Raw genomic sequence first — 125,143 nt, forward strand, 5'->3', positions numbered from 1 at the left:
ACCATCTCTGACTGCATCACATCCGGTTTCTGACTCCCTGACAGCCAAACAGGAGCAAGAATAGTGGAATATGATCTGATCTTGACTTTCACAGTGCATGCTCATAGCTGGGAAAAGGAAATGGAGCTCCGCAACACCAGGCAGCTTTAAAAAGCGTATCTTTATCCACATTAAAAAATTAAAAATAGAATAATGCTTGAAATGCTGTATTTTGTGTACTAAACATAAACATGAACTTACTGTACCAGAAGCCTTAATAAATAAATGATTTATGCTTTCAAAGTTGGCCACAGGACGTCATCATCTTGTAACTATTTTAAACCATCTTTGCAAGACCATTCACAAGCTCATTGTGGTCTACGCTGCTGTTGGGAGGATAAGCTTAGGGATCGTAAAAAATTATCAAAACAGCACAAATCAAATAATATCTGCCATAGAAGCCAATACAGCAAGACTGGTTAATAATCAGAATATGCAGACTGCACTGGGTCTGTGGATACAAATCTCTACACAGTTGCCGTCTACTCTGTAAGGAAACAAATAAAGCTGCTCGAGTTCTGGGAAGTAAGGTGGATGGGCCTCCCCCCTGCTGTTTGAAAGTATGATTGTTTCCCCGATATACATTTTTAATTAACCCTCTATGCCACAGAAATGCCACAGAACGTAGATTCTACTTTCTGCAGAATTCCCCCCCCCGGAAGCGAAGGAGTGGCTTGTATAAAATTTTGTTTCCCATACTTTTTTTTATCCAATGGAACATTGGATAACTGCCAATAGAGGGCGCTTTAAAATGTACCTATATTTCTCTAGTCGGCCCTCCTGTCAGTGCAGACGTATGGGTTATGTCTTGATCATCTCTGGAGGCAGGACAAAGATTGATGACTCATGACCCCTCCTTCCTCATATATGTGCTGGCTCCACCTCACTTCCTCAGTTCTTTTGTCCTGCCTCGGAGGTGAAGGACAGATTTTTTTATTTTATTTTTTTTATTTTATTCTTTTATCATTATTATTTCTTTCAATGCAGCACTGAGGGTACGCAGAGCTACCCGGATTACTGGAGAGCACTCTAGGCTGCAAATTAGCTAATAGGCACGCTGAGCTGTCTAGGCTATACCTGGCATACATTGCTAATGGGCACGCGGAGCTGCCCAGGGCTATACCTACTAAAAGGCTAATGGATACGCTGAGCTATCCAGGCTATACCTTGAAAAACATATCACTGCCGAACACGCAGAGCTGTTCATTGGGCAGAGCTATAGGACAGATAGAGCTGTTCATTACACAGCTAATGGTGCACGCAACACTATGGGGCACACAGAGCTGCTCAATTGTTAACTGTACTGAGAACACAGAGCTGCTGCGTACCGTGTATAGATGGAACGGGAGACGCATGTCATGGCAAGTAGTGGTAGTGCAAACGCTACCAGTTCCCCTCCATTACCAGGCCACGCCGGGTGTATCTCACAGGGCGCGGCGGACCGACGTCATCAATGTGCGCGGTCGGCACGCCTACTGTACACTTCGCGCCAAACTAGACACGCACAGTACTAAAGGCGCAGCGTGGGTGCGCACTGACGTCATTGGCGCGACACAGGAGCAGAGCGCGAGCAGCTTCATGTACTCATCACAAGCTGCGCATACAAGTTACATCCAGCGGATTCCTCACACGCTTTACCACAGCTAAGGAAAGCACAGGTACATCATTGTACACAGTGATTATACTAATAATGGAGAGGGCAGATTCACTTACAGAATTGAGAGCGGAGATACAGTCAGTAAAGAAGGGCAAGAAGACAGAAAGATTGCCTAAATGTAGAACATGCAAACATTCCCTCTAAGGCCACAGACTCACTGGAACCACCAGTCTTATCTCCCAGACCAAACCAACAGTCAGAGGAGGAACTGTTGATTCCAAATACTTCTCCTACTGGACATATTACCACTGACTCTGTACCACCAATAATGGGTACCCCAATTACATTAGCTACCCCATCTACATCGCAGGCAATGCCAGCCACCACACAGGGTGGGGTCTCTATGCCATGGGCTCAAACCCCAGCGCCTCAACCACAACCCCCAGCGCCACAACAATTTGGAGAATTTCTCCAATGGATTATGCACTCAGTGCAACCAACCACAACCAACCACATCAAGTGACCGCAAAAGACGCAAAAATCCAGTACACATTTCAGACTCTTCTGAATCTGAGGAAGGGTTAGTTTCAGACTCGGATGAGGAAAAACACCCTGAGTTCACATCTGATAGATCTGACCATTCAGAGGCCAAATCAGATACTGACTCTGAGGAAGAGAAGCAATCCTTGCTAGACCCAGACATGTCTAAGAAGTTACTACGTCAAATGTTACAGACATTAGAAATTAAGGATGAATCCATTCCTCTATCAAAGGCAGATAGGCTTCTAGGGGGTCATAGGAAAAGTAAGTTAGCCTTTCCAGTATTTAAATCAGCAACTCAAGCGATTGAAGCAGAGTGGAACCAGCCGGAAAGACGCATTGCACTCACTCAGAGATTTTTTAAAACTTTCCCAGTTCCAGAGGAACATGAAAAGAAGTGGGATAAACCTCCTAAGGTTGATTCCGCAGTAGCTCGCCTTTCTAAACACACAGCCTTACCAGCGGAAGAGGCCGCTTTTAAGGACCCACTAGACCGCCGCATGGAGTCAACACTGAAGAGAGCGTCTGTACAGGCAGCAGCTGCATTACGGCCAGCAGTGGCATCAGCAGGACTAGCCCGCACGGCTAGACATTGGGCCCTCGAATTGGCTCGCCAACCACCTTCCTCACAACAACAGCTCCAGTCAGAAGTGGATAGATTGGCTATGGCATTAGGTTTTCTAGCAGAAGCTTCCATTGAAATGGTTAAACTGGCGGCAAAGGCAACTACCAATGCTATAGTTGCACGACGTGCTCTATGGCTTCGTCACTGGACTGGTGACACAGCCTCAAAACTTCGACTATTGTCTCTTAGATATACAGGCGAGTCCTTATTCGGCCCTGATTTAAAACAAATCATAGCGGAAGTGACAGGGGGCAAGAGTACCTTCTTACCAACGGGAAAAAGACAGAGATTTGAGAATCCCAACAGGTTCTCCGGCAAGAGAGGTTGGAACCAGCAATCCAGACCTTTTCGTCCCTTTCGCTCCAGCTACAGGTCATCCCCGAATGATCAGAGTAACAAACGCAGCAGGCCCATCTGGCACCAACAGAACCGAAACACAAAGAAACCAGCTACATCCAAACCTGGCTCTGCCTGACTCCAGGCAGACAATACAAGCTGTGGGGGGCAGGCTGCAAAGATATTTGGGCGAATGGGAGACACATGTAACGGACGATTGGGTGCTCACCATCATTCAGCAAGGTTACAGAATACCTTTTTCCTCCCGCCTGCCTTCTCACAGGTTCATACCTACCACAACAGCCCCACACAGACAACTACATCTACAAGAAGCAGTTCACCAATTACTCAGCATGGAGGTCATCGTAGAAGTTCCATCTCACCACAAGTTCAAGGGTTTTTACTCGAACCTTTTCCTGGTCAAAAAGAAAGAAGGAACATTCAGACCCGTTCTCAATCTAAAACCATTGAATCTCATGGTACCCAACAAAAGGTTCAAGATGGAATCCGTAAGGTCTGTCATAGCAGCCATGGAACCCAATGCATACATGACTTCCATAGACTTGCAGGATGCCTACCTGCATATACCCATACACCCAATGTCCCAACGCTATCTTCGATTTGCAATTCAAGACAAGCATTACCAGTTTGTGGCATTGCCCTTTGGACTTTGTACTGTGCCACGCATTTTTACCAAGGTTCTCACCCCAGTAGTGGCCTACCTCAGGTCTCTAGGAATCCGGGTAATACCCTACTTAGACGATCTGCTCATTACCGCCCCCTCAGAAGGCCAGGCAACCAAAGCCACGACCACCTGCATACAAGTACTGAACCAGCATGGTTGGATTATCAACACACACAAGAGCAGTCTCATACCCAGCCAGACAATTCTGTTCTTGGGACTTCTTTTCAATTCAGTCACCAAGAAAGTGTATTTACCCCAGGAGAAGATCAACAAATTGATATCCGCGACACAGTCATTTCTCACAATGACAACAATCTCAGCAGGGGCATACCTACACCTTCTAGGGCTTATGGTTTCGTCCTTGGAGGCCATCCCCTTTGCCAGGTTTCACATGAGACCTCTACAACACAACTTCCTCTCCTACTGGAACAAGAACCACAGGGATCTTCAACAAACTATATCGCTGGAGGTCGCAACCAGGGACAGTCTGGCCTGGTGGACCCATCCACTGAACCTCTCAAAGGGCCGGGACTGGTCCTTACCCCAGTGGGAGATCATAACTACCGACGCGAGTCTCAGGGGTTGGGGAGCAGTGTACAAGTCACACACCCTTCAAGGGACTTGGTCACCTCAAGAGAGTTGCCTCCCCATCAATGTGCTCGAACTGTGGGCTATCGTGCTAGCACTGGAAGGATGGACTTCGCTCCTTCATTCCCTACCAGTCCGGATTCAATCCGACAACGCCACGGCTGTGGCGTATGTCAACAAACAGGGAGGCACACGCAGCAAATTAGCAATGAGGGAGGTGTCACGCATTCTCACTTGGGCAGAGAACACTGTACCAACAATTTCGGCAGTTTTCATTCAGGGAGTTCAAAATTGGGAAGCAGACTACCTGAGCAGAACAACAATCGATCAGGGGGAATGGTCTCTCAACAACGAGATTTTCCACTCTCTCACTCTAAGATGGGGAACTCCAGAGGTGGACATGTTAGCCTCAAAACACAATCACAAAGTCCCAACGTACTGTGCCAGGACATGGGACCCAGGGGCAACCTTTGTGGACGCTCTAGTGACGACTTGGAGCTTCAAACTCATCTATGCATTCCCCCCACTACCTCTGCTGCCACGAATCTTACGGAAGATCAAACACAACAAGGCAACAGTGATACTGATTGCACCAGATTGGCCCAACAGAGTGTGGTACTCAGATCTTGTACAATTGTCAGCGGCAAGACCATGGCGACTGCCTCTACTCCAGACTTGCTCACGCAGGGCCTATATCTCATCCCAACGTCGCAATGCTCCATTTAACGGCTTGGCTGTTGAAACCCAATGGTGGACACAACATGGATTCTCACGGGAGGCAATTGACATACTTCTCAGAGCACGCCGACCGTCTACCTCCAGAATCTACCACCGGGTTTGGAAGATTTTCATGACTTGGTGCAACCAACGTCACCTTCAATGGGATCAAGTGCCCACACAGGCGATCATTGACTTTCTTACTGACGGGTTCCGCAAGGGGCTCGCTCTCCGGACACTCAAAACTCAAGTTTCAGCTTTGTCTGCACTTACTCATACTCGCTGGGCTGATGACAGCACTGTTATCCAATTCTTCAGGGGGTTATCAGGGTTCGGCCTCCCATTAAAGACCCAACACCTTCGTGGGATCTTCCTCTGGTGTTATCTGCATTGCTAGATCCACCATTTGAACCGCTGTCTACGTGTGATCTCAAGTGGCTCTCCCTCAAGGTAGCCTTTCTGATAGCTATTACCTCTGCTAAGAGGGTGTCTGAGATAGCAGCACTATCTTGTAAGGAGCCTTGGTTGGTTCTCCATGAAGACAAGGTTGTCCTTCGGACTTTACCAGACTTTTTGCCCAAGGTGGTCTCTCAATTTCATTTGAGTAATGACATCATCCTTCCATCCTTTTGTCCACGACCAGCGAACCATAAGGAGAGTCGTCTCCACCGTCTGGATGTTGTGAGAGCCGTTCGTATCTACTTGAAACGATCGCAGTCAATTCGAAGTTCTGACAGCCTGCTTATTTCATATTCCGGGAAGACTAAAGGACAGTCGGTCTCTAAGAGGACCATTGCTAGGTGGCTGGTGGACACCATCAATACGTCTTATGATTCCAAGCAGAAGACCAGACCGTTTTCGGTAAAGGCCCACTCTACCAGAGCTCAAAGTACCTCATGGGCTCTGCAGAACATGGCAACACCAGAGCAGATATGCACAGCTGCCACATGGGCATCTCCAAACACTTTTGTTCAGTTTTACAAGTTAAATGTTTTCGCTTCTCAGACGGCCGCGTTTGGCCGGAAAGTTCTACAAGCTGTCGCAACTACGACTCCATGGTGATCTCTGCTCTATGGACAGGCAAATTCAGCACTACCCACCCATTTGAGGGACAGCTTTTGGACGTCCCATACGTCTGCACTGACAGGAGGGCCGACTAGAGAAAAGGGGGTTTTGTACTCACCGGAAAACCCTTTTCTAGTAGGCCCGAACTGTCAGTGCAGTAAGTCCCACCCAGGCTGATTGTAGTATGGGTACAGGGACCTCTTTGTCGCTATCCTTTCATTTCTATCTGTTGTCTCTTGGCTTCTTTCTAACCTCTCTGTCTCCACTGTCTGAGCTTTACAAACGAACTGAGGAAGTGAGGTGGAGCCAGCACATATATGAGGAAGGAGGGGTCATGAGTCATCAATCTTTGTCCTGCCTCCAGAGATGATCAAGACATAACCCATACGTCTGCACTGACAGTTCGGGCCTACTAGAAAAGGGTTTTCCGGTGAGTACAAAACCCCCTTATTTGGAAATTCTCAATACTGTTTTCTTATGCCTATGATTAAGAGCGGAAGCACCCAAAACGCATCAGGCGAAGTATGCTGCATGTTTTTTTAATGTGGATAAAGATACACATTTTTAAAGCTGTCCGTTGTTGCGGAGCTCCATTTCTTTTTCCCTTATTCTATGCAACGTGGGAAGCCAAGGGACTTCTGCACTTAGTGAATGCATTCTCGGACCCTGCCAGTTGAACCACATAATTTAGTGGTGAGTCAGGGGTGTAACTATAGAGGAAGCAGACCCTGCGCCTGCAGGGGGGCCCAGGAGGTATAGGGGCCCCACAAGGCCCTAATTCATATACAGTTTCAATAAATATTGGTAAAACAAGTCAACTGCTAAAAATTTTGGGGGCCTGAAAAATAATTTGCTGTGGGGCCCAGTAATATCTAGTTACGCCACTGGTCAGAGTGATTGCTATATTTGCTTTCTATCATGAATCATGCTCATTGCTGGCAATTCCTGCAGAGCTGTGGAGTCGGAAGCAATTTTGGGTAGCTGGAGTCTGAATCGCCAAAAATGTACCGACAATGATTTAAGAGTTTATATGAAGGAGGATATGGCAGAATAATGGCAGAAGCAATTCTATTTCTAAGAACAATACATTAGTTAATTTTGGATTGTATTTAACAGCTATTCTACAGCTATATGACAGGATCAATATACAGTATATATATATACTTGTTTTAGATTTTCCAATTGTTTTTGGTTTATGTAGTTCAACTTTGATTTTGGTTTACAATTATCAAACAATTATATTTTTGAGCTTTGGCAGTGATAATGTTGTGTACTTGACTTCTTCCAATCAACATAGAAAATGCATTGGTATATTAATCCTTTGCCTGCTAAGCACGTATGCCATACGTGCTGGCAGGCAAATGCTCTGTCTGTTAAGAACATACTACGTACGTTCCTCAGCAGCTGAGCTGTTCTCAATGCATTGTCGGCTTCTGTCGCCTCCTCAGAGAGTGTGGAGGAATGACAGCCCCCTGGACAACGAGGCTGGGGGGCTGTCATGTCGGAACAGCAACGCAATCATCGCAGGGCCAAGTACCAGATGCGATTGCAACGCTAGTCTGCTACTCCCCCATGCCTCCTCCTATTTGAAGAGCCGTCCATATACCGTCTTACATATACTTTCATTATATTTATACACTTAGACAAACATTTTAGTAAAGATTACTATTTTTTATTTTGTACACTTCTCATTTTGCACACTTATTACATATATGTAGACACACCTGTAGACAACTTTTAGAAGTGCACAAACATGTATACACAAAAACTCACAGACATGTCTTTTTTTTTTACTTATTCGTTGTACTGTTACTGCATTCTTTTGTTTTGTTTTTTTACCTAAAAACTGTTTATTTTGGCAGCGTGACTATTGCATTTTTATCCCTGCATTATTATGTTTCTTATGTAGTGGCAAGTAGAAATTGTATATACAATTTGGATTCAGGGAAATGTGTACTTTCTGAAAATATATGGTTTTCTGGGGTGAATGTTCTTTTACTGTATCTACCTGCCCCCCAATACTATGTAAATGTGTTGATTTTGCAGTACCTGAAATGACAGACCATATGGGGGTCTTTGTTTTGGGGCCCCCTATATGCCACGTGCTTAGGTACACCTATAGCTATTGAGCATAAAACTGTTCAGAGGATCCTAGGCTTTCAAATTTAGGGTGATGTGTCTTGATACCTAAAAGTATGTGGGAAATACGATGCTGCAGGGTGGAAATTTTGAGGTGATTTTTGGAAATGTCACCAAAATTGCCAAATTTAGGAAAGTTTTTTGACTTGGTGCTTTGGAGTAGAAAGACATACATACCCAATTTGGATTTGGGGGAATGTGTACTTTCTGAACATATATGGTTTTCGGTGGTGAACATACTTTTTTCTGCCTTTACCCCCCCCCCAAACAATGTAAATGTGTTGATTTTGCAGTACTTGAAACGACAGACCATATGGGAGGTCTTCATTTTGGGGCTCCTATATGCCACGTGCTTAGGTAAACCTATGCATATTTGGCATAAAACTGCTCAGAGGACCACAGGCTTTCATATTTGGGGAGATTTGTCATGATACCTAAAAGTATGTGGGAAATACAATGCTGCAGGGTGGAAGTTTTGAGGTGATTTTTGGAAATGTCACTAAAATTGCCAGATTTAGGAAAGGTTTGCGGTTTGGTGCTTTTGAGTAGAAAGACATGCATACCCAATTTGGATTTTTCAAAAAATTCACCAATTTCTGTAAAAAATAACTTTAGGAAAGAATTGCAACTTGGTAGTTTGCTGTACTTAGATATATGTACCCGTTTTTTGATTTGCTCTTTCTAATAATGGGTAGTTTTCTAGGGAAAACCTACTGTTTAGTGGAGTGTTTGGCCTTGAAATCAGAAGTATGCCGTTTTGTGGAACGGTGCTTTGAAAATTTAGTAGTAAAAGTGAGAAATCTCCATAAAACTATATATATTTGGTATTGGCGCGTTCAGGAGACATAGAACTTCTCGTACATAAAATAAATTATATTTCTGATATATATGATTGTACTACGTGAAACATGATTTTTTTAAATTTTATTAGACAATTAGAAGCCTATATCCTTTTTTACAGAAGTGGAATTACACCAAAATTCTAGCAAATTTTGAAAGCTCCTGGGTAAAATAAAATACCCCACCAGGAAAAGCCCAAGTGAAAGAGTACAAAATGTCTAAAAACTGCTTCGCCGTCTATTAACCCCATCTTAACACCCCGTATCGAGCACTCAGCCACCACTCCCATACAACAACCGTCTATATAGCTTTCTACAAACCCCCACAGCTCGCTGTACCCCACCACACCAGCTCTTCGCAGCCCCCCATACAGCACTCAGCATCACCATTCACTGCGCTGCAGCCCCGTGAATCTCTTTCTGTTTAATAACACTACTGCGCAGAAACAAGACAGGCAGGCGCTCCCGCTTCTAGTTTTAATATACACCACGTGATGATGACGCCACGTATCACGTGCGACTGACGTCACCGGAGAACGAATCGCCGCTACGAAGCAGCCGCAATTATCAACTGAGATCGGTGTTTATTTGGGGCCTTGAGGGAAGATGAAGCAGAACTCGAATGTTCCGGCATTTCTCAGCAAGCTTTGGACTTTAGTGGAGGATTCTGACACAAACGAGTTCATTACTTGGAGTCAGGTACCAAAACTCCATCTTATAGCTGCAATTGCCAGTTCAGAGAGCATGCACATGGCGCGGCTACCATCTTGGCACAGGATAGCATAGGTTGGAGCGCTAGTTCTCTCAGCTTGCAGAGAGCACGAGTCCAGCGCTAGTGCAAATTAATGACGGACTTCCTCTGAGAATATTACTTTCTATAACATACTAAAAGTTAATTTAAATGTGAATTATCCCTTTAACAGCACGGCTGTATAGGTTTCGATAGATTATCAACTGTGATGTTGGGGTTATGTTAGGGTCTGAGTTGAAGACTTTCACTAGACGTGTGTGTAAGGAGATCATAGTAAAATTGTGGGCATGGTCACAGTCCATAGTAATATTAATTGCTTCTGTAATGATCCTATCTCTGGTTATATAATAGGAACAATGTTTCTGGTACTTAGAAGATACAACCTGGTTGTTCCATTCTGGTGGTCTGCTGGCTGGCCTGGATAATGCTGGGTAATGGGAAATGTGCAAAATGATCTGATCACAATGCAACACTGTAGCAGCATATTTCATTTAAATGGTGTGTATAGACTGAATATTTTCTGCTTGAAAGTATATTACAATGGTAACAAGAAACTTTTTTTTTTATTTTTTTAACAAGTCACTGCAATATGGCTTTCTCCTACATTGCTGTGTCTACCTTTGGCCCATAGGTTCATTCGTTTCCTCTGGGTTTCCAGAGTGATGAGAATGGTGAGAGCAGTCTGATGGCTGTGGCGGTTAGAAGCACATTTATTTTGACACAGCTTGTTTGACACCAATGGATATGGAGATAACTGTGTGCTTACTGGTACAGAGTTCTTGTTGATGCAGTTCAACTCACATAACCATACACAGCCAAAATTTACACCATAAGTTTGGCAGCAAAGTTGCACCCAAAATGATGGAGAGCTGTTTTATTTTGCAGATTTATTGCCTGGTGGCAGGCAGGTGGTCAAAAGAAATAGCTTGTCAACCGCAACTTAGAGAGTTGTGCAACATATGCAAGCTCATAAAGAAACATATGGAAGTTATCTTGTATTTACATTTTTTTTAAAAAAATATTTATGAGCAGTTGAATAATTACATTTTTTTTTGTTTGTTACTAGGGTTATCCTTTGGGTACATTTTGAACAGACTTGATATCTTATGGGGGCTTACTCAGATTTGGGCATAGCCAAAATGTTACATTTTAGTATAGGGAAAACTTGGAGGTTATGGTATTTTTGTCGGTGCTGGGTGCTGGCAATTACGCATTTGCCAGCTGTTGAAAAAGGGGTTAAGGTGATTAAATGTAGATTTTTTTTTTTCTTTCCAGAATGGACAGAGCTTTTTGGTTCTTGACGAGCAGCGGTTTGCTAAAGAGATTCTACCAAAGTATTTCAAGCACAACAACATGGCTAGCTTTGTAAGACAATTAAACATGTGTAAGTATTTATGGTTAATGTTATTAATGTTATTGACTCTAAAATGCAATCCATTTTACAGAGGGGTTTCCTTTTATTTATCAAATTGATGTACTTACCCTAAAAGGGATTGGGTTGCCTCAGTGTAGCTCCGTCTCAGTGTATTGATAGCACCATAGCCATGTGTTGTGCATGTATATATGTGGAGTGTGAAGATTCCTGCCTTCTCTGTATGTTTGTATGGATTACAATATACACCGTTATGTTTTTCAAGACTGTATTCATTTTTGTACATTTTAAGATGGTTTCCGTAAAGTGGTACATATAGACTCTGGCATTGTTAAGCAAGAGCGGGATGGACCAGTGGAATTTCAACACCCATTCTTTGTCCAAGGGCAGGATGAATTATTGGAAAATATAAAGAGGAAGGTAAGTGTCTTTCTAAAATATAAAAAATAAAAAGGGGGCATTTACTTTTATTGGCCTACATTACTTATTTGTAAGACTATTAAGTTATATTCTTTCTTTCTTTTTTTTTTTTTAATAAAAAAACTTTTTGGCACCATACTTACATTGTTTTGCATTTAAACTACACTAAATTAGAAGGCTTACTATGGCTGAAACAAAACCAGCCAATAAAACGCAAAAACATTATGAAAAACGTTTGGGAATAGGCACAAACTAACATGTAAAAAAAAATTAAAATAAACTAGACACACAGAAACAAAAACTTCCAAGGAGCCAGTGCCACCACCAAACAAATACAGTTGTACACCTTTCCTGGAGAGACCCAACCACTATGAGTGCAGCCATGACTCTCCGCAATGAAAGCCAGAAATTAAGGGATATATTTTTTTGCTAGGCACCCACCTCTGACCATAGTTATGCACTTGCACTTTAGAGTCAACATGCAGTGCATAGACTAATGAATATATGGTTGGCCTTGGTAACACACCTGAAAAGCTGGCCTGCTAACTTGCACCACAGTCAAATACAACAATGCTAGCGTGATTGAAAGGTCTTTTATCAAAAATATCCCTTTATTAAGGATTTTCTTGTCTGTTAAGCTGGCATACCATTATTGCTACACCATTGAACCCAAATTCATATTAGGCTTTGCTCTCATGTAGTCATAGAAATAACCTCCATATTATTGTTATTATTATTATTAACATGTAAAGTAAATGTGATTATACAACTAAATCACATGAATTATATACATAGAACATATGGAGTTGCAAATATCACAATCAGTACCGGTACAAAAGGTGAGGAAGGCCCTATGCAGAAAGAGCATACACTCTTAAGGGAAGGGAGTAATACAAATGGTGTGGGAGTGGGAAAGATCGAATTAAGTGGGTGATAAATGTGGTTCTGTATGTGGTGTTGCATTTGGTAGTTAAGCAGAATTAGGATAGTCTTCTCGAAAGAAGTTGGGAAAGGTTGGGAGAAAGTCGGACAGACAGTGGGAGAGAGTTCCTGAGGAGGGGTGCAGCCCTTGCAAAGTCTTGAATGCGAGCATGTGAGGAGGTTAATGAGAGAAGAGTTTAGTAGCAGGTCAGAAGAGGAGCGTAGTAAGCAGTTGGGTGAGTATATAGAGATGAGTTCAGAGATGTAGGGTGGGGCAGAGTTATGAAGTGCTTTGAATATCCGGGTCATTAATTTGAGTTTGATTCTGAAAGGTAGCGGATTGCAGGGATTGACAGAATTATTACATCTGGAACTCCTAGTACTGGCACGTTAGTGACATGAGTGAGTAACACTCATATGAGAATAACACACACACACTGAACTAAGCACTAATGTTAACCAATTATGTGTGTGTTTTATTTTAAATTAGCTGTTTGTATGCACAAATTTTCTTCAGCAAATGCCTGTTTTACTGTGCATTTGTTTCAAACCATAGCACATTTTTTTGTCAACCTGAATTATTATAATTGCTACTAAATATTAAATTATTTGACATTTTTTAACAATGAATATTTTGTTTATATTATATTGGAAAATTGGGAGGCTAATTAGGTATTGAGTTATTGTTTCATTCTTCAATTCTTCTATATTCTTTCTATGTCCAGGTGTCCTCAACAAGACCAGAAGAAGGCAAAGTGTGCCAGGAAGATATATCGACAATTTTAAGCAATGCTGCAAAGGTCCAAGTCCAACAAGAAACTATTGATTTGCGATTGTTTACATTAAAAAGGTGACTAGCTTGGGGACAGGTTGTTGGGGTGGGTATTGCTAACAGCACATTTCTTAGAAGTTGTTTATTTTGCATAGCTTCTCATTTCTATTTGTGCACTTGAAATTTCCCAATGCAGTCTTCTTCATACATTCTTTGGCCCCATCACTGCAAGTATTCAAAGGCGTAAGTCCAATCTATTCAGATGTGTCCAGTTGCAGTAATACTGTAAAAATGCTGTGATAGACACTCAAATGGAAAATCTTTGCTGCATAGCATTTAAACTTACCAATACTTGTATGTTCCCATTTCTTTTAGGGACAACGAAGCTTTGTGGAGAGAAATATCTGACTTGCGTAACAAACATGTCCAGCAGCAACAAGTTATTCGAAAGGTAGATATATATATATTTGTACAGTACATTAGCATTCTAGATATACTGTGAAATATATCCATATTATTTTTGCACAGTGATGTTACACACTGGCAATGATAAGAAATGGCAATTTTAAGTGTTTGAGCTTTCTGCATAATTGATCCAATATCACCTGGAGCATGGCAAGTATGTTTTCTTGATGCCTGCTTTTTGCCCTACATTAGAATCATTGTAGGGCTTCCCTAAACTTTGGGAGGGATTTTTTCTTTTTTTAATTAACATTGAAACTGCTTATCGGTCAGTGCCCTCTTGGGTCCCCTATATCTCCTAGGCCCCCAGCACCCACACAGTCTATGTCCTCTCTACTTCTCCTGTGCTTACCTTTTAGGGGGCAGTTCCTCTTGTTCAGGGGCCACTTCTCAAGGTCATAGGGTCCTCCAACATCTGTGATGTTATTTTGGCTCAGCTGGTGCCCCTTTTCTCTGGCCTCTCCGGGGGACACAGGAGACCAGTGGGGTTAAGCTCCATCCTCCGGAGGCAGGACACTTGATTGAATAATAAAAAAAGGGGGCGTGCCTGGATGTTCTGGCTTTACCCCATAGTACTTCCCTCTTCAACTCAGTTTTTCAAGGGTCCTGTCCACAGGAGGTTGGACCTTAGGTCTCTAGGAGACCCATCTAAAGGAATTCATCGGTCAGTGGTTAGCACTGACACCAGGGGATAGACAGGAAACAGGAATACCTGCCTTCTAATTGTTAATCCCCGACGCTGGAATAAAGGCACCCAGGGTCAACACTCCCCTTAGGGGGACAGACCACCCAGACTTCTACCTGCCCACTGTTGGTCTAGGCATTCTGGCCTGGGAAATCAGGAAGGATGTGAGTATAGCCTTTCAATATTAGGCTCTTATCTCTAAAGCAGCTGGGTGGTTTCCCCATGGCACACCGCTGCTATGTGGCCCGTGTTAGTGGGCTCATCTCCATTGTAGCACAAATCGCTTGTTAATGATGTCACGGCGCATCCTTGGTTCTCCGGCGGGCTAGAATCTCAAGCCCTGTCCTTATTGGCGTGAAGGATAATTTATGCACACAAGGGTAGACGCACTTCCTTACGTCACCCAAGCTATTTAGGCTGTCCATTTGGCGCCACTCTGAGCAAACGGCAAGGAGACACACACAGTCCCTGCTCTGCTCACTAAACTGAAACTGTTTTCAGGAGGCAACAGGAGACCAGCGAAGACACAGTGCATCTTCCTCTCAGCAGGAACTCCCCATTAATTGTGGAAGGTAGTACAGGGGCGTATTTCCCAAAGGGGGGGGGGGTGAGCCCAATAACACAGGCACAGGTGACTCATTTTACATGCGCCAAATGCAATACCAAACTACCAATTGGTAGAAATGACTCCATCTGGCGCTCCTCAACTGGGGAAGAAGGGCAACGGGCACATAATGCCACAGAAGGGACTTCACAGGAACCTGGGGCAAGTGGTTCCTCTGATTCTGGGTCACCTCAGTCGGCTCTCCAGCTGTCCCAATCACTAGCTTCTCTACAAAATATGCCTTCAATAGCTGATACCATTGCTGGCACTATTGCTAATTCTATTGAAAAGGCCCATGTCTAAGATTTATGAGCTTCCAACAGAGAAACGCAAGCGCACTCTATCCTATCTAAGCGCGATGATACACCACCTTGCACCTCTATTTCTCCAGATATATCGGTTAAGTCAGGATCCGAGGGGGAAGTGTTCTCTTCTAATGCTCATTCTGAAGACGACGATGAAGAGGAGGACAATGCCAGGGAAAAAGATACCTTCCACGACATTGACAGCATAAGAAAAGCCGTCATATAAGTGTTAAAACTTGACAATAAATCAGATTCCTCTACTCATCACAAGGGTCTTTTTTAAAAGACAAAAAAAATCAGCAACTTGCTTCCATTCGCATGATCAGTTTACAGCAGTAATCCAAGACGAGTGGAATACACCAGAAAGAAAGTTCCAAGCATCACACAGATTTTCTCCTATCCCTTCCCTAAGGAGTTAGTGGACTGTCCCACCGCTAGTCGATGCACCGGTGTCACGTCTATCCAAAACATATTTACCCACTCCAATATGGGACTTAGCCTCTAAATGCAAATAAACAATACCAGATAACCGAGGCCATACATATGATGTTAAAAAGCAATATTTATTATCACCATGCCAAAATTACTAAAACCATTTAAAATAAGCAGCGCTGCTTGGGGGTAAGAATCCCATTATCCCTATCAAGTTACTATTAGATACAATGCAGTGAGAGAGGCTGCGTGCACGCTGTGAATGGAGGCCTCCAATTGTTTCAGTTGTAACAAACTTTTAATCAGGTAATCAAATGTTCATCAGAAATGAAAAGCGATACATCATCGCATCTGTAGTATAAATCGCCAATAGAGTACTCAGTTTAGTGGAGGAAGAGATGATTGATCCAGTAAAATTAATAGGTGGTTTAATGTATAACGGTATGTGAGGGCGGAGCCGGTGTGGGGTTAAACATTTATTGCCCAGAATAGTTTAGGCTATATGATAGAAAAATGAAGCGCTGAAAAGGAGGGAATCGCTTATGTGTATCCAATGGGCATCCAGATCCCAATACTTTGGTGTTATAGCAATCGCTATGCTGTCATAATCGTCCAACCACACTGCAGCAGACCGCTGATCAAAAGACAGAAAAATTACTGACCGTAGTGGATTACCTCCTACACCGAATGCTCAACGCTCCATACTCACATCCGAAGTTCACAATCACTTGTTCCTCTATTGCGCATTGTCCTCAAGAGGAGAGAAGGGAAGCGGGATTTCAAAGTTCCCCTTGCAGCGCTGTGCCCCCTTGCCGTCCCATATTGGAGTGGGTAAATATGTCAATGTAAAGTAAATGTGGACACCTCTCTAATGCAGGCTACTAATTAGCCATTACCGATTGCATGCACCTTGCTTGGGTTAAATGGATACTTGTCTATCCAAAACAACCACTCTACCAGTCACGGATGCTGCCGCCTTCAAGGATCCAACCGACAAAAGGTTGGAAGGATTCCTAAAAGCAATTTTCTCTGCCACAGGTTTGGCCTTAAGCCCATCACTTGCATCAGCTTGGATGAGCAGAGCTATAGAAGCATGGATCACCTCACTCCTTATGGGACTGCAAGAGGGCACACCCCTGACAGAACTCATAGACACTGCCGTTGCATTGCAGAATCCAACGCCTTCTTATGCGAAGCAGTCCTCGATACGGCGCAGCTCATAGCACGTACTTCCGCACTGGCGTTGTCTGCACGCCGGACATTATGGCTTAAGAACTGGTCAGCCGACATCAGTTCTAAAAGATTACCCTTCAAAGGTCTTCGCTTATTTGGGGAAGTATTGGGAAAAATTATTTCTCAAGCCACTGGGGGTAAGTACCTTCCTGCCTCAGTCTAAGTCTAGTTCCTATACAGTGCCACAAAGGGGTCGGTTTTTTCATGGCCAGAGCAACAGACCAACAAAAACTTCTAACACTCCATTCAGATCTTCCGCTCCAAGCAGTCGGACAAAACTTGCTCAGGATGGAGATCCAACAAGCCCCAGGGCAAGGTCACCCATGACAAGCCTTCGTCAGCATGACGGGGCACCTCCTCCGGGGTTGCAGGAGCACATATGTCTGGGTGGAAGAAATAATCGCAGAAGGCTACCATTTGGACTTCACCTCCTCTCACCCCAGGAGATTCTTCATGTTAAAAGTCCCGTCCAGTCACAGCAGGGCAGAGGCATTCAGGAAATGTGTCAGATCCCTTCGGGACCTAGGAGTTATTCAACCAGTCCCTCAGACCATCAGGTCAATGCGATTCAAGATGGAAACCTTGCGCTCCGTGATCAGGGGTATGGAACCGGGACAACTATTGATGTCCTTGGACATCAAGGACACCTATCTCCATGTCCCAATCTGGCCTCCCCACCACCGGTACCTGCGTTTTGCCTTCAGCACTTCCAGTTTGTGGCACTTCCATTCGGATTGACCTCAGCCCCCGCACAGGGCACCTGGACTCAGGACGAGTCAAAGCTGGCAATAAGTGTTCTCGAACGAAGGGCAATTCGTCAGGCGTTGCACCATTGGGTGATCCCACTTCAAAACCGGCCAGTCAAGGTGCAGTGCGACAATGCCACGGCAGTGGCCTACATAAATTGGCAGGGAGGCACACAAAGCCTGGGTGCGCTCACAGAGACACAATTGATCATTCAGTGGGTGGAACAGCACTCTGTGCTACTGTCGGTCATTCACATTCCAGGAGTTTCCCACGTACAGGCAGACTTCCTCACCCGTCACCAACTAGATCCAGGAGAATGGGAATTGCATCACAAAGTTTTTCAAGAACTGGTACAAATATGCGGACAACCACAGATCAATCTCATGGCGTCCAGAGGCAACCGCAAGGTTCCAAGTTCTTTGCACGCTGTCGAAACCCGCTGGCAGATGGAATTGAGGCGATGACACAAACATGGAATTTCAGACTAGCATATGTCTTCCCTCCGCTTCCCATGCTCCCAAGAGTACTCAAGAAGATCAGGCACTCACACCTGTGATTGTCATAGCACCGTTTTGGCCCCGAAGAACTTGTTTTCACGATCTCCTAGAACTGTCAGTGGCCCCGGTGATTCCTCTGCCACACAGACCAGATCTGTTATGTCAAGGACCAATCAGCCACCACAGCCCGGACATGTACAATTTGAGGGTCTGGCGGTTGAAGAATCCATCTGGAGATGGAAAGGGTTTTCTGAAGAAGTCATAGCAACACTATTACAAGCCAGAAAACCAGTATCGTCCAAGGCCTATCATAGAGTATGGAAGACATACTGGAATTGGTGTCAAGAGAACGGTCTCCAATTTAAAAAATTGGCCTTATCTCTTCTGTTTCAGCGCAGATTAGCACTGGAGGATTTGGTAAAAACCTTTTTACAGGGGATGGCCCACATAGCACCTCCACGACAAACACCAATGGCCGCATGGGATCTCAACCTGGCTCTCGATGCTCTCCTCGACCCTCCATTTGAACCGTTGGGTTCAGTTGAGCCTTTGTGGATGACCTGGAAAGTAGGTTTTCTTCTTGCCATATCATCGGCTCGCAGGGTCTCCAAGCTAGGAGCTCTCTGTGACACTCATCTCCTGAATTTTCACAAGGACAAAGTAGTCTTCGTACCAATTGGAAATTTCTGCCCAAGGTTGTTTCATCTCAACCAGGACATAGTAGTTCCATCCTTATGTCCAGAGCCCAAGAATCCTAAGGAAAAATGACTACACGGCCTTGATGTGGTCCGGGCATTAAAAATCTACCTGTCAGGGGGGCGTGGCATGGCAGCCTAAGAGAGCAGACGTGTGCAGCTAGAGCTCCGTTCGTACCTCATTCTGATTTTACCCTGACGTCCTGCCTGGGCCGATTGTCGACTGTTATATTGTTGGCACTGCTCTCCTGTACCACCAGATCTGATGGGAGGCAAAAGTGGCCCGCGCAACAAGTCCGAAATTGCCCAAAAACTCAGTGCGTACGCTAGAGAGCAAAAGCAAGATGGCGGCGAGGAACCGCCGCGGCCTACCACGCCTAAGGAGCAACCGCAAGCCTCACAGCACCCTGCACCAGACCTGCCGCTTAATCAGGTACTCACGGCAATAGCGGAATGCCAAGCGACCCTGATGGCCACTTTTACCAGCAAAATAGATGAGTTGCGCACGGAATTCTCCATCCTGCGTCAAGACACGCAAAACATCAGAGAGCGCACGGCGGAGGCTGAATCCCGCATCAGTATTCTGGAAGACTCCTGTGCCCCATTGCGGGAGGAGGTCTCGCTACTCCATACCCAGATTAAGCAGGCTGTCGCACACATGGAGGATCTAGAGAACCGACACAGGCGCAACAATGTGAGGGTGGTGGGCCTTCCGGAAGGAGTCGAGGGCCAGGATCCTGAGGCCTTCTTTACAGACTGGTTGAAACAGCACTTGGGTGAGTCCACCTTCTCCTCCTTTTTGGTGGTTGAAAGAGCCCACAGAGTCCCAACTAAGCCGGCACCACCGGGGGCCCCCCCGCGCCCATTCCTGGCCAAATTATTGAATTATAAGGATCGTGATGCGGCCTTGTCGGCGGCAAGGCGCATGGGGGACATACAATTCCAAGGCAAAAAAGTCTCACTTTACCCTGACTTTTCTACTGGGATACAGAAAAAGAGGGCCACATTTGTCGGTGCCAAGAAGCGACTCAGAGATAATAATGTTCCCTATGCAATGCTCTACCCTGCCAAGTTACGGGTGCAGGCGGATGGGAAAAGCCATTTTTTCACTGAGCCCCAAGAAGTGAACGCCTGGATGGACGGGAACGGCTTGAAATAGGGGTGCCACCTTCTCATCTGTTTTGCAGCAGTAAGTTTGGCATCTAACCTGATTGGAATGGGGTATCCTGCTCCCTGTGTACCCCTCACAGTGCCATTCGATTGCCTTTACTCATCTGGCTTTGGTTTTGTTCGGCCCGGGAGGATCTCTTGAAGGAGCCAGGACATGTCTGTTCCCATAGGGAAGGTTTGACCTGCCGATAAGGTTTATATTGTAGGGAATATATCTTGTTAAAGTTAAGGGTAGTATCTCTATTTTGATGATACCGGGTGGGAGTTTGATGTATATGGGATGTTTAGTTAAGTTGTTTTACTATGTCTCTTTATTGAATGTAATTGCCATTTGTACTATTACTGCCATAGCTTCCACAGATAGGTGTCTTGTGAGGAGGATTGTCCTTTCCTTGGTGACTGAGACCTGGGTCCGCCTCTGCCCCCTGTCCCTTCCCACTAGGTTCCCTGGGGTTAACCTCTCCTCCAAATTAGCATGGAAGGGCGCCTTACGCTAACTTCATGGAATGTGAGGGGTCTCAATGACAGAATAAAGAGGACGGTTATACTTAAATATCTGAAAGATCATAAAACTGACATAGCCCTCTTGCAAGAGACCCACCTCACGGGTAGCAAAATTATGTCCCTTAAGAAGCCATGGGTAGCCCAACACTATCATGCTCACTTCTCCCCCTATTCGTCCGGCGTGGCAATTCTGATACGAAAGGGCGTCCCGTTCACATTTGAGGCAGTGCAGTCTGACCGGAAGGGCCGCTATCTTATCCTACACTGTATCCTAGCGTACTGCCCAATTACTATTGTCTGTATTTATAATCCACCTCCATTTGACATAGATCTCCTCCATCACATTGCGGCCAAGACGCAGAGCCCTGACCCCAGATCTATCATTCTTGCGGGCGACTTTAACGCAGTCCCTGATACACGGCTGGATTGCCACCCTCCTGACAAAAGACGGGCCTCTGGGCTTCAGGCGTGGTCTGATGCTTTGGGTCTGACAGACCTATGGCGGTGGAAGCACCCTAGAGACATACAATACTCATGTTATACCCCGGCTATGTCCCGGATTGATCTCATTTACTCCTCTGCTGATCTTCTGAGTAGGGTCGTTGGGGTAGATTTCCTCCCACGACCCTGCTCAGACCACTCGCCCATACAGCTTACGCTTCAGCTGGGCCGCCACCCCTCGCAGAGCCATTGGAGATTGGGGGGGCGCTGGGTGACTACTCCAGACCTACAGACAGAATTCCCCACGCACCACGCTGACTTTTGGCATCATAACACAACTGAATGTGACTCTAACATAACATGGGATGCATACAAAGCATACACTAGAGGTGCATTCATATCTATGATCAAGTCCTACCGGACTAGGAATAGGCATAATATAGGATTAGCGGAGAAGGATTTAGCCCAGGCAGAACATGCTCATGCAAACAGTCCCACACCTGATACCCAAACTCTCTTAGACTCGGCCCAACGTAACCTTAAACTGCTACTTGTGGATGCCACCAAACGATACCTCACTAACAGTGCGCACCAGATGTATGCACATAGAGATGCCAATGCACGACACATAGCCTTCCTGACTAAAGAACTGCGCCCGTCTACCGCCATACCACACTTAACCAAGGCGGATGGCTCGGATATTACTGATCCGTCTGCGATAACGGCTCTACTAGCAGAATATTATACTCATCTGTACTCCTCCAGACTCAATAAAACGGAGACAGAGATCAGACGGTACTTACACCCAGTTACTTTACCCACTTTAGATATTGACCAACGTATGGCCCTTAATGCTGACTTCACTCTGGAGGAAATTGAGGAGGTCGTCACCTCATTTCCTAATATGATATAATGAGTATAATATTCTGCTATGAATGCCCCTGGCCCTGATGGATTGCCCGCAGAATGGTACAAAACCCATGTTAAACTGTTGGCCCCTAGGCTATTGGAACTATTCCAATCAGCTTCACGATCCAAAACTCTCCCTCTCTCCTTCTACCAGGCAACAATTTCTCTGATTCTTAAACAGGATAAGGACCCGTCCCAATGTAGCTCTTATAGGCCCATTTCACTTCTTAATGTGGATGCGAAAATACTCACTAAATTGCTAGCTAACCGCCTTCAGCGGGTAATTACTCACCTTATACATCCAGATCAAGCCGGATTCATCCCCAATAGATCCACCTATACTAATGTTAGACGCCTCTACCACAATCTGTCCATTGCACATGACAACTCCACCACGCGGGCGATAGCCTCTCTGGACACGGAAAAGGCTTTCGATACGGTGGAATGGGCGTATCTTTTGGAGGTGTTAGCTAAGTTTGGTTTGGGTACTAACTTTATCTCCTGGGTGAAAATAATTTATGCAGCTCCACAGGCTTCGGTGCTGGCTAACGGGCTACTATCCACACCCTTCCGTCTTTCCCGTGGCACCAGACAGGGGTGCCCCCTGTCCCCCTTATTGTTTGCAATCGCAGTTGAACCCCTAGCTGCCATGATTAGAGACGACCCCCGGGTAGTGGGGCTCCGAGTGGGCAATAGAGAGGAGAAGATATCCCTTTATGCAGACGACACCTTGATCTATCTCGCAGATACCAATCACTCCCTTGACAATGTCTTACAATTGGTGAAGCAGTTTGGTGAGTACTCTGGTTTACGGGTTAACTGGAATAAGTCCAGCATCTTTCCCATAGACCCTAACCCGTGCCCCCGAATCGACCTGCCCCTGAAATGGGTTGCCGAAATGAAGTATCTTGGGGTGACTATCTCCCGCGACTTGTCTAGCTATACTAGATTAAACTTGCTACCTATCTTTGGGACCCTCAAAGCCAAAATCCCTATATGGGCGAAACTGCCCCTGTCCTTGGTGGGTCGGGTGAATCTCATTAAAATGTTATGTCTGCCTAAATTGCTTTATGTGTTAGCTAATGCCCCAACCTATGTACCTCTCTGCTGGTTCAATGACATTGACAAGCTGCTTCATAAACTCCTATGGCCTAACTCCAAACCGAGAATGGCACGGGCAATTATGCAGGCACCGTGGAACCAAGGTGGTTTGGCATTACCTAATTTTCGGAACTATTATCTAGCGGCTCAGCTTTCCAATTTGCATCAATGGTGGCACCCCAGTCTGGACAATCGTGCGTTGACTCTGGAAATGCACATTATGGGCTCTGACGATGGCTTGCAAACTCTTCCCTTTTCCGTGCCCCGCTCCGGGCAGGGATTACCTGTCACGACCCTATCCACTTTCAAATGCTGGCAGATTGTGTCGAAGAAGGCCTATATACAAACCAATAAGTGGTCTCCAGCGATGCCACTGTGGCACAACAGTCTCCTGGGCCAATTCCGCCTGATTCCTGACCCGAGCATATGGGCGAATAAAGGAGTTACTGAACTTCGCCATATTCTTACTGGGGAGACACTCAAGGCATTTGACCATCTCAAGAGGGACTTCGACTTGCCGAATCAATATTTATTTCGGTATTTGCAACTGAAACACGCATTCTCAGCACAATTCCCTGGCAACACAGTGCACCTTAGAGAGCCTCGAATAGAGAAACTTCTCAAATCGGTAGGCCTCCGTCATTTGACTTCTAACCTCTATGGAGGGCTTATGGACCTGATGCCTGATCCACTGGCCAAAGCTAAATCTCAATGGGCGCAGGACTTGGGAGAAATTCCACAGGAAGCCTGGGCAGATATTCTCAGTCAAGTGAGAGACATCTCAATACCCGCCAGAGACAGGCTTATTCAAATAAAATTTCTTAACCGGATCTACTACACTCCTGTGCGACTGGCTAGGATCTTTCCAACTGCAACGGACACTTGCTTCAGAGGCTGCTCAGAGGAGGGTACTTACTATCACATGTTTTGGCAATGCCCCCTGATACGGTCTTACTGGAAGGATATCTGGGACTTTTTGCATATCCACTTGGGCCTCCCACATGTTGCCACACCGACACTAAGCCTCTTGGGTCTCACGGAGGACCTACCCTTGAATACTAGGAACAGACTTCTGCTCCTCCAACTTTTATTCTTTGCCAAGAAACTCATTCTCCTTCATTGGAAAGACACTCAGGCCCCCCGGATCGGAGAATGGAAGCAGCTTGTCAATTCTGATTTGCCACATATAAAAGCAGTATATGTCTCTAGACACTGCCCGACTAAATTTGACCTGATATGGGGCACATGGTTGGCGCTAGATAACTTGGTACTTACTTAATCTAGAGAGTTGTGCAGGGGGGGCTCGTGGCTGAACTGACAGTCTATTGTTTGGTGATATGTTGGGTTCTAAAGAGTTGCGGGCATTGTTCTATTGCATAAGGGATCATACCTCCTCTTTACCAAGGACGGACACCGTTTGGGCGAGTTCCTCTTTAGTTGTACTGTGGAAGTGTTAACTTAATATGGCAATTTTATTTTATGTTATTTTGTGGGTGTATTTTCTTTTTTGTATGTGAATAAATTTCATGTGCTTGTTTGTTGAAAATAAACAGAATTTGCAAAAAAAAAAAAAAAATCTACCTGTCAAGATCCAAGGCAACTCGCAAGTCAGATTGCCTCCTCATCATTCCAGCCGGTCCACGAGTGGGACAACTGGCTTCCAAAGCCACAATTGCCAGATGGATACGAGAATGCATCCGCAGAGCTTATGTCGCCAAGGGAAAGTCCCCCCCCCCCCCATTTGGTGTTCGGGCTCACTCCACCAGAACATTTGGGGCATCTTGGGCCTGGCGCAATTCTGCCTCGGCTGAGCAGATCTGCAGAGCGGCTACATGGTCATCAGTCCATACGTTCACAAAATTCAATAGAATTGACACTTTTACCTCCTCAGAGGCAGCCTTTGGTCGCAATGTATTGCACGCCGTTGTGCAAGACTAAAGGCATCACAATCCAGTCTTATTCACCCACCCTTCTGTTATTGGGGCTGCTTTGTTAAGTCCCCACTGGTCTCCTGTGTCCCCCCGGAGATGCCAGAGAAAATAGGATTTATATACCTACCAGTACAGTTTCTCTGTAGTCGACAGGGGGACACAGGACTTCCCACCTGTGTAAATAAGTTAATTGTTGAAATAGTGTTTCTGTTTTATCTCTCTCTCTATGTACGGTTACTTGGTACCAACTGAGTTGAAAAGGGAAGTACTAGGGGTAAAGCCAGAACATCCAGGCACGCCCCTTTTTTTTACTATTCAATCAAGTGTCTTGCCTCCGGAGGATGGAGCTTAACCTCACTGGTGTCCTGTGTCCCCCCCCCCCCTGTCGACTACAGAGAAACGAGATTTACCGGTAGGTATATAAATCCTATTATCTTTACCCACTCCCATTATTTTCCTAACTAGGGGACCCTTACAGGATCTACCTTTCAGAGAATGGCACCTCTGTGGCAAAGGAGACCATGCCATCATTGGTCGGCTATTTTATCTGCATTTTACCTGCATGTCAGGTCAGATATTCTAATTGTCTGTCTTCCTTGTTTTGGACCTTCTGACCTTGGTTAGTCTTCTCAGGTGAACCAAAATCAGGAACTAGTAGGGTTAGGTAGATGAATTTCTGAATGTCCAGATACCTTCTCTGTTACTGCTGTAGAACATGTTGTGACTCGTGCTTCTATTGAAATTCTGTATGGCCCATAACCGTATAAGGGTGTGTGCCTAATGGTAGTCCCTGCTGGTCTGTTTGAATTATGTCTCTGCCCTCTGTAGCTCCATATCTCAATGTGGAAATCATGTTGGCACCATTTCAGCATGGTTAGTACTAACCAAGAAGAGAACTGTCTTCTGGACCTTTAGGGCTCAAGGGGCATGGTCTCCTCGGGAGTCCGTATTCATAAACGTAGGGCAGGGCACCCTCCTTTTCATACTCCAGGCTGTAATTGAAATCACTGCCTGGTTGCTAGGGTAAACTAGTCCCTAATAACCAAATAGTTACTAAAAATTCCAAACAGCAGAGCTGATTAAAAAAACTACAGTAAATAAAATGACCAATTGCAGATTGACTTAGAACATCATTGTCTGCATCATACTTAAAGAAAAAGACTTTAAATGTAAGATCTGGTGTTTTTTTTCAAAATTCTCTCTCTCTCCACTTCCTTTTGGAACAGGTCCGGTGGGCTATGTGTTATTTTTCTTGGGTGCAACTGGCACGATCTTCTTTCTGCAGATGAGCCACATCTGCTGAGAGAAGGACTGGGTGTGCAGACATGGGTGGTGCAGTTGGTGATTTAATTCTGGTTCCCAAGTCTATTTTTATCATAATTGTAAATACATTTTGAATAAAAATTGAGAAAATGGAAAAAAAAAACTTTTTAAAGCAGTCATTCTTTTATGGGGCAGTTGGCTATAACCAACAATACATTTATTTATTGAGGTCTAGCTACCATGATAATTTTCAGTAAAATGTTGTATCTAAATACAGATTTGAGATACTGTAGCTCCCTGCATCCTAAGATATAGTGTTTCTGCACATCAGTATTAAGTTCTGCAATCCTACAGCAACTGTACTGTTTGTTCTGTAACTACCTACATCCTATGACAGTGTCGCTGCACATTGATATTGAGTTGGAGAAGTTGGTATTGATGTGTAGAAACACTATATTGTTGGATGCAAGAAGTTGCATAGATAAACCTACTGAATGCCAGTAGTATGGATTGTAGCAGTATGAATGTAATATAATTTATGTGAAGAATACAGTACTATGGTACAGAATTTCATTAGTTATTCTTTTTCAGATTGTGCAGTTTATTGTGACTCTGGTGCAGAAAAACAGATTAGTCAGTCTAAAGAGAAAACAGTAAGTATAATAATTATACATTACAGATTTTAAAAAAAAATCTGAATATTGGTAAAATTATTGAAAACTGCTCACGATTTCTTTTCAAACAGGCCATTACTTTTGAACACAAATAACTCTCCAAAATCCACGCGCCTACAGACGATGGTTAAGGAGACAGTGGAAGATAATCATCATGTAAGTTTAGAATAAGTATGAGGTTCTCCAGTTTGGGTGTTAGATTTGCAAAGCCAACTTTCACTTTTATGTTGTTACTCCGGTGAGCCTCCTTTAGCCTTGAGCCTTTTTTGTTCCTTCCTGCAGTCTCCTCTTGCCTTTTGCGTTCTCCCACCTCCGCACTGGTACAATTATTTTAATTTTTTTCTGGGGGTCGGGTTATTTGGAACTTGCACACGTTCCTTAATTTCTTGTTTGCACCACCATGTATTTCTTGTTGCCTTTTTTCTTGGTATGCACCATGTATGGTCAAGTTTGATTTGGGCTGCAAATATGACACTAGGGCCCATTTACTGTCAGAATTGCTGAATTGCAAAAGTGCACTTTCATATAACAACCAGTAAGCAATTAGCTTTAAACAGTCTACCATTAATTAGAAAATGAAAGCAAAGATAATAGTACGGCACACACAGGGAGCATAGGGCAGGCATAGTACGGCACACACAGGGAGCATAGGGCAGGCATAGTACGGCACACACAGGGAGCATTGGGCAGGCATAGTACGGCACACACAGGGAGCATTGGGCAGGCATAGTACGGCGCACACAGGGAGCATAGGGCAGGCATAGTACGGCCCACACAGGGAGCATAGGGCAGGCATAGTACGGCCCACACAGGGAGCATAGGGCAGGCATAGTACGGCACACACAGGGAGCATAGGGCAGGCACACACACAGGGAGCATAGGGCAGGCATAGTACGGCACACACAGGGAGCATAAGGCAGGCATAGTACGGCACACACAGGGAGCATAGGGCAGGCATAGTACGGCACACACAGGGAGCATAGGGCAGGCATAGTACGCACACACAGGGAGCATAGGGCAGGCATAGTACGGCACACACAGGGAGCATAGGGCAGGCATAGTACGGCACACACAGGGAGCATAGGGCAGGCATAGTACGGCACACACAGGGAGCATAGGGCAGGCATAGTACGGCACACACAGGGAGCATAGGGCAGGCATAGTACGGCACACACAGGGAGCATAGGGCAGGCATAGTACGGCACACACAGGGAGCATAGGGCAGGCATAGTACGGCACACACAGGGAGCATAGGGCAGGCATAGTACGGCACACACAAGGAGCATAGGGCAGGCATAGTACGGCACACACAGGGAGCATAGGGTAGACCAAGTATGGCACACACAGGGAGCATACAGAAGGCAGAATACAGCAGGAGACCGGGACACCCATCAGGGTCACTCTAAAATGTACTACATACAGTGACACAATGCTGGTGCCCCTCCAGCAGTTTGTATGAGGTGTAAACAGGTGAACAATGTGGGCATTTTCAGTCTGGGTATGAGGTAGAAATAGTACAGGGCAATAGGGGTGTGAACAATGCAGGGTGGATTACATGTGTGAACAATGCAGGATCTTCGTCTGAATTTGATAGAAATTTGGAAAGTGTTCTTACGCTCTGCCTTTGATTAATTTAGGCGTAATCCTCATCTGGATTACTGCTATCCCGAGTCAATCTATAAACAGTGGTTGAGGAAAGCACTCCAAAAGCAAGACTGCTGTGATCAAGTTTTTACTGCAGGACTATGTAAATTATGTAGTCCATCATTAAAAACTTGATCACAGCAGTCTTGCTCTCTGAGTGCTCTCCTCAACCGCTGTTTATAGTCTGAATTTGATATACAGCACAGCCAAGGGCTTTGCACATCTGTTTTCCTGATTTTGTATTCAGATTTTGTTTTAAAGGGCACCTATCACAGCCAAAATCAAACACATATTAACAATCTGACCAGCACAAGCTGAACACGTTTAATCAAACTACATATATAGTTTTTTGAAAAAATTGCAGGTTATAAAAAAAATCCCTTACTTTGTTAAATGGGTTCTTTCACTGAGGGAGGCCATACTGTGACTATAACAGAGACTCTAATATGCAAATTTCAGGAGCATGCTCAGATTGTAACACTGCTTTGAGTATTCTACCCAGAATGCCTTGTTTTAGTAAACTCCTCCACTAGAAGTATCAGGAGATTTCCCTATCTTGTCGCCTGCTGGTAAAGTCATTATGCAAATGAAGGACACACACTAACTTCCAGCAGGTGGCAGTACTACTGAACAGCAGCTAACACACAGGTTTGGCTGATTTGAAAATAGCTTAGAAGGGTTGATAAGCAAGCAAGGAATTTCAACTGAGCATGTGCGAGATTTCAGAGCTACAGTTGGCTGGGAAGATATAGGTAGGAGGAGCCAGTGAAATCCTAGATGGCTGCCTCAGCTAGAACTGCAGGGGAGATAGGGGAGATCTTGCAGAAGGAATAGTGAGCTGATCATTTACATTATACAAACAATTCTAACTGTTTTAAAAATCTGATTTCTTGAACTTTCACATAGTGTATTTACTTAGTAAATTATTTTGGTCATGATTGGTGCCTTTTAAGTTTAAAGGGATCCTGTCATCGGAAAACGTTTTTTTTTGGGTTTTTTTTTCAAAACGCATCAGTTAATAGTGCCACTCCAGCAGAATTCTGCACTGAAATCCATTTCTCAAAAGAGCAAACTGATTTTTTTTTTATATTCAATTTTGAAGTCTGACATGGGGCTAGACATTTTTTCAATTTCCCAGCTGCCCCATGTCATGTGACTTGTGCCTGCACTTTAGGAGAGAGATGCTTTCTGGCAGGCTGCTGTTTTTCCTTCTCAATGTAACTGAATGTGTCTCCGTGAGACATGGGTTTTTACTATTGTGTGTTGTGTTATCTGGTTACCTTCCCATTGTTCTTTTGTTTGGCTGCTGGGGGGGAGGGGGAAGGGAGGGGGTGATATCACTCCAACTTGCAGTACAGCAGTAAAGAGTGATTGAAGTTTATCAGAGCACAAGTCACATGACTTGGGGCAGCTGGGAAATTGACAATATGTCTAGCCCCATGTCAGATTTCAAAATTGAATATAAAAAAATCTGTTTGCTCTTTTGAGAAATGGATTTCAGTGCAGAATTCTGCTGGAGCAGCACTATTAACTGATTCTTTTTGGAATTTTTTTTTTCCCATGACAGTATCCCTTTAACTTTAAAATGTATTTGTAGGTTTCCCTTAGGAGTGAAGGCTTAAAAAGAGGGGAGCTTCCAGAAGACATTGTCATATATGACATAACTGATAACATGGAATTTGAGGAGGAGGAGGTAAAGCAACAGGAAGCAGGAGCTCATGCTGTTTGTGAAAGTTCTGGTGAAAGCACCTCGAATGCGGTGGCGTAAGTGTTTGTTTTTGTGTTTTTTTCCCTATATGTTTGGAGATATGAATTGTTTATTGGTGTTCTTCCTCAATGTAACTTGTTTTTTCCTAATGCAAACCACTGCGTGCTTCAGTGAATTTCATATTGCTAAACCCTGCTGGAATCAGCCAGTTAGATTTGGTAAATTCTGTCTGTTTCTTGGCATATGTGTATTGTTTGAAGAAAATGAAAATTCTTAGGTTTAGAATATCACATTGTTAAATATGTAAACAGTTTTTTTTAAGCATTTGCTACAGTTGAGTGAATTTTTCTAATTGTGACAGTATTTCTTCCAGCCTCTAGACCGTAGTGTTTTCCTGTATGAAAACATACTTTCTTTGTGCAGTGGTATTTTAAATTTGTTTTTCTATATATCATGAATTTAAATAGCTAGTATTTCCACTCTTTTAGTGAGAGGCTTTCACCAGAAATTGTAATAGTGGAAGATGATAGTGATTATGAAGACGCTCCAGTTGTGCAAGGAAAAAAAAATGCTGAGACTGGTCTTCGTAGCCCTGCTGGTGAGAACACGTCTGTTCCTCTGATGTCAAGTGCCCTACAGCTCAACAGCCAGTCTTCTTTTAATCTAGAGGATCCAGTTACAATGATGGATTCCATTCTTAATGAAAGTGGCGTTATTTCTCAAAACCTCAACCTTCTTGGAAAGTAAGTTCTGAGCCCTCTCAAATATTATATCATGCTTTTTAGTGTTACCCTTATGTTATGCATTAATTCACTGAATCAAGAGCAGAGCTAAAATCGAACTGAAGACCTGAGCAGCTTCTAAGTGTAAAGGGACTTTTTTTTATTCAATGTGAACCAACTTGGATGTACTAAATAGCCAAATATTGGACACATGTCTATCTGTACATCTCATTCCAAACGATGTTGGGCTTCTCTTTGATGCTAAAACTGCCTTAACTCTCTATTATTCTAAATGTTGGAACATTGTATGTAGCATTTAAATCTATTCATACATAGGTTATTGGGCACTGATGTTAGACAAGCAGACCTGAATCACATTGGTATTCTTATTCATCCCACAGATGTAAAGTTGTTATCCTGCTGAAGCAGAAAAGAGACTCCAAAAACTATTTCTACAAATTAGGAAGATTGGAATATTCAAGAATGTCATTGTTTTATGTGTTTGTCATGATCAGTGTGGCTTGAATAGCCATGCACAGTAATTAAGATGTATTCACATACTTTTAATCGTAAAATATGCTTTAGTGATATGCAGGTATACTGGCAGATTCAGTAGATTAGTGGCCTACATATCATATGCTTTGTAAAGTAGCTCATACGGTAGTATCCTAAACAAATAATTCCTGTGTTCAAGTCAATATAAACACAGAAAGTGTAATACAGTTGCAACATTTGCACCAGGTCTGTTAAACATAGCAACAAGGTGGATGGGTTTTCAAACAGGTAATAAGTAAACGCTACCTGCTGTTGATATTGGCTACTAGGCCTAGTGTGTGACTTTTACGAACCCTATAGGGTTGTCCTCCAAATGCATCACATTTAGTTAGCTTAAAGGGATTCTGTAATTTTTATGGTGTACTTTTTACATTGCAAATAATTCACCTTTAAAATGTTATACTTGGAACAACAGATGTACTATTGTTGTGGAGGCAGCCATCTCCGTGTATTGTGCTCAATTTTGAGCTTTCAAAAGGAGCCAGCACTTCACAATAGAACTACTCTAGGGCAGCTATTGTTTCTCCCCTTCTCTATTTACTGTCAATATGACCCAAGCCATGTAAAGGCAAAACAGTTTCTCCATCTTGGGTGCTATTCCCATGTCTTCCACTAGGAGCATATTTAGTAATGCAAATGATGTCTGAATTTGTTTTGTTCTCTACAATGCTAAAATCTACTCTATTCTTCAAGAAACTTTTTGGAAGGGTAAAGGGATCTGGGGTCAGATATTATTACCTGTGTTTTTTAAGCTTTTATTTTGAAACATTTAAACATTAACAAAACCAATAGAAAACATAGAAAAGGAAGAGAGAGAGTTGAGTGAAGAGGGGAGGTGAGGTACAAGTTGCCATACCTGTTATATGAGTTTAGATGTACTCAAACAGTTTGAGCATTTAGCCAGGTACCCCATATGGCTTCAAATTTTCCTAGGCAGCCTCTAGCCAGATAGGTCAGTTTCTGGTTTGAGAGAGAAGCCTGTCCTTGTATTTTAATGTATTTGTGGTGCCAATATTCTGCCCCTCACTGTATAATGTATTTCTGAAATGTAATTATTGTTCATAGATGTTAATGTACAATTATTTACTAGTGCATACTGTGTGTATATATCTTTATCACCTTTACTGTACAAGCTAATTGATCTTTTCAAAAACAGATTTCAATGCAGGATTCTTCTGGGGCAGCACTATTAACTGATGTATGAGAGGAAAAAACATTTTCCTGTGACAGAATTTCTTTAATGCATTTCATGCTACTGCTTGCTACTAATGCAGTTGTCATGATGTGACGACCTGTATTGGCATTTCTATTAAGAGTTCACAGAATTGCAGCTTTTATATGCGACCAGGGCCTCTCCTGCAATGAGGCAAGGTGAGAATCTTGCCTCGGGTGGCATGGAGCGGCCAGTTACCAGGGGCAGCAAAAATCCACCTCTGGTGACTTTAAAGCCGAATTCCCATTTTTAAAAAAAGATTTTCGAGTGTAGCAGCCCCTGAAACACCCCTGTACTTTTTTTTTTTTTTTTTTTAGAGTGCTCCTTTCTGGGTTTAAATATACATTGATCTCTGAATGGTGGTAAGAAGTGTAAGAGAGTGATACATTGGAGCTTCAAACAACCTGACTTTTGAGTTATTCAGCCACTTGAATGCTCCTTGCACTTCTTTGGGCTGCTGCTCCTCCTACCTAGCTCATTGCTGCCCAAATCCAGGCTAATGCTGGGCACCAACTTGGCGAGTGTTGAGGAGGCCATCATTTTTGGCATTTATGGAACAATGGACTGACAAATCAATAGCTAACCCAGCTGAAATTAAATATTTCATAGTATCACAGCTTTAATCACCTTTCTTTTCCACAGTGTAGTACGGCAAACAATAACGTGACCAGTTTTACAGTTAGTAAGCATCTAGAAAGTTCAGCCAGAATATATGTTAATATGTTTGGGGAAAAAAAAAAAAACCTGTGAAAATAATCATCTTGCTTTCCATTTTAGAGTTGAGCTGATGGATTACTTAGACAGCATTGATTGCACGTTGGATGATTTCAAAGCTTTACTGTCTGGGCGTCAATTCAGCATAGACCGAGATCTGCTGGTAGATGTATGAAACTTTTAATTACTGTAAATCTCTTTAGTATTCCACATGTACGTTTGTTTCTTTATGTATGGCCTTCCTGGACATTTTAAGAGAGAATTTTCACAGACAGTGCTCTGTTTGTTTGCTTATAATATCCTTCTCTCCCACTTCCCATATTTATTCATTTTATAATTGGATTATTTTGTTAAACTTGATAATGAGTTTATAGTGAAAATTCACATTATTAGATTTGCATTTGAGTGTAATTATATTTATTTATGGTTTTTAAACTAGTTACATTCGTAATCCATAGTCTATATTTATTTTTTATTTTACAAATATGGGACCTCTTATCCAGAAAGTTCCAAATTACAGGAATGCCATCTCCCATAGATACTTATTTCGCTGAATATTTTTTTTCTTTGTAATGATAAAACCATTCTTGTACTTAATGGTAACAAAGCTGCAGAAATACATGTTGGTGACAAAACGGTAACATCCTGACACACACAGACACACAGTAAAGAGTTGGGGGCATTTAGCAAAGGTAACCACGTAGGCTGAGGGGAGCAGCGAGGGGGTCTGTAGGGGATTTTAGTAGAAAGGGTTTGTTTCTCCTTTAAGGTGGCAGAGATGCAACAATTGATGTGGTCCTTGCCCCAGGGCCAAACAGCCAGATTAGTCCAATATCGGAGGAAATATCCGATTCTTTGATGACCTTGCCAAATAGTTGTAATGTATGTCTACCTTTATAAACATAATCTTTTCCTCCATTGCTTAAAACAGATGTATTTTCTTTGCAAAGGTGTGTGTGTGTGTGTATAGATATATATATATATATATATATATATTTTTTTAAATATATATATATATATATATATATATATATATATATATATATATATATAAATATTTTTTTTTTTTTTTTTTTTAAAGCTGGAAAGTAAAGGCATTGAATCTCTGAAGAGCTGTGGTGTTGTCCCAGGACCTGCAAATTCCAGTGGGGATAACCATAAATCTGGTAAGTGTACAATATTTTCCCTCATTGAGGCAGTCTTAAATTTTGCCTTGTATAAATATTTTTACTGGCTGTATATATGGGTGTTGCATATATACCCAGGAATGTAGAACCCCATGTTTTGCCACCCAGGTATTCCCCTGTAACCGTTAAAATAAACAAACTAGTGAAGTCTTGAGTGTCCTACATCTTGGAGCACATTTGTCCAAATGTCTTAGTCTTACTTTTACTTGCTTATATTTCCAAAATTGCAGTTCATAAATATTATTGATGCTAACACCTCACTGCAGCTCCACTATCTTTTCCAAGCATGATACAAACACTGCAATACACTGCATAGTACCCTGACACAGTTATTTGGTCTGGTAATGGCTTTTGGAGCAAAGCCCATTTGTCCATAAGAATACAAAATATCTTTGACAGAGCTTACACAAAGTAACAACTCTGCTTATGATGAAGGAATTCCAGGATTGCCATTTCTCACTTTTTCCTTTTAAATTCTATTATGTCCTGAAGAAGAGGTCTACCTTGGAAATTTTTATATGTGTAAAAACACTTTTGTTGCTGTATATTCACAGATCATCAGCTTGTGCAATACACTTCATTTCCACTTCTGGCTCTTTTTGACGGGGACAGTGGAAATTTAACAACAGACACACCACCAGACAAACCACTTGAAGACCAGCTTCTGGAATCCAACTTGGACTCTCCACCACAAAGCAAATTAATGCGTCTTGAACCACTGTCGGAAGCAGAGGCCAGTGAGGCTACCCTTTTCTATTTATGTGAACTGGCACCAGCCCCTCTGGACAATGATATGCCACTGCTGGATTAAATGTTTGGGATCTGTGAACTGTGTATATATTCATCAAAATGATGAACTATTTATTTAAAGTATCATTATGGTACTGTATTTTGTTTTATGTTTTTCTGCAATTTTGTTACAGTGGTAATTGACGGTTACGCCTATCAAAAAAGAACAAAGTTTGTGGCTTCAGATGGTTTGGCCATTCAAGCTTATTTTAAGTTTGCTTCTATTAGAAATAGGCTAGAGTCTAAGGTTTGTTGTTTTACAGGGCAGCTTGTAATTATGCAGGAATAGCAAATCTGATTATGTGCACTTGTAGCCTGCACCTTTTATGTATTACACCTGCTACAAATGTCATGACAAGATGTTTTTTTGTTTAGTTCACTGTGGCATATGAAAAGGGACTTTGTCTGTTGAATCTAATTGCTGTTAGAATGAAACACCTGTATAATTGCAGAAGCATGAATGCAGCTCCTGACTAGTCAATTTGTGGATTAGGCAGTTACTAGTTTTCTTCCCATGGCGAGGAGCTGGATGCCTCTTACGTTGTGGACTCAGAATCAACCCCCACTTACCTGTGAGATTTTTTTGGAGCCCCTTTCTTCTGGTACCAAGAGGCAGCACACCAGTGCTATAGCGAGGGCTATGCATAATATTTTGTGCCCCAAAGGATAACAATGTAGTTAAGCAGGGCATACATGGGAAGATTCACTTGTTTGGTGAGGCCACCAACACTGTTGCATTTGTGTTTTTAAAAATATATTGGAGTTCTCTGGCCATTCAGATTTTAATGAAAATACAACTAGAAGCATTAAGTGCCTGTCTTGTTTTTTAGTGTTACATATTGCTCAATAGTTTTTCCTCTGTTGGTTATTTGGAGGGACCAATGAGGGTTACAGCCTAGTAATACATTGGGTCCTTTTAAAACCCATTGATGCACTACTGACAGATGTTGGTCATATTATGGCATTGTTATATACCAATAAAAAAATCTGTCCAGCATTATGCAGTTTAAAATGTGTGTGCAAGTGTATTATTATATTATGTGAACTTTTCAAATTATGATTTCCAATCTCCCACCCTTGACAAAAAGTATATTGTTTAAATGATATCTTTGAAGATGTATAACTTTACCAGCTAGTGCTGAAAATTTTAAGTTATTTGGAACCCTATTATCCAGAAAGCTACAAATTATGGAAAGGTCCTCTCCCATAGACTCCATTTTATTCAGTCCAAATTGAATCCAAGTAGACTAGAAGGTATGAAGATCCAAATTACGGAAAGATACATTATCCGGAAAACACCAGGTACTAACTAGTGGAGAGAATGGGCTTTCTCTTGCCTAATTGGGGGACACAGGCACCATGGGGATGAAGATCCTGCAGCTGGAGAATGAACACTAACTTGTTAACTTCTCCTCCTGCTCTGGGCTTCATCCCCTGCCTCCTCCTGTTACTTCCAGTTTCATTAGTGTCCTCAGAAGGAGAAGACACAGAAAAGTTGTGGCTGGAGCAGGTGATCAAGGACTCCGGCCAGATCATGCCACATTAAGGGCCACTGATCCAATTCAAGAGCCCTTCCAGCTGACTGATTCTTATCTGCCCAACAGCCTTCCCGCTCTACGGAGGACTGCAGGCTTGCTCACATATCCCCCTGCGCTGGATTCCCGCTCTACGGAGGCTGCACCAGTTGTATACACCATAATATGGTGCTATACGTATGTGTTTATATATAGGTTTATATACGCTGTATGTGAAAATATATTATAGACAAATATTCTTCTTTCAGGGTGGCACATATACACCAGGAGGGCATGTCAGCTGGCTACATATGGTGAGTAGACCCTCATCCTACTACCCCTCTGATAGTAACAAAAATCCTTGCCCCTCAGGGAATGGGTTAATATTTTATGGCTGTGCGCAGGGTTAACTTGTCTGATAGCACTATGTGTAGCTCAGGGGGTTTGTGTAGGAAGCGCTCCTACATGAGACTCGACAGCGAGATCGTGGTGGTGCATTTGGTCTCCGTCGCACATTTCCCCTGGGCTCTTCTATACACGCTATCGGACAAGCAGCACACGATCCTCCCTTCGCACTAGACCCCAACAGCACAATTCAGCCGGCGCGACCTGCGCATGTGACTGGAACATATTACACAGGCAAGTCAACCTTCTCTTATGACTGCTAACCTGGTGTTTCGTGGAAGTTATTGTGGGTGCTTATGAGAAAGGGGAATTTCATTATATTCCCATCTCTTCTTCCCCCCTTCCCATCTATTCTTTTCTCACACAGAGCACATCTTACACAAGCCAAAGATCTGCCTGTCAGCCCTACCAAGGCTATCCCCTGCCTCCCCCATCTCTTAAAGAGATAGTAAAAAAAAAAAATTAAACTAATTTTATTCAGGAGCATTATGGCAGACAAAACTGAAGAGCCCAGGATACCCAAATCCTCGGCTCAAACACGGAAGACCAACCAGGTCTCTTATTTGGCATGTACTGAGTGTAAGGCCAAATTTCACTCAGCTTCGGCTGAGTCTGTGTGTGTGGACTGTAGCCCCAAGAACCCACCCTCTTCTAGCACTACTGAATCAGATTTAGTTAAGGCCTTGTCCCTCTCACTCGCTGGCATTCAAAATTTGGCCCGCATTCCCGAGACTTTAGATAAGGTCCTTGAACACCTATCTCAACCAATTGCGACTGATTGTACACCCTCAGATTCCAAATGGCCTACAACCTCCCCTCCTGACTTCTCTAGGGATCATATGCCCCGTTCTGATGAGGAAGGACAACTACAGTCAGAGGAAGAGTCTGATCAGGAACTAGATCCTGAATAAGATATACCCAGAACACAAAGGGAGGTGGAGGGCCTCATACAAGCGGTACTTTCTGCCTTAACACTGAAGATACTGTTTCTGCTGTTGAACCCGCCAAGAATATCTTTAAGACAAAAGAAGAGCTTGTCCATATTTCCAGCTTATGAGCAACTAGTAGAGATAATCAAGTCACAATGGAAGTCTCCTGACCACAGGGTTCAGATTTCCCGTAGTTTTTCTCAGACTTACCCTTTTCCACAAGAGTGCACGGAGCTATGGGCGATCACCTCTGTTGGTGGACCCCCTGTTTCCAGACTGTCTAGGAATACCACCATTCCTGTAGCTGATGCTGCAGTGTTTAAAGATCCCATCGATAATCGTCTGGAAGGTTTCTGCAAGTCTACCTTTACAGCGGCGGGAACAGCTTTTCGACCAATTTCACCATTGCCTGGGTAGCTAAGGCCATGGAAGTTTGGGTTGAACAAGCGGCTCAGTCGATAGGATCCGAAGACCCGGTTACAGACAATCTTCTTTCCCAGATTGCAGACGCCACATCCTACATCTGCGATGCAGCCAAGATGGTGGCCCAAGCCTCGGCTCAATCAATTGCCACCCGTCGTTTCCTCTGGCTGAAGACTTGGTCGGCGGACCTGACTTCAAAAAGATCCGTGGTCAGCCTCCCCTTCCAAGGAAAGCTCCTCTTCGGAGCAGAATTAGACAAGATAATATATCAGGCTACAGGCGGCAAGAGTACCCTGCTCCCTCAGACCAGAAACAGGAGAACCCAGTTTAAGAGAAGGCCATTCTTTCGGCCCTTTCGTCAGGGCCAAAGGAACAAGAATCAAAGGAGAAGACCAATTCCACTTTCCGCTCCCGTTTTCAGAACAAACAACGACCCAGCGGCATGTCCTCACGCGGCTCATCCAAGCCCTCTCAAGACAAACCCAGCACGGCATGAAGGGGTGCCCACCCCCGAAGAGATTCCTGTAGGCGTCCGCCTTCGATCCTTTCGGGAGGTGTGGACGGACAAAGTAAGGGACCGGTGGGTTCTACAGGTCTTATCACAAGGTCTCCTCATAGAGTTCACTCAACCCTCCCTCCCCACAGATTTTTCGTATCCTGTCTTCCCGTGCACGCTTCCAAAAGGGCAAAATTCCTTTCTGTCATTCAAGATCTCGCTACTGCAGGAACAATCCAACCAGTTCCAACTGCCTTCAGAGGGAAGGGCTATTATTCCAATCTGTTCACCGTCCCCAAGAAAGACGGCTCCTTAAAACCAGTTCTCTACCGCAAGTCCCTCAATCCATTCGTCAGACACTCACTTCAAGATGGAGTCCATTCAATCAGTTCTAAACTCCATGGAGGAGAATGAATTCATGACAGTAATAGATGTCAAGGATGCATACCTCCACATTCCCATCCACCCATCCCATCACAAGTTACTCAGATTTTTTGTAGACGGACAACATGGCAGTTAGTCGCTCTACCTTTCGGACTATCATCAGTCCCTCGCACCTTCACCAAGGTGACAGTGGCAACATTGGAAGTTTTACGCATTACAGGGATTGTGGTCACCCCCTATTTGGACTATCTTCTCAAAGGGTCCGTCGGCAGAAGTCGCCCACAGACACACGGCCCTTGTCCTCGACCCTAACGGACTTCGGCTGGCTGATCAACTACAACAAGTCCCATCTGGTTCCCTCGCAGTCGGTAGACTATCTAGGCCTCATCCTAGACATCAGGAAGGGGAGCGCCTTTCTTCCAAAAGAGACACGCTCCACCCTATGAGCGAGGATTCTATCCCTACAGACTTCATCCAGCATCCCACTTCGGAGTGCCATGCAAACTTAGGGACAATGGTGGTGGTATCCTTCCCAGCCATCTCATACGCACAGTTCCATACAAGGCACTTGCAACAAGCCATACTTGTCATCAGAGACAGGATCGAGAAGACCTGGAGTGACTCATAGTCCTACCAGAACTAGTCAAACACTCTCTGCTTTGGTGGTTACACCCGCACCGAACTTCTCGGGGGGAAAACCCTTTCCAAGTTATCAATGGACGGTCCTCACGACAGACGCCAGCCTTTCCGGGTGGGGAGGTGTACCGGGCCAGAAAACGGTTCAGGACCTCTGGGACTCGGAAGAAACATCGCTATCCATCAATCTCCTCGAGCCTAGAGCAATCAGATACTCTCTAGAACGGTTCACCCCATACCTCGGGGACCGTGCGGTTCGAATTCAGTCGGACAATGTCACCGCAGTGGCGTACGTAAATCACCAAGGGGGCACCAGAAGCCCCGCTGCTCTGAAGGAAGCAAGCTCCATCCTACAGTGGGCAGAGCTCCACGTGCCGGAGATCCCATTCACATACCAGGGGTAGACAACTGGATAGCCGACTACCTCAGCAGAGAGACCTTAGACCATGGAGAGTGGAGCTTACATCCCGAAGTCTTCCACTTAATTGTAGAAAGGTGTGGTCTGCCAGAGGTCGACCTCATGGCGTCTCGGGTCAATCTCAAGGTTCACAGCTTTGTGACCCACTACCGCTCGGGGTGGACGCATTGATCATTCCATGGACTTTCAACAAGGTTTACATATTCCCTCCGCTGGCCTTACTTCCCAAGGTAATCAAAACGATAAAGTGAGAGAGAACTCTAACCATTCTAGTGGCTCCATATTGGCCACGGAGAGCGTGGTTCGCAGAAGTTGTGGAGATGGCAAGGGAGGATCCGCTTCCTCTTCCACAGAGAGAAGATCTTCTCACACAAGGTCCAATTGCCTACCCGAATTCACATCAGTGGGTTTAAAACGGCTTGGCTCTTGAGACCCTGGTGCTGAAAAGAACGGCTGGTGTGAGGCCAGAGGCGCTAACCCGCAGAGGGCGGATGAGAAAGAGGTCTTATCTTTTCTGCAGGGAGGCTTTGTCTAAAGGATTGGCTTTGAGCTCTCTGAGGGTTCAGATTTCGGCCCTCTCCGTCCTTTATCAAAAGAAGTTGGCTTTGAAGACTAATGTTAGGACTTTCCTACAGGGAGCCATCTGACTTGTTCCTCCCAACAGATCTCCAGTGCCACCTTGGGATCTCTATTTGGTCCTGTTTGTGCTTCAGGAAGACCCATATGAGCCGTTAGACAAGACTCCTCTACCTTCACTCGCCGAAAAAGGTGGTTTTTCTACTGGCCATCACTTCGGCCTGCAGAGTATCTGATTTAGCTGCATTGTCGTGTAAGTCTCCATTCACCATCTTTCACAAGGATAAGGTGGTTTTTTTACGCCCCACTCCGGAATTCCTATCCAAGGTAGTTTCTGAATATCACCTGAATCAGGATTTGGTAGTCCCATCTCTGTGTCCTGAGCCTAGGAATCCCTCTGAGAGTAAGTTGCACACCCTGGATGTAGTACGAGCACTCAGAATTTATGTGGATTGTACCAAGGGTATCAGATGAGTGGATGCTCTCCTTCTCATTCCCAATGGCTCTAAGGCAGGATACAAGGCTTCTAAGGCTGCCAGTGCCAAGTGGATCCGTTCCACGATCATCAGAGTTTATGCAGTACGGGGTAGAAGACCTCCACTGAGAGTCACAGCTCGTTCTACTAGATCCGTCAGTACCTCATGGGCTCGACATCACGCATCGGTTGAACAGATATGCAGAGTGGCCACTTGGGCGTCTCATCATACCTTCACGTGATTCTACAGATTACACGCACAGGCTTTGGCCTTTGGGAGGAAGGTGTTACAGACTGTTATTACTGAGCACTGAGAGTGGGAGACAGTGTCCCGCCCTCTGGGATTGCTTTGGGACATCCCCATGGTGCCTGTGTCCCCCAATTAGGCAAGAGAGAGAGGTTTTGTACTTACCGTTAAATCTTTTTCTCTTGTCCTATATTGGGGGACACAGGCCTTCCCTCCCTGTTTCGACACTGATTTCATTATGTAAATAGTTTTTTGATTCAAATTTTTTCATTATATTAACATTTATGAGGGGTTTCTTTCGTTCCTCTTCGGTTTTGGGTTGCTATGCTCCTTCGGTAGAAACTGGAAGTAACAGGAGGAGGCAGGGGATGAAGCCCAGAGCAGGAGGAGGAGTCACAAGTTAACAAGTTAGTGTCCATTCTCCAGCTGCAGGATCTTCATCCCCATGGTGCCTGTGTCCCCCAATATAGGACAAGAGAAAAAGATTTAACGGTAAGTACAAAAATCCTTTTTGATATCTTGAAAACGTGTTCCTTTCCAAACTCTTTGTTTGAAAACAGTGTCACTTTCATCAAGGAAAGCATTATGTCAGAAAATATTAAATATGCTACCCTCCAAATGCTAGATAAGACAGTGTATGATAGTAAAAAAGTAGGAAATTACTGGCTCAATTTCATTACAAATTACTTCCTAACACATTGACACGACAGAAAACGTCAAGGGCATTTGGAGGACATAGTTTAAATGGTCTCAACTATCGAAATGTTTTTAAATGAATAATATGCCCTTTTTTAATCTTGGGGATCACTTTTTTTTTTGTTCCTATCATCTATTCTATCTTGCTTTTTCACCTTCTTTCCATTTCATACTTTATCTGTGGCACTCAATAAATCACATGGTGAAGAAAGCAATAGACCACACTGACCGTTTTTGTGATTTTAGTTTAAATGCACATACAGTTTTGACTGCTGCCGCGCACCAAAGAGGAACATCAATAGTATGCCCCTCTCTTGTCACGTCTCAAACTTACACAATTACAAACCCCACGGTTGATGCACATGGATCTGCTTATATGAGAATTTTGGAGTGGAGGTCCATCTGTCACTGTTTTGAAGCATGGAGCGGTCTTTAACATTTGATCGCCTAAAATTTTGTAAGATACTTAATTCGGTCCTGCAGTAACAAATGAGAAGCCTGAAATGTATCTCCATCTGGGAGTAAACTGAATACTTAGTGGGAGATTACGTGGTGTAAGAAACGGCAAAATAATTTCGCCAGGCATAGCAGTGTAATTTTTTTTACATGCTTTTTCTTTGAGCAGCTTCCACTGTAGTTTGTCATAAAATATCACACCTTGATAAGTTTGCCTTTCATTTTACACTGTTTTTCTGGCGGATTTTGTTTTACACAGCATAATAATAGGCTCATATAAGTAATACGGACACTAAGAAACAACTATTCAAAATATTAATATACACCAAAATTTACATGTAGGTCATGTTGAACGTTTTTAGTGTATAGGTCTGGATTTGTTAGTAATTGTTACTCCTCAACCTTTCAGTTAGAATTTCTAACACTAACTGACTACTGCTGCACACCTCATAGTGGAACATGGGGATCAGTTAGGAAATGTAACCTGGTACAAACCTTTGTCAACATTTTAAATGTTGTAACCTTCAAAAAGGTTTCATTTACAGTGTCGGTATCTCTAAGTAGAGGAGGCATTTGGTGTTGATTGGCACAAAACGATATTTGGGTTTGTAAGTGCACTACAAGCACTACTTTGGATAATAAGAAATAGAAAAGATGACATTTATTAAAATCAAAATGAATTGCTCATTATAGCAAAAAATGACAAGTTGTAACATAGGTGTTAAACGTAGACTGCCTGCACTTTATTTTGTGAGAACTAGTGAATGCACTTGCACTGTGTGTATTTCTGTTTATATCTGCATGGACTATAATGTGATGGTACAAATAACTTAAAGGGATACTGTCATGGGAAAACATGTTTTTTTTCCCCAAAATGCATCAGTTAATAATGCTGCTCTAGCAGACTTCTGCATCTGCAATTGAATATAAAAAAAAAATCTGTTTGCACTTTTGAAAAATGGATTTCAGTGCAGAATTCTGCTGGAGCAGCACTATTAACTGATGCATTTTGAAAAAAACATGTTTTCCCATGACAGTATCCCTTTAAATACATGATTACAAGTCAGTAAATCAAATATAAATTTTTTCTTTCTTTCCCCATTTTCATGCTTCAAGCGCTAGTTTATCTTCGATTGCATTGATGTGAGTTTTCTGGAGAACTACCACCTTAGGAGAAAAGAATTGTTTGTGGGACTCGAAGTTTTATTAGGCCTTAATTCTAAAATTTCATTAGTTTTAAACCAAGGAATTATTTAAGGCAACAAAACCACAAACTCTGTGGTCTGGTTGCAAAATATGGAAATTAGATCTTAAATCTATGATAGATAAAGCCTGTATATCAACCTGTAGGCACTACACTATGTGGTACGAAGTATATAAATTGTATAATTTTACATTGTATTAACATCATTGACAAGGCCAAGAGAAATGCAATATTACCCTAGAGAGAACAATGCTGCAGTGTTAAGTTTGTGTTGTAGAGTCTAACAAAGCCTGAAATGCAATGCAGAAAAAGATAATAGGTCACTTTTTGAGAGCCATAAGCACTGTGGTAACATACCTATCAATCTATCACTGTGCAGTGCATTCAGTACTGACTTTGTTGAAGTGAAGCAGCAAAAGAAAATATTTTTAAAGATATTTAAATCTTAGCTGGGCAATAAAAAAGGCAAAAAGCTGAGGATTTGTTTTAATTATGTTTAATAAGATACCACCTTAATAGACAGGTTCACAAAGGCAAGTCAAAACAAGTTCTCTCTTAACTATGTTAAGAAGTTACTAAATAGATGACAATACAACTATTTACCTCACAATAATCCAAAGGTTACACAAAAGGTTAAATTGAATAATTATACTTCTCAACCTTTCAGTTAGAATTTCCAACACTGACTACTGCTGCACAAACTACTAAATTGGCATAGTCATATAAGTTCAAAAAGCCGCAACAAGGTCCATTAACACCGAAAAGGGAAATCATTTGTATGAATACCTTGTAGTTTTACAAAGTGTGTTTGCTCCAGATTTTTTAACTATAGTTTAATTGTATAAGCTGCTGTTTAGCCATGGTGACTGGCACTCAATTAAAATAGATCTTTAATATAATGTCACAAGAAGTGGCAGTAAAAACACCCCTATTACTTCTCCACACAGTAATCCTATGGGAAACACACAACCTTTCGTGAACAAACGTCCGACTATCCTAACAGCTTTCATAGGAAGGGTAACAAGTTGACGAGCATTTTGATTGCTGTTCTTGTGTATTACCTTAGGGGCCAAAATTTTAATTTCAGGTCTCTGATAAGCCGCGTAGGATCATTCAGTGATTACAGGTTTGTATTGTTCAAATGGCATTCATGGCTCTTTGAACAGGACAGAAATTATTCCTGCATAAAATTGGACCGTTGCTGCAAAGAAATGCTGTACACAGAGCTATGGCATTTTCACTTTCTGGTATTACTGGTCATATCAGGCACCTTTAATACTACCGACTTTGATCTAGCTTGTTGGCTGTAAGTCTGTCCAACCATATGCCTGACAAGAGGCCTTCAACTCTATGGCAGAATGCATATTTACATGCTCCAACTATGAGGGGCACCAGATTTACTTTGTTTTTTCTGACCATTTGGACTGTCAAATCCTTGTTTTCATGCTGCTAGGAAATTTGTCAAAATAATTTTACATTTTTCAAGGGATGAGAATAAAAGTAATTAAGCTACTGGAAATTGAAGTGTGCATCAGTGAACCAAAAAAGTATACTATAAATTACTCATTTCATTTAGCAAAAAAAAAAACAACAAGAAAAAGTAACTAATGTGCAAAATGCATGAAGTAATAAAACTGCTTTCTATTAAACATTTCAAAAGCAAAAAAAAAAACAAGTAACCTCAACTCCTGTATACTCATTTGATAGGCTGCTACAACATTCTCAATTGAAGCCTATGAAGTGCAGTTCTAATTAACTAGTCTCACAGTTCATATACCATAACATGCTTTTGGGAGAAATGTTAAGATGTAACATGCAGAAAAGGCAAATACTGTACAGCCTGGCACATTTACACTGAATAAAACAACACACAGTTTCAACCAGACTAATCAAATTCACGATTGGTTAACACCAGTGGGGCAACCAATGTCCAGACGTAAAGCACAATACACACCCAGCTGGAGGAGATCTTCACCCAAACAGAAGGCCATTTACTGGTCATCATTTCATAGGATGAGTCAGGACTAGGAGGGGAAAAAATGTCATTACAAAAGATTGCTTACATTGCTCTCAGGAAGGAATACTGAACAACAATTAATGAAAAGCATTAAAACAAGTTATCATTTAGTTATTCCAACTAAAGTTTAGTGTTCATTCCAGTATGTACCTGTTAACTAGTGTATTTTTCTCTTTTTCCCTCCCCAACAGAGATAGAAATCTGTGCTGATACTTCTGTAAGGTTTAGCATTGTAACTGCTTTATTTTTGCCAGTACATTTGTGCTCTAAAATGTGTTTTTGGTCAGTGCTGCATTTTCTAGCAATAATACAAGTGCAAGGGAAGGGATTAAGCATATTAATGCTATTTAAGGACTCCAGTCCTTAAAGGGATACGGTCCTGTGAAAATTTTTTTTTTTCAAAATGAATCAGTTAATAGTGCTACTCCAGCAGAATTCTGCACTGAAATCCATTTCTCAAAGAGCAAACAGATTTTTTATTTTCAATTTTGAAATCTGACATGGGGCTAGACATATTGTCAATTTCCCAGCTGCCCCAAGTCATGTGACTTGTGCTCTGATAAACTTCAATCACTCTTTACTGCTGTACTGCAAGTTGGAGTGATATCACCCCCCTCCCTTTCCCCCCCAGCAGCCAAACAAAAGAACAATGGGAAGGAAACCAGATAACAGCTCCCTAACACAAGATAACAGCTGCCTGGCAGATCTAAGAACTACACTCAATAGTAAAAACCCATGTCTCACTGAGACACATTCAGTTACATTGAGAAGCAAAAACAGCAGCCTGCTAGAAAGCATTTCTCTCCTAAAGTGCAGGCACAAGTCACATGACATGGTGGAGTAGCACTATTAACTGATACGTTTTGAAAAAAAACATGTTTTCCGATGACAGGATCCCTTTAAGAGGGATATAAATGAGCTGGAGAGAGTGCAGAGACGTGCAACTAAACTGGTTGGAGGGATGGAAGACTTAAATTATGAGGGGAGACTGTCAAAGTTGGGGTTGTTTTCTCTGGAAAAAAGGCACTTGCGAGGGGACATGATTACACTTTACAAGTACATTAGAGAACATTATAGACAAATATAAGGGGACCTTTTTACCCATAAAGAGGATTACCGTACCAGAGGCCACTCCTTCAGACTAGAAGAAAAGAACTTTCATTTGAAGCAACGTAGGGGGTTCTTCACAGTGAGGTCAGTGAGGTTGTGGAATGCACTGCCGGGTAATGTGATGGCTGATTTTGTTAATGCCTTTAAGAAGTGGCTTGGATGATTTTTTGGATAGACATAATATCAAAGGCTATTGTGATACTAAATTATATAGTTAGTATGGGTATGGGTATATATAATTTATCTGAGTAGGGAGGGATGTGTGCATGGATGCTTTGTCTTTTTTCAACCCAATTTAACTATGTAACTATATTTAGAGGCATTTTGTCGTCACTAGAGGTCATGTTTACAGAGGTCAAACTCATCTAGTTTCAAAATCAAGAATTTGATACTTCCCCTTAAACATGAGGAGAGGGGTTCTTATAAAAAAAACAAAAGGAATGCAAAATATGAGGCAATCACATTATGAACGTAGTTTATTGAGATGAATCAGCTGCTACCCTTATCTTGTAACATGGTGCACATATTTAAAACATTTAACCTGCTTTCCAACAGATGACATAAAAAGAGCAGCACTGCTATCTTGGGAATAAATCTTATAAAACACCTACCTGTACCAGTTGGTGAGAGTCATCATGATATAAAGTGATGCCAGAAAAAGCATGAAGTGAAAGAAGGAATAGCTGTAAGTAACTCCATCCCTTTCATTATCCACTGCTCGGTGTGCATTATCAGAATCATCCATAGAACCCTCACTCCTTCCACCATCTTCAATTAGGGTTGATTCATCACTGGTCAGAGTGAGTTTGTTGACTTGGCTGTTGTTGGAAGTCCGAATGCTGGAGACATACAGGGAGATTAAATGATAAAACACACTGACAGAAAAAACAAGTAGTCCTTGAACAAGAAATTATAAAGTTTATTTTTAAAATCCAGCTATTAACTAAAACTCATTAACGGAGTGACATTAAAAAACTTAAGTCTGTTTTGTAAAAAGTCAAAAGCAAAAAAGTATACAAATGCATGCTTTACTTTTTATTGAAGACATAAAAAAATAGCAAAACCATATGGAGGTACTTATATCAATGTTTAAAGGAGTTACTTGGTCACTGTTAAAAAATGAGACATGTAGCATAAAACAAAAATAGAAATATTGTACTTGTAGGCAATAATAAATAATATATGGTGCTGGTTTCACTTTGTCTAAAAATTCATATCTTTAAAAATGGGCCGTTTATTGGAGCTTCCTATAGATCTAAGGCCACTGTCTGTGTGTCTTATAAGGTGTGGGTATGTCTTTATGGTCCCTGCCAGAAGCACTGTAAGAGAGTGCCCTGCAGTTACACAAAACAGGCTTCAGTTGCCTTTCAGGTCAACCTAGCTGCTGATTGGTTCATTTGCGGAGTGCATTAATACATTAACCCAAAACATGAATTTTTTAAGCACATTCCATCTATATTTGCGAATATAATGCACTGGCACATTCTTGTTTTTCACACAATATGGGGCACATTTACTAAGCTCGAGTGAAGGATTCGAATATAAAATACTTCGAATTTCAAAGTATTTTTTTGGCTACTTCGACCATAGAATAGGCTACTACGACCTTCGACTTCGATTCGAACAAAAAATCGTTAGACTATTTGATAGTCGAAGTACTGTCTCTTTAAAAAAAAACTTTTTACATACTTCGGCAGTTTAAACCTACCGAGGAACAATGTTAGCCTATGGGGACCTTCCCCATCACTTTTCTAAGCTTTTTTTGATCGAAGAAAAATACTTTGATCGATTAAAATCGTTCGATTCAAAGGATTTTATCGTTCGAATGATTTTTATTTCGAGCGATCAAAGTATTTGCGCTAAATCCTTCGCATTCGATATTCGAAGGATTTAACTTCGAGGGTCGAATTTGAGGGTTAATTAACCCTCGATAAATGTGCCCCTATGTGTCTATTAAGGTATTAGAAATGAAGAGTTACCAAGATTCTTATAATATCACTTATAGTAATACTAATCACTTTTAGCAGTGATTGTATTCAATTTATCATGCATGTAAAGTGAAACTTACTCCTTACCTTGAATACAGAACACACAACAAAAACAGCACAAGTCCTACGATGCCCTGAGCATCCCACCATTGCACAACCTTAACCTGCCCTGGAGTGCTTGTGGAATTGTAACCAATTATACTCAGCAAGCTGGGGTTGCATTTTCTGTCTGCAAGATATAGGGAAAACAACAGTTTATACAGCAGCTATGAAATGAAGATTTTTGTACAAATCAGTCTACCATTAAATTAAACACTTTAGGGATATGACGCACACTAATAACTGCTGAAAAAGGTAACATGTTTGCCTATGGATGTTAAATTGTATTTTCTAGCTCTTCAAAGTTTCTTCTCTTAAACGAGGTTCATGCATTGCCTCTCTCTTTCAGAAAACAAGACATAATGTACCAATACAAAATCATTAGCGATTCACACAGTTTCTGATTGCTTGCCTAGAATAAGCATTTCATTTCAGCAGCCTTTTGTAAATACCTGGTTCATTAGTCATTGCTGACCACGTTAGATACATGGTGTATACAGTTATCACTGAAGACTGCAGTAAACCAGACCTGGGCTGAGATTCCTTTAAAACAACACAACACAGAATTTCTCAAGTAAGGTTATAAGGATATAACAAGAAGAAGATAATGTGAGTTTGTTCTTGAGTAAGGTACAGATGAAAACAAGTATACATGTTTATGCTGATATCACACTAATACCATAAAAAGGGGGGGGGGGAATTGACATACCTGGATTTTAGGCAGAACAGACATTATTGAAACTCCAATGCACAGCAGCATATTTACACTGATGAAAGCCTTGTTTTCTGCACAACCTTCAGGGTAGGTATAATAAACATATAAAAGGACTATAGCCACCAGTGACAGAACATAGTTAAGCCCTGTGGCAGAGAGTAGAGCTGTGAAGGAGGAAATATAGAAAAAAAATACCAGTTTAAACAATGCAGTTTTTTTAAGTTTACCTGCAACATTTTTATGTTATGCATTTATTGGTGCATTAGTATTCATCTGTACACTGAGAAATAAGTAACAGTGGGTCTATTTTTCAACCACAAGATTACAGTAAAATGGGGCAATTCATGCATTCTGGATTAAGTAAGAAAACTACTCTGAGAACAAAGCCGTAATATACATACCTACATACCAGCACCTTGAGTTCCCTTCTTCCATTTTTTCCACCCAGGATTCATTCCAAGAATGGGCAAAATCAATAAGCAACACCAGTTGGATGAGGATGAAGCAGAAAGCACCACCCATGCCCACATAGAACCAAACTGTGTAAAAGAAAGAAATCAAAATGGATAATTAAAAAAAAATTCTTAGTGCTAAAGGTTTTTGGAACTGCAGTGTGAATGTATGTGAACTGCAGATGCACACCTGCCATAGTGTAGGTTGCCTTTGAGAATAAAGCAAAGGTCTACTTTACTTGGCCCTCAATCTAAAAGATGCAGGACTAACATTATTCTGAAAGATTTTCTTTATTGAGCATTTTCCATAACTTTTTTAGAGACTAGAGACAAAGAAGAAGAGAAGCTAGAAAAAGAAGAAGAAGAGAGATGGGTTCACCATTTCAGGACTAACATTATTAGTTAAAAATTATCACTGCACCCTCTTTTATAGTATACCTTTATATAAAACATGTAAGAAAAAGGGTTTCTAGTGAAATGAATATGAAAGAAAACATGACTCAATGAATTGAAGGAGGCAGTATCTTACGTTTCTCACCTGTTGTGAAGGGGCCTTCAGGAATAAAAAATGCTCCAACAGTGATTCCAACTGCTGCCGCAAATTTAAAGAACCAGAATCTGAGAAAAGCAAATTATAACAATTTTATAACTTTTATCAAGTACCAACTATTCACTAGAGAATATATGTATCGAATAGCCAGTGCCTTCACATATTTAGACTTTAGACCAGTTCTCTCATTTCAGTGAATAATAATACATCTTACACTAAAATTTAGTTTTCTGTGATATTTTTTTCACACCACAGAAAGTCAATTAATTTAATGTAGCTTTTATTTTCTAGAAGATCTTTAAATAAAATAGATACTGTCAGTACACAGCATCACAATATTCACTGTTAAAAACCTATTTCCAAATATTAAAGGGGTGGTTCAGCTTTCAGTATGTTATAGAATGCCTTATTTCTAAAAACATTGCAACTGCTTTTCATAATTTATTATTTAATAGTTGTTGAATTATTTCCCTTTGTCTTCTGACTTTTTGCAGCTTTCAAATGGAGGTCACTGACCCCAGCAGTCACTGTGAGGCTATAACTTTTATTTTATTAAGGCTATAATGTTATTTTTATTGCTTATCTTTTTAGAAGCCCTCTCTATTTATATTCCCACTACATGGTTGCTAGGAAAAATAAGGCCCTAGAAACCAGCTGATGAAATACCAAATTTGAGAATGCTGAATAAAAAGCGAAATAACTACAAAAATAAAACATGGAACCTCCTTTCTTCTAATCTCTGTGGACACCCTTGTGTCTGCTGGAAGGACCTACTGGTAAATAAAGTATTAAGAGAGTCTATTATATGGTCCCCTTCTATATTTATACATAGTTATATTTCCCCCTTAAGCGCCTGTTATCAAGCATAAACAACCCTTAAGCTGGCCATAGAAGCTCAGATATAATCGTACAAAAAGAAGTTTTGTACAATATTCGGACCTTCTGTGGCGTAATCATCCCAACAATTACGTACCATGGTGATCTGTTGTTTAGTCGATAGGAGAAGTTAGAAAATTTCTGTTCGCTAACAGATATATCTTTGCATGTATTGCCTATCTGATGATATCCATGGGTGACTGTTACTACTATTTCCAGGACATAACTTTTGTACAATTGCGGTTTGTCAATTAATGGCCAGAACATTGTCAGATTTGTTATTTTTCCTATTTAATCTTACATTTTAAATCTGAATAGTTAATTTAGATTGTGGCATTGGAATGAACAATGGGATCTGAACTTTCATTGTACTAGGAATAAAATCTCAACATCTATTGGCCAGTCTTTCTTTATAACTCAAGACTTTTCATATACTTTACCAGCTTTGTTGCCCCTCTATCGGCTCTTTCAAATTCAACAACATCCCATTTAAGCACTGGAGACCAAAACTGCATGCCGCATTCTAAATTGGACCTTGCAGTGGTTTGTTTAGGGGAATATTGACCCTGTCATCCCGCAAATCTATGGCTGCTGACTGACATTGCTTTCTACAGCCAAGTTTATTTTCTATAACATTCACAAAAACACGGACAGGCGGGAGGAAATTATGTGCCACCCCAACCCTCCTGCACTACAATTATTGTAGTGCATTTCGGCACCAAAATCTACTTCCTGTGCCTATGCCCAGGCTGACGCAATAGCTCCCGGTGCAGTCACAGAAGACTGAATCTTGCACTGCACATAAATGAAGGCTGAGACTCAGCCCTTTGCACCCCTTCTCAGATCCTGGATTAAATTAACTAGGCCACATAGTTTTGTATAATCTAAACTGATACATTACTTACAATACCCACATCTAAATCATTACAAGTTAAATAAAAGTGGACCCAATACAGAACCATGTGGGACCCCACTAAGAACCTCCTCCAAGTAAAGAATATACCATTGGCAACCACCCTCTGCACACAATTTTGTAGCCATTTTTCTATCAAAGCATAACCAATAACAAAAGTTCAGAAAGCAGTTTGTGGGGCACCTTTATTAAATGTGAAATCCACTGCAACCCCACTATTCTAACCGCTTACCTCATCATAAAAAGCAATCAAGTTTGTCTGACATGACCTATCCATCATAAACCCATGCTGATTACTGCTCATAATGTCATCTCCAGAACATAAATTTGAATGCATTTCCTTAACTACAAATAATTTGCCCAACACAGATGTCAACGTTATGGGCCTATATCTGCCCTTTTGAGACTGTAATTCCTTTTTTAAATATTGGAATTTCATCCAATTTAAAGGTACCACACCAGATGAACACGATTCAGAGAAATAAAGGCCTGGCTAAAACTGAACTAAGTTCCTAACAGATGGTGTATTCCATGTAGCTAGCACTAGTGCCTTGTGCACATTAATTTTGAATAAACCTTTATGTACTATATGCTCTGTCAACCATTGACTTGAATGAACTGAGCCATCTGTGCCCCTATTGGGTGGATCTTGAAATTCTGATTCTTCTGTTGCATACACTAAAAAAAGAACTGATTTAGAACATTCACCTTTTCGGTATCCATTATAATCAATATTCTGGTAAAAAGTTATTACTAAAGTCACTATTGTGATTTGGTATGTATCACCAACCATCTCTGCAAGTGTCTTACCCATTATGCAAAGAAGCACGGGGATCCTGGCTGCTCTTCACTTTTATCATAAGTAAGGAAAAAAGTAGAAAAAACATGGCCATTCCAAAGCAAACCCGGTACACAGCCTTGTAGCCAACAAGCACATCACAGTTAACGTGACCGCTAATTCCTGGTATTGAGGAACCCATCCCATCATCACAAAAGCCAGGTATCTGTAACAGAAATTCAGTCAAGCAAATCAGCGGAGAAGTTAAATGTATCTACTTGCTGGCACAAAAAACATTATCATTGCTTTCAAAAAAAGAATACAGGACAACTACGAAACATGTATTCAATGATTCATTGTGAGCATATTTGTATTCATACTTAGGAACAAAACTGTAGTTGATGCAGGAGTCGTAAATCCTGCCAACATTAAACTAGAATTTATTGACAACTAATTAACCAAGCTTTTTAAGATGTACCTTTTTGTAAAAAGTAAAAACCATCCACAGCTCAAATAACTACTGGGAGAAGGGAGAAACATGGCGTGCCACTTGACATTATGGGTCAAATGTACTGAGGTTTTTTTTTTTTTAATTTAAACGATCAAAAAATAAATTAATTTTTACTCCCAGTGAATTCAAATTTCTTCTAACCTTCTTTAGTTGTTCCTCCATTCCTGGTATCAGCATCACACATGCAACTGCCACTCCAATAAGCAAAAAGAAGGCATAGATGAGCCGGGTAACTGTTGAGTTGTTTCCACTGGGACAGCATCGGCACAGCAGGCATGGGGCACTTCCACAAAGACATGGAATCTAGAGAAAAAAGTTCACAGTTAAGTGGATACTTTGATGCAGTGAGCACTGCTCTGCAGCTACAAAAAAAACGACACATAAGATTAAAGGGGAAGTATACATCTAAGCACGGTATGAACCACCTGCTGTTTGAACTTGTTGGTATTTGAACAATAAAAATTATATAAGATATTAACTGATCAACGTTAACTTGAACTAATACAGGGAGGGAAGGCCTGTGTCCCCCAATGTAGGACAAGAGAAAAGGATTTAACGGTAAGTACAAAAATCTATTTTTCTCTTGCCTAGATTGGGTGATACAGGCACCATGGGGACGTCCCAAAGCTACCCATGAGGGTGGGACTTTCTACCCCTTGTTTTCCGGGAATAACCGCCTGCAACACTTTCCTGCCGAAGCTCACTTCGGCTGAGGAGAATGTATGCACCTTGTAGAATTTGGAAAAGGTGTGTGTGGATGACCACACTGCAGCCCTACAGACCTGTTCTGCTGAAGCCTGGTGGCGAACCGCCCAAGAAGTGCTGAGCGAAGAAGAAGAATGAGCTGAACCCGGAAGGGTGTGGCATTACCTCGTACCTCATAGGCCTTCAAGATTGTTGACTTAATCCATCTTGCATTGGTGGCCTTAGATGCCTTAAGGCTTTTCCGTGGTCCTTCTGGTAAGACAAAGAGGTTGCCTAGCTTCCTTCTACTCTTGGTAGCCCTGGTGTATGTTCTGAGAGAACGAACCACATCTACGTTATGTAACTGTTCCAAATTTGTCTTTGGTTCAGGACAAGATGAAGGAACCACCAGGTCCTGGTTAAGATGGAACTCTGACACCACCTTCGGAAGAAAATCCAGAGTAGGTCTCAACACCGCCTTGTCCTTGTGAAAAATCAAAAATGGTGGACGACAAGATAGAGCTGCTAGTTCTGAAACTCGTCTAGCCGAAGTGATGGCTAATAGAAAACTACCTTAAGAGTCAGCAGAGGTAATGGAATTGAATCCAATGGCTCGAACGGTTGCTCCTGCAATATGGAAAGTACCATATTGAGATCCCAGGGAGGGATTGTATGACGTATGGAGGTATCATCCTCAATGCTCCCTGGAGGAAGGTCTTGATGTTGGGCAGCATTGCAAGCTGCTGCTGAAAAAGGATAGATAAGGCTGAAACCTGAACATTCAGTGAGCTGAGTGACAGCCCTTTTTTCTAAACCCTCCTGAAGGAATAACAATAGGCTACTTTCGTCCCAAGACTATGGATCTTTGGCTTTAGATTTTCACCTGGATATGAATGTCCTCCATACCATGTGGTAGATGCATGCGGAGACGGGCTTTCTGGCCCTTAGTAAGGTCGGTATGGCCTTTTTCGGAACTCCTGATCTGGCTAGGATTATGGCTTCAAGTGTCATGCCGTTAAAGCCAGCCATGGTGAACTCGGGTGGAGGATCAGTCCCTGAGATAACAGATCTATTCTGTCTGGAAGGTGTAAAGGTGTATCCGCTGATAAACTTCAGGGATATGAACTGCGGAGATAGCTGGTACTGTGTTTTACACCCACAGAAGAATTTGATGTGCCTCTGCGAGGGCCGCTTGACTCCTTGTGCCTCCTTGGTGGTTGATGTAAGCTACCGCTGTCACATTGTCTGACTGTATTCTTACAGGTAGATCTTTGAAGTCTGGATCCAAAGTTTCAAAAGAAAACCAGCGCTCACAGCACGAGGTCAGGTTCATGGAGAAAATAAACTTTGGATCCTTGCTTTGAGTCTGAGGGAGAACAGACACACAATATACCGGCAGAAGAAGTGGACAACCAGAATCCTTGAGATCTTGAAGTCTGCCTGACCATTGGAGCAATTACAGGTAGATTGCTCTTAATTCCAGGATGTTGATGGGGAGTAGTTCTTTCTGTGACCAATGTCCCTGTACTGTTTGGTCTCACAATACTTCTCCCCAACCTTGTAGACTGGCATCTGTTGTGATGACTGTCCACTGGTGATTGGGGAAGGGTTTTCCTGACTGATGTGGTGTTGGTCAAAGCCACCAATTGATAGTTCCTCCTCTGGTGTTGGAGTAACAGTCTCTGTAAGGCTCTGGTGTGGAGCTGCGCATATGGAATTGCAGGATGACACTATAGTCCCCAGCACACTCATGGCAATCGTAAAGGTACCTGATCCACTTTCTGCAGAGCTGACAGGAGCCCCTGCATTGAGGTAATCTTGGATTGGGGGAAGGAAGGCTCTTCCCAATGAAGAATTTAGATCAAGCCCTAAATATTCTGTACTCTGAGAAGGTATGAATCGAGATTTTTGGAAGTTTATCTGCCAGCCTAACAGCATTAGTGTCTGGAGAAGAGTTGCGGCCAGTGCCATGGAACGGGCCTTTACCAGTTGGTCGTCCAGGTATGGTATGACACTGACTCCCTGCAGTCGCAGGTCCTCTAGAGCCGCAGCCATGACCTTTGTGAATACCCTTGAAACAGAGGATAGTCTGAAGGGGAGTGCCAGGAATTGTCAATGTTCTCCTGCCACTGAAAAGCGAAGGAACCGGTGGTGGTCGGGATGTATGAGGACATGCAGGTATGCATCTATGATGTCGATCACCGCCATGAAATCCTCTAAGTCCAGGGACATTAGGACTGACTGGATGGATTCCATCTTGAAGTGGTGCTTCTTTACATGGTCGTTTAGTGCCTTTAGGTCTAGCACCGGGCGAAAAGATCCATCCTTTTTGGGTACTATAAACAGGTTTAAGTAGAAACCGAAGCCCCTTTCCCTTTGAGGGACCGCCATTACTTCCGCAGAGGCGGTCAGGGCGTGTGGAACCCCTTGGAACGCTGAGTGCCTGGGTTCTCCGCTAGGGAGCCTTGAGATGGAAAATCACCTCGGAGGTAGCTGAGTGAATTCTATGAGATAGATATGATCTGTAGGACCCAGGGGTCCAGTACTCTCTGCCGTCACACCTCCCGAAAGTGAATTAAGCATCCGCCTAAGGGTAAGCTTTCGGGGGTGGGCACCTCCTCATGCGGAGGCTGTTTTGTCCTGTGCGGGCTTAGGTGCTGCTCTGCTTCCTGACCAAGAAGTGCTCTGCCTTGACTGGAATCTGGGGCGGGTTGGAGCTTGTTGTTTTTCGTGTTGACCTCTGGCTCTGATTTTGGCGAAAGGGACGAAAAAATGGTTGCCTTTTGAAGGTAGTCCTCTTGGGTCTGTTTTGCAGAAGTAAAGTGCTCTTGCCTCCTGTAGCTTGAGAATTTACCTTCTCTGTTCAGCGCCAAAAAGTTGTTTTCCGACAATGGGAGACCAAGTAGAGACCACTTCAAGGTAAGATCTGTTGACCAGTTCTTTAGCCAAAGGAAACATCTGGCTGCAATGAATTATGCCGAAGCCCTTGAGACGAGCTTAGCCGCGTCCAGGACTGCTACGCAAATATTTATGTTTGTGTCCGCTATCGGAGCTAGAAAGAGGTCTGTGGAGGGGTCTTCTGAGCCATGAGTTGGGCCACCTGTTCCACCCAAACCTCCATTGACCTGGATACCCATGGGGTGGCAAAAATAGGTCAGAGAGTTGTAAAAATCGACTTGCAGAAACCCTCAAGACGTTTGTCGATAGGATCGTTAAAGGAATGGTGGTTGTCTTTTACAATCTCGAGACCGGTCGGTCCACTGCTGGGGGTGAAGACCAAGGTCTATACAGTAAAAAGATAAGTATGAGTAAAGCGCTTGGAAAATTGGACTCTATGGTCTGGCGTTTTCCATTGTGCTTTAACAATGTCATCCAGCTGTTCATAGGCTGGAAAGACACAAGAAGGCTTCTTTTGCCTCCTGAAAATGTTTTTGGTTGGCTCTGCTAAAGGTGGGGTGTTCCTGAATAAGGCTCTCGACCTCTCATTGTGATCTAGAGGTATCCTGATCCTATTCATCTGCGGATGGGATCTGTCCCTCTTCCCGATGCCTCTTCCTGTTCATCAGGCAAAACAGGGGGGGAAAGGGGAGGTCGCTTTGTGGCCGACTGCTGAGCGACCGGTCTGTGAGGCTGTGTAGATAGGTGCTGTAGGACCTTATCTAGAGTCTCTGGAATTCTGGCTAGGTTTTGTAGACCCGCTAGAGATAGAGCGCACACCAATTCAGAATCCGAGCTCGTTTGATTAGCCGTAGCTGTCGCAGAGCTGGCTGGTAGGGCTGTGTGGGATTGTAATTGAGCAGTGACTGCTGCAGTCTTACAGGCTTCACATATTGGCTCAGCCGAAACACTAGCAAATTTAAGTCTGCAAGTAGCCTATGCCAAATACTAAATTGCATTGGTGGTACATGCAGTTGCCTGCTTGGGAAGGGACTGGTCATCTGCCCTGCCCGTCATGGCTATACTATGTATAGTGCCACCCAGTAAGTAAAGATATTGGGGAATATTAGGAGGGTCCAGAGGAGTGAACCGCCTCTCCCTTAGATTACGATCTGTGGAGACAGAGGGAAGTAGTGAAAAACCCCACAGTAGGTCCCATAGAGAGAGGGAAGTGTTAATCCCCTAGAGAAAGAGTAAGGGAAGCGTAACTACCTATTCACCAAGGTAGGAAGGAATGGTGCCTTGTTCTTCTCTGTGAGAGACAGTGGGGCTCATTTATCAACACTGGGCAAATTTGCCCATGGGCAGTTAGCTATAGCAACCAATCAGTGATTACTTTTTAAAGCCAGCTGCAAGTAGAACAATGAATGCAGCTATTTGATTGGTTACTGCCCATGGGCAAATTTGCCCTGTGTTGATAAATGACCCCCAGTGAGGCTAGAAACGCTCAGTACTGGAGAGAGATGCGGATCCAAAATGGCCGTCAGAGAGGTTTCCCGGGCTTTGGTATAGTACCTTAGTAAGATGACGCCCGTGAGGTGCGTGTGCAGTCACACATGCAAAATGAAATAGGCGCATCGCCAGATAGTGGCGCAAAAGGTCGCTGGGGATGGGACTGAGAACCTGTGAGGAAGGTAAAAATGCAGTTACAGGCACAAGAGGGAGACAGATAGAAGAAGCTGTGTCCTATGTCCCCCTGTAGGGAATTCTCCATCAGAGAATAGAAGTGAAACTAATGTGCCTAGGGAAATCTTTGTCAGAGAATAGCAGTGAAAGTGAAACTAAATGCCTTTCTGCAGAGCTGACAGGCAGCATGTAATGGGGGGAGGGAGGAGGGAATTGACTTACCTCTTGTGCCAGCCAGGAATGCTCAATAAAAGGTATACCCTCCGTTGTGGCTACTGGTGCAGCCTCCGGAGAGCGGGAACCAGGTGCCCAGGGTAGTGTGGGGGGGAGCTCCCCAGCCTGCAGCCTCCGTAGAGCGGGAAGGCTATAGAGCATCTTCAGATCAGACGTCCTTGGCTGGAGGGGTTCTGGAAGAGAAACACTGACCCCCAGTAGTGGCATGATACTTAAATCTGTACCATTGCTCCCAGCCACGAAGCGTCCATCGTCCTTCTGAGGACACTAAAAGAAAACTGAGGATTGAGGAGGTAGGCGGGGAAGAAGCCCAGAGCAGGAGTTGGAGGAGCCACTTTAACCTTTTAGTGTCCTTTCTCCAAGCAACAGGATCTTCATCCCATGGTGCCTGTCCCCCAATCTAGGCAAGAGAAAATCCAAATAGTCCTCCATTGTAAAATACATTCAGTAAACACCTTCTTAAAGGGCAACCACAGTACCAGCTGTAATTCTCATGGGCAGTGGCCCTATGCAGATTAAGTGAATGATGTGTATTACTCTGTAGACACTTTTAGAATTCCAATTAAAAATATTCATGTCATCATTATGTCAAAATCTACTTGCCATCATTAGATGACAAGAATGAACCAGGTGCTTTATACATGACTCGGAAAATACACATTTCTCTGTGCAAGCAAATATAGTTAATAAATATAGTTAATAAATATAGTTAGTAAATTGGTAACTGAATATTATTACTCTTGCATAAATTAAAGTTAAAAACCATCTTTATTACATATCCATTAAAATCTACACTAACCCAATACAATTAGCTTTAAGTCAGCTGTGCCCAATGCATCATTACATAAATAATTGTGTTTTGATGCAAGTCAGGCGCAAGAAGCACCTTGCATTTCCAGAAAAAATGTTACACTTACTACTATAACTTTGGAACAGTTGCAGTAGTAAATGATCTCCAAAATTACCTTTTTGCACCTTTTTCTGAGGGAAGTTTACAGGCAATAATGTGCATTTACAATGAGCAGGCCAGCAGTACTTGACTAAAACAAATTTAATTTCTGTGATATGCAGCCAAGCCCCATATACAGAAAACTGCACATCTGATCTTTACTACCACATGACTGCTGCGCGATTCAGTGACCTCTTGTAAGTTATTACATTTTCATTATTTAATTTCAGTAACAAAATAAATACTACACTGGATATTGCAGTCATGGGAAATATAATTTGTTTAGCAGAGGAGACAGTAAAAATGACTAACCCAACTAACACACTAACAATGTCTAAGTATAATGTTCAACAGTTAAGCTCCCCATAGACGCGACGATTCTTCTTGCCGAACGTTCAATTTTAGGGAAGCCCGACCAATCCTTCGAAATTATCGTGCGGTTAGTGGGATTCGAACGATCGTACATCTTACGATTTTTCGGCTGACATCTGTCAGGAAATTGATCGGCCAGGTCAAAAAATCTTTGTCGGTCCCAGTGCAATCTATCTATGTTTGTAGGGCCAAGCAGGCAGCTCCCCTTTGTTTTCCTGGCAAATTGGTCTTTTTAGTTGATGGTAAATTGGTACGATCGTCCTGAGAAGATCGTGGTCTCACGATCAGGATCTGATCTTTTAAAAATCTCAACGTCTATGGCCAGCTTAAGTGTGATCGGTATGATACTAAAAAGTTAAAGTTCAGCCTGTAAAAGATTACAGGCAAGAGAAACAGATCTGTTTGTTTTGTAGCCAAACAGATGTATTATATGATGCCTGTGCCACCAAATACTATATATCTGATAATGCTTGACAGAGATTTCAAACGTTATGAGTATGACAAAAGAAAAAAAAAGAAAAAAAAGCTAAAAAACGCATGTCATTCAGATATTTTGCAATAAATCTAGAATCCCCTGCACATGCTTCACAAAAGGTCAGTAAACGAAAGAACAATCAGCAAATTATTTGGGTGTGAAAACAGAGGCTGTAACAAGTCTACTATGACAAAGTGTCATTGCTGCAGGAAACCGAAGCATTCAAATGGAACCTAACTAGGAGCAAATGATCCTAACAAAAATAATGTAAACCTTTCAAAAACCCGTTCCCAGAAAGCCCAGCGGTCCCATACTAAAACAATTGTGGGTTAACACCACCCATATTGTCCCATGTAACTGTGATGTGGCTATCATGATCACGTACTATAGGAAATGATCTATTTTCCCCCAGAAAGCATAGAGCATTCATTACCCAACTAGCCGCAGTGCAGAGTCCCAAGACGCCTCCCATGTTGCTCTCTTGATGCGGTCTAATAAAAATTCTCTTTTGCTTGTTTACAAAACAGACAGCTGACTTGGGTGGGGACAACTGGAATCGTCACTTCCAGTATTATGTAGCAATGGCAGTGAGCTGCATGTCACATGTAACAGGAAATAAAGAAAGGAAGGAAGGAGGTTAGGGTTTACGGTGGCCATGTTAGGACATCCTCAGGAGAACTCGCTCTCTGGCATGAGATCTCCACTGGCTAAGAATGCAGCGTCTGCGAGATTGGAACATGATACATAGGCAGGACGGAGGAGTGACTACAGCTTTTTGTGATGTGTGAGTGCAATCGCTGCTGAGACTGCATTCTGTTGCCGGTGGTGGAAACCTCATGCCAGTGATTTCTCCTGAGGATGTCCTAACATGGCCACCGTAAACCCTAACCTTCCTTTCTTTACCACCTTTAACACGTGATGTGCAGCTCACTGCCATTGCTTCATAATATCGGAAGTGACGACTCCCGTTGTTCCTCCCAAGTCAGCTGTTTTGTAAACAAGCAAAAGAGAAAGCCTCCATTTTAATTACACAGCATCAAGAGCAACATGGGGGGCGTCTTGGGACTCTGCACTGCAGCTAGTTGGGTAATGAATGCTGAGTGCTTTCTGGGGATTAGAGATCATTTCCTACAGTATGTGATCATGATAGCCACATCACAGTTAAATGTGACCATATGGGTGGCGTTAACCCACAATTGTTTTAGTATTGGATCGCTGGGCTTTCTGGGGACAGGTTATTGAAAAGTTTACACTATTTTTGTTAGGATCATTTGCTTCTAGTTAGGTTCCATTTCAACACTTATTCATAGGTTTCCTGCAGCAATGACACTTTGTCATAGGCATATTACAGCCTCTGATTAAACACCCAAATAATTTGCTGATTGTTCTTTCGTTTACTGACCTTTTGTGAAGCATGTGCAGGGGATTCTAGATTTATTGCAAAATATCTGAATGACAAATCAGATCATTGGTTTTTATGTAGACTATCACTTTAATTGTGAGAAACCTATAATGTATTAACTATATTTGCTTGCACAGAGAAATGTGTATAAAGCACCTCACCTGCTTCTTACTTGTCATCTAATGATGGCAAGAAGATTTTGACATAATGATGACATGAAGATTTGCCATGCATAAAATTCTAAAAGTGTCTACAGAGTAATACACATCATTCACTTAATCTGCATAGGGCCACTGCCCATGAGAATTACAGCTGGGACTGTGGTTGCCCTTTAAGAAGGTGTTTACTGAATATATTTTACAATGGAGGACATTTTGGATTTTTTTAAGATCACATCACCCTAAAATTACTGATAGCTCTGTTATAGTCTGTTCGTATAACCAACATTTGTAGCTAGCTGATCATGATAGCCAGAGTTGTAGCATACCATTAGTTTGATCCAACCAAGTAAGAGCAGTACAATGGGAAAAATATTTTTTAGCATTTTTTCTAGTTAACTATATCTGTTTAACTTGAGTTCAGTAAATACAAAATAAAAGGCAAAATAAAAATAACAAATATGTATTTTGTTTTTTTTAAGAAAAAAGCCAAAATATTTTTTCTGGTATAAACTTCTATTTAATTTGCTCAGGTTGAAAAAAATATATAGATGTATACTTCCCCTTTAATCCTGTCATTTCGTTGTAGCTGCAGAACAGTGCTCACTGCATCACAGTATCCACTTAACTGTCAACTTTTCCCCCCAGATTCCATGTCTTTGTGGAAGTGCCCCATGCCTGCTTTGCGGATGCTGCCCCAGTGGAAACAACTCAACAGTTACCCGGCTCATCTATGCCTTCTTTTTGCTTATTGGAGTGGCAGTTGCATGTGTGATGCTGATACCTGGAATGGAGGAGCAACTAAAGAAGGTTAGAAAAAAATTTGAATTCACTGGGAGTAAACATTTAATTTCTTTTTGATTGTTTGAATTCATAAAGTTCTCACTCCTTTTGTCCCAGAATGTCAAGTGGCATGCCATGTTTCTCCCTTAATTTGTTACAGTTTCACTGTGACCCAGTAGTTATTTGAGCTGTGGATGGTTTGTACTTTTTAGAAAAATGTACTTAAAAAGTTTGGATAATTAGTTGTCAATAAATTTTAGTTTAATGTGAGCAGGGTTTACCAAGTATGAATACAAATATGCTCACAATGAATCAATGAATACATGTTTCGTAGTTGTCCTGTTTTCTTTTTTTTAAAAGCAATAATAAGGTTTTTTGTGCCAGTAAGTAGATGCATTTAACTTCTCCACTGATTTGCTTGCCTGAATTTCTGTTACAGATACCTGGCTTTTGTGATGATGGGATGGGTTCCTCAATACCAGGAATTAGTGGTCACGTTAACTGTGATGTGCTTGTTGGCTACAAGGCTGTGTACAGAGTTTGCTTTGGAATGGCCATGTTTTTTCTTCTCTTTTCATTACTCATGATAAAAGTGAAGAGCAGCCAGGATCCCCGTGCTTCTGTGCATAATGGGTAAGACACTTGCAGAGATGGTAGGTGATACATACCAAATCACAATAGTGACTTTAGTAATAACTTTTTTTTTATCATAAAATGTATTATAATTGATACCGAAAAGGTGAGTGTACTAAATCAGTCCTTTTTTTAGTGTATGCAATAAAAGTCAGAATTTCAAGACCCACTCAATAGGGGCACAGATGGCTCAGTTCAATCAAGTCAAAGGTTGACCGAGCATATAGTACATAAAGGTTTATTCAAAATTGATGTTCACAAGGCACTAGTGCTAGATGAAATACACCATCTGTTAGGACTTTAGTTCAGTTTTAGCCAGGCGTTTAATTCTTTCAAATTTTCTCTAACATGTGTTAGTCTGGTGGGCTACCTTTGATTTGGATGAAATTCCAATATTTAAAAAGGAATTACAGTTTCAAAAGGGCAGTTATATGCCCATAACTTTGACATCTGTGTTATTTGTAGTTAAGGGATCACATTCAAAATAATGTTCTGGAGATGACATTAGCAGTAATCAGTATGGCTTTATGAAGGATAGGTCATGTCAGACAAACTTGATCGCTTTTTATGATGAAGTAAGTAAGAGGTTGGACAGTGGGTTTGCAGTGATTTTGATTTTGCCAAAGCATTTGATACAGTTCCCCACAAACTGCTTTCTAAACTTTTGGTCTTGGTTATGCTGTGATAGAAAACTGGCTACAAAATTGTTTGCAGAGGGTGTATTCTCTACTTGAGTAGGGTTCTTAGTTGGGTCCCACATGGTTCTGTATTGGGTCTACTTTTATTCAACTGGTAATGACTTACAGGTGGGTACTCTAAGTAATGTATCAGTGTAGCTGACACAAAACTACATGGCCCAGTTAATTTAATCCAGCATCTGGGAAGAGGTGCGTAGGGCTGATTCTCAGCCTTCATTTATATGCAGTGCAAGATTCAGTGACTGCACCGGGAGCTATTGCGTCAACCTGGTTATAGGCACAAGGAGTAGATTTTGGTGCCGAAATGCATACTCGCGTGTCACAGCTGAAATACGCTCCATGTGCCTGCACCCGGGCCTGTTTGGTATTGGCCTCAGTGTTCTCCCCAGGCTGTTTTGGCTGGGTGAGTTGCGGAGCCATTTTCCCCTGCTACCTGGCTCCTCCCACCCCCGCACCATGCCCACAAGCGTGCAGCATTGAATATTTTGCTGCTGAAGCCAATAGGATTGTGCAATGTGTTTGCTGAAGCACACAGTCCTATAGAGGCATTTGTACAATACAATTATTGTAGTGCAGGAGGGTTGGGATGGCACATAATTTCCTCCCGCCTGTCCGTTTTTTGGAGAACGTTCTTGTGAATGTTATAGTAAATAAACTTGGCTGTGGAAAGCAATGTCAGCAGCTTCAAGGGCAAAGCTGTCTTAAAAGAGCCATAGATCTGCGGGAGGACAGGATCAATATTCCCTCTAACAAACCACTGCAAGGCCCAGTCTAGAATGTGGCATGCAGTTTTGGTCTCCAGTGTTTAAATGGGATGTTGTTAAGTTAGAAAGAGCCCATAGAGGGGCAACAAAGCTAGTAAAGGATAAGAAAAGTCTGAGTTATAAAGAAAGACTGGCCACGTAAAGCTGGCCATAGATGTTCAGATTTTATTCCTTGTACAATAAAAGTTCGGATCCCACTTGTTCATTCCAATGCAACAATCTAAAACTAACCTTTCAGATTTAAAATGTAAGATTAAAAGGGAAAAAATAACAGACAATGCTCTGGCCATTAACTGACAAACCGCAAACGTACAAAAGTTATGTCCTGGAAATAGTTACAACAGCCACCCATGGATATCAGCAGATAGGCAATAAATGCAAAGATATTACTGTTGGCGGACAGAAATTTTCTAACTTCTCCTATCGACTAAATGACTGATCACCATGGTACAGTACATAATTTTTGGGACGATTATTTCTAAGGTCCGAATATTATACGAAACTTCCTTTTGTACAATTATATCTGAGTGTCTGTGGCCAGCTTAAGGGTTGTTTTTGCTTGATAACAGGTACTTAAGGGGAAATATAACTATGTATAAATATAGAAGGGGACCATATAATTAACTCTCTAATACTTTATTTACCAGTAGGCCCTTCCAGCAGACACATGGGTGTCCACTCAGATTAGAAGAAAGGAGGTTTAATCTTTTGTTTTTTTTTTTTGTAGCTATTTTGCTTTTTTTCAGCATTCTCCAATTTGGCATTTCATCAGCTGGTTACTAGGGCCTTAATTACCCTAGCAACCATGTAGTGGGGATATAAATAGAGAGGGCTTCTAAAAAGATAAGCAATAAAAATAACAAAATTATAGCCTCACAGTGACTGCTGGGATCAGTGACCTCCATTTGAAAGCTTTAAAAAGGCAAATAGTTCAAAATAAATAATGGAAACCAGTTGCAACATTTTTAGAAACAGGGCATTCTATAACCTACTGATAGATAACTTAAAGCTGAACCACCCCTTTAATATTTGGAAAGAGGTTTTTAACAGTGAATATTGTGAAGCTGGGTAATTTACAGTTGTACTGGCAGATAGCTTTAAGAAGGTATTTGATTGCCTTTTAGCAAGTAAGAGGTTATTGAAAGTAGCTCTTAGTACATTTCTTCATTCTACCCCCCCCCCTCTGATGCATATAAGATAGGGGTTTTCCCTCTGAAGCTGGGTTTTACCCTTGCTCTGGATCAACTTGCAGATAGGCAGGTTTTATATTGACATTGAATTTGTTGGTCGTGTCTTTTTTCAACCTAAGTTAGTATGTTTTTTATATAGCACTGACACATTTTTTATATTTAACGATTTTTTAGCAAAACAAAACTACATTAAACCAATTTTTACTTTCTGTTCTGTGAAAAAATATCACAGAAAACAATTTTAGTGTAAGATGTATTATTATTCACTTAAATAAGAGAACTGGTAAAAAGTCTAAATATGTGAAGGCACTGACTATTAGATATATATTTTATATATATATTCTAGTGAATAGTTGGTACTTGATAAAAGCTATACAATTGTCAATTTGCTTTCCACAGATTCTGGTTCTTTAAATTTGCGGCAGCAGTTGGAATCACTGTTGGAGCATTTTTTATTCCTGAAGGCCCCTTCACAACAGGTGAGAGAAACGTAAGATACTGCCTCTTTCAATTTATTGAGTCATGTTTCTTTCATATTAATTTCACTAGAAACCCATTTTCTTACATGTTTTATAAAGGGTATAATATAAAAGATGGTGGAGACTAATAATGTTAGTCTTGCATCTTTTAGATTAAGGGTCAAGTAAAGAAAACCTTTGCTTTACTCTCAAGGGCACCACCTAACAACCTACACTGGTCCTCTTCTAATTCATTTTGTTTACCACTGACCTTTTGTATCTGGTTCTGGCCTTTCCCACCAGAAAGAGCTTGGCTGTATGCATTATTTATTCAAGAGAACTAGGGCACTTGTGCATATGCAGTTCACATACATTCATACTGCAGTTACAAAAACCTTTAGCATATTCTAAGTCATTTTCTTAATTATTCATTGTTGATTTCTTTTACACAGTTTGGTTTTATGTGGGCATGGGTGGTGCTTTCTGCTTCATCCTCATCCAATTGGTGTTGCTTATTGATTTCGCTCATTCTTGGAATGAATCCTGGGTTGAAAAAATGGAAGAAGGGAACTCAAGGTGCTGGTATGCAGGTATGTTGTATATTACAGCTTTGTTCTAAAAGCAGTTTTCTTAATTACTCCAGAATGCGTGAATTGACCCATTTAACTGTAATCTTTAAATTGTATATTTGACTGTTACCTTCAAACCAATAGCAGGGTATAAATTATCAGCCAATATTCTTGTGTAGCACCTCTGCCATGAATGCGATAATAATATCCAAAAAAGTGAAGTTCACAGGAAAAAGGCAGTACTTCAGATTTAACTGCTCAAACTTCTGTGTGTATTGCCACCACACGAGCTCTGGCACACTTGACAATGAGCTTTGCAAGGCTCGAAGCATGTTGTTTCTCAATAAACACCGAAGTTTGAGCAGTTAAATCTGCAGTACTGCTTTTTTCTTGTGAACTTCACTTTTTTGGATTTACTGTAATCTTGTGGTTGAAAAATAGACCCACTGTTACTTATTTCTCAGTGTACATATGAATTGTAATGCACCAATAAATGTTTAACATATAAAAATGTTTGAAGTTTTTGTCTCTTTATTCTAATATGGCATTTATAGGTAAACTTAAAAAAACTGGTTTAAACTGATAATCCCTTTTTTTTAATTTCCTCCCTCACAGCTCTACTCTCAGCCACAGGGCTTAACTATGTTCTGTCACTGGTGGCTATAGTCCTTTTCTATGTTTATTATACCCACCCTGAAGGTTGTGCAGAAAACAAGGCTTTCATCAGTGTAAATATGCTGCTGTGCATTGGAGCTTCAATAATGTCCGTTCTGCCTAAAATCCAGGTATGTCAATTCCCCCCCCCCCATTACTAGTGTGATATCAACATATACAGTCGTATGAAAAAATTTGAGAACCCCTCTCAGCCTGCATAATAATTTACTCCATTGAGTACTGGGGTGTTTTCTGAAGAAAGATTTTTTAGTGAAGCAGTGTTCAGTTGTATGAAATTAAATCAAATGTGAAACTGAAAAAAATTGGGTACCTTGTATTTTGCTGATTTGAATGCATGTAACTGCTCAATACTGACAACACCAAATTGGTTGGATTAGCTTGTTAAGCCTTGAACTTCATAGGAAAGTGTGCCAAATTATGAGAAAAGCTACAGTATTTAAGGTGGCTAATTGCAAGTTGTGCTTCTGTTTGACTCTCCTCTGAAGAATCCTCAAAGCAACTCTCAAATGATCTGAAAACATAGATTGTTCAGGATCATGGTTTAGAGGAACACTACAAACAGCTATCTCAGAGATTTAAACTGTCCGTTTCAACTGCAAGGAACATAATCAGCAAATGGCCTGGCCACAGGCACAGTTGCTGTAAAACCCAGGTCTGGCAGGCCAAGAAAAATACAGGAGCAGCATATGCGGAGGATTGTGAGAATGGTTATAGACAACCCAAAGATCACTTCCAAAGACCTGCAAGAACCTCTTGTTGGTGTATCTGTACATCATTCTACAACTCCGCTCAATTTGCACAAAGAACATCCGTATGGCAGGGTGATGAGGAAGAAGCCCTTTCTGCACTCCTGCAAACACAAACAGAGTCGCTTGTTGTATGCAAATGCTCATTTAGACAAGCCACAGTCATTTTGGAACAAAGTGCTTTGGACTGATGAGACAAAAATTGAGCTATTTGGTCATAACAAAAAGCACTTTGCATGAAGAACATCGCATTCCAAGAAAAACACCTGCTACCTACTGTCAAATTTGGTGGAGGTTCCATCATGCTGTGGGGCTGTGTGGCTAGTTCAGGGACTGGGGTCCTTGTTAAAGTCGAGGGTCAGATGTATTCAACCCAATATCAACAAATTCTTCAGGATAATGTTTTAGCATCAGTAACAAAGTTGACATTACGCAGTGGTTGGATATTCCAACAAGATAATGGCCCTAAACACACTTCGAAATCTACAAAGGCATTTATGCAGAGGGAGAAGTATAATATTCTGGAATGGCCGTCATAGTCCCCTGACATGAATATCATTGAAAATCTATGGGATGATTTGAAGCAGGCTGTCCATGCTTGGCAGCCATCACATTTAACTGAACTGGAGAGATTTTGTATGGATGAATGGTCAAAAATACCGCCATCCAAAATCCAGACACTCATCAAACACTATAGGAGACATCTAGAGGCTGTTAAATTTGCAAAAGGACACTCAACTAAGTATTGATGTAATATCTCTGTTGGGGTGCCCATATTTATGCACCTGTCTAATTTTGTTATGATGTATATTTTCTGTTAATACAATAAACTTTGTCACTGCTGAAATACTACTGTTTCCATAAGATATTTTATATATTAAAAGGAAGTTGCTACTTTAAAAGCTCAGCCAATGATAAACAAAACTCCAAAGTATTAAGAAGGGTTCCCAAACATTTTCATATGACTGTTTTCATCTGTACACCAACCTTTCTCAAGAACAAACTCACATTATATTCTTATTGTTATATCCTTATAACCTTTATTGTGTTGTTTTAAAGGAATCTCAGCCCAGGTCTGGTTTACTTCAGTCATCAGTGATAACTGTATACACCATGTATCTAACTTGGTCAGCAATGACTAATGAACCAGGTATGTACAAAAGGCTGCTGAATCTAAATGCTTATTCTAGGCAAGCAATCATGAGTCGCTAATGATTTTGTATTGGTACATTACCTGGTTTGTGTTTTAAAGAAAGAAATGTCGAAGAGCTAGAAGATACAAATTTATAAATCTATAGAAAGGCAAACATGTTAACTTTTAAAGGGATACTGTCATGGGAAAAAAATTTTTTCAAAATGAATCAGTTAATAGTGCTGCTCCAGCAGAATTCTGCACTGAAATCAGTTTCTCAAAAGAGCAAACAGATTTTTTTTTATTCAATTTAGAAATCTGACATGGGGCTAGACATATTGTCAATTTCCCAGCTGCCCCAAGTCATGTGACTTGTGCTCTGATAAACTCCAATCACTCTTTACTGCTGTACTGCAAGTTGGAGTGATATCACCCCCTCCCTAATCCCCCCCAGCAGCCAAACAAAAGAACAATGGGAAAGTAACCAGATAGCAGCTCCCTAACACAAGATAACAGCTGCCTGGTAGATCTAAGAACAACACTCAATAGTAAAAACCCATGTTTCACTGAGACACATTCAGTTACATTGAGAAGGAAAAACAGCAGCCTGCCAGAAAGTATTTCTCTCCTAAAGTGCAGGCACAAGTCACATGACATGGGGCAGCTGGGAAATTGACAAAATGTCTAGCCCCATGTCAGATTTCAAAATTGAAAATAAAAAAATCTGTTTGCTCTTTTGAGAAATGGATTTCAGTGCAGAGTTCTGCTGGAGTAGTACTATTAACGGATGCGTTTTGAAAAAAACATGTTTTCCGATGACAGGATCCCTTTAAGTTTGTGTCAAATCCCGAAAGTGTTTCATTTAATGGTAGACCGGTTTGAACAAAAATCTTCTAAATAAATAAACTCTGTTATATCTTGCAGACAGAAAATGCAACCCCAGCTTGCTGAGTATAATTGGTTACAATTCCACAAGCACTCCAGGGCAGGTTAAGGTTGTGCAATGGTGGGATGCTCAGGGCATCGTAGGACTTGTGCTGTTTTTGTTGTGTGTTCTGTATTCAAGGTAAGGAGTGAGTTTCACTTCACATGCATGATAAATTGAATACAATCACTGCCAGAAGTTATTACTATAAGTGATACTATAAGAAGCTTGTTAATGCTTAATTTCTAATAGTTTAATGAACACATATTGTGTGAAAAACAAGAATGTGCTAGCTAGTGCATTATACTCTTAAATATAGAAGGAATGTGCTTAAAAATGTCGTGTTTCGGGAATTGATTGAAATTTCTGGGAAAATCTTACTCATCCCCCTCATCTCTTCCACTTCCTGCTGCCTCCTTTCCCAGTCTGTGCAAGGGCACCGACGGCACTCAGCAAATTAACCAATCAGAAGCTAGGCTGACCTGAAAGGCAACTAAAGCCTGTTTGGTGTAACTGCAGGGCACTCTCTTACAGTGCTTCTGTCAGGGACCATTAAGGCATACCCACACCTCATTAGAAACACAAAACAGACATAGCATAATAAAAATATTGTACTTGTAGCCAATAATGAATAATATATAATAATAATGGTGCTGGTTTCACTTTGTCTACAGCTAGGCTGACCTGAAAGGCAACTAAAGCCTGTTTGTAACTGCAGGGCACTCTCTTACAGTGCTTCTGTCAGGGACCATTAAGGCATACCCACACCTCATTAGAAACACAAAACAGACATAGCATAATAAAAATATTGTACTTGTAGCCAATAATGAATAATATATAATAATAATGGTGCTGGTTTCACTTTGTCTACAGTAAGCGATCTATAGGAAGCTCCTATTAATTTTTAGACAAAGTGAAACCAGCACCATTATTATTATATATTATTCATTATTGGCTACAAGTACAATATTTTTATTATGCTATGTCTGTTTTCTTAAGTGACCCAGTATGTCATTTAAACATTGATATAAGTACCTCCATATGGTTTTGCTAATTTTTGTATGTCTTCAGTGAAAAGTAAAACGCATTTGGGTATATTTTTTTGCTTTTGACTTTTTACAAAATGTTTCAATTATTTTATGTCACTCCCTGTTAATGAGTTTTAGTTAATTCCTGGATTTTAAAAATATACTTATTAATATCTTGTTTAAGTACTACTTTATGTCTCCAGCATTCGGACTTCCAACAACAGCCAAGTCAACAAACTCACTCTGACCAGTGATGAATCAACCCTAATTGAAGATGGTGGAAGGAGTGAGGTTTCTATGGATGATTCTGATAATGCACACCGAGCATTGGATAATGAAAGGGATGGAGTTACTTACAGCTATTCCTTCTTTCACTTCATGCTTTTTCTGGCATCACTTTATATCATGATGACTCTCACCAACTGGTACAGGTAGGTGTTTGATGTATTCCCAAGATAGCAGTGCTGCTCTTTTTATGTCATCTGGTGGAAAGCAGGTTAAATATGTGTACCATGTTACAAGATAATGGTAGCAGCTCATCCATCTCAATAAACTACGTTCGTAGTGGGATTGCCTTATATTTTTGCATTCCTATTGGGGTTTTTTTTTTGTTTTTTTCTTATAAGAACCCCTCTCCTCATGTTTAAGGTGAAGTATTATCAAATTCTTGATTTTGAACCTTGATAAGTTTGACATAAGACCTCTGTGAACATGGCCTCTATGAACGACAAAATAACTCAATATATCTTTGCATTAAATAGCATTAAAATTCTGATTCCCTAATGGTGCCCTTGCATTATTGCTAGAAAATGCAGCACTGAGTAAAAAACACATTTTAGAGCAAAGTGTACTGGCAGAAATAAAGCAGTTACAATGCTAAACCGTAACAGAATATCAGCACTGAGAGTTAAAAAAAATTAGAAAAAGACACTAGTTAGCAGGTACTTAATGGAATAAACAGTAACCTTTAGTTGGAATCGGGGGCGCCATCTGAAATTGCGGGGCCCCGCTTGCCACCCCTCCCTCACCCATCAGTATGAAGGCCACACAAGACACACGTTAAAACAGTAAGTGCCCCCCTACAAGCTTAAAAAAAAAAAGAACTTTGGTGCCCAGGGCCCTCCTAAAAGTTTTGGTGGTCAGGCTTAGCGTAGGACTGGCCAGATATGGGATGACTTTGACGTAGTTGGCCAGCTTAAATATATTGCAATATATGGACAAACAATCCCTGTTTTGTTTAAAGGGTAAGGCATTTTTTAATAGTAGTATGCACAAAATGTCGCTGTCTTAAATATATTGATAATGGGTTGAGTGCAGAGGACTCGTGTTTGACTATATGTATTTTGTGGTCACAGCCTCATTGCACCCCCGCCAAATGGTTTTAAAAAATAGTGGTGAGCACAACTTTCCTTTGTTTGTTTTATATATATATATATATAAAAAATTATACAATGGGTGCCCCAGCACTCTTAGAAGTATACTTGCTGTGTTGGTCGGTGCTCGCTCCAATAGGAGACGCCGTCACATCCCCACATCAAATAGAGTATGTAAAGAAGAAGCAGCACTCGTCAATTGCAAAAAAGTGTATTAAAAGATCAGAGCATCACTCAAGGCAACGTTTCGGACAGCATATGTGCCCTTTGTCAAGCCCAAAAAGAGTTCTCTCAGCTTATCACAGGTATCACATTATATAGGCAACAAACAGGAAATGACCTCAAAATTTGCATATACACAGGTACAGAGCATTATCATATACATGTATCTATAGAAACAAAAACAGGTCATAATCACGATTTAAACCCCGAGGATATAAAGATTTGAGCATATTAATCCACCATACCTCTCTTCTTTTAAGTTTCAATTCTCGATCCCCCCCTCTTTTCATGGGCGGTACTACTTCCAAAACCATAAATTTAAGCTGATCTGCCGTGTGTCCCAAATCAACAAAATGCTTTGAAACAGGTAATGTGGTATTGCCCAAATTAATGCTAGACCGATGTTGCGATATACGTGATTTGACCATCTGGGTGGTCTCACCCACATAGATGAGACCACACGGACATGTCAACACGTAAATCGCAAATTTTGAAATACACGTGAAGTGTCCTCTTAGCTGTATCTGTTGGCCAGTCTGGGGGTGAATAAACTCTCTGCCTTTCAATACAAAGGGACATTGTACGCAGCTAAGGCAAGGATACATACCCTTAGATCTACCTCCCCAAAATGTATGAGTCTCCTTGGGTTTGGTTCTCACTAAAGTGGAAGTGACATGTGCCCCAATAGTTTTGCCTCTCCTATAGGAGATAAGCGGAGGTGCTCTAAATTCTGGTATGGTAGGATAGGCATTTCGTAAAATATACCAATGCTTGCGTAGTAATTTACCAATAGCTTCGCTATTGTTATGAAACTGGGTGACAAATGGCACACGTTGCGTCTGTTTAGTTTTCCCCTTAGGATGTCTGACCCTTTGCTGGGCTTGTTGAATCACCTTTTCTGGGTATCCCCTCTCTCTAAACTTGTGGCACATAATTTGTTCCTGCTTCTCTTTTTCCTTCCCTTCACTCACTAACCTCTGTACCCTTGAGAGTTGGCTAATGGGGATTGATTTCTTCGTATGTGGGGGGTGCTGACTGGTAAAATGAAGAATGAGGTCATTTCCTGTTTGTTGCCTATATAATGTGATACCTGTGATAAGCTGAGAGAACTCTTTTTGGGCTTGACAAAGGGCACATATGCTGTCCGAAACGTTGCCTTGAGTGATGCTCTGATCTTTTAATACACTTTTTTGCAATTGACGAGTGCTGCTTCTTCTTTACATACTCTATTTGATGTGGGGATGTGACGGCGTCTCCTATTGGAGCGAGCACCGACCAACACAGCAAGTATACTTCTAAGAGTGCTGGGGCACCCATTGTATAATTTTCTATATTTCCGTAGCCCACGTGCACCTTTGATTGGGTTGATTAGACGCGATGGAGAATCAAAGTGGAACGCAACATGGCGCTGGAACGCATCACGGAACCTCAGTCTACACGGAAGCTGAAGTGACGCGTATCCTGTCACACTTTTCCGGTCCTGCGGAGTTTCTGCAAGTGCCGACAGTCACTAATACACGGCGGCAACTAGAAACGCTGCGCAAGAGGACGGTGGATTTGGAACTACACGGGCTGACTTTAGCTGAGTATCACAAAAAGGCATGGATACCACGTGGATTACGAGTAAGTCTACGTCCTACTCTTTTTGCCAATAATACTGGCTATTGTAATCAATTTAAGCAGATTGTCGATAGATGTTCCACTGATATCATGCTATTGACACTTGAATATATTAATAAGGAACTTACAGTGGTCCAACAAGAGATCAGCCAGGTTGAAGCTGAATTAAAACAATGCTGCCCACTTGAGGAACTGGAACAGGTGCATGAACAACTAATTGCAAAGTTGGATCGCTATCGCAAAGAGGGAGAGCGTCAGAAGCGATCGAAGTTTGATAGAGATGCACTTGATTACCAAAAAGGTTATGTGTATGCCTGGTTAACTGATGTGAGAGATAAACATGCTTTTTATCGTTTTGAAGGAAAACGTCATGTACAGGGGCCTAGAGGTGAAGACTCCCACTACTCTAATCAAGAAAGGGCTCAGGGAGCGGATTTTTTGGCAAAATCCCCAAAGAAAGGCCAAGGAGACCATGGAAACGAGGAGGTGTTAAACACAGGAGGCATGACAAGACGACCGCTACGCGGTTGCAGCAAGAGGACAATAAGCAAGTAATTTACAATATTTCTTCTAAACGGCTCACACCAGTTGAGGAGTCAGTATTGTCACTGGGTCTTAATTTTTGTCCGGATAGACCTACGGACTTGTTTCAATTAGATGTTGATCTATACCGCTTTTTTCGTACTTTGAGGCTGAAGGTTCACTTTTTTCAGAAACCACAGGAACAACTGACTTCTAATGGCGATAGCCAGTCATTGGACATTGAGACTTTTGGTTTATACGGCAAAAGTGTGTATGTTCCTCCTACTACATACGCTGCTGTAGAAACATATATTAATAACATCATGGCAGAAGTTAAAAATGTTTGTCAGGTGGAGGGTGATCCTTCATTTGTGACACATAATTTGTCCAAGCAACAGCGTGACGCTTTGAGAGATCTTTCATGGAGAACCGATATTACGATTAAGCCCTCTGATAAGGGGGGCGCAATTGTGGTAATGGACACTACACAGTACATTGCAGAGATTGAGAGGCAATTGGCAGATGGGGAGGTTTATAAACCATTATCCAGTGATCCCCTGTTGGGCATTATACGAAAGATTAAAACTTTACTGGATTATATGGTTGATAGGGGAGTGATCACTGACAAATTGAGGAATTATTTGATGGTCAGGAACCCAGTCACGCCGACCATATATGTTCTCCCGAAAATTCATAAGGACCCAGTGTGTCCACCAGGGAGACCTATAGTGGCCGGCATTGACTCGGTTTTTGGCCCATTAGCTATAATGCTCGATAAAGTACTAAGTCCCTTGATTCAAGAGGTACCTTCCTATATAAGGGATACTGGACATTTTCTTCATAAATTACAATCACTAGGAAATGTGGGGGAGGGTGTAATTCTGGCCACGTTGGATGTGGCCAGTCTTTACACGTCTATACCACATAGTGATGGGTTAGAAGCAAGTCAGTGGATACTGAGGGAAGGAGCGCAGTACTCTGTACATCAGATTGATTTCTTCCTACAGGCTTTGGAGATCATATTATGTTGTAACTATTTCACTTTTCGGGAACAGTACTACCTCCAACTACGTGGAACCGCGATGGGATCCAACGTCGCCCCGTCATATGCCAATGCCTTTATGGCAAGGCTTGAACAGCTACACATTTACCTTGATGTAGACTTCTCCAGACATTGTTTGGCCTGGTGGAGATACATCGATGATGTATTTGTGTTATGGCGGGGTGACGTTGACTCCCTACAGCGGTTCCATGGTAGGATTAATGGGGTACATCCCTCAATCTCATTTACGCTGGTCTATGATCTCCAAAAAATCCACTTTCTTGATGTTCTAGTATACAAAGATTTAGAAGGTTCTATATGTACTTCTTTATTCACAAAGCCTACTGATAGGAATCAAATTCTTCATTTTACCAGTCAGCACCCCCCACATACGAAGAAATCAATCCCCATTAGCCAACTCTCAAGGGTACAGAGGTTAGTGAGTGAAGGGAAGGAAAAAGAGAAGCAGGAACAAATTATGTGCCACAAGTTTAGAGAGAGGGGATACCCAGAAAAGGTGATTCAACAAGCCCAGCAAAGGGTCAGACATCCTAAGGGGAAAACTAAACAGACGCAACGTGTGCCATTTGTCACCCAGTTTCATAACAATAGCGAAGCTATTGGTAAATTACTACGCAAGCATTGGTATATTTTACGAAATGCCTATCCTACCATACCAGAATTTAGAGCACCTCCGCTTATCTCCTATAGGAGAGGCAAAACTATTGGGGCACATGTCACTTCCACTTTAGTGAGAACCAAACCCAAGGAGACTCATACATTTTGGGGAGGTAGATCTAAGGGTATGTATCCTTGCCTTAGCTGCGTACAATGTCCCTTTGTATTGAAAGGCAGAGAGTTTATTCACCCCCAGACTGGCCAACAGATACAGCTAAGAGGACACTTCACGTGTATTTCAAAATTTGCGATTTACGTGTTGACATGTCCGTGTGGTCTCATCTATGTGGGTGAGACCACCCAGATGGTCAAATCACGTATATCGCAACATCGGTCTAGCATTAATTTGGGCAATACCACATTACCTGTTTCAAAGCATTTTGTTGATTTGGGACACACGGCAGATCAGCTTAAATTTATGGTTTTGGAAGTAGTACCGCCCATGAAAAGAGGGGGGGATCGAGAATTGAAACTTAAAAGAAGAGAGGTATGGTGGATTAATATGCTCAAATCTTTATATCCTCGGGGTTTAAATCGTGATTATGACCTGTTTTTGTTTCTATAGATACATGTATATGATAATGCTCTGTACCTGTGTATATGCAAATTTTGAGGTCATTTCCTGTTTGTTGCCTATATAATGTGATACCTGTGATAAGCTGAGAGAACTCTTTTTGGGCTTGACAAAGGGCACATATGCTGTCCGAAACGTTGCCTTGAGTGATGCTCTGATCTTTTAATACACTTTTTTGCAATTGACGAGTGCTGCTTCTTCTTTACATACTCTATTTGATGTGGGGATGTGACGGCGTCTCCTATTGGAGCGAGCACCGACCAACACAGCAAGTATACTTCTAAGAGTGCTGGGGCACCCATTGTATAATTTTTTATATATATATATATATATAAAACAAACAAAGGAAAGTTGTGCTCACCACTATTTTTTAAAACCATTTGGCGGGGGTGCAATGAGGCTGTGACCACAAAATACATATAGTCAAACACGAGTCCTCTGCACTCAACCCATTATCAATATATTTAAGACAGCGACATTTTGTGCATACTACTATTAAAAAATGCCTTACCCTTTAAACAAAACAGGGATTGTTTGTCCATATATTGCAATATATTTAAGCTGGCCAACTACGTCAAAGTCATCCCATATCTGGCCAGTCCTACGCTAAGCCTGACCACCAAAACTTTTAGGAGGGCCCTGGGCACCAAAGTTCTTTTTTTTTTTTAAGCTTGTAGGGGGGCACTTACTGTTTTAACGTGTGTCTTGTGTGGCCTTCATACTGATGGGTGAGGGAGGGGTGGCAAGCGGGGCCCCGCAATTTCAGATGGCGCCCCCGATTCCAACTAAAGGTTACTGTTTATTCCATTAAGTACCTGCTAACTAGTGTCTTTTTCTAATTTTTTTTAACTCTCAGTGCTGATATTCTGTTACGGTTTAGCATTGTAACTGCTTTATTTCTGCCAGTACACTTTGCTCTAAAATGTGTTTTTTACTCAGTGCTATATATATATATATATGTTATTAAAAAAACAGGGCCCCTATAAGTTATTAAAAAAAAAAAAACACTTGTCCAGGGCCCCTACAATTTATTTAAAAAAAAAAAAAGCATGAGTGGCCAGGACCCCTACGAGTTATTAAAAAAACATTTGGCCACGGCCCCTTCAAGTTACATAGTAAAGTTATGTTGAAAAAAAAGACTCTTGTCCATCAAGTTCAACCTTTTAACCTGCCTAACTGCTAATCGATCCAGAGGAAGGCATAGAAAAAAGAAAGCTGCACTTACCTTAGCCTTAGGTGCCTGTATCTTCAGTTTCCTGTGCTCTGATTCGCCAGTGAAATGTAAGTCCCGGTAAAGCCGCATGGCAATTAGATAAAGTAGAGGGGAGGTTCAAACTTCACCCATCCAATCCCAATGCAGCTTTATTGACTTACACTTCAATGGCGAATCAGAGCACAGGAAGCAAGATGCAGTCATTGGAGCTCCAGCCCGCCCTTCCTTCCGAAGTCTGTAGCTCTCTGATGACGGGCCCGGCTATGCAAGTAAGTGAAGAACGGCCGGGCCCCTCTTAACTCCCCAAACTATCTAGGCCCAGGACAGCAGTACCCCCCAGCCCCCCTGATGGCAATTGGATTAACTGAATGATAACCTGTAGTACTGCTTTTCATTTATTTTTTATTATTTGTTGTTCAGTATTCCTTCCTAAGAAAGCAATTTAAGCAATCTTTTGTAATGACATTTTTCCACTCCTAGTCCTGACTCTTCCTATGAAATGATGACCAGTAAATGGCCTTCTGTTTGGGTGAAGATCTCCTCCAGCTGGGTGTGTATTGTGCTTTACGTCTGGACATTGGTTGCCCCACTGGTGTTAACCAATCGTGAATTTGATTAGTCTGGTTGAAACTGTGTGTGGTTTTATTCAGTGTAAATGTGCCAGAAGCACCAGGCAGTACAGTATTTGCCTTTTCTGCATGTTACATCTTAACATTTCTCCCAAAAGCATGTTATGGTATATGAACTGTGAGACTAGTTAATCAGAACTGCATAGGCTTCATTTAAGATTGTTGTAGCAACCTTATTTATCATATGAATAAACAGGAGATGAGCTTACTTGTTTTTTTTTTTTTTTTTGCTTTTAAAGTGTTTCATGGAAAGCAGTTACTTTATGCATTTTGCACATTAGTTACTCATATTTGTCCGTGATAGAAGTTACTTTTTCTTAATTTTATAGTATACTTTTCTGGTGCCCTGATGCACACATTCATTTCTTGTAGCTTAAAGGAGAAGGAAAGGTCTTTTTACTTGGGGGTGCCAAAAGTTAGGCAGAAAACTGCACTGGCCCGGGATTCTTCCAGCGAGCACCAAGGAGCGATAGTCTGCTGGCTGCTTATTTTCTCTTGTGGCTGCACATGCGCAGTAGAGCGAAAAGCCAAACTCTAAAGAAAAAGCTGGCTATTTTGTTCTACTGCCCTGGGAATTTTGAAGAAAGAAGAAGCCGGAAGAAGATTGCTTTGTGGTGCTCACTGGAAGAATCCCCAATAGGTACACTGGCCCTAGGTTCCAGGTAAGTAAATGCGATCACTTGGGGGTGCCTAACTTTCAGCACACCCAAGTAAAAAGCCTTTCCTTCTCCTTTAATTTCTTTTATTCTCAGCCATTGAAAAATGAAATTGTTTTGACAGTAATTTCCTAGCAGCATGAAAACAAGGATTTGTCAAGAAAAAAACAAAGCAAATCTATTTGCCCACTCATAGTTGGAGCATGTAAATAGGCATCCCACCATAGACTTGAAGGCCTCTTTTCAACCATATTGTTGGACAGTTTTACAGCCAACACGCAAGATCAAAGTTTGTACTATTAAAGGAGCCTAAAACTGACCAGTAATACTGGAAAGTGAAAATGCCATATATTTGGGGCAGCTTTACTAAGGTTCGAATGGTAAATTCGAATTTTCGAGTTCGTTTTTTAGTCAAAACTCACACTTTTGAGTTTGAAACCAATTCGAATTCCAGATTTATCATCCCCCTACTCTGGAAACCACTCGAATTCGATAGGTTGCGATCTCAAACCTGACAAGTTCATTTAGAAGTCAATGGCAGAGGTCTGTTGACCGATTTGTAGATGTTAATAGCCTTCCTGACATTCACGGTTTTTTCGAATTTGATTCGAATTCGATTCAAGTTTTTGGGTTGTTCACATTCGATCAAATTCTAGACATTCCAGGATTTTCACAAGTGAGCTCCCATTCGAGTTGTGAATAAATTAGTTTATTAGAGTAAAAAAATTTACATAACTCAAAAATTCGACCATTGATAAATCTGCCCCTATGTGTCTAGCATCTATATATACAGTATTTCTTGGCCACAACGGTCCAATTTTATGCAGGAATAATTTCTGTCCTCTTTAAAGAGCCATAAATGTGATTTGCACTATACCAACCTGTAATCACTGAATGATCCTACATGGCTTATCTGATATCTTAAATGTTAATGTTGGCCCCTAATTGCTAAACAGCAGTTTATACAATTAAACTATAGTTAAAAAAATCTGGAGCAAACACATTTTGTAAAACTACAAGGTATTCATACAAATCATTTCCCTTTTCGGTGTTACTGGACCTTGTTGCGGCTTTTTAAATCTATATGACTCCAGCCAATTCAGTAGTTGTGTAATTCCATTTAACCTTTGAATTATTGTGAGGTAAATAATTGTATTGTCATCTATTTAGTAACTTCTTAACATAAAGTTAATCGAGAAAACTTGTTTCAACTTTCTTTGTGAACCTGTCTATTAAGGTGGTATGTTATTAAACATAATTAAAACAAATCCTCTGCTGTTTGGCTTTTTCATTGCCCAGTTCCTCATTTTAGTTATCTAAGATTTAAATGTCCTTAGGAATATTTGTTTTGCTGCCTAACTGCAACAAAGTCAGTACTAAATGCACTGAACATGATTGATTACTACAGTACTCACAAAAAGTGACCTATGTTATCTTTTTCTGCATTGCATTTCAGGCTTTGTTAGACTCTACAACACAAACTTAACACTGCAGCATTGTTCTCACTACTCTTTAGGGTAATAGCGCATTTCTCTTAGCCTTGTCAATGATGTTAATGCAATGTAAAATGATACAATTTATATACTTCGTACCACATAGTGTAGTGCCTACAGGTTGATCTAGAGATTTTAGAATCTGAGATTTTAGATCTAATTTCCAGCTTTTGCAACGAGACCACAGAGTTTAATTTTTCAGTTGCCTTAGATACTTCCTTGGTTTTAAACAGATGAATTTTAATATATAATATTAAAAAAACAGCAAGAGTCCCTCAAACAATTATTTTCACCTAAGCCCGATGAAGTAGTTCTCCTCCAGAAAACTCATAATACAATCTAAGATAAATCAGCACTTCTAGCATGGATATGGGGAAAGAAAAAGGAAAAAATAATGTAATTTGATTTACTGTGATCATATATTTAAGTGATTTGTACCATCACACTATAGTTCATGCAGATATACACAGAAATACACGTAGTGCAAGTGCATTCACTTATCTAGTTATCACAAAATAAAGTGCAGGCAGTCTAAGTTCAACAACACCTTGTATGTTACAGACTAAGGACATTTTTTTGCTATAGTTAGCAATTAAAGGAAAACTATACCCCCCAAACAATGTAGGTCTCTATTAAAAGATAATGAGTAAAACAGCTCATGTGTAAAACCCTGCTTCATGTAAATGAACCATTATCATAATAATATACTTTTTTAGTATGTGCCATTGGGTAATCATAAATAGAAAATTGCCATTTTAAAAAATAAGGGCCGCCCCCTGAGATCGTAAGATTCACTGTGCTCACATACAAACCACATGTTAGGTCACATGAGCCAATTAACAGACAGAGTTCTGCCTTTTGCTTCCTCACTTCTTCCTGTTACAGTTAGTGTTGTAGTATTTCTGGTCAGGTGATCTGAGGCAGCACAGATAGTCACGAAATGGTGGTTCAAGGCAAGAGATGTAAAAGGGCAATATTTATGTAAATATATATTCCAGTTTGGTAAGATTCTTTAATATGTTATTCAATTTGATATAAAATACTCCCAAATACACATACACTTTCCCTTACCACTACCATACACACCTTCACATTTCACTTACACATGTATACACACTATTGTGCAACTGCACATATCACTCTACTTTGTCTTTAATTACAACACCTGACTTCTAATTTTCTAAAATGGGCGTTGGTTAAGGCAGTCTCTCCCACTTAAAAGCCGCTTAGCAGTTGGCGGGGGAAGATTTAGCACAGAGTTTGAAACCAAAGCACAGGAGATGTTTACATAAAGAATTGTTACTACAGAGAGGTAATGTTCCTTTTTTACTATGACTAAAGATAAATAAGTTAGGGACCACCATGTGGGGTTTTACCTTGACGTGGTATGGTGGCTTATCAATATTATGATCATAACTTTGTAACAAAAAAACCCTGTTTCAAAATTACATGCACTTGCATATTTACTTGAATCATTTAGACAGGGCTTTAAACTTTTTGAAATTGGCCTTAGGTGTGCATCCACAATCTCCCCTAGTTTTGTATTTGCCGGAAGCTTTGGCTAAGCTCATGTGGTTATTGCACCCTCATACCCACCCCTTTTTACTTTTGGTGGTCCCCCTCACTTGTTGTGCCTTGGTTTGTGCAATCTGTCTCCCTTAAAAGCCGCAGATGCTAGCGGCATGGGAGGATCTAGCCATGAAAAAACCAACGTCCCATTGGACACTTCTCTATGTACACACACTTATTGTGTCCTTCATTTATTTCTCTTTTACACCCTTTCATTCTATGCTTACTTTTATACATACTCCCAAATACACATACACTTTCCCTTACCACTACCATACACACCTTCACATTTCACTTACACATGTATACACACTATTGTGCAACTGCACATATCATTCTACTTTGTCTTTAATTACAACACCTGACTTCTAATTTTCTAAAATGGGCGTTGGTTAAGGCAGTCTCTCCCACTTAAAAGCCGCTTAGCAGTTGGCGGGGGAAGATTTAGCACAGAGTTTGAAACCAAAGCACAGGAGATGTTTACATAAAGAATTGTTACTACAGAGAGGTAATGTTCCTTTTTTACTATGACTAAAGATAAATAAGTTAGGGACCACCATGTGGGGTTTTACCTTGACGTGGTATGGTGGCTTATCAATATTATGATCATAACTTTGTAACAAAAAAACCCTGTTTCAAAATTACATGCACTTGCATATTTACTTGAATCATTTAGACAGGGCTTTAAACTTTTTGAAATTGGCCTTAGGTGTGCATCCACAATCTCCCCTAATTCAATTTGATATAAACTATCTGTTGCTTAAGTATTCATTTTGGGGATATAGTTTTCCTTTAATTTTGAGTTTAATAAATATATTTAATATAAGTGATCTTAAAAAGATCTTTCCAAGAAAGATTGTTCGTTTTAATACACATGTGTACAGCTATACAGTAGAAACAATAGAATTCTACCTGTATCTGACGATTCAGCACTAACAATGGCCAATGTTTGTGTGGCTTCAAAAGTGCCCAATCAAATTTTCCGTCCGGCCCGATTGACAAGCCGACCGATATCCAAGTCTTCTGCCAATATTGGTTGGCTCTTTTTCCACCATACACGCACCGAATATCGTACGAATATTAGTTTTGTACGATATTATCAGGGCGTCTATGTCCACCTTTACAAACACATATCTTTTTGTGCCCATCAACCCCAAACACTGATACTGAAACTGGAAATTCAACCTTTATTTATTTATTTTTTTACATGGTATTTAAAATTTTGCCATAAAAGTATTTACCAGGTGTTTTTACATTTCCTTACTGATCCCCCATTTCTACTATATTTGTGCAGCAGTAGTCCGTTAAGTGTTAGAAATTGTAACTGAAAGGTTGAGAAGGGGACAGTCAGGTTTATGAACTGCAAGTAACAATAACTAACAAAGCCAGACCTATCCGAAAAACGATCAACATGACCTAGATGTAACTTTTGGGGGATTATCAAAATCGAATCTTTTTCAGATTTTCTTAAATAAAAAAAATCAGACCAAACTAGAATCCATGACGTGACCTTATTTGTTAATAAAAAAAAAAAGCACAATTTTATCGAATCGGGGACAAACTCGATAACAAAGTAAAATTGCGAATATTACAATTTATTTGTTTTCCCCCGAATTATACAATTTTTTTCCCCTTTTTCTCGAAAAGCCTGAATCTTTTGGATTTTTGCCCAAAATAGTCGGATTTCCAGGCTAACTCCAGCGCAGACAGCAGAAACTTCCAAATGGTAGTTTTTTTAGTGTCGATATCACTTATAGGGGCCTATTTATTATGCTGTGTAAAACAAAATTCGACAGAAAAACAATGTAATATAAATGGCGAACTTATTAAGGTGTATGATATTTTACGCCTTCCCAACACCAGATTTTCCACCGTTATTTTACACTGCTTCAGACCTTTGTAAGTAAATTCTGGCAGAGGCTGCTCAAAGAAAAAAATATTTTGCCATTTCTTACACCACATAGTAAATCTCCCCCTAAGTCTCACAGTTTACTCACAGACGGAGATATAGTTCAGGCTTCACGTTTGTTACTGCAGGGCCACATTAAGTATCTTCTTACAAAATTTTAGGTGATCAAATGTTAAAGACCGCTCCATGCTATAAGGTCTGGTTTATCTTTGATTGCATTGAATTAAGACCTGACGCACAAAAAGCAGTGATAGGTGGACCTCCACAACAAAATTCTCATATAAGCAGATTCATATGCATTAACCGTGGGACATGTAATTGTGTAATATTAGGAGGCGTGACAAGGAGAGAGGGCCATTCTGTTGCTGTTCCTCCCTGGTGGGCAGCAGCAGTCAAAACACTGTGTGCCATTAAACTAAAACCATGGTTGCATAACTGTCAGTGTTTGGTCTATTGCTTTCTTCACCATGTGATTTATTAAGTGCCACGATAGATTATGAAATGGAAAGAAGGTGAAAAAAGATGATAGGAACAAAAAAAGTGATCCCCAAGATTAAATAAAATGACATATCCATTTAAAAACATTTGGATAGTTGAGACCATTAAAACCTCACTCTGGCGAGTGGGCCTTGCTCCGCAAATTTACAAAATTGCGGATTTTAATGAACGTTACCTCTTTCTCCAGAGTTTCCTTTGCCACCTTAGACCAGCCAAACTGCTGAAACAAAGTTACATCTTCCTCAATCTGATGTCAGTGACGTCATATCCTGTATCCCGGAGTCATAAAATGTGTAAAAAAATGCAGGCGATTTTTCTATTTTTAAAGCAGGATTGCCTTCAAAAGTCCGAACTATTAAAGATTTTTTTTAACATTATATTTTAGGGTGTACTCATGTCTAGCGCATTGGAGGAGCTATTATGTCTTTATTAAGCTTCCTTGGACATTTGTTATAAAAAGTGGCCACTTCAAGCATTTACACCAACATCTCTAAAAATGACGTGCATATTTATGCGCCTCCCCTAGTCAAATTGACCTAAGCGTAAGATTACTAGTGAATTTTCGCTAGGCACGAACGCTATAGCTTCGCTATGAAATGCTAGCACTGAAGAAGTATCGCCACCGAAAAAAGTGTCCAGCGTTCGGTGCCCAGGACACAACCTCGCATTTTAGTGAATTATCATAGAAGTAATTTGGGCCTAGCGAAGTGTGCGAAACGGCCGCTGGCGACAATTCACCATTTAGTAAATCTGCCCCTAAGTCTTCAAAGATATTATAAAAGCTCTGGTTTTATATTGGGTGAATGGGATGGCAGTGGATGTGATTTACTTAGACTTTGCTAAAGCATTTGATACAGTGCCACACAAAAGGTTACTGGTTAAATTAAGGAATGTTGGCCTGGAACATAGTATTTGTACCTGGATAAAGAACTGGCTAATAGATAGACTACAAAGAGTGGTGGTAAATGGAACATTTTCTAATTGGACCAGTGTTGTTAGTGGAGTACCACAGGGCTCTGTACTATGTCCCTTGCTTTTCAACTTGTTTATTAATGACCTGGAGGTGGGCATTGAAAGTACTGTTTCTATTTTTGCAGATGATACTAAATTGTGCAGAACTATAGGTTCCATGCAGGATGCTGCCACTTTGCAGAGTGATTTGTCTAAACTGGAAAACTGGGCAGCAAACTGGAAAATGAGGTTCAATGTTGATAAATGCAAGGTTATGCACTTTGGCAAAAATAATATAAATGCAAGTTATACACTAAATGGCAGTGTGTTGGAAGTTTCCTTAAATGAGAAGGATCTAGGGGTCTTTGTAGATAACACGTTGTCTAATTCTGGGCAGTGCCATTCTGTGGCTACTAAAGCAAATAAAGTTCTGTCTTGCATAAAAAAGGGCATTAACTCAAGGGATGAAAACATAATTATGCCTCTTTATAGGTCCCTGGTAAGGCCTCATCTGGAGTATGCAGTTCAGTTTTGGACTCCAGTCCTTAAGAGGGATATAAATGAGCTGGAGAGAGTGCAGAGACGTGCAACTAAATTGGTTAGAGGGACGGAAGACTTAAATTATGAGGGTAGACTGTCAAGGTTGGGGTTGTTTTCTCTGGAAAAAAGGTGCTTGCGAGGGGACATGATTACACTTTACAAGTACATTAGAGGACATTATAGACAAATGGCAGGGGACCTTTTTACCCATAAAGTGGATCACCGTACCAGAGGCCACCCCTTTAGACTAGAAGAAAAGAACTTTCATTTCAAGCAACGTAGGGGGTTCTTCACAGTCAGGACAGTGAGGTTGTGGAATGCACTGCCGGGTGATGTTGTGATGGCTGATTCAGTTAATGCCTTTAAGAATGTAAGGTATCAGAATTAGTATATGTATGGGTATATAGAATTTAATTAAAAGTAGGGAGGGGTGTGTGTATGGATGCTGGGTTTTCATTTGGAGGGGTTGGACTTGATGGACTTTGTCTTTTTTCAACCTAATTTAACTATGTAACAATATAATTTTGCCAAGTGTGGGGGATTGGAAATCATTATAAATTTTAAAGTTCACATAATATAATTAACTTGCATAAACATTTTAAACTGCATAGTGCTGGACAGATTTTTTATAGGTAAATATCAGTGCCATAATATGACCAACATCTGTCAGTAGTGCATCAATGGGTTTTAAAAAGATCCAATGTATTACTGGGCTATAACCCTCATTGGTCAGAGGAAAAACTATTGAGCATGTGTAAGACTATAAAAAAAACAAGACAGGCACTTAATGCTTCTAGTTGTATTTTCATTAAATAGCCAGAGAACTCCAATATAGTTTTAAAAACACATGCAACAGCTGGTAAATTATGAAAGATAGCGTTAGTCCAAGTGTGAACTGCATGAATACATGCTGTGCCAGGGATCCAAATTCTACTTTACAATATAAAAGGTGGGTTCTTAAGGAAAGAAAAAACCCTGCAGAATTTAGAAATAGAAAATAATTTTTATCTAAAGAGAACCACTGACGGACTGCTAAAAGCTACTTACTCAGCAACTTGTGTGCTTGTATACGGAAGATCCTGCACAAATACGATTAAAGGGATGGTTCACCTTAACGTTAACTTATTATTTTATAGAATGGCTAACTCTAATTGGTATTCATTTTTTTTTTATAGTTTTATGAATTATTTGTCTTTCTTCCTACTCTTTCCAGCTTTCAAATAAGGGGCGATGAGCCCATCTAAAAAACAAATGCTCTGTAAGGCTACACATTTATCGATATTGCTACTTTTTATTACTCCTCTTTCTATTCAGGCCTCTCCTATTCATATTCCAGTTCCTTATTCAAAGCAGTGCATGGTTGCTAGGGTAATTTGGACCCTAGCAACCAGATTGCTGAAACTGCAAACTGGAGAGCTGCTGAATAAAAAGCTAAATAACTCAAAAGCCACAAATAATAAAAAATAAAAAACAATAGCATATTGTCTCAGAATATCACTTTATATGTCATCCTAAAAGTTATGAACAACTCCTTTAATATTTGGCAGATTTGAAAATCCCATCAGACAAGGACTGTACTGGTGCGCTGGATGCTGTCTTCTACTGATGGGGCTCCTTAGGCTCCAATTATGATCCAGTCAGGGGCCAAATGATCGGATCATCCTGATTTGGTTGCATTGGTGGCCAAATCAGATCTGCTCATTCAGTGACCTCACCAAATAAACAAATCTTCCCATGAATACTCTGCTTAACTGCATTGTACTTCTCCGACATGTAGAAATAAGATGCAGCCTTGAGTGTAAGTCTCAGAAGCAAAAGCTCTGTGGTTTATTATTTAATGCCACACCCTCCAGCACAATGCTTCTGTATATAAAATACAAAATACTATGCTTAGCCCAGGCCATAGCACAGGTAGAGTGCGCTGCCTCTTGGTACAAGAAGAGAGGGCCTCCAGAAAAATCTCACAGGTACAGTAAAGCTGGCCATAGATGTTGAGATTTTTAAAAGATCAGATCCTGATCGTGAGACCACGATCTTCGCAGAACGATCGTATGATCGTACGAATTTACCATCAACTAAAGAGACCAATTTGCCAGGAAAACAAAGGGGAGCTGCCTGCTTGGCCCTGCAAACATAGGTAGATTGCAGTAGATTTTTTGACCTGGCCGATCAATTTCCTGACAGATGTCGGCCGAAAAATCGTAGGATGTACGATCGTTCGAATACCACTAACCGCACGATAATTTCGAAGGATTGGTCGGGCTTCCCTAAAATCGGTCATTCGGCAAGAAAAATCGTTGCGTCTATGGGAAGCTTAAGTGGGGGTTGATTTTGCGCCTGCAACATAAGAGGTATCCAGCTCCTCGCCATGGGAAGAAAACTAGCAACTGCCTAATCCACAAATTGACTAGTCATGAGCTGCATTCATTCTTTGGCATTTATACAGGTGTTTCATTCTAACAGCAATTAGATTCAGCAGACAAAAGTCCCCTTTCATATGCCACAGTGATCTAAACAAAAAAACAAACATCTTGCTATGACATACCTCATGGGCCCCCCTGCAGCCGCAGAGTATGCTTTCTCTGTAATTATGCCCCTGTACACAGTTTTTCACAGATCCCAAACATGTTGGGGGCATATTTATCAATTCGATTCGAAATTCGATTAAATCCATTTTTGATTTTTTTTTTTAAAAAAAATTGGATTATCCACATATTTATCAATATAGTCGAATTGCCTACTAGCTTTTATTCTATTAACTACAATCTAATTAAATTCAAATTTTTGTTACCATACCACTTAAGGGTATATATTCGAGTTTGCTATTGCCCCACTTAAACTTGTATCATAATCGATCAAATCAAATTTTTTTGCCATTTTTTTACACAGGAAGTCCTCCAGTGGTGCATTTTGCACTGATTCCTCACTTGCTATTTGTATAGCTTACGTGGAGGAGGTGAAGTCTGAGCTGCCAAGTACCAGGCTTTATTTTGCACCAAAATTGCTCAACGCAGGAGGCATGAGGAGGAGAAATGCCTCTCCAGCCCTGAGGAGGTGCCAAGGGCCACTGTATTCCGCACATGTGGGATCTGAGTGGCCGCAGGAGGGGGGTGGGAGAGAGGGAGATGCAGTCAGGCTGGGGAGTCACAGGTATTGGTTCCTGGGGGCAGGAAGAGGAGGAGGAAACCACAACTGGGAGAGGGTCCCAGAGCAGGGGGAGGAGGGCAAGGGAGATAGGGGGCCCCAGGGCATGGAAGGGGTCCCACAGGGCAAGGAGGGTGGCCAATTGTGAGGAGGAGGAGGGAACCAGGGCAGGGAGTGGGTCCCACAGGGCAGGGAGGGTGGGCAGCATTGAGGAGGGGGTCCCACAGGGCACTGACGTTGGGCAGCAGGGAGGGGGGCCCAAATGGCAAGGGGGGTGACCCAGGACACTAAGGTGGAGGAGGAGCAGGCCACATCAAGAACTCAGAGACTGGCAGACTGTGTACAGGCACTTCAGTGACCTGAAGTGGATTAGGAAGGATAAAGGCAAAGTTAGCCACCAGGAGAGCCAAAGCCCAGAAGCTTCTGAACACAATGGGCAAAGAAGTCTGTCAAGCTTGGGCAGAGAATACCAAGACACAGACTGGAGAAGTACTGTAAGTACACTTTGAAAAAAATATCTAATATGTTTTTTTCCACAGTCCCCATAATTTGAATAAATGTCTAATTTCCCTTTTAGCAGTTTACTCCTTTGGGAAAATATTGCTCCTGTTTTGCACTTGAGTTCCTTGCGCTTTTCTTTACAGGATTGCTGTTTGTTATATATATTATTTTTCTTTTAGGTCATGCTGCAGCTGCTGCTGCTGCATGAGAGGCTCCTTGAGGGGATGCGGGATGCCATGCAGCAACAAATTTGCCAGCAGCGCCGGCAGGATCTCTGGATGAGAAGATGGATGGCCCAAAGTCATGATGAGATGCGTGAGATCAGGTTGGGCATATATCGTGGATTCCAAGACCTGGTGGCAGTGTTGGCAGCCCAGCCTCACCAACCACAGGGTTCTGCTGAGGGTCAAGTCCCTGGCCCTCCACCCCCTGATGTTCCTCAACAGCGGAGGGGAAGGGGGCATGGGCGGGGACAAGGTCCTGTCCATGAGGAGAAAAGCAAAATGTTTCTAGCTCCAGTCTGTGTCACTTTACATGCTACAGTAGCATTGCCTATTGCCTATTTTCTATTTATTTTTTTGAAAAACATTTTGTCAGTAAACCCTCAAAACCAAAAACTGTGTGTTTCTTTTTGCTAAGCTGGTTTCCAAAAAATCAACAAGGGTAATGTAATTTGAAACATGCAGAGCAGGTACATAATTATTTTGGGTATATACCAAACCCCCGTTTTTGTAGAGTAACACTTCAGTTAGTTCCAATTGGGACAATAGAAGAAGGGATTCATATGGATTAAACAAGAAAAACTGCCAGGGCCAAAACTGCCTACCCGGTTTTCCAAAACCGGGCAGAATTCTCTTAAGATTGGCCAATTGCTGCATCACAGCCCCGTCTCCGACATCACAGTCCGCCCCCCCACATCCTGGCCCCACCGCCTATGCATCACAGCATGCCCCTTCACATCGCAGCCCTACCCCCTGCCCGTTCATACAAATAAAATGTTAATATGTTTGCAACATCTGTTTTTATTAGCAGATTAACTGGTAAATACCTGAATGTAGGAGTTAGTGGAAGCTGTCATCGTGTGGCCAAACAATTAGTCAGTGTCCATGTCTGTATCCTCAGACATGTATCCTGGGTGAGCACTAACATAACATAAGTAACATATGAAGTGAGAGAACCATAACACAGCAGGAGGCTTTACTATGTATAACATATGTTAAATGTGTTGTTATCCCAGCAGATAATTTCTCGGTTTACAGCATAAGATGTTAATGCCAAATATTCATTGCTAGGGGCACACCAGCACATCACCATCAGCCGGCTCTTCATATGTAACAAAATAAAACAAAAAGTGTGTTTATTTTCTATATATACACATTCAAAGTAATGTCATTTCACATCAATCATATAATGCCTGTTAACAGAGAAGGATTTTATAGGAGCAAAATCTTCATTAGATGCCAAACAACAGACCTAGGTATTAGTGGATTCACATTCATTGTTGAGTTGATATAGATTTAGGCTCCTACAAAGACTGTACCATGTATCATTGATTACTAAACATTATTACAATGGGGGACTAATAGGTTTAAAGGGTAAGTAAATTACAACATTCCCAGCGGAATAACATGCTTTGGAAGTTAAGTGAAAAGACTACAAAGAATCATAAACACAAAAATTGGACTTATGAATAGGGGCCCAAAAAAACATGTGGCCTTCTTTGGCCCTTGCACACCCTTAATGCTAGAAATTAACTATTTCTGTGGTTTGGTAAACTTACAACTAAAGTGTGCATTGATGAGCCTCTCACATAGTCTTCTTCCCTGTGGTTGGTTATCCCTCCGTCTCCCATCATACCCCTCAATGTCAGGGTCAAGATCATCATCAATATCTGCTGCAAGGTCATGCTGCACTGCCACATTGTGCAACATGGCACAGACAATGATGATGTCTGAAACCTTCCTGGGGGAATAAAGCAGAGCACCCCCAGTGACAGAGGCATCGGAAGCACGATTTGAGCACCAACTTGGTAGGAGACATGCCACGTCCCTTCCTTATGAGTTAATTGATAAAGGTGAATGTGCAAACTTGGAAGTGTCTCCCCATAACACACATCCAACCTCTAAAGTCAATCAGGTGCCATTAATTAGAATCCCTGGCAAAGTCACTTGATTGAAGTAAACTACAAGTCCCAAGATGCATAGTGCCTTTATTGTAGCAAGACTGTACCTAGTCAAAAATCTTGGCAAATATATGCATATCCCTTTAAAGAAATATTTGAAATGTCTTTGCAGAAAATGTAAGATATAACTTACCCACAAGCCAGCCCTTGGGCATTTCTCCTTGAGCGAAGAGGTCAAGGAAAGCCAACTGACGCAGGATTGTGACATTGTGGACAGATCTCAGACTCATGATGTGCATGTGAGAATCACACACCACCTGCACATTGATGGAATGGGATCGCTTACGATTACAGTAGTGCTCCTGTTGATGGTGAGTTGGTGTGAGCTAAACATGAGTGCAATCAATGACTTCTAGCTAATTTTGAAATTGGCCAATTAGAAAAAAACACCTGCTTCAATCTTATCCACTCTGCCTGGGTTGAGGGGAAGAAAATGAGCCTTCGCGACACTCTATTTCAAACTAAAATAGCATCAGGTGAGGGTTTTTATTGAAAATGTTTCCCAGCATTCCATGCAGCCTTTAACCATTTACTGAACCCTAAGGATAGAAAAGGTTAAATCGAATATTCAATTAGAAAATAAGAAATTTTGAGAATTTGAATCAGAATTCGAACAAAAATCACTCGAGCATGATAAATCTGCCATTTAATCCAGCAGTGGCATATCATTGTTCAGAGGGGCTGGTGCCAGTTCACATAAACAGAAAAGGGTAGCCTCACTGGCCTCTGCTTCAGACACTTCAAGACGCATTAATTTGCTTTGTGGTGGTTGAGAGTCCAAGTTGGATTCCAGAAGCTGTTCTTCAAGTGGTTTGTCTGGTGGTGTGTCTGTTGAAAATGTGGTGTATTGCACAAGCTGATGATCTGTGAATATATAACAATAGTGTCAGAGCATTTACACATATACAAATTTCCAAGGTAACCTCTCAGGGCATGATAGAATTTAAAATGAGAAATTACAATCCTGCAATTGCTTCATCATAAGCTGTGTTTCTGTGACAAATATTTTGTATTCTTATGGACAAAAGCCATTACCAGACCAAATAACTGTGGCAGGGTACTATGCAGTGTATTGCAGTGTTTGTATCTTGCTTGGAAAAGGCAGTGGAGCTGCAGTGAGGTTTTAGCATTTAAATCAAAGATATTTATGAATTGCATCTTTTCAAACAGTATAAGTAAGACAATAAGACATTTGGACATATGTGCTCCAAGATGTAGGACATTCAAGACTTCACTAGGTTATGTTTACTATTACAGGGGGAATACCTGGGTGGGAAAACATGGGCTTCTGCTTTCCTGGGTATATATGCAACACCCATGTATACAGCCAGTAAACATGTTTTAGAAAACGCAAAATTTAAAACTGCTTCAATGAGGGAAAACACTGTACACTCATCAGATTTATAGTTATCCCGACTGGAATGTTCAGGTCCTGTGACAACACCACAGCTCTTCAGAGGTTCAATGCCTTTAATTTCCAGCTAAAAAAAATAACTATTATCTACACACACACCTTTGCAAAGAAAATTAATACATTATAAGATCCACTTGTTTGCCAAGGTAACCAGGTAAGCAGATCTTTCCCCCGATGTCGGACTAACCCGGTTGTTTGACCGATGCAGTCCGCGATCCAATGTGAAAATCAAACCTGCCGATTGACATCTAGCCAACTTTTGCCCAGATATCAGTCAGGTAGCCCTGTCTGAAAGCCCCATACATGGGCAGATAAGCTGTTGGCATCTTAAATATGCACATGTATGGCCACCATAAGTCTTACTCCTCTCTGTTGCAACTTGAGACCAAATTTTGTACATGAACTAGATACGTATTTACAAAAAAAGGCTTCTCCTGTGTTAAGGTGGCCATACACGTAGAGATCTGCGCGTATCTCTCCCCGATATGCCCACATTGAGTTGGGCAATATCAGGCTGATCCGTTCGTGGGCCCTAGGGTGGTCGGATCGCGGGACTGCATCAATGCACAAATGTGGCAGCAATCCGATTGGATTTTTTACCCTGCCCGATCGTCATCTGGCGATATCTGACTTTCAGCCAGATATCAATCGGGGAAGCCCATAGGAGGGCCCCATGCACAGGCCGATAAGCTGCCAACTCGGTCTGTCTGCAGCTTTTATCGGCTTGTGTATGGCCAGCTTTACTATGTACATAGTGAGTTAGGTTGGAAAAAAAACATGTCCACCAAGTTTAACCTTTTAGGTCTACATGAAACCTGCCTAACTGCTAGCTGATTCAGAGAAACTCCATCTGAACTCTTTCCAATTTGCCTCAAAATGGGGAGAATTCCTAAGAAGAACCTACTGGTAAATAGAGCATTAGAGAGCTTATTATATGGTCCTCTCATTTATTTAAACAGTTATATCCCCTCTTAAGCTCCTCTTCTCCAGCATAAACAATTCCAACATGGCCAGTCTTTGTTTCTGAACAAACTTATCATACCTTAAAGGAACTATAACGCTACAACATTTTAACTAAAAAATTCATTCTACCCTGCATTAAGAAAAGTTCTATCCTGCAAAAAGTTTACTATTTGCAATGCTTTATTAAAAATACTGTGATATAATTCTGCTTCCGGTCTACTGAAATAAGGTGATGGGGTAACATTCGTCATGTGGCACTCAACATCCCCTCCTAGCCTGAACTGCAACTGGAAGTCAATTCTTATGGCTTTATGGAGGATTTTTCAGCTGCCTCCTTTTATGCATCAGATTGATTAATCTCTGTAAGTGCTGTGAGCAGTAAAGGCAGGTCAGCTATGAATCAAAGGACCACAGAAAATCCCATAAAGTCAGCGCACTTTTCACTGCTCCCAGTTCATACAAAAATAAATTACAGAAGCAGAATCACTGCCCATCCGCGCCCTCTCCCAGTACCTACATAAAATGACGATGGAGATATATTACAAGGCACCTGAAAAAATATTTTGTACAGCAGTAACGATAAATTTCCAGTATGGGCAGAAGTCGGGCTAGGAGGGGATGTTGAGTGCTGCATGTTGGATCTTGGTTTTGTCGTTTTCATACATATACCAGCAGATCTCGGTCTATGCTGAATTGATGCTCAGAAGCGCTGAAGTCATCCAACATGTAATCAATGCTGTCCAAGTAATCCATCAGCTCAACTCTGAAATGGAAAGCAAGACAATGAGTTTTTACAGGATTTTTTCCCCATACATATAAACATGCATTATATTTATTCTGGCTGGACATTATAGATGCTTTCTAAGAGTACAATATATATATATATATATATATATATATATATATATATATATATATATATATATATATATATATATATATATATATATATATATACATACACACACACACACAGAGAGGAGCTCTCCAAGAGCCAAAAAAAAAAAAAAAAAAAAAAGCTGCAATCTAGGTGACTATATAAAAAGCTGCAATTCTATGAACTCTCATTAGAAATACCAATACCGGTTGTCACATCATGACAACTGCATTAGTAGCAATCCGTATCATGAAATACATTAAAGGAATTCTATAACAGGAAAACATGTTTTTTCTCCTAAAAAGCATCAGTTAATAGAGCTGCCCCAGAAGAATCCTACATTGAAATCCGTTTTCTAATATGTAATTTTGAAATTTAATATGGGGTTAGACATAGTTAATTTCCCAGGTGCCCACAATGTGGCTTGTACTCTGATACTCACTCTTTGGAGTTATATCATCCCCCCTAGGGGCCATCAGCAGAACAATGGGATGTTAACAAGATGGCAGCTCCCTGACATTTCTGCCATGGGCATCCACTTCTGTCCCAAGGGCAGTTACCTATAGCAACCAATCAGTGATTAGCTTTTTAAAGTCAGCTGCAAGTAGAACAATGCAGCAATTTGATTGGTTGCCATGGGTTACTGCCCATGGGCAAATGTGCCCAGTGTTAATAAATGACCCCCACTAACTTCTGTGTGAACAGAACCTTGGTTGCTTTATAGAACTCAGCATAACATGTCTGCAACAGGAACTTTTCATAGAGAACATACACAGGAAAAAGTAAGAAGAAAATCACACAGGGTTACAGGTCAAACATAGCATCACATTGCTAAGCAACAATAGACCCTCCTGCATTAAGTAACATCCACTGGAACAATCTCTTTCTGTTGTTTTCCAACACCCTTTCTCAACAGTGTGGAGATTATTCCACAAGATTCATTCTTTCAATCAGTTTCTCAAAATGATCCTTGGGCAATGGTTTGGTTAAAACATCTGCTACCATAGTATCTGTTGGACAGTACTGCAATTCAATGATGCCCTGATCTTGAGAGCCCCTCAAAAGGTGATATTTCACATCAATGTGTTTCGTACGCTGGTTCACCTTTTCTGTTGGTGACAACTTAATACAGTACATCCTTGGTTGTCTTCCAAGAGTAGTGTTGGTTTCCATTCCCTACTCTTGGAAGACCATCAAGAGTTGATGTAACCAGATAAATTCTTGACAAGCTTGTGCTGCGGCTTGTTTTCTATTGGTCCAGCATATGGTGCCTTTTCCAAGTTGAAACAAAAATCCTGTAGTTACATCACCTGCCCAGTCTGCGTCAACATAACCAGTTAACTTTGCTATGTGCACTGCTGGCAATTTGAGCTTCTTATTGATAGTGTTACGAAAACTTACCCTGGTGGTCTAGTGGGGGGACGGCAGGGACGCCTGCCACCCCCTCGGCTGGGAAGCCCACCACGCAGGTCTTCTGCGCATCAGGTGCCGGCATCTTAGGGAGCGTGTGGCGCAACCTCCTTGGTATTTAAAGGTGCAGGCGCGCTGATGTATGACGTCAGCGTGCAATTTAAAGTACTTAAAGGTACATTTTCTTTTTAAACACTGCCCGTTATAGGAGTTTGTTCCTGGTGCCTTCTGAGCTGTTTTGAACCTGTTTGATTCCTGTTGTGACCCCTGCCTGGCTTTTGACTATTCTGACCTCTGGATCCTGTCCCTTGCCTGAATACCGACTACCTCTTCTGCTTAACCCTTCTGATTGACTTCCTGGTTTAACCCTTGCCTGCCTGACTATGTTTATTCTCCGCCTGCCTCGACCCAACCTGATCTGACTATTCTATTGCCTAACGTCTTGCACCTCACCCCTTTCCTGCTCCTGTCCTGTATCCACCTCATTGTTTGTTTTTGGGTGCCTCCTATCTTTTATCCCTTCTGCCACTGTGAGAACAAAGCAGCTTTCCCCGCCTAGACTGAAATAGAACGTATAAACATAGATTCCATACTAGTGCCATTTTGTTGCACAACGTCTTCGACATTGGCTGCAGGTCACTGGCCCTGCAGAGTGTCACTGGCCCTGCAAAGTGTGTTGAAGTCTCCCATCATAATTGTTTTTGCATGTACTTTGCAGGGGTACTGGGCCATAAATTGTGTTATCATGATCAGGCAGTCCCCTTTATAAGGGGGGGGGTATGTATATATTTGCCAGAATTAGATCCCTATTATTTATATAGCAGTGAAAAAAAATACAGTATATCTTCCTTTAACGTCTGTTTTGATTTTGTCCAACACAAAGGGAACTGTTTTGTGTATTAGTATTGTTGTTACTCCGGAGAAGTGGTTTGAGTGGGTGGAGTGGTAAGCCCACCCACAGCTCTTTCAAAGCTAAAGTTTCCCCCTCCCCCCATAGGTCTCCTGAAGGAATGCAACCTTGACAGCTTTTTGTTTAAGGTAGTCTAGAACCAGTATGTTTTTTATGAAACAGAGAAGGCTTCTAACGGTCCAGCTTAATAACTTGGTAGCCATATTGTAACTTATATTATTGCCTCTTTATAGGTCCCTGGTAAGGCCTCATCTGGATTATGCAGTGCAGTTTTGGACTCCAGTCCTTAAAGGGATACTGTCATTGGAAAAAAAAATTTTTCAAAGTGAATCAATTAATAGTGCTGCTCCAGCAGAATTCTGCACTGAAATCCATTTCTCAAAAGAGCAAACAGATTTTTTTATATTCAATTTTGAAATCTGACATGGGGCTAGACATTTTGTCAATTTCCCAGCTGCCCCTGGTCATGTGACTTGTGCTCTGATAAACTTCAATCACTCTTTACTGCTGTACTGCAAGTAGGAGTGATATCACCCCCCTCCCTTTTTTCCCCCAGCAGCCAAACAAAAGAACAATGGGAAGGTAACCAGATAGCAGCTCCCTAACACAAGATAACAGCTGCCTGGTAGATCTAAGAACAACACTCGATAGTAAAAACCCATGTCCCACTGAGACACATTCAGTTACATTGAGAAGGAAAAACAGCAGCCTGCCAGAAAGCATTTCTCTCCTAAAGTGCAGGCACAAGTCACATGACCAGGGGCAGCTGGGAAATTGACAAAATGTCTAGCCCCATGTCAGATTTCAAAATTGTATATAAAAAAATCTGTTTGCTCTTTTGAGAAATGGATTTCAGTGCAGAATTCTGCTGGAGCAGCACTATTAACGTATTCATTTTGAAAAAAATTTTTTTTTCCCATGACAGTATCCCTTTAAGAGGGATATAAGTGAACTGGAGAGAGTGCAGAGACATGCAACTAAGCTGGTTAGTGGGATGGAAGACTTAAATTATGAGGGTAGACTGTCAAGATTGGGATTGTTTTCTCTGGAAAAAAGGGACATGATTACACTTTATAAGTACATTAGAGGACATTATAGACAAATAGCAGGGGACCTTTTTACCCATAAAGTGGATCACCGTACCAGAGGCCACCCCTTCAGACTAGAAGAAAAGAAATTTCATTTGAAGCAACGTAGGTGGTTCTTCACAGTCAGGACAGTGAGGTTGTGGAATGCACTGCCTGGTGATGTTGTGATGGCTGATTCAGTTAATGCCTTTAAGAATGGCTTGGATGATTTTTTGGACAGACATAATATCAAAGGCTATTGTGATACTAAACTCTATAGTTAGTATAGGTATGGGTATATATAATTTATGTGAAAGTAGGGAGGGGTGTGTGTATGGATGCTGGGTTTTCATTTGGAGGGTTTGAACTTGATTGACTTTGTCTTTTTTCAACCCGATTTAACTATGTAACTAATCTAGCATGATGGCTGCGTATGATAGGTGCATCTCTCCAGCATAACATTATCATGAGCATTAACAGTAATGTAACATATTAAATAACTTTCAGGTATTCCCCAAAACCACCCCTTCCACCACGACCCCAACTGGGGGTAGAATTCATCCCTAAAGTAAACTTAGCTCATAAGGTTGTGGCACTTAAGCCTGGCCCAAACTATGGACTGTGAACAGGTAGCTTTGGAGGAGTAAAGTCCTGTCAGCCCCTCTCCTGAGCCCTTTTTGGGCAGCTAGCAAACCCACTTACAGTTATAGAGGGTAGAGGGCTAGAAAACTATGCTGTGGTTTGATGTAGTTAACACTGCAGTCTAAACGTGTAACATTGACATTGCTTAAAATTGTGCTGGAGGGCACAATTTTAGTAAATTGCTGGGTGTTGTGAGGTTGCCTAGCTCCTATTATAGTTACCTAAGTCCCGGAGGTCCCTCGTTACTGCAGAGCGGGTATGTTCTGGATGTCCAGCAAATTATTCGCATCCTGAAGAAAGGTAAAAAAGTGTGATGCTCCACAATAATTTACAGGGTTGCCGCTTGCAGCCTTTTCTTTACCTCCAGGAACTTGGCACGCTGCCGTTGGACCTCAGCAGAGTAGTCCCTGCAGATGGAGATAAGATGCCATCTGAAACTTGAGGGGGGTTTCAAGTTCGCCAGTGAGAGGATGGCGAGAGGATCTCATTTGTCCTTGCGGGGAAATTTCTCCAGTCTATTAGCGACCAGCGAGGCCCTTTTTTGGACTTTATTCTGCCCAGAGCCGGGCCAGGCCAGCCAGGCACCCTAGCCAGCCTGGCCGTCTCCAGCACCAGGAAACTTGAAAAGAGGCTAGCACAAGCCTGGACCCACTAAATAGTAATGCCGAAGTCAGGTTGTAAAAGGATTAAAAAAGATTACATTTTATTTTCCATAATTAAAGGGGAGGTTCACCTTTAAAGTAACTTTTAGTATGTCATAGAACGAACAATTCTAAGCAACTTTTCAATTGGTTTCCATTATTTATTTTTTATAGTTTTTCTTCTGAGTCTTTGCAGCTTTCAAATGGGCGTCGCTGTCCCCTTCTAAAAAAACAAATGCTCTGTAAGGCTACAAATGTATTGTTATTGCTACTTTTTATTGCTGATCCTTCTATTCAGACTCTCTCCTATTCACATTCCAGTCTCTTATTCAAATCAATGCATGGTTGCTAGGGTAATTTGGGCCATAGTTACCAGATTGCTTAAAATGTAAATTGAAGAGCTGCTGAATAAAAAGGTAAATAATTAAAAAAACACAAATAATAAAAAATGAAAACCAATTGCAAGTTATCTCAGAATATAACTCTCTACGTCATACTAAAAGTTATCTCAAAGGTGAACAACCCCTTTAAGAACCATGGCCTGACGCGTTTCGTGTCTAGCAAGGACACTTACTCATAGGCTGAACATTGAACATTACATAAAGAATATTTAACCCTTTCCCTGCCAGCCGTTTTGTCCTAGATGCGAACATCTACTGCCAAGCAGTTTTTAGATATTTTGCACTCTTTCACTTTAAGGGCCCTTCCTGGGGCGTACTTTTAGTTTACCCAGGAAAACAATATATTGTTTTTTTCAGGACAACCTGAACTTTCAAAATATGCAAGAATTTTGGTGTAATTCTACTTCTGTAAAAAAATATAGGCTTCTAAGTGTCCAATAAAATGAAAAAAATCATGTTTCACAAAGAACAATCACATATATCAGAAACATTTTTTACTTTATGTATGAGAACACAGCTGATTTGGAAAGGTCTATGTCTCCTGAACGCGGCAATACCAAATATATATAGTTTTATGGAGATTTCTCACTTGTATAGATCAAAATCTACAAGCAGTACACTAGCAAATGTCCAAAGCACCGCTCCCCAAACGGCATACTTCTGATTTCAAGGCCAAACATTCCACTAACAGTAGGTTTACCCTAGAAAACTACCCATTATTAGAAAGAACAGATTCTGGTGAATCAAAAATGGGTAAACATATCGTTGTACTCCAAACTACCAAGTTGCAATTGTTTCCTAAAGTTATAATGTTTTATAGAAATTGGTGAATTTTTTGAAAAATGACCTCAAAGCTTCCAATCTACAGAATCGTATCTCCCACACATCATTAGGTATCAATGTAAAACACCCCAAATATGAAAGCCTGGGGTCTACTGAACAGTTTTATGCCAAATATGTATAGGTGTACCCAAGCACGTGGCATACAGGGGCCCCAAAAGGAAGACCCCCATATGGTCTGTCATTTCAGGTACTGCAAAATCAACACATTTACATCGTTTTGGGGGGGTCAAAAGAAGAAAAAAGTGGGTTCACCCCAGAAAACCATATATTTTCGGAAAGTACACATTCCCACGAATCTAAATTGGGTATGCATGTGTTTGTACTCCAAAGTACAAAGCCGCAAACCATTCCTAAATTTGGTGATTTTGGTGATATTTCCAAAAATCACCTCAAAATTTCTACCCTGCAGCATCCTATTACCCACATACTTTTAGGTATCAAGCAAAATCACCCCAAATATGAAAGCCTAGGGTCCTCTGAACAGTTTGATGCCCAATATGTATAGGTGTACCCAAGCACGTGGCATACAGGGGCCCCAAAAGGAAGACCCCCATATGGTCTGTCATTTCAGGTACAGCAAAATCAACACATTTACATAGTTTTGGGGGGTCAAAAGTAGAAAAAAGTAAGTTCACCCCAGAAAACCATATATTTTCGGAAAGTACACATTCCCACGAATCTAAATTGCGTATGCATGTCTTTGTAATACAAAGTACCAAGCCGCAAACCATTCCTAAATTTGGTGATTTTGGTGACATTTCCAAAAATCACCTCAAAATTTCTACCCTGCAGCATCGTATTACCCACATACTTTTAGGTATCAAGAGAAATCACCCCAAATATGAAAGCCTAGGGTCCTCTGAACAGTTTGATGCCCAATATGTATAGGTGTACCCAAGCACGTGGCATACAGGGGCCCCAAAAGGAAGACCCCCATATGGTCTGTCATTTCAGGTACTGCAAAATCAACACATTTACATCGTTTTGGGGGGGTCAAAAGTAGAAAAAAGTGGGTTCACCCCAGAAAACCATATATTTTCGGAAAGTACACATTCCCACGAATCTAAATTGGGTATGCATGTGTTTGTACTCCAAAGGACAAAGCCGCAAACCATATCTAAATTTGGTGATATTTCCAAAAATCACCTCAAAATTTCTACCCTGCAGCATCGTATTACCCACATACTTTTAGGTATCAAGCAAAATCACCCCAAATATGAAAGCCTAGGGTCCTCTGAACAGTTTGATGCCCAATATGTATAGGTGTACCCAAGCACGTGGCATACAGGGGCCCCAAAAGGAAGACCCCCATATGGTCTGTCATTTCAGGTACAGCAAAATCAACACATTTACGTCGTTTTGGGGGGTCAAAAGTAGAAAAAGGTATGTTCACCCCAGAAAACCATATATTTTCGGAAAGTACACATTCCCACGAATCTAAATTGGGTATGCATGTGTTTGTACTCCAAAGTACCAAGCCACAAACCATTCCAAAATTTGGTGATTTTGGCGACATTTCCAAAAATCACCTCAAAATTTCTACCCTGCAGCATCGTATTACCCACATACTTTTAGGTATCAAGAGAAATCACCCCAAATATGAAAGCCTAGGGTCCTCTGAACAGTTTGATGCCCAATATGTATAGGTGTACCCAAGCACGTGGCATACAGGGGCCCCAAAAGGAAGACCCCCATATGGTCTGTCATTTCAGGTACTGCAAAATCAACACATTTACATCGTTTTGGGGGGGTCAAAAGTAGAAAAAAGTGGGTTCACCCCAGAAAACCATATATTTTCGGAAAGTACACATTCCCACGAATCTAAATTGGGTATGCATGTGTTTGTACTCCAAAGGACAAAGCCGCAAACCATTCCTAAATTTGGTGATATTTCCAAAAATCACCTCAAAATTTCTACCCTGCAGCATCGTATTACCCACATACTTTTAGGTATCAAGCAAAATCACCCCAAATATGAAAGCCTAGGGTCCTCTGAACAGTTTGATGCCCAATATGTATAGGTGTACCCAAGCACGTGGCATACAGGGGCCCCAAAAGGAAGACCCCCATATGGTCTGTCATTTCAGGTACAGCAAAATCAACACATTTACGTCGTTTTGGGGGGTCAAAAGTAGAAAAAGGTATGTTCACCCCAGAAAACCATATATTTTCGGAAAGTACACATTCCCACGAATCTAAATTGGGTATGCATGTGTTTGTACTCCAAAGTACCAAGCCACAAACCATTCCAAAATTTGGTGATTTTGGTGACATTTCCAAAAATCACCTCAAAATTTCTACCCTGCAGCATCGTATTACCCACATACTTTTAGGTATCAAGAGAAATCACCCCAAATATGAAAGCCTAGGGTCCTCTGAACAGTTTGATGCACAATATGTATAGGTGTACCCAAGCACGTGGCATATAGAGGCCCCAAAAGGAAGACCCCCATATGGTCTTTCATTTTAGGTACTGCAAAATCAACACATTTACATCGTTTTGGGGGGGGCAAAGGCAGAAAAAAGTAATTTCACCCCAGAAAACCATATATTTTCAGAAAGTACACATTCCCACGAATCTAAATTGGGTATGGATGTCTTTGTACTCCAAAGTACAAAGCCGCAAACCATTCCTAAATTTGATGATTTTGGCGACATTTCCAAAAATCACCTCAAAATTTCTACCCTGCAGCATCGTATTACCCACATACTTTTAGGTACAGCAAAATCAACACATTTACATCGTTTTGGGGGGGGCAAAGGTAGAAAAAAGTATGTTCGCCCCAGAAAACCATATATTTTTGGAAATTACACATTCCCGCGAATCCAAATTGGGTATGCATGTCTTTGTACTCCAAAGTACGAAGTCGCAAGCCTTTCCTAAATTTGGGGATAAAAGCAACGGTTTTTACATTTCTGAAAATCGCCTAAAAATATTGCAATTGGCCGCATTTATCTCACCCAACTTCTTACATACAATTGTAAAACACCATAAATACTGATGCCAAGGGTCTACTGAACAGTTTTATGCCCAATATGCATTGATATACCAAGGCAGCTGGCATGTGCGGACCCCAAATGTAAATAGTGAATATGAGTTTTCTCTGCTGCTGATTCGCCTTCTGTAAACATAGACCCTTGACTTCATATTATGTGCCTCAAGACACTCCTAACAGCAAAGACCCCCCCAAAACCATATGTTTTTGGAAAGTACACATTCTGACGAAAACAACCAAGATAAAGACCTCTTTCTACAGCAAAGTACCAAACTGCAAAACTCTTATAAACATAGAGATTTTTACATTTCTGAAAATCGCCTAAAAATGTTGAAGTATGCCACATTTATCTCACACAATGTTTTACGTACAAAGAAAAATCACCCCAAATATGGACATCAGAGGTCTACTGAATAGTTTGATGCCCAATATGCATAGATTTACCAAAGTATATGGTGTGTACGGCCCCAAATGAAAAATGTGCATATGAATTTTCACGCTGGCCAACTAAGCTGCTGAAAAGAGAACCCCAACTGTGCGTTATGTGCCGTAAGACCCCCAAACTGTAAAAAGACCCCAGAAAACCATATATTTTTGGAAAGCATATATTCTGACGGATCAATCTAAGTAAAATAATATACCAAAGCACCAAACAGCAAAACTATACTAAAGATACATAAGGAACAATAATCCAGGGATAAAATTGCAATAAAACCACAAAAATTGTGCAAATCAATGAAATAACAAAATAACTGCACCGACAGCGTAATTAGTGGCCGAAATCGATTATCCAATAGTCACTCTGCTGAAATAAACAGTTTTTATGGGTAAAAAAAACACAAATTGGTGAAATGAAAAAGTAAAAAAAATAAAATGTGTATACATGTGTGTACACTTCCAAGAATTGTGTGACAGTGTATAAGTGTGTATAAGTGTGTATATAAGTCCATATAAGTGTATATAAATGCATATAAGTGGAAAATTAAAAATTAAAAAAAACGTTTTGTTTTTTTACTAAAATATGTGTGTATGTGTGTATAATGTAGGTAGGTGTATGTAAGTGTGTAAAATAAAGGCCACTTACCGTCTTTGGCTGATCTAAGAGCTGGAGAAGAGAGAGAAGCAGATCTGCAGATTCACAGCAAGCAGGAAGTGTGTGGGCGTCGCTGGAACACGAGGTGAGCAGGAGGAAGCAGTGCAGCAAGGCAGACACGCGATTTGCTGTGTCTGCCTCTTTTAGGTCGGGCCTGCGACAATCCTGTCGCAGGACCGACATGACAGCCCCCCAGCCTCGTTGCCCAGGGGGCTGTCAATGCTGCTAAACCTCTGCAGAGGCGGCTAAAGCCGCTGATGCAGAGTACAGCATGTAAAACTGCAAGCACGTACAATGTACGTGCTTGGCAGTTAAAGCCCTTGCCTGCCAGAACGTGCGGTTTATGTGCTTGGCAGGCAAAGGGTTAAAAGAAAGGATAGCCAATGGGAAACAAGTAGGCGGTGCTACTGTATGTGTCACTCGAAAAAAACATTAAAATTCATTAGATTCATTAGATTCATTAGACACACCTCTCCCCACAAGGCCAAAACCATACATAGGTTAACTTAATTTAGTAATAAGTAATACAAAATATAAAGTACAAAATGAATATGTCAAAAATAGGGAAAAGAAAAAAAGGGGAAAAAAACAGGGCTTTACTATACATAACAGGAAACGTCAAAATCAAAGTTTGAACCTAGGGGCTGCCTTGTGCCTAAATAAAAGATCCATTTGGTTTCTATTCTCAGTAACTCAGAATAAATATTTCCACCCCTTATATTGGGAACTGCTCTATCTATGCCTATAACACTAAGATATGAGGAGGTCCTATTATTACACTCATCAAAAATGTCGACTGGTGTTCGTGATTCCTTGTTATTAATGTTAAGACTATGTTCTCTAATTCGATCTTTTAATTGTCGGCTCATTTGGCCCACATATTGTTTTTTACATTTTTCACAGGTAGATCACATTTTTAGTATTACAGTTAATATAGTGGTTGATATCATAGTTTTTTGTAGTAGTAGTGGATGTAAAGGTCTTAGTTATGCACATATGTTTACATGAAATGCACTTTGTTGAGCCACATTTGTAGCTCCCTTTTGTATGTAAAACCTTGCGACAAAAGGGAACTACAAATGTGGCTCAACAAAGTAGGAGTATGCTATAGACCCCCTAATGTAAGTGAGGAGGAGGAGGCTAAGCTCCTGATGCAAATAGAAAAGGCTGCTAGTTTTTAATAGGGGATTTTAATTACCCAGATATTGACTGGAGCCAGGGGCGCTCCACCAATGAGGCGAGTTGAGCCACTAACCTCAGGCGTCAGCACCCCCTGCCAGGGGTGGCAAAAATGCCCCTCCTGGTAACTAAGAGACGAATTTCCGGTTTTCAACCCGGAAATGAAGCTCTTCTAGTGCAGAGAGCGCAATTGCGCTGAAAAGATGAGCACCGTGAGGAGGGGTGGGGGCGGCAACAGAAGGCTGCCTCAGGCGGCATAAAGCCAAGGATGTTGAGAAGCCAACCAGAAAAAAAGCTCTACTGGATCTAGTGATCTCTAATGACCCAGAATGTATAGCAAATGTGCAAGTAATTGAAGTAATTGTAATTGCAAGTAATTGAACACCTGGTAAATAGGGACCATAATATATCATTTAATGTCTGGGCAAAAAACAAATATACACTGGGACAACAGAAACCATGAATTTCAAAAAAGCTAATTTTAGTGCCTTGAGAGCTGCCCTTCAGATCATAGATTGGGGCATTATTTTTTCAGTTAAAAGCACAGAACAGAAATGGCTGTCATTTAAAATGACTAGTGATGGGCGAATTTGCTGCGAATTTGCGCGATTTGCCGCCGGTGAATAAATTTGCGAAATGGACGCCGGCATCCTTTTACCAGGCGCCGACGCATTTTCACCAAAAAAAAGCATTTCAAAATTACAAGTCTGTGGTGACAGAAGCTGCATTTAATGAATATAAACACTATAATAAATGTTGTAAAACAGCAATCTGGAAGGCAAAAATAAGAAATGAGGAGTGCACTGCGGCTGAGGCTAAGACTAAACCCAAAAAGTATATTAATAGTAAAAAGATGCGGGTTAAGAGTATTGCTCCTTTAAATAATGGTAACAGTATGGTTGTAACAGATACATAGTTCAACTCAATCTAGTCAGTGACTGACTCAGCATATGATTCATAAAGATTTAATAAAAAATAATGTAAACAAGGTGCCAGAGCCAGATGCCATACACCCAGGGGTTCTAAGAGAGCTTAGTTCTAGTTTTAGACCAGCCCCTATTTCTGATTTTCTCAGATTTGTTTTCATCTGGTATGGTACCTATGGATTGGAGAAAAGATGATGTCATTCCAATATTTAAAAAGGAATTATGATCTCAGCCTGGCAATTATAGGCAAATAAGTTTGACATCTGTGATGGGCAAATTATTTGAAGACTTGTTAAGGGATCACATTCAAAATTTTGTCCTAGTGAATGGCATTATGAGCAGCAATCAGCATGGCTTTATGGAGGATAGGTCATGTCAGACTAATTTGCAACAGGATCTTGACAAACAGGCAATTTGGGCAGCTAAGTGGCAGTTGAGATTCAATGTTGATAAATGTAAAGTCATGCACCTGGGATGTAAAAATATCCAAGCTACTTATAGCCTTAATGGGACTGTACTAGGCAAATCCATAATGGAAAAGGACCTTGGAGTCCTTGTAGATAATAAACTTGGCTGTAGCAAGCAATGGCAGTCAGCAGCATCAAGGGCAAATAAGGTTTTGAGCTGTATTAAAAAGGGGCATAGATTCACGGTAGGAGGGGGTCATTCTTCCACTGTATAGAGCACTGGTAAGGCCCCATCTAGAATATGCTGTACAGTTTTGGTCTCCAGTGCTCAAACAGGACATTACTGAAGGACACAGAGAAGGGCAACTAAGATGGTAAAAGCTATGGAAAATCTTAGCTATGAGAGAGACTGCCCAAATTGGAGTTGTTCACACTGGAAAAGAGGCTCTTAAAGGAGAATTCAACCTGTTCTGAAAAAAACCGGTATCCCCCACCCCACGTAGACCCCTCTTCCCTCCTCCCCCCAGGCTAACTACCCCCCCAGGGAAATGCCTCATACTCCATACTTACCCCATACTTACTCCATACTTCCAGCGGTGTTGCACAAATCCATCTTCCGCAATCTCTGTAAGCTGACTGAGAGATCGGTATTTCTGCGCATGTGCAGTTGCCGGTTTGCGACAACTGCGCATGTGCAAAATTACAAGGAAATTGCTGATCTCTCAGTCAGCTTGCAGACATTGCCTGCAACTCTGCTGGAAGAATCTGCGGCAAGGGGTAAGTATGGAGTATGGGGCATTTTCCCGGGGGGGGGGTAAACCTGGGGGAGGGTTTTTTTTTCAGAACAGGTTGAATTCTCCTTTAAGGGGTGATATGATAATTATGTATTAATATATAAGGCAGGGCTGTCCAACTGGCGGCCCGCATGCGGCCCTCGACCCCCCTCATGTGGCCCTCCACATCAAAATCTGCCTGCTGTGTCTTCTTACCATATGTAAACTTTAAAAGGTATCACTACAGAGATTAACTGGCCCCTGCATTGTCTAAACCTCAAATTCAAACTAATCCCCTGCATTGTTCACACCTGTGATCCCCCTGTATTGTTCACACTTGTGACACCTCTATTGTTCACTCCCCTAAAGGCCTGTACTGTTCACACCTGAGACCCAGACTGAAACTGCCCACATTGTTCACCTGTTCACACCTTATTCAAAATGCTAATGGGGCACCAGCACTGTGTCACTGTATGTAGTACATATTAGATTGGTCCTGATTTTCCTGCTCTGTTCTGTCTTCCCTATGCTTCCTGTGTGTGTCATACTTTGGTATTTATTCTGTGGGTTTGTTAGCATTTGAAAATTATTGTTAGTGCCCCCTAAGGTGTTTAATCATATGCTGGGGTACTGTATTATACACAGGGGGGAGGAGGCATGTGGATTTAAGGGTATGTCTTGATATGACTTAACTGTTTTCACATATGAGTGACATCCTTGCCAGGACAGGCACAAGGTAGTTTGGCACCCTAGGCAAGAGCTTCACTCAGTGCCCCCCTGTCCTGCATTACCATTTCCCTCCTTACCATGATGGTGTTTAAATAAAGAGAGCAAGAAAATGTACAACAATTTTTCCTTTATATTACTGCCCCTGTACCTGTACCAGCAAGCTCAGCAGCCATCCATCATACAGCCCTCCTGCAGCCATCATATTGCCCCCAATCTTTACCTGTGTCAGCAGCAGCCAAAAATAAATCTGATCACATCATATTGCCCCCAAGTTTTTATGTACCTGTGTCACTGCCCTGCCCAGCAGCAACAGCAAACATATGGGCCCCAAATCTGTACCTGGCTGTGCCAGCAGGAAGCTTCACACTTTCACAGTAATAGAAAGAATGTCTTGGGTTCAGTGCAACTGTGCAAGGCTGAGAGCAGCGAGAGCCACACCAAGCAGCCCGCCAGCTCTCTGCCTCTTTCTGTCATCCAACATATCAGTGACGTCATTGACGCGTATACGCACATCATGGTGCACCGCACAGAAGGAGCTATTACTTGCCGGCAAGAGGGAGAAGGGGAAGGAGATTCCACCCAACTGGGTGACCATGATTACTGAAACAAATTATTAAACGCTTGAAAAGTGGCCCCTCAATGATGGCGTCCTAGACAACCGCCTACTCTGTCTACCCCTAGTTCCAGCCCTGATCCCTGCAGTGAGCACCAACCATTTGGTTTTTAGGTGTGCTATTAATGTGGACATTGTCTTACAGTAACATGGGTGTGGTTTAAAGTGGGTGTGGTCTAAAAACAGGGAGTGGCTAACACTGGCTTCCGTTATCGGCCCTCCACCATGTAGATTGGAAAAATTCCGGCCCTCGGTACCATAGAAGTTGGACAGCACTGATATAAGGGGAACATATAAGAATTCTCTCTCTATATCTACTCACTAATGCTTTATTTACCAGTAGGTCTTTCCAGCTGACACAAGATCACCCATTCCGATTAGAAGAAAGGAGATTCCGCCTAAATATTCAGAAGGGGTTTTTTACAGTGAGAGCTGTGAAGATGTGGAATTCTTTCCCTGAATCAGTTGTACAGGCTGATACTTAAGATAGCTTTAAAAAGGGGTTGGGTGGCTTTTTAGCAAGTGAAGGAATACATGGTTATGGAAGATAGCTCATAGTACAAGTTGATCCAGGGACTAGTCTGTTATTTTGGAGTCAGGAAGGATTTTTTTCCCCCTCTGAGGCAAATTGGAGAGGCTTCAAATGGGGTTGTTTGCCTTCCTCTGGATCAACTAGCAGGTTATAATAGTTGAAGTGTTGAACTTGAAGCACGTGTGTCTTTTAACAATCGAACTTCCTATGTTACCAGATGCAGAAATACTTTTATGACAATACCTCAGTTCAGTAAGAGCTAAACTACACAGGAGATTTTTTAGCACGGTGTAAAATAGACAGATTACATCCTACAAGTCGGATGTACTTGCATGGGTCAAAATATAATGGGATTGATACAAATGTGGAAAGTGGAAATACATGGAAGATTTGCCACATGCTGTGACACGACTGTCGGATGCGAACTATGCATGCTGCATCTTCATCCGATGAGATAAAATCTGATGGTATGTGACAGACTTTTCTTTTTCATTAAAATACATTGAATTTTGGAAGTTGATGCATGAACAAAACACAGCAGCCAACTTTATCTGATCTGACTTAACATTACTGCTATGGGGATCAGATTTTGCAGGATCCAGGATCCAACATAATCTTGTTCTGTTGAGTGAAAATATCCTGTGTAGTTTAGCAGATCATGATTCAACAGCCTTCTTTCTTTCCTGGGTGCAGGCACAAAGAACAGATTTCAGCACCAAAATGCAGTGGTTGCAGGTAGTGGTGTTACTATAGCGGAAGCAGACTTTGAGCTGGGGCCCAGGGAAAAAAGGGCCCCATGTGCAATCCCAAGGCAACCCACTGGATATTTCTGCTCACAACCACAGTTAATGATATGTTGGTTACATGTTTCTTCCTTGTAATACCAACTAAGGTATGCTGCTAATGTTGGTCTAAAATTTAACAACAGCCATGAAGTTTAATCCTTCTCCTTCCATTTCACCAAATTTAAGATAAAATTAATACTAAATGACAAACAAAACACAGAGGGTACTTACTTAAACTCATTGTTACATCCAGTTCATTTATGCTTTTTATTTAAACAGAAAATGTTTGCAGATTGCAAACAAGGTTATAAAATGTTATATCCTTTAAAGCCATCTAAAACTGAAGTTGGTACAAAATATAAAATATTAACAATGCAATGTTGTTAAAGAGTACTTTTGTAACGCTATTATAACATGTATGCAATGTTGGAATAGAAGATCATTTATTTGATCCATTTAATATGCAATGCTGTTGCTATGATGCTTTTGAATTCTTTGTCTTTGCAAACACTCAAGTAAGGAAACCACTTCTCTATTTAAAAGAGCATAGAATTGCTCAACTCTATGAAACTAGCAAAATGTACATTTTGAAATGTACAGATTAACTAAAAATATAATAATAACTTGTATCTGAATGCATGCAATTATACTTGTGCTGTTAAATATGGTATAGGAGCCATTATCCATAAACTTGTTATCCAGAAAGCTCCATTTTATTATTAAATTGTTCAAAATTATTTCCTTTTTTTCTGCAATAATATAACAGTTCCTTGTACTTGATCCAAACTAATATATAATTAATCCTTATTGAAAGTAAAAATAGGCTATGATTACATGATTTTCTGGTAGATTAAAGGTATGGAGATCCAAATTACAGAAAGATCCATTATCTGGAAAACCCCAGGCTCCGTGCATTTTGTATAACAGGTCCCAGCATTTGTGACTAGGAGAACTACAAGTAAAATAAAGATAAGTAACAACCAAAAAATAAACTTAATTTGAAGGTTTACAAATTTTTTCCAACAATACAGACCTCTGGTCTCTGAATTGCACATATTTATTTTTACTAAAAAACTAAAAGAGTCATTTATATGCATTAAGTTTGCAAGAATGGTCAAAAACTCATGTGTCTTATTTTCCTAAAGTAATTAAATGATTCTAAATATGTAATGAAGTATACCTTTAACTTTCAAGATTTAAGATATAGGAGATATAAGTGTTGTTATAAACTGTCGATGCATTCATATACAGTAAAATGCCAAGTCCTGCTGCTCAACAGGAAATGAAACAAAATGTTGCTAAATAATTTAACTTTCTTATTTCCGGATGCTTGACTGATTGCATTTGTATAAGGCAAAGGTAATGTCTTTAATGAATAAGACTGGGCGCCCTAGCCAACCCGGCCAACTACTGTATGTCGCCCCTCCAACACACGAACAAGTGGAAGACCGCGGAAGGAGAAGCGTGTGTGCGAAGAAGAGTGCACTTGCTGATTCTGTACAAATTGCTCTTGCAGCCGGGGGACACAAAGTTCGAACTAGGGGAAGGCATCAGAAGAAGTATATGTCTGGTGGCCCTCTACCTTTTATGCTGTAGGCACGTGCCTCTTCTGCCGACCCCTAGTTCTGGCCCTGGAATAAGAAGAGCAAAATGAGCAAAAGCTCATATCGATGCAAGTTTGATGTTTGCTTTGGTACCATTTACAGGTCAGCTGTTTGGAAACACACGGATTGATTGCTATGGGTTACTCATTAAAAGGGTTTCCTTATTGCTAACAATAAAATGAGGGCTTATGTTCCCATAGCTGAGCATCAGGGTTGCCAGTAGTGATGTGCGGGCCGGCTCGATACCCGGCCAACCTCACACTCTTCTCTGCAGGTGGCGGACGGGTGCGGGTTAAGCTCTTCTCCTGCTCTCCTCGCCACTGTCAAATGCCGGCTTCCGACTTCTGTGTTTTCTTTTATAGACGCCCCCCAAGGCTCGGTATTAGGTCCACTTTTATTTAACTTGTTCATTAATGACTTTAGGGGAGGGTGTTGTAAGTAATGTATCAGTGTTTGCAGATGACACAAAACTATCCAGCCCAATTAATTCCATTCAGTATGTGGCATCCTTGCAACACGATCTTGACAAACTGGCAATCTGGCCAGCTAAGTGGCAAATGAGATTCAATGTTGATAATGTAAAGTCATGCACCTGGGATGTAAAAATATCCAAGCCACTTATACCCTTAATGGTACTGCACTAGGCAAATCCATTATGGAAAAGGACTGTGGAGTCCTTGTAGATGATCAAATTGGCTGTAGCAAGCAATGCCAGTCAGCAGCGTCAATGGCAAATAAGGTCTTGAGCTGTATTAAAAGGGGCATAGAGTCATGGGAGGAGGGGGTCATTCTTCCACTGTATAGAGCACTTGTAAGGCCCCATCTAGAATATGCCATACAGTTTTGGTCTCCATCACTCAAACAGGACATTATTGTATTAGAGAGGGTACAGAGAAGGGCAACTAAGCTGGTGAAAGGTATGGAAAATCTTAGCTATGGGAAAATTGGCCAAGTTGGGGATGTTCACGTTAGAGAAGAAGCGCTTAAGGGGTGATGTGATAACTATGTATAAATATCTAAGGGGATCATATAATAATCTCTCTAATGCTTTATTTACCAGTAGGTCTTTCCTACCTGACACAAGGTCACCCATTCCGATTAGAAGAAAAGAGGTTCCACCTAAATATTCGGAAGGGGTTTTTTACAGTGAGAGCTGTGAAGATGTGGAATTCTCTTCCTGAATCAGTTGTACAGGCTGAGACATTAGATAGCTTTAAGAAGGGGGTTGGATGGCTTTTTAGCAAGTGAGGGAATACAGGGTTATGGAAGATAGCTCATAGTACAAGTTGACCCAGGGACTAGTCCGATTGCCATTTTGGAGTCAGGAAGGAATTTTTTCCCCCTCTGAGGCAAATTGGTGAGGCTTCAGATGGTTTTTTTTGCCTTCCTCTGGATCAACTGGCAGTTAGGCAGATATAAAAGAATATATATATATATATATATATATATATATATATATATATATATATATATATATATATATATATATATATATATATATATATATATATATATATATATATATATATATATATATATAGACCCGCTGGCGGCACGTGTCTATAAGAGGAACCCGGAAGTTGGGCTCGGGCGGGCGCGGGAGGTCAGGTGGCGGGTCGGGGAAATCGCGACCCACACATCACTAGTTGCTAGGCTGGCAGTTTTCCAGTTAAATTGGGCTACTAATTTAAAGCCCAGTCTACTTTTCAAAGTACAAACAAATCAAGGTACGGATTTGCGCTATTTGGGCCTATTGGGCATTTGGCTGGTTTGTATTTGGAAACCAGCCAAAGTTTTTTCTTGACCTAATGTGCCAAGCCTGTGTCTCCCAATGCATGTTGAGTAATTTAGTTTTGCCAAGTTTAATGTAAGACTACAATACCCAGCATGCAAGGGGACTGACTTGTGTAAAAGTCAGGAGTTACCACATTTTTGGGTCTGTACTCCAGTTTCCCTTACTTCTTAAACTTTCTCGACTTTCCTCAATTTCAGAAAATTTTGGGGCAGAAATCTGCTGGCTAGAGGTTGACCTGTTTTACCAATATTTATGGTATGTGTATTAGGGCCTTATGGACCCCCTATACCTCCTGGGCCACCCTCTGTAGTCATAGAAAAACAGTGAAAATTTTAAAAAGGCATATTTTCACATTTATTTTTTAGACTATTTATCACTGCACATATTGTGCTATTTTTGGGCTACTTTTTAAGTGCCTATTGGCTAGTTTTGGGCTGGTTTTGTAGCTGAATTTGGCTGTTTTTGAAAATTAGACCTGGCAACCCTGCTGATCACAGCCTTGCTGAAACTAACACCCCGTAAGGCCCGGACTGGCAATCTGTGGGTTCTGGTAAATGCCAGAGGGGCTGCTATAAGGTGGCATAAAAAGTCAGTATTTTGTGGACTGGTGGAGCCTGTTTGGGCCTCTGTGTGGGCTGATTGGGCCTCTGTGTACCTGAAATGCCAGGGCCTATTTTAATTTTCATTCTGGACGTGCACCCCGTCACTCACTGCATCCATCCTTCACTCACACTACCAGCAGTACTATATCACGTGAAGCTGGTAGTCTGTAAAGAGCCTGTCAGATATATAATATAACTTGTTAACCGATTGGAACAGAGAATACAAAATAGGCAAGAAGATGTGGGCATGCGCAGAAGAGTTTGAAGCTCCTATTGCCAGTACTCAGCGTAACACTGAGTTTCAACACTGAGATACAGTCCTGAGTAAAAGGGGGTAAGTGACCCCTACCCAGCTGCTTCTCTTAACTCCTGCCCTAGAAAGAAATGCTAAATTCACAGGTAATTTTCACAAAACGATATTTTTTTCAAAGACATATATTACAAATGTACTTAAAATTATTCGATCTGCTCTAATAACTGCATTTATATGAAGGTGAACAACAACTTTAAATATACTATTAGTACGATGAGACAATTTTCAGTTGGTTTTCATTTTTTATTTTAGGTTTTTATTTAGCAGCTCTCCAGTTTTTAATTTCAGCAATCTGGTTGCTAGGGTCCACATTAGCCTAGGAACCATGCATGTATTTGAATGACAGACTGGAAATATAATATCATATATCAATAGGAGAGGGCCTGAATAGAGCGATAACTAATAAAAATGAGCGATAACAATACATTTGTAGATTTACAGAGCATTTGTCTTTTTAAATGGGGCCAGTAACCCCCATTTGAAAGCTGGAAAGAGAAAGAAGAAGAATGCAAATAATTAAAAAACTATATATATATATAAAAAAAAATTAAGCTCAATATAAAAGTGGCTTAGACTTAGCCATTCTATAACATACTAAAAGTTAACATAAAGGTGTACCACCACTATAAATTTTAAAGGATAATACTACAGATGTCATTGGTCAAGTGTTTCCTATGCAATATGTTTCCTGTGGAAACCTCTCTTGGCAGATGGGACAGATTTAAAGGAGAACTAAACAAAACCAAAAAGCCCCCCTTAGCTGCCTGGCATTGCCACCCCTCCCCTCTCCCTCCCCTCACTGTGTATTAGTAAAAAAAAAAACCCATAACAAAAAAATGCAGAGCAGCGCAGTGGAGCGCCAGGGCACCATCTTCTGTCATTTGTATTTCTTTTGGGACTCAACGCATGACGCACAAAGCCTGCAGAAGCATGTGCAGTTGGGCTAAATCAGGAATCGGCTTTAACTGGGTATGCTCAAGTCAGCGTTGATTCCCAAAAGAATACCAAGCTGCAGAAGATGGCACCCTGGACCTCAGCTGCACTGCTCTGCATTTTAGAATCAGTTAAATTGTTTTTTTATTTTTACTGATGCATAGTGTGGGGGGGGGGCACTGCCAGACCGTTAAGGGGGGGGATTTTTGCTATGGGGGGTTTAGTTCTCCTTTAATTGTAAGAATTTTACTTAACAAATAATGGCAGGGAGCACACAGCTAGAGTGCAATTAGCATTTTTCAACCATAACCAATTATCTAACTATACATAAAGAATAATGTATGGCAGTGAATATAAAGAATCTCCACTGATCATTGCTTAACATCATTTGAATTTCCTCTAAGTAACTTACTTCCAGCTTTGAATGTAATTACTTTCAGACTTGAAAGAGTATAAATATGCAGTTGTTGTATCTATGAAATAAGAGCAGAGTATAAGTAATGTATGAAATGTGGGGGTTTCAATCCCTACAAGATAAACGATACAGGAGCAGATTTACAAAGGATTATTTTGAGTGGTAACCATGGTTACAGTTGGAATAAAAAGAACAATCAGTTTTTCTGATTTACAAAATCATTTTCAATATTATTTACTTATTAAAATAAAGAAAATATTTACAAATGTAACACCATACAAAGAAAACATTTACATTGTAAACAGAAAAATAAGGTGACCAATTGTAATTCATAGATTTCTATAAAACTAGGGAAGGGAACTGGGAGATGTGGCAGGAGAGTCTGCTGTATGGAAGTTATACCACTGAACCTCATAAAATGTTATTTATTTATAAGTTCTGAATGATCAGATTAAAAATTATAAAAAAAAGAGTAATGTTGATTTGGAGTACAAGGGTACAAGTCAAATAGAATCAATCAGGGGCACATAACCAACTGAGAAAGTGCAAGTAGCTTGTTTGGAAGTACCTTTATGCACAAAATCTGCATTCATTTCTGAGTGACCGCAAAAATATTAGATGGAACTATAATACAATTGGTAATTTAGTGCATGGTGAGCTTGCGAATACTGCATGGTAAAAGCAACAACATTTATTTAATTTACAAAAAACTACTTTTTGTCAGTTTTGCTTTTCAAACCATTTCTGAAATTCATGTGCGAGTTGTGCTCTTCAGTTAAGGTAAACAGACATGTGTTGATCAGGATGGTCTTTAACCAACTCCAGCAACTCCAACAGCAGAAAATGAAAAGGAACTTCCACTTCACATGCATGTGACATGGGTCTCGCTCCTTCGTGAAACAGAAAGAGCCTCTCCCAGCACTGGTATTCACCAATGCCCTTTTGGGGCCTCGGAACTTTCTGCTACGGAATTTACAGGGAACTTGCACACTTTGGATTATGAACCAAAATAAATAAGGTGCAGCCAAGGATAATGCATACACATGCAGTTAAAAACAGACTGAAGTTCAGGGCAAACAACAATATTCATAATAAGAAACAGGTAATGGTCAAGACTGAAAGAAAAACATTAAAGGGGTTGTTCACCACATGCTATAAATGTGGAATAGACATAGGAACCATGTATCATGTATTTTGGGAATGTCCTTATATGCAAAGGTACTGGGGGGAAATTTTGAGCTTTATTCGGGATAACTTTGCTCTCCCCTACATATTCTCCCCGGAGCTGTGTCTGATGGGTCTTATAGAACCTCTTACGCTTCCCTCGTATCAAAGGCAGTTCTATTTGCAACTTCTCTTTTTTGCCAAAAAGACTATTCTTCTTACCTGGAAAGACACCAGACCCCCCACGCTAGCCAGATGGAAAGCTCTCATAGATAATGTCTTGCCGCTCCATAAGGCGGTATACTTGGCCAGGGGTTGCCCCGAAAAATTTCAGGCGATATGGGGGAGCTGGATTGAAGTACTAGAATAGTAATGCTTGAAGCTGTTCCCCCTCTCTTCCAACGGTCATTGACTGATGACTTTAAGATGCATGTATTTCGATGTTCTTGTGTAAGGAAACACAACTGTTCTGGAATATATTCATTGTTTTGAGACATTGCAATTGTTTGTCTTTTGAATTGCAAAATGTTAAATAAAAACTTAAAAAAAAAAAAAAAAAAGGGGTTGTTCACCTTTAAGATAACTTATATTAGTATGGTGTTTTTGAGTTATTTAGGTTTTTATTCATCAACTATTCAATTTGCATTTTAAGCAATCTGGTTGATAGGGTGCAAATTCCCCTAGCAACCATGCATTGATTTGAATAAGAGGCTGGAAAATGAATAGGTGAGGGGCTGAATAGAATAATGAGATCTACCAAGCAGCAATAACAATACATTTGTAGCCTTAAAGAGCATTTGCTTTTTATAAGGGGTCAGTGACGCCCATTTGAAAGCTGAAAAGTGTCAGAAGAAAAAGGCAAATAACTATAAAATTATAAAAAATAAACAATGAAAACCAATTGAAAGGTAGCTTAGAATTTACCATTCTATAACATACTAAAAGTTACCTTAAAGGTGAACCACCCCTGTAAGACTTGACCAGGCTCTGAACATCAGAAGACAGCTTGTGCAACCAAGTCTTTTCAGCTATGAAGGGCAGGAAAACCTTAGAATGCCAGGAAATGATATCCTACTGGCAAAACTAGCCCTAATGTCATGACATGTGCATACAAATTCACAAGGTGCACAAAGGCATCTGGGAACTGATGTGCCAAAAAATATAAGAATGTGCCAATCTCTTGGTGTGCCTTACAATCCACAGTACACAATAAATACCATGCAAATATCCAACCAGGGATGACTATGAACAAGGCTGGAGAAAATTGGAAAGTCTTTTTCTGAGCAGACAAAAAGCAGGAGGACATAAATAGTGTAAAATCTAGAGCACATGACAGCCACCAACCATACATGAGACAAATTCAAGTGTTTTCTTGCTTCCAGGGTAACCAGAAATTTTAGAAGAATGGGCCCACTTCAGACTCAATTGTTGAGTCAGAAAAACCCTCCCAGAAGAATAATTGGAGAAAGAGTCAGAAGTAGAATATTCAAGGAATCTTCAAGAAAAGATACAGACTAAAGAGCAATTAAGCCACTCAGGGGTATTGATCAGGTTGGGAGGGAAAGTATCGTTCTGACAGATCTTGACAAGGCATCAGGTTTGATATTCTTACACATAATAAATAGGAGATCATAAAGTTGAATCTAGAGACGAAATAGCCCAGCCAGCTTGGTGGGAATGAGTCTTTTAGCAGAGGATATATATATGCAAGATTTGTGGGATCAGTATGAATAGTTGTGGGTTCGATAGCGCCCTGCAGAAGCCCACTCCTCCAGAGCAAATTTCACAGCAAGCAGTTAATTGTTACTAATGTCATAGTTACTTTCAGCCCGATAGACCTTTCATGAAAAGAAGGCACAAAGGTGGAAATGACCTTATGAATGAGTACCTTAAGTGTATGAGAACAGGAGTGGATCTAAATGCTTGATTTAATTTTGCAAAGCAGGCCAAAGATAAAAAAAACTGCTTTAACTACATACACTGCAGGAATACTCTATAAGGGTATTGGTAAAGTTGTCCATACTTGTACCAATAATATTGCATGGAACAATGTTGCATACAATTGATGGTATTATGTATGGTGCAAGAGGAGGGTTGTGGGTGCACTCCTAAGGCCATATAAAAAAATATTTAAATACAATAATCCCGGCTGGGGAGGCTTTGGCCTTTTTATTACCAACGCCTGTGAGACACCCATTATATTTGCTGCACTTATCACTAGGTAACACTTGCACAGACCCACACACATTACACCTATTACACTCCACATTTAGCTTTTCCTTTTTTATCTCCTTTTACATCTATATTCACACCTGTACTTATACTTATACTCACAGACATACACACACATGCACTAGTGTGCACTTATATATACAACTTTACTTTTCCTTCATTATAGCCTCTTCACAATCACATTTTTTTTTAAATGGGCGTTGGTCTGGGCAGTCTCCCCTTTAAAAGCCGCATATGCAGGTGGCGGGGGAGGATCTAGTCCACAGATTGAAACCAAGGTTTTATATTTTGAGCACAGGTAAACAGGTTAGGGACCGCCGTATGGGGTTTACCTTGACGTTGTATGGTGGCTTACCAATTATATGATCATAACTTTGTAACAAAAAACCCTGTTTTTCTTTTTTAGACAGGGGATTATTGTATTTAAATATCTTTTTATATGGCCTTAGGAGTGCACCCACAACCCTCCTCTTGTACTTATTATGTATGGTGGACTGATATTAGTTGGTTCTGGAACTGGGCAAAGTTAAATCTTCTGAGGCACCGGAATGATGTGTTTTCATGGTGCATTAGCAGATGAGCCCCAGTTCCTTTTCACTTTTACTGTTCTAGTCATTCATTCACTTTACAAAAACAATCATAACAATAGGAAGGCAGCCATACCATGCATGTCTCTTAATGCTCATCTTATTTGAAGTCCAATACATCATCCAAGCCATTCTTAAAGGCATTAACTGAGTCAGTCATTACATCACCCGGCAGTGCATTCCACAACCTCACTGTCCTGACCATGAAGAACCCCCTACGTTGTAGTTCTTTTCTTCTAGTCTAAAGGGATGGCCTCTGGTACGGTGATCTTCTTTATGGGTAAAAAGGTCCCCTGCTATTTGTCTATAATGTCCTTTAATGTACTTGTAAAGTGTAATCATGTCCCCTTGCAAGCGCCTTTTTTCCCAGAGAAAACAACCCCAACCTTGACAGTCTACCACACCTCTACACCTCTAACCAGTTTAGTTGCATATCTCTGCACTCTCTCCAGCTCATTTATATGCCTCTTAAGGACTGGAGTCCAAAACTGCACTGCATACTCCAGATGAGGCCTTACCAGGGACCTATAAAGAGGCATAATTATGTTTTCATCCCTTGAGTTAATGCCCTTTTTTATGCAAGACAGAACTTTATTTGCTTTAGTAGCCACAGAATGACACTGCCCAGAATTAGACAACTTGTTATCTACAAAAACCCCAAGATCCTTCTCATTTAAGGAAACTCCCAACACACTGCCATTTAGTGTATAACTTGCATTTATATTATTTTTGCCAAAGTGAATAACCTTGCATTTATCAACATGGAACCTAATTTTCCAGTTTGCTGCCCAGTTTTCCAACTTAGACAAATCACTCTGCAAAGTGGCAGCATCCTGCATGGAACCTATAGCTCTGCATAATTTAGTATCATCTGCAAAAATAGAAACAATACTTTCAATGCACACCTCCAGGTCATTAATAAACAAGTTGAAAAGCAAGGGACCTAGTACAGAGCCCTGCGGTACTCCACTAACAACACTGGTCCAATTAGAAAATGTTCCATTTACCATCACTCTTTGTAGTCTATCTTTTAGCCAGTTCTCTATCCAGGTACAAATACTATGTTCCAGGTCAACATTCCTTAATTTAACAGTAACCTTTTGTGTGGCACTGTATCAAATGCTTTAGTCTAAGTCTAAGTAAATCACATCCACTGCCATCCCAGAATCAAGGTCCCTGCTTACCTTCTCATAAAAAGAAATTAAGTTAGTCTGGCAAGATCTATTACCCATAAAACCATGCTGGCATACACTCATAGTATTATGATTTGCTATAAAGTCCAGTATCTTATCCTTTAATAACCCTTCAAAAAGCTTTCCTACTACTGCCGTCAGACTAACGGGCCAATCATTTTTAGGCTGAGAACGGGATCCTTTTTTTAATAGAGGCACCACATTAGCAATTCACCAGTCTCTCTGCACTATGCCAGACCTAAATGAATCCTGAAAAATTAAGTAAATAGGTTTGGCAATCACAGAGCTAAGCTCCATTGTATCCTGGGATGAATTCCATCTGGACCAGGACCTTTGTTAATCTTAACATGTTCTAGTGTCTTTTGAATTTGTTCATGTGTGAACCATGCATCATTAGTTGTATTACTAGAATTAGGACTATTAAGAAAGAAACCTTCAATAACTGGTTCCTCATTTGTGTAGACAGACGAAAAATCTGAATTCAGAATCTGCACTTTTAATTTGTTTTCATCAACCAGCTGACCCCCCTCTGAAACTAAAGGCCCCACTCCTTCCTGCTTCATTTTTTTACTATTAACATATTTAAAAAATAATTTTGATTCTTTTTACTGCTTGCTGCAATATACTTTCCCATATCAATCCAGCTTTATTCAATTTTTAGGGTTATAATTTTGATTACGTAGTTAGAGGTGTATAGAATATCATTATTCCACAAAAACAAATGTGCCTCATTTAACCAGTTGAAAAGTTGAACAGCAGTAAAAATGGCATGCTGTTCGCAGTTGTATAAACCTTTTTTAGAATCAGTGGAAGGCCCCTTGCTCTTGTTCTTTTTGGCAAACTTGTAACTTGTTTATCTAAGGAAAATATCAATAAATTGTCATGGTGAAA

General features: G+C 41.1%; 3 protein-coding genes and 1 long non-coding RNA gene across 10 annotated transcripts; 2 read left to right on the forward strand and 2 right to left on the reverse strand.

The window, feature by feature from the left end:
• Positions 1 to 9,658: 9,658 nt before the first annotated feature.
• hsf2.L (heat shock transcription factor 2 L homeolog) lies at positions 9,659 to 36,603 on the forward strand. Of its 5 annotated transcripts, XM_041562306.1 has the most exons (13): positions 9,729 to 9,869; positions 10,273 to 10,419; positions 11,197 to 11,305; positions 11,586 to 11,713; positions 13,360 to 13,484; positions 13,782 to 13,857; positions 26,977 to 27,038; positions 27,131 to 27,215; positions 30,301 to 30,467; positions 30,900 to 31,154; positions 33,679 to 33,784; positions 34,697 to 34,781; positions 35,357 to 36,603. In XM_041562306.1, the coding sequence occupies exons 2-13, from the start codon at positions 10,417 to 10,419 to the stop codon at positions 35,611 to 35,613; spliced, it is 1,458 nt and encodes a 485-aa protein (XP_041418240.1). In that variant the 5' UTR covers positions 9,729 to 9,869; positions 10,273 to 10,416; the 3' UTR covers positions 35,614 to 36,603.
• An 8,327-nt stretch (positions 36,604 to 44,930) lies between these two features.
• On the reverse strand, positions 44,931 to 62,346 carry serinc1.1.L (serine incorporator 1, gene 1 L homeolog). The gene is made up of 10 exons (XM_018263215.2): positions 62,170 to 62,346; positions 54,601 to 54,762; positions 53,981 to 54,174; positions 51,370 to 51,449; positions 50,781 to 50,918; positions 50,374 to 50,543; positions 50,117 to 50,207; positions 49,653 to 49,794; positions 48,189 to 48,416; positions 44,931 to 46,474 (listed from the first exon to the last, which is right to left on the reverse strand). The coding sequence occupies exons 1-10, from the start codon at positions 62,206 to 62,208 to the stop codon at positions 46,336 to 46,338; spliced, it is 1,383 nt and encodes a 460-aa protein (XP_018118704.1). The 5' UTR covers positions 62,209 to 62,346; the 3' UTR covers positions 44,931 to 46,335.
• Positions 62,347 to 62,484: 138 nt separating this feature from the next.
• Positions 62,485 to 80,978, forward strand: serinc1l.L (serine incorporator 1 like L homeolog). 3 transcript variants are annotated; one of them, XR_005961127.1, is made up of 11 exons: positions 62,485 to 62,822; positions 63,945 to 64,106; positions 64,519 to 64,712; positions 67,764 to 67,843; positions 68,275 to 68,412; positions 69,007 to 69,176; positions 70,872 to 70,962; positions 71,869 to 72,010; positions 73,101 to 73,328; positions 75,835 to 76,115; positions 76,474 to 78,126. XR_005961127.1 is itself a non-coding variant. In XM_041562343.1 (10 exons), the coding sequence occupies exons 1-10, from the start codon at positions 62,784 to 62,786 to the stop codon at positions 75,938 to 75,940; spliced, it is 1,350 nt and encodes a 449-aa protein (XP_041418277.1). In that variant the 5' UTR covers positions 62,485 to 62,783; the 3' UTR covers positions 75,941 to 78,128.
• A 13,864-nt stretch (positions 80,979 to 94,842) lies between these two features.
• On the reverse strand, positions 94,843 to 97,446 carry LOC121393692. Its single transcript, XR_005961262.1, has 2 exons — positions 97,141 to 97,446; positions 94,843 to 95,077 (listed from the first exon to the last, which is right to left on the reverse strand). It is a non-coding gene; the product is annotated as an uncharacterized LOC121393692 (long non-coding RNA).
• Between the last annotated feature and the right edge of the window lie 27,697 nt (positions 97,447 to 125,143).

The sequence above is a fragment of the Xenopus laevis genome, chromosome 5L (genome assembly GCF_017654675.1).
Source record: "Xenopus laevis strain J_2021 chromosome 5L, Xenopus_laevis_v10.1, whole genome shotgun sequence".
Classification (NCBI taxonomy): Eukaryota; Metazoa; Chordata; class Amphibia; order Anura; family Pipidae; genus Xenopus; species Xenopus laevis.

Excerpts from the sequence above, each read along its gene's own strand:
- hsf2.L (XM_041562306.1), top strand. Across the intron at positions 11,306-11,585 it reads TGTAAGACAATTAAACATGT|ATGGTTTCCGTAAAGTGGTA; the intron begins GTAAGTATTTAT and ends GTACATTTTAAG. Across the intron at positions 34,782-35,356 it reads TGGGGATAACCATAAATCTG|ATCATCAGCTTGTGCAATAC; the intron begins GTAAGTGTACAA and ends GTATATTCACAG.
- serinc1.1.L (XM_018263215.2), bottom strand. The coding sequence starts at position 62,208 with ATGGGAGGCGTCTTGGGACTCTGCACTGCGGCTAGTTGG. Across the intron at positions 54,175-54,600 it reads TGGAGGAACAACTAAAGAAG|ATACCTGGCTTTTGTGATGA; the intron begins GTTAGAAGAAAT and ends TTTCTGTTACAG. Across the intron at positions 50,544-50,780 it reads CTCAAGGTGCTGGTATGTAG|CTCTACTCTCTGCCACAGGG; the intron begins GTATGTATATTA and ends CCTCCTTCACAG.
- serinc1l.L (XM_041562343.1), top strand. The coding sequence starts at position 62,784 with ATGGGGGGCGTCTTGGGACTCTGCACTGCAGCTAGTTGG. Across the intron at positions 64,713-67,763 it reads CGTGCTTCTGTGCATAATGG|ATTCTGGTTCTTTAAATTTG; the intron begins GTAAGACACTTG and ends TGCTTTCCACAG. Across the intron at positions 69,177-70,871 it reads CCGTTCTGCCTAAAATCCAG|GAATCTCAGCCCAGGTCTGG; the intron begins GTATGTCAATTC and ends GTTGTTTTAAAG.